This window comes from Trachurus trachurus, assembly GCF_905171665.1.
Source record: "Trachurus trachurus genome assembly, chromosome: 8".
Taxonomy (NCBI): Eukaryota; Metazoa; Chordata; class Actinopteri; order Carangiformes; family Carangidae; genus Trachurus; species Trachurus trachurus.
In genome coordinates, this window is record NC_139905.1 from 20,829,800 (window position 1) to 20,951,695 (window position 121,896).

Sequence of the window (121,896 nt, forward strand, 5' to 3'; positions counted from 1 at the left end):
CGCCCACTTGGCGTGCGGCTGCCCCCATCTGGTGTACGAGAAGGTGAAAGCCCTGCGACTGGAGCCCATCTCCCCACAGGGCATGATCACCGTGGACGGAGAGATGGTGGAATATGGGCCCGTTCAGGCTCAAATCCACCCAGGACTGGCCAGACTCATATGTGGATGAACCTGGATTATCTTAATATTTTTTTCTGATTGCAGAGCTTTGGAGTTTGGCCTTTTATACTCAGTGTTGATTCCTTTTATGTATGCTGTGTTTTCAGAAGTGCCAAAGACATTTTATCAGCCTCTGGAAATTCCTCTATTTTTCTACATAAACAACTTGTCCTCTCAATGTTTGATTCAGGGTCAAAGCCATGGATGGTTGATGGTTGTTCTTGCTGCTGGCTGGTCCCAGCTTAGAGAAAGAGAGAGGGATTGTGAGTGTGTGTGTGTCTGTGTATGTGTGTGCACGCATAAGAGGGAGAGCTTTATGTATGTGCGTGCATTCATGTGTGTATGTGTGAGATTGTGCATGAGGAGCACACACAGCAGCACGGTGCATTGTGCACACTGCTGTCGGACCTCATAAGCATGACACACGTGAAGAGAAGCACATTTTCCTGTCCTGGGACACTCCTGAAGAAACCACGCCCCTTGTCCCACTGTGCTACCCCAGGGCCGTCAATCTCCCTTCTGGGCAACAGCATCACCCCCCCCCCTCCCTCAGCTTGGTAAAAAGGAGCTTTCTTACTGGGGAGATATAAATCCCCTGGGGATTTGATGTTGACAAATCTTTAATCTTTGCTTAGTTTTTATCAGAAAAAAGAGAAAAAAAATACTCAAACAATAACAGATCTAGACATACTAAGCGTGAGCGCCTAGTGAATTTAACCCCCTCGCCTCCTTTCTGTGTGCGCAAATTTCCTCCAGCTGCTAATGCATGAAGGCAGAAACCTGGCCGGCTGAGCTTACACCTCCACCTACGGTCAATCATCGTCCTGCACTGTCCGGTCTCTTACTCTGCTTGATCTGCAGCCATCATCATCAAAATGTAGGACCCACCCTCCACCCATCCCGTGCACAAATACACACACTCTCACTTTTCTTTTCCCCCATCCCCCCTCCTCTTATGCACAGATCCTCATATGCACACTCATTCTCTTGCATCTCTGCAGCACTTAGTGAGGGGGAGGGGCATGGTCTGCTACTGTGCATATGATCCCTGCTCCTCTTGCCATCTTGAGCTTGTACCCTCTCTCTCTCCTCCATTGGTTAATGAGCCATCAGCACCTAATGTGTCCTTAATATTAAGCTTTACATCTGCAAAAGCGTGCTCAGTAGAGTAAAAAAAAAAAAAAGTAGAAAAAATCATATGAAAGCTTTTAAGTGACTTTCAAACACATATTAGATTGGCTGAAGCACACCGAAGTGGAGTGAACAGGGTTTCACACGGAGTCAGTCAGCGCTGCATATTGAGAGGTGTGCGATCAATGTGAGCTGAAGGGAGTCAAGTGCTCTGCTCCGCTGCCGTGGCCTTTTTCGCCGGCTGTTGGTGCTGTGGTGATGAGCATTAGTGCACTGGAGCAGAGGAGAGTGCAAATGTTAGCATTATCATCAGTCCCCCCACCCCTCCCCTTCACTCTCTGTCTTTCTCACACTCACACTTTTACTTCAGGTCACTCTGACCGCCACCAGAACTTTTACCCTCCCCCTCCCCACAGGTATGCATCAGCTGAAAATCATCACTTTGAGAGTGAGCTGTCTTCCCTGACCTTAAAAACAAAGGCTATTCTATAATTATGAGGGAAAAGTACAGAATGTCAACAGGGTATTATAGAGATCGTACTGTGTGAATGCTGATGCAGCAAACAGAATCACCTCTTAGGCTGAAAAGTCGAATGTTGACAGACTAATGGGGTTCAAAGAAATGCTGATAATCAGCTTTTCCAGGTTTTGATGAATACATCGCTGTCATCCTGAGTGCAACACAGTCAGTGCAATGACTGATAGTGCACATTATATTCCTGCTGCTTTTCCTGGAGCTTGTGAAGGAACCCTGAGTGACTGGCTTCTACTGAAAGGAGCATATTATATTTTTCATGTGATGCAATCAGAAGGTTGTTTTTTAAGGGACTGTATTAAAATTGAGGTGTTGAAGGGGTGAATGTCCATTCCACTATCTTTAGTGATATTTTCTTACTTTTTTTGGAGGGCCCCTTTTACTTCCTTTGGTTAGATTTATACAACACATTGGCAATACGGACAAAGTTTTTCAACTTTCCCAAACTTTAGTCAACCCAGTCAACACACTGATCACTTCATGTGTCATTATTTAACACAAAACTTCAATTCAGATTAGCATTTAGAGTCATTTTCCACATTCAAATCCTCTTAGATGTGGCTATTCATTTAACTACAAGTTATATCCAGCCTGCTCAGTGGACACAAATGAAAACCTGGAGTCATTACAATAAGTAGGATGAAGTCACAATTTATATCAATGTTGTGATGTAGGAAGACAAATCTAGCCAGCTGTTATCTACTGATTCAGACATTTAACATACTGTGCAAGAGCAAAACTTCAGATTACAAAAAATAATTTAATGCGGCCCAGCAATACAACACATTTAGATCACATTTATTTGATTCTAAATTAATGTACATGGATCCACAGATTCTCCTAAAACTGACTGGTTGTGTTGAGGAAAATGAAGCCCTGATACAAAGACAGGACTGTTTTCCAGCACATACACATCAAGTTTTTGATATAACTATTGTATCATTAATTCTACACTAAATCTCACAGGAGATGAATGGGATTCAATCAGAGAAAAAAAAGTTACACTCATTTCAGCAAAATCAAAAACATTCACAACTGCTCCAAAGCACCTCTCCTGATCCCCTTCTCTCCTCACTCATTTTGTACAGTCCCTTTAAAAAGCTGCAATGTACTTGAAGTTGACCTCTGTAAATTTGGGTTTCCATTTTCACTGCAGTGCCGTTTTTTTTACCTATTACTTGATTTTACATTCTGGTTCTAACATTTACATTTAGCGTCATAACTGCAAGTGATGCGCAACATGCTGTACCTTCTACCATTACTGTGTCCTCAGTGAAGTTATACCCAGGTGCTTTGAATGCATTATCATGTTCTGCAGGCTGCACTTGTGAAAGTGCAGCTGCCCGCATGCACTGTTAAATGTATTAAGTACATCTCATAAGGGTAGAGATAAGCTATGCAAATGCCTTGTCACGGCTGCTGTGGTTATCTGGAGTGAGGGGTCCCTCTGCTGGACCACTCCTACTACTCAATGACCAACGTGGAGCAGCAGTTTCATCCTGGAATATAGTTGTTACACATTGCAACCTCTTCAGAAAGCCACCTTCTTTCTGCTTTTTATTTTTACAGTAACAATTGTCATGAATGGATCCGGGACGTATTCAGCTGTAGGAGACATTACATCCTTCATTCAGATCATCAGAAATAAAAAACCAACACCCAGCTAATTGTTCCTGATCATAAGAGGAATTTACTCGATACTTGCATAGAAACACAGCTGCAAATAATAATCAATGTCAACATCTTGGTGTTAGGGGTGTTGTAACACTACTGTTAACTAATGGTACTATACTGTTAAATTGTTGTATTCCACTGCGCTACTTTGATATAACAGCAGCTTCCTTTTTCTTTAAGCACAAATGTTACTATTTGTCTTTGCCATGTGTGTCATGGCAATTTATGAATGGTTTATGAAAGTTATGTCACAGAGTATGAACTAAAATTTACAAGGAAGCCGGCTGATGTTCCTCCAAGAATCTGAACATGTGATTTTTCTCTGTACCATGTACACTGTTTAACTCAAAAATCTATCTGGACATTTGTGTCTTGCTATTGTATTCACACTTATCAAAAGCCTGAAATGATGACAAGATTTACAGATAGGTGATGAATGTTTTATTTGTTGTTTTGTTGTTTCATGTAGTGATATAAACCGGCTCTTAGTGCAGTAGATCACGGGATTCATGTGGTGTTGCTTGAATGTGTTATACTGTCTGTGCTAGTAACAAAAACAAAATACTGTTCTGTAAAGTTGTGTGCCACGAATTTGCAGCTTTTCACTTTGAAGTAAGTGAAAATAGGGGGGGAAATGTTTATCTAGAAAGTGCCTTAGTCATTACCCAAGACAGCAGATAGGTGGTGCATAGATTTAAAGAAAAACACACACACACACACACACATTGAGAAAAACAAATTCCAGGCTCTGATTTGGACAGGGTAGCCTACAATACAATACAAACACAAAGGGAATACAATGATTATCTATTTTATGCTAAATTCTGTATAATATGTGAAGCTTTTTGAAGAGAGGTTTAACTTGATTTAAAGGTTTAATATCCATCTACGGTTGTTATTACTCTCAATGAAATGGCCATCTACCACCAGGTATTTAGCATTTCCTTTTATTTAATTGTCATTTGTAGATTTCCTTTTTTTAAAGTCCAATAAATAAACATATTCATATAGAAAACATGTTTGTTTTGTCCTTCTCTCTGATCAGTTCAATTAGTCTACATTGATGTTTGATTAGAGTGGTTATTAATGATATGGAAATCCTTAAAGCTAAAACAAAGATATTCTGGCCATCTTATAGTAAACATAACTATAGGCTACAAATATACATCACTTTAGCCAACTACAAGTGAACTTTAAATCAGACATAAATTCATAACGTCTATGCTGATAGTAGGACATTTGCTTTGTCAGAAAAGATCATGGACTATTTCCTCATTTTGCCCCTCTGCTCAGCCTCAGTTCTTTGTGGCATTGATTCCTCAAGATGTTGAAACATTCATCTGAGATTTCCCCCCATGCTCCAGACTGTGTTACACCATTTCTGCAGATTTATGAGCTGCACTTTCATGCTGCTAATCTCCCATTTTGCCACATCCCCAATGTGTTCTACCGGATTCAGGTCACCAGATCTGAATCCAATGACCATGAAAGCAGTTGTTGATTTTTGCTTTGTGACATGGAGCATTATCATGCTAGAAGAAGCCATTAGAAGGTGGTAAAAATTTGGTCGTAAAGTGATGCACTTAGTGATATCCAAACTATGACTGGTATGAAGAGACCCAAATGTGCCAGGAAAACCCCCACCATCTCACCACCACCAGCAGTAGCATGGACTGTTGACATAAGACCGGTTGGGTCCAAGGATTCATGCTGATGATGCCAAATTCTGATCCTATACCATCTGCTGCTGAACATCCATCAGATCAGGCCATGTTCTTCCAGTCTTCATCAGTTCAGTGTGTGACCACTGCAGCCACAGATTTCTGTTGTGGAATGACTGGAGTTTAACCATGGATGTAGGCCTATGATATGATCCAGAGGGGAACCTATTTGTCTTCAAGGTATTCAGTGAAGGCCTGAGAAAAAAAAAATAGCCTACTGAAAGAACTTTTGTAGGCTAGATTACTTATTTATTAGGGCCAGAGCGACGACAAGCTTATGTTTTGTTACAAATTTTATTTTATTTTATGATATTGTATTTGTTATTTGGGAATTAAATTGCCATGGCTTATCATTTTAATTTACTACTTACTACCTTCAATTCCGTGAGAAGTTTCATCACAGAATGCTGCATGAGGAGGGCTTTCTAAAGAAATTCTTGCTCATTTTCTAATTAATTCATAGTCAAAGCAGCTAGTGGGGGATGCTTGGAGGTGGTAATGTTCTGGAGCAGGTGTGAATGTTCAGAGTGTAGTAGGGTGTGGTGGTAAATTGGGGGCTGCATGCATACCTTTTAAGATGATAATCACAGAGTAGGCTATAATAGCCAGACAGTATTGTGTGACTGGTGAAATGTGTGAATATGTAAACACTTTATATTTTACTCAATTTGCTTCCTTTGTTTCAGTGTTTAAATGAATGAAAATCTGTAAACACTATAAAAGGCCCACTCTTCCTCAAACATTAATGATTCTGAAGTTACAGTCAACTCCTTAGAAACGGTATCTAAGGGGAGGAGACTGCGATGTGACCGCGAAAGTCGGAGAAATCGCGAGAATACAAAGGTAAACAGCAGATGGCGCTTTCCACTAAAGGCTCGTCTCGGCACGGCTCGGTTGAGGTGCTTCTCCAGCTCTGAGTTCTTCATAGTTGCTCCTCGTCTTCCAGTGACGACGCTCTGGCCAATCAGTAGAAGGCAGTCTGAAACCAAGGCTGAGGCGTTACCAAAGAAGTAGCGGATACTACGCACTCTAGCAGGTACCAGCCAGGTAGGAGGGGCTGGAGGAAAAGAGGATAAAACCGAGTAGAGCCGTGCTGTACCGTAGTGGAGAAGCACCATGAGGAGGTCCCGTCTAACCAGGACCAGGACGAAGGAGGAGAACCTGGACCGGGAAATCAGCGTCATGGATCAGAACACGACCGGAACGAAGGAGGAAAACCAGGATCCGGATTTGTTTGGGCAGACTGGGACTACAGAGGAGGAGCAGGACGCGGTCCACCAGGACAACGAGCCCCCCGGTCCGTCCGGTTCCGGTCCACAGGTCTGTGTTTCTGTTTTTTGTGGGAGCGAGTCAAGAGATTAACAGCGGTTAGCTTGTATAACTTATTTTGTGGTTCACTAAAAAGTCTACAACCCAACCTGCCTACTTTATTTCTTGCTGCAGCGCTGTTACGTCACTTTATTAAAGTCCCTGACAAGTGTCATTGGATTCGTTTTCTGAGTTAATCACATCCCAGACATATGTCCTATTAACCATCCTGCCAATTTTGGATGCTAGAAAAATTCGTTTTTAATTAGGTTATTTCATGACTAAATGAGGCAGTTCTCGCAGCTCTGAATGTCTGCTGCAGGCACAGAAGCCCCGCCCACTTGCTGAGCTTCGTCAAGTTTCAACTGTCAATCAAATGGCCTACCAGCCGGCCAACTGTGCTGATGCTACTGCTAGCTGTCACATCGTACCCGAGCTACGGGCTTAAGCTATATGCTTGAGCTGGAGTCTGAGTCCAGCTCTTATCTGAATGTCTCGAATAGGAGCATTGAAGGAAATATGCTGGGGCCGCTGCCGTCAGCACACGAATCTCCGCTACCCTGATAGCGTTAGCTCAGAGTTATAACGGTGGAAACAGACTTTTTGAGCCCTAATTCCCATCACTGGTTACCATATCAACTCAAAGACTGACATGTTTTGCTTCAAGTATACTGGAATAGGCTAATTCTGCTTGTAAGAGTATTAACTCATTGAGTGCCAACCACGTAATTTCTCGTTTTTCGTTCCCATGCGTTGAGTGCCGAAAACGTAATTTTACGTTTTTTGCTTTTTTTTTAAATTATGAAAATAGACACTTTAATACACATTATATGTAAATTTGGGGACTCTACGACGAGGAGAACTGAAATAGATGACGATCAAAGTCACATGACAGCTCATGATCTGGAAGTTTTTATCATAACTCGGCTTCTGCAAACGAGTTCTGCATGCAGATGCAGCAGCTGCTGCAGCGCAGCTGCTCTGCTCTCACCCGCGCTGCTGCTCCAGCTGCTCGAGCTGCTCGGAGCTGAACCAGGAAGCTCTCAGCCGACAGTCCGCCCGGTCTTCATCTGGAGCAACACCGTGTCCTCCCCAAAGTCCTCCCGCGGTAAAATCTGATGGTCTCTGGGCCAAAGCAGACCGGCATCACCGACCCGAACCACAGAAGGACCGCGACCACCGGCGGGACCGGTCTTCCCGAGCCGCGGTGGCCGACAGACCCTCACGTTCCGCGGGAAGAAGCTGAGACACGGCACGGTGCGTCTGTGTTATTGTTGTTTAGTGGCGCCCCCCCCGCCCCCGATGGTGGTTTTGTGAATAGAACAACAACTGTTGTATATATTTATCTTATACGAGCCCTTTGATCCAGAAATGCGAGTGTCAGAAGAGCGACAGACACAAACAGAGCACCTTTCATAAAAGACGCTCTATCTCCTTTTCTAGAAAAAAAGGAGGGATTTTGGTGAAACCCAGCCATGTTTAGCTTGACTTTTCTCAGGAACAGAGGCACGTAGAAACAAACGGTTTGTGGCCACTTTCAATTGAGCCACAGTATGTGTTGGTGGCAATAATATAGAATACACTGTGGCTCTACATAAAAAGTCAAAAATGGTCTAAATTGCCGGTACACTTGACTAAAACTTTGGAAAGGAGCGCGGCACTCAATGAGTTAATGAAGAATTTAAAAAGGAAAACAAAACAGCAGCATCAGCAAGCTGTGTGATGATGATGATGACGGTACTTAAAGCAGAAGTAAGCGATCTGGTCGTTTTAGCCAATGCTGCGTTCCAGGCAGGCTTTTGAAATCGTAAATTACAGCTTCAAGTCACGACTTACGACTTTGTAGCATTCCAGGCAACCCACTCGTGTTTTTCCGACCTGTTTTACCTGTGAAAGTGCACTATATCGGCCACTCGTAACTTCCGACCCGTGAACTCGTACCAGATCGATCTGGTACGCCTTCACAGGTCGGAAATACACGCGTTACGGGTTGCCTTGAACGCACCATAACGTCTTGTCAGCCGATGGAGTTAGCAGCCCCCGCCCTCGTCATGGATCTATTGGTCCTCGTCCCTACGTCACAACATTCACGCGGATCCCTTGGCTGCACACACAGCCCTTCATGCCGTTCTCTCTCCTCATTGGATAAAACTTGTAGGATACGAAAAATGTTCTCCTCGGCTCAGAGCAGAGCAGAGTGACTGACAGACCCGTGTTTCAGACCAAACACTCTGATTGCTGTCGGAAGTAACAATTTAAGACACGTAACACAAAAATATCGCTTAATTCTGCTTTAATGTCCATCCATCCATCACTGATTGATTGACTCTCTCCCTGTTCCTGTCTGTTGCCATAGAAACGGGATCACACCAAGGAAAAACCACACAGCTGTAATGGGTGTGGGAACACATTCAGGACCTCAGTTCATCTGATTGCTCACCGTCGGCGACGCCAATGTGGGCCATACAGGTGCGAGCAGTGCGGCACATCGTGCACTGACTTGTCCGGACTGAAAATTCACCGGCGCATCCACACTGGAGAGAGGCCGTACAGCTGCGAGCAGTGTGGGAAGGCGTTTGTTACCTCCAATGGGTTAGCGGTCCACCGGCGCGTCCACACCGGAGAGAAGCCGTACGCCTGCGAGCAGTGTGGGAAGGCGTTCACTCAATCTGGACAGTTAACGGTCCACCGGCGCGTCCACACCAGAGAGAGGCCGTACAGCTGCAAGCAGTGTGGGAAGGCGTTTGTTACCTCCGAGGGATTAGTGGTCCACCGGCGCGTCCACACCGGAGAGAAGCCATACACCTGCGAGCAGTGTGGGAAGGCGTTCACAAAATCCAGAAATTTAACGAGCCACCAGCGCATCCACACCGGAGAGAAGCCGTTCAGCTGCGAGCAGTGTGGGAAGGCGTTCACAAAATCCGAATATTTAACGGTCCACCGGCGCATCCACACCGGAGAGAGGCCGTTCAGCTGCGAGCAGTGTGGGAAGGCGTTCACAAAATCCGAATATTTAACGGTCCACCGGCGCATCCACACCGGAGAGAGGCCGTACAGCTGCGAGCAGTGTGGGAAGGCGTTCGCTCAATCCGGACAGTTAACGACCCACCGGCGCATCCACACCGGTGAGAGGCCGTACAGCTGTGAGCAGTGTGGGAAGGCGTTCGCTGCCTCCTCAGATTTAACGGTCCACCAACGCGTCCACACCGGAGAGAAACCGTACAGCTGTGAGCACTGCGGGAAGGGGTTCACTAACTCTGGACATTTAACGACCCACCGGCGCATCCACACCGGAGAGAAACCGTACAGCTGTGAGCAGTGTGGGAAGGGGTTCGCTAACTCTGGACATTTAACGGTCCACCAACGCGTCCACACCGGAGAGAGGCCGTATAGCTGCGAGCACTGCGGGAAGGCGTTCGCTACCTCCTCAGAGTTAACGGTCCACCAACGCGTCCACACCGGAGAGAAACCGTACAGCTGTGAGCAGTGTGGGAAGGGGTTCACTAACTCTGGAAATTTAACAGTCCACCGGCGCATCCACACCGGAGAGTGGCCGTTCAGCTGTGAGCAGTGTGGGAAGGGGTGCGCTACCTCCTCAGAGTTAACGGTCCACCGGCGCATCCACACCGGAGAGAAGCCATACAGTTGCGAGCACTGCGGGAAGGGGTTCACTAAGTCTGGAAATTTAACAGTCCACCGGCGCATCCACACCGGAGAGAGGCCATACAGTTGCGAGCACTGCGGGAAGGGGTTCACTAAGTCTGAAAATTTAACAGTCCACCGGCGCATTCACACCGGAGAGAGGCCGTACAGCTGTGAGCAGTGTGGGAAGGCGTTCACAAAATCCGGACATTTAACGGTCCACCGGCGCATTCACACCGGAGAGAGGCCGTACAGCTGTGAGCAGTGTGGGAAGGGGTTCACTACCTCCAAAGAGTTAACGGTCCACCAACGCGTCCACACCTGAGAGAAACCGTGTGTGGGCAGTGTGGGAAGGCCTTCAGCCATTCCAACAACTTGAAGAAACACCAGCAGCTCCACAGCAGCTAGAGGACGGGACGGTCCTACACCTGAGCAGCGATTATTTTCATCATTGTTTAATCTGTTGATATGTAAATGATTTAATTTTAATTTGGTCAATAAAATGTTGAAAATGTTGAAAAATGTCAATCAGTGTTTCTTAATCCACCGTCCTCAAATGTCTTGTTTTGTCCACAAACCAAAGAGAGACTCCGTTTATTGTCATAAAGGAACAAAGAAACCAGAAATATTCACATTTAAGAAGCTGAAATCAGAGAATTTTGACTTCTTTTCTCTATGAACTCTTAAATTGATTATTGATTATAAGCTTAGAATGAGTAGTTTACAAGTACATAGGTGGCGGTGCACCCATTGGAGCGGACAAACTTTGCTCAAACTTTCACCTACATTTCAACATCTCCCTCTGTCAAAGCTCAGTGCCCAGGTGATTCAAAGAGTCCATTATCATCCCGGTTCCCAAGACCAGGAACATCTCTTGTCTCAATGATGACAGACCCATTGCCTCGACATGCCATGAAATCTGTACGAGCCATTCTTTGGTTTGTGTTTTGTGTAGGCTACTTTACTTTGACCACAAGGGTGCAGTATACCGTTTCATTTTGCTTAACACCCAGCAGCTGCCCAGCTGCCTGAAATGAAGGGTGACTAGTTTGAGTTGGGTGGGTTCACACAGTTCTTACCGACAGCCGGAGGAAAGCCAGTGAGCTTTGTTTTTAACCACATCAACTAATGTTTTGGTAATAACCTTTTTTGTTACAATAAATGGGAACATCACCCAATGAGACCAACTTCGCACAACTGTATCTTCTGGAATCGAGTACTTTAAATTCAAACCTCTGACTTTCATTCTTGATGAATGAAAGTCAGAGGTTCGAAGACGATCAGATAGCTACCGTTGTAGTTCCGACCATAAACGGTGATTCGGCGGCGTTATTCCCATGACCCGCTGGGCAGCCAGGTCGGCTCGCCCAGCATTTCCACCATTAATTAAAGGGGACCTATTATGCTCCTTTTTGCACCAACTAAACGTTCCTGGGTGTCTTGAAGACATGTCTGTGACGTGCTTCGGTCAAAATACCCCAAAGATCAAACATCACAGCATTCTCAAAAACAGGGCTCTGCAAAACGGTCTGTTTCAGTGGCCCCTCCCTTATGCAAATGAACCACTCCCTCAGCATTGCGTTACCATGACGATGTCTACTACTAGTACCTATACTGATTTGGCCAAAATGTAGTATGCAAACAAAAGCTAAATCTGCAGTAGGCAAATTGCCAGATCTCCAGTATGCATCTGACCAGTCTACATTGTGTTATGAAATGTGCCCATGATGACCTAGTCTCACCCTAACCAAAGATGGTATAGAGTAGTCTCTGCCATGTAGGCCTAGGCTACTGTAACCATGTAACATGTAATATAACTTTATAAAATAAATTTAAAATATATGCAGACTGGTCAGTTCATTGTAAAACAGTTATTTATTGATGTAAATGTGGTGATTTGTGCACATAGACTACATAGGTCTGCAGCACTGCGCCTCCTCTCCTCCTTCTCACAGCTTCATTCAAACTTTTCATTCAAACTAATTCAACTGCCACAATTGTAAGATTTCATCAATGAGACCAACATTTATCTCCTAAAAACAATAACCACATGGCGGTAAACGTCTGAAAAACCTGCGGGTATGTTTATTAGCGATGGTTTTCTCTACCGCGATGAGCACGGGCGTCTGCCCGGTCAAGGAGGCCTGCAGACGGGCTCTGCCTGTGTGAGGAGCCGCTGCAGCTCCGGAGCTCCGGTGCTCCGGCAGTCCAGCGTTACGTCGGTCCGACGAACAACTTCGCCCCGGCGGTACGTCGCTTCTCACACAGGTACAGCTTCACTTACATGAAACGTCGGCGTAAACTTCTAAATAAAACTTAGTAAAGTGACGCTACAACAGGCAGGGAAAAAGCAGGAAGTAGTCCGCTCCGCTCTCCGCTGTGACACAGCCACAACAGAGCAGCATGGGAGGAGGCGGGGCCGGCTGGAGCAGAGACCTCGGCATGACCATGTAGGGGAGTCCGGCACGCCATGACGTCGATGCGAGCCCATGTCAAAAAAAAGTCAGTGCAACCGAGTGTGGTGTGCAGAGAAATCCAAGAGAAATCCCAATCATCTAGCAGGGTTTACCTCCAAATGCATTAACCTCATGATATGACACTTCCACGGCCTCTAGAACCATTATCCAACATTTTAAACATATATAAAAGTCTGAAAAGCTGGAAAAGCATAATAGGTCCCCTTTAAAATAATAAAATAACGGTAGAGACAAAATGATATTTATCGAAAATGGAGCCATTAATAAGTGTGGGTAGCATAGATTCATCCACATTAATGTGAGACTTTTTTTTATAACCAATTTATTGTCCCTTTAAGTTCAATTTGTTCAATTTTGTGTCTTAATCTTTTTTCCTATGTTTGAATTTGTGGCAGGTATTCCATTTTTCAGGCACATTAATCCGTTTGAAATGGATTTCAATAAACCTTTATGCTAAAATTTCCATGTGACATTAGGCTCTGGCTATTGTTTTCATTGCTTTATTTGATTGTTCATCGCCACATGTGGCACCATGGTCCTAAAGAAAGCCTAGATTCTTTTCTTTTCTTTTTTGGTAAAAAGTAGTTAGCCTACTGCTACTTTCCTGTCATCTCTGTGCCCATGTCAATGCTGCTCATTGAAACTCTGGAGTCTCAAGCCAGCCTGTCCAGCACCCATGTCTGGGTCAGTCATTTTTTATTTTTGATATGAACTTGAACTGAAGCTCTGGAAGTGCATAATTAGGCTACATGCACTTCACTCTCCTGGCATGTGAAAAATCTCATAACTATGCAGGTGTATGGGTGGTTCTGAAAAAGCGCTTGAGTGAGTCAAGAGAGTGTATGGCACTTTAATATGAACCAACCATTAAATTCAGTCAATTTAAAGATGAGACGATCCTGCTGAGCAGAACATGTGTGAGAGTGCAGTCGACGTAATGCACCTCACCTGTTCTTCCATTAGAGGGAGACAGAGGCTGTGACTGGAATCGCTCCTAATACATCTTGTGACCAGAGCAGCTTCAGTGCTCTTTTGATCTTCTTCTATTCTACAAGTGTCTGGACTCTACTGGAGCTATGAAGAACATTTCTCCAGAAGATGTTCCCTCATTTGATGTTGTGGTGGTGGAGAGCACTGTCTGACTCATCATCAGTCCAGTATCTCCCATTAATATTCAGTTGGGCTGGGATCTGAATGATGATGGTGAAGGTCATGTCATTCAGAGAGAGATCAATCCCATCACTGTCGGTGATGGCTTTTGCACCACCGACCTCTCTATTGTGCAATTCATCTTTGTAACAAGAGATTTATGCACTAGAAACCATTTGCCTCTGTTTTTCTTTATATGACACTAAATCACGAGCATCACAGTCATCAAATGCATCAACCACAATTTTTGACCCTGCTTACCGACGCTTTCCTTTAAATCCGAACCCACCAAAGTCACTGTTCCTTTTGAAACAAGAGCCGGTTGAGCTGTTTTAATGACTGAAGCCCCAACTGCTGAACGAAGAACCTGCTTTCAAAGTCACTTTGATCTTTTTCTTTTTCCATCATGGTAAAAAAAAAAGGGCAGAACTAGCTCCTGCTCAGCATTTTTAGATCTGCCACACAGCGCACAACTGGATGTTAACTGCTTAACACTACTATGCAAAGTGGAAGTGGAAGCGTATGGAAGTGTTTGTTTCTCCACTCATACACACCTGTCTGTACATCACAGGTGTAAGAGCTCATGAAACTCAATAGCCGGAAGATGGCAATAGAGTCTAAGTAGTAAGAGTTTTTGCCACCAGGCTGTTAGAATAAGAACTTGCCGTGTGTGTGTGTGTGTGTGTGTGTGTGTGTGTGTGTGTGTGTGGTTGTTAGAAAGGCTGCAGAAGTGTTGTTCCACAGGAAGCCACAGATCATTGTTGTGTGTCCTGGCTTTGTCTCAGCTCAGTTGCTCTGCGCTCATTGTCTCTGACTCCTGACAGCCACAAACATGAGTCACCATGAAGGTCACCTCTAAGCTAACTGTGTCTCATAAACATAACCACAATACAGTATTGTCAAACATTTAACGTGTTAAAACACACTTCTCACTGGCATTAAGTCATCTTTGACCTGTGTGTGTTATATCCTATGCTCCACTGTTGCTCCCATCTCTGGCACATTTATCGCCTTCATGACAGCCCCCCTAAAAGTCTCATTTTCACAATAGACAGAAGCTGAATATTTAAAGCACCAATCCCCCAGAAGAGGTCATATATCACCACGCAAATTACTGTCATAACAATATAACGTCATCATTAATTTTGTCTCGACAACCGGGTTTAAATGTCCTCTGGTGTAGCTCCCAGGGTGGACTTGTGCTCAGCATGAATGAGAAGATGAAAATCCAGAGAATCGTTGAACTCCAGTGGGTGATGAGCTCCTGGGCGACGGCTTTGCAAAGACAGAGCTCAGACGATGATGAAGAAATCAATGACCTCATCAGCCACTGTAGATATAGTGTAATTGACGTCTTGTGGTATTGCGTGGTAAAAAGATTTCTGACTTTCTTACTCCTCTGAACCTGTGTGAAGTATGGAGGACCAAAAAAAACACAAGTAGATATAATTATTATAAGATATTAAAGGTACAATATGTAAGAAATCTAAAGCAACTGGCCGTAAAATCCTCCTAATATGTCACAGAGACTCAGGAATAATGTTCATATAACACGATGAACTCACCAACAACAATAGTACAGCCAGAGTATTCGCATTAAAAATCTTTTTTTGCAGACTGCAAATCATGTTTATGTTTTGAATTTGCGTGTTGGCATGTTGCGCCACCTAGCCCTCTCTCCCAGTCACGGCGGCGTCATCAGCCTCCGGTCTGCTTCCACTGAGCTGCCGCTACGACTATTATAATAATAATAATAATAATAATAATAATTATAATAATAAAACATTTTGGTAATGAAAAAGGGTATTTCTGTATTTTTACATGTATTTATACTTACATCAATGTTGGTCCTTAAAGCAGAAGTTTGCGGAATGTTTGTGTTAATATAAGTCTTAAATAGTTGCATCTTCTGACAGCAATCACTTATAGAGTGTTTGGTCCGAAACACAGGTCTGTCAGTCACTCTGCTCTGCTGTAAGCCGAGGAGAAAACTTTCCTTGTATCCTACAACCTTTATCCAATGAGGAGAGAGAACGGCATGAAGGGGCGGTCCTCTCTGTGTGTACAGCCAAGGGATGCGCGTGAAAGTGGTGACGTAGGGACGAGGGCTGGGACTGCTAACTCCATCCGCTGACAAGAAGTTAGCCAAAATGACCGGATCGCTTACTTCTGCTTTAATAGTGAAGAACATGCATTCGAAAAAGCCCTTCTTGGAAAAGGTCCACGCATCTCAAAGGATGCAGATGTTAAGATGGATCCTCCTTTTATTCACTGAGCAGGACCTTTTTTTTCCACAACTGTATTACAAGTCTGTTCAAGTCTATATCTCTCTGTGGGGTTGAATTCTTTGCTCAGGAGGGGAGGGGACTCGTAGTTACTCTCACCAGCTTGATTTAAGGCAACACCTTACCCATCTTAAAGCAGAGAGCCCGGATAGGAATACTGAAATTTATTGTGAAGCATTGAACCCCCCCCCCCCCCCCCCCCCCCCCCCAAAAAAAAAAAAAAAAAGAAATATAACATGTCTGAAATCACCAGCTTTCATCTTTTGGCTGAAAATGTGCAGAAACCTGGCCAAATAAGTGATTGAATCGACTGGATTCAGCGTCTGCAGACTGGAGCTGAGCTTCACTGAAATTGTTTTTCACTTGGCAAATGGAGCGGAGTCTCTCTCTCAGAGTCTCTCGCTCTTTAATTTTATTCCCTCTCTTCCCGCTTCTTTTTCTTAACCTTTTCTGGCAGGATTAATTAAATGCCACTCCAACAATCAGTTGCATGCCAGAGGTAGGAGTGGACCAGAGTGGTGTGCATATGACCTTAAGCTGTTTTTTTCCCCCCTCCCGCCTGCTCTGCCTCAACAGATCCAAGATCATGTTCTTTGTCTCTCTCTCTTGTCCCTTTGTCTCTGTGGCTGGCAGCTTGTCGAGCTCAGAATGTCACTGTTGTTGTGAGAGTGAGATTGAAATATTATCTTACAACAGACTTTTCAATAATGCAAAACAACAAAGAAAACCTCAGTTATCCTCAAGCGAGTTTTTAGACAGATTTGCTGTCCATCCTTCAAAAAAACGCGGTGCTGCAGCTGTACAAAGTGTCAGTGTGACATTAGCCAGCGTTTCAATCGTACTGGGGGTGAATGTCTGCTGTAAAAAATAATAATAATAATAATAACTGCGTGGCACCCATAACTTTCATCAGCTGATGAATGATTGTTTGCATTTTGCAACTGGCTGAGAAACGTGAGCGGTGCTGGAGGAAGTCAAAGGCTCAGTTCAGTGGTTGTACCATCATTACTTTGTTCTTTTTCAAACACACCTGTCAATTATGAGTCATTTAGATTTCACTGTCATAAAAACAAACCACAGTGTCTCCTGTTGGCTGACACTCTTTTCTTCCATGCCATGTGGCGAATAAACATTATTAAAAAAAAGAAGCAAATAAGATTTTAGATTTACAGTTGGCTATAGGCCTACCTCAAAACACCATGTTAGCACTGTCCACTGTAGCTTATTATTGTGCTGACTAGCATTAAAGCACTACTACAGGCTAAACACAGCCTAACAGAGCTGCTAGCTGAGCGCCCTTTTCATTTTGTTTTTTATTTCAATTTCAAAAACTTTTCACATAATGCACACGCCTTTAATGTGATATGTAATTCTAACGTCATTTCGCAATGCTAATGGAGGTGCGGATTATAAAATGAGTAAGTTCAAAAATATTCTCGTTATGAACTAACCTACACACTACAAATATTTTCACCCTGATGAAATGTGTCATGGGATTTTCCTCCATTTCTAAAGTACAATTATCATGTATAATATATGACGTTAAATGTCAAGCAACCAGTTTGACGCAGAGCTGTAACCTTCTCAACAAGCCCGCACACCTGAATGACCTGTGAAGTATGTAAATTGCCTCTCACGCCCTCCCCTCTTTGGATCGAGGCATATGATTCACCTGGGTGAGGTGCAGCTGGGTGACAATCCTTTTCATTGACTACAGCAGAGAGCGCAGCCTATATTGTTTTAAGCTCTAATCGGGGGGCTGATCCCGTGCCACTATCTATTTTCTGTCTGAGTGTATTGGACACTCTGTCAGATGGTATTATAAGCTGCACGGCCCCCCCAGAGTAAATGAGACCGTGAGAGAGTTGTGCTGCATGAAGTCTGTGCAGTCAGCATTTGAGTCCAGTGTGCGCTTTGTTTCCTGAGGAAAGCAGACAGACCACAGCTATAGCTGCAGCCAGGTGATGAAACTGTACAGCTGTGTAACCAGGTGAACCTCTGCAAACTGCCACCATACATTTCTATGTCTTGGTTTTCCAATGTTAACGTTGCTTCAGCGGTCATAAAGTCTTACATTTCCTCTCACAAAATCACCCCTGAGGTGAGGGCACAGACTTTCAAAATACCCATTCATCCAAAGCTGTTTCAGCTTCAGTTGTCTGGATGTGTAAATTAAACACATTTCGGGGAGTGTATAGCTCTGTGGGTTGCACAGGTGCCCCATATACAGAGGCTGCATTTTGTTCCCCCTCTCTCTGTCTCCTCATTTCCTGTCTCTCTACAACTGCACTGTCCATTAAAGCCCCCCCCCCCCCCCCCCCCCCCCACCAAAAAAAAAAAAATCATCATGTTGTTAAAAACATTGATTTGAATTTCCGTATGCCACCACCAGCCACTCTTCCAACCATTTGGAAAATCTCATATCTATGGCATCGAGAGGTATGCAGTGGGTCTGATTGCGTAGTAACCATTGGCTTTACTCTGTAATTTTTTTCTCCATCTTGAATTCATTATCATAACTTTCACATACTAAATTTGCATGTTTGTTTCCCGTCACTTCCTCATAGCAAAGCCTATATGGATCACACCTATATGTGAGGCCATAGGACTGACCTTTCTCCAGCTGTTGCTTCTCTACAGGCAATAAATTAAAAATACCATGAAGGGGTGACAATGAAACTGAATGTCTTTATCTTCCATCAACACCCAGTGTCACATAACGACAATGGAACTGACACGTGTGTGTGTTTTTAATCAAGTCCAAACAGGTCAATGGGGCACTTCATTACCCAGAGGGCCGAGTTGGCACAAAAATACACTAATTAGAGAATGACTCATGTCATGTGTCGGAAATTGTTGACATCAGAGGACGCCTTGGCTAAGCTTGTAGTCCACCTACACCTTCCTAAACACACACACACCAATGCCTGTGTGTTCGTGTGCGTGTGTGTGCGCGAATTGCTCGGCAGCTGGAGGACCCAAAGGGCAGTCCACGCAGCAGAGAGACCCAAAAGAGGGCTGAGTCATTGCTTTGTGTGTGTGTATGAGAGAGAGAGAGACACTGGAAGAGAAAAAGAGAGAGCCCATTGTGTCATCCATGTCTGTATGGAGACCCCTGGGGCTGAGTGGTAGTCTGGCATTATCATTTATGATGAGCTTGGAGGACTCAACTGAGTGGATGATGCTACGATGAGCCCTATGTGACACTTTAGTGTGTGTGTGTATCTCTGCCTGGTAACCCGGTCTCTCATCTCCATATAGATGGTCTGAGGGAGAGGGGGCAGTTTCTATTTAAATTGTAGTGTGTTTGAATGTGTATGTGCTATTCTGAGTATGAGCCACCGCTATCATGGTGTCCAATCATCCTCAATGACAAAACAAGTCATGACGAGACCTTCCTCTTTCATGAAGGCAAGTGTGTGTGTGCACATGTGTGTGAGATTTTACCAGTAGAGAGATTTGCATGAGGTTCGACATGAGTAGGATATCTAATGGAGTGTTGCAGTGTGTTGAGTCCTAGTTAACGTTGACAGTACAGGTTTGACAGAACAGGTTCCCCAGGTCTGCTTCACATTCACATCACAGTTAGCTCTCTTTTTTTGGGGTGGCTGCCCATCCCATCTAAATACCATCTAGGCTCCTCCTTGCTCATTTTTTGAATTTAGTGGTTGCAGACAGAGATAACAGTGAGCAGTAAACACAACCACCAGACAAGAAAATACAGCGAGTTTGTCTTTATTCTGTAATTGTTAATGAAATGTATTCTTTATCTTCCTTTTGTTTTGTCTGCTTTGTAAACAGCACACAACAATACAAAGTTGTCCATATATTCTATATTTCTGTCACTGCCAACAATCTTATGAAAAGACCAAACCCAATAATGAACTGTCATGTTCCTTAATTATCATCAACCTGAGCGCTGTTGTTCATTTTGAGTCAATCCCTCATACTCTCAGTCTTGCTGCTGTACATCACCTATTGAATATTTCTCCACAGCTGAATATAGGTCCAACAAACGCACAATGTATTCCTATTGGCTAAAAACAACATTAGGATTTACACCACACAAGGCTGTAAAGTGTTCCACAGCTGGACTAACAGCCTGAATCTAAGCTAAATATCTCATGGGTTTACTTCAAGTCTTTAAATGGAAATATCAGAATTAGCCCACAGAGACTTGCTCAGCGGACTCTGTTAGCTACGGGCCGTGCTGAAGTCGACAGTTTTATTTTGCAGACTTCATGTTCCTGTGTCTCTTATGTGTATTTCCGACCCTCCATCATTCCCTGCCTCTTGCTTTATTCAGTTTCTTTTTGCCTCTCAGTCACTTCAGATAAGGAGGGATTGTCTGTTTCCCTCTCTTTTTCTATCTCTCCGCTTTCTGCATCTCAATCACCACCACCACCACCTCCTCCCCCACCCCCTCCACATCCTTCTTGTGTGATATGAGTGTGTGTGTGTGTGTTTGACTGCCTCTGACTCATTCTAAATCTGGATGCGTGACCTAGAAAACTATTCATAAAGCATATTTCATCTCATGTCTATATGGCTATGAATTTTTGTTCATGTTGTGGTTCTTACATTCTGACACTGGCTCACTGTCTGGACGGGTAAACAAAATCATATTAACCCTTCACTTCATGAAATAAACTTTAGAAACTTCCATTAGTTTTTGTATAATTTGTTTCAGTTTTCTGGGGAAAATGCAAAACATGAAATCAAGATCAACAAAACTGATTAATGAAAATAATGCTTCTAATTGGTATTCAGCTAAATATAAGTCACATTTGTAGCAGCGTTTGTGACTATGATGTGTTCACATCTCAATAATATCACATGAAACTGTGTAGTTTTATTTCAGGATTCAGATGAACTTTACTCCTCACGTGTGGAGAGAAGCCACATGAGGAATAATTAGCAGCCTGAAAGTTAGTGTGTGTGTGTTGTTTTCACAGCATGTTTACCTGCTATAAAGAGATCTCCCTTCTGTTTAATTTTCCTCTTGTATGCAAATTCAGGTGAGTTGAGTCAGTCAATCATATAAACTTATAAACTTATCTGAGTTTATAAGACAAGTGAAGCTGGAGAAAATCATGGAAACTACAACTAATCTTTAAAAATAAAGTCTTAAAACAGAACATGGATCTACCAATCAAGCTTATCAACAAAAACAATAGCCTAATCGGTTTTGATGTAATGCCTGATTGGTGTACCTCAGTCAGAACAGACAACTTCAAACAAATCATACCTGTCATTTTCTTATATACTGTATATATATGAACCTTTATTATAAAGGGAAGGATAAAAACGTCATCCTGTATGGTGCTCAGTTTTCAGCTCTATAATCTTTATTTTATGAAAAAAGGTTATCAATTCTACTTTGGAAAAAGAAAAAAGCAAAAAGTAAAAAATTTAAACATTTGTAAACACACACTACAACATGACAGTTGTAACCACCCGCTGTAACAAACAGTGCTGGTTTAGTAATAAAGACACAAACAAACATTCAGTAAGTCTGCACGATAATGTGCATCTCCCATGGCAACGTGACGGACTGCAGCTCGTGTCATCTTTCACATTGTAAATAGACATTTTACTGCTTGACAATATATGAATCATATAAACATCTTTGATGTTACTGATGAGTTTATTTGTCCTGCAAACAGCAACTCTCCATGTTTCCTTCAAAAAAACTAATTGTCGTCGCAATCTGCTGTCACAAACCTGTCTGTCCTGCGCAGTGTTGACAGCTCGTCTCTGCAAATAACTCTCACTTTCTTTTGGCCGCAGTTGCTGTGACTTTGTCTTCTGGGCTAAAAGCATTTTAAATGTAAATAGGATTTTGTGTAAACAAAGAAAAAAAATCAATAACTTGTCTGCTTTAGTCTTTCAATGTACAGCCCATAATGGAAAAATACAAAATGGCCAAAATAAAGGTCTTAGATGTCAAAGTCAATCAGACAACATATCACATTAACAGTTTCATTATTCAAATTGGCATCGTAAACACTTTTTGAATACACAAAAGATGACAAACTTACGAAACAGACGTGGGTCAAATGCTCCCATTCGACCCATAAAACAATATCAACTTTTTTTCTGTTAGGGTTTATCTGTCACAATAGAAGCCAGTCCACACAGGATGTGAAGCGGTGGTGGAGAACACCATGTTGGGAGAGTTACTGTCAGTAGTTTAACACATTGTTCAGTATCACACAAAGTGCAGTAATCTATAGATACAGTAGGTCTGTACATTTACACTCAGTCGCTCAAACAGTTTACTGTAAACACAGATGCACAACGTTCACATTTGCTGAGGTAAGTCCCAGGGCTGATGAAATACTGTACAGAGTGGTTAATGTAGAACAACAGTTCATCTTTGTCACATAACAGTTGAATGACACAAGACCAAAGCAGCCTATTCAATGTGCAATGAAGCAGCACCGATGGAAAAGCCAAACATTTGGGTGTGCTTTACATGATCTATATACATTCTTGGTCTATATGGTTTTTGGTTGATCCTGGAGATTTACAAAAGTTTCGCAATAAATCTGTATTCAGTTTTTGATAACTGATGTCAGATAGGTGAAAAAACAATGAGAAATTTGGAGGCTGACCGACTGACTTTTGGTAGCATCACAATCATTTCAAAGAGGCACCTGTGTTTCAACTCCAGACATCACAGCCTTTTGGTAACGTCAAAGGCTACGACCTCCAAAAGAACAAAGCTCAGAGTTCAGTCAGTCGGGCAGTTTGGTATTCAACATGAGAAGAATGTTGGAAGGTTTAAGATGAAGGCATCTGAGTATGAGTCTGTTAAAAAAAAAGAAACATAGAGGAAGACAAACTCTTCTCCAGTCACACTTGCTTTGGTTCAGTAAAGATTATCATAATGCACATGGGTGGTTTCATCCTGATAACTGCCATGTAGAAATCAACTTGTACTCATCACACTCCATTAGATGAGACAGCAGCAGGTCAACCAGACAAGTAATGGGTCATAGTTTAGACCTTAAAGTAGAGTCCACTCTGTGTTACCAGGTCATGACCTTATGAAGCTTTTCTTGAAGGTGAGCGTACCAAAAATGAGGGCAGGCCTGCTTTGGAAAGACATGACAGGACTAGCTTGTGCTCTTGTGTCCTTGTCCTGGAGAGCTGGTCTTGCTTTTCTTACTCCTCGCTGGCAGCTTGCTCATCTTGTCCTTCAGGTCTTTAAGCGTGTACAACCTGCCAAAGGTGAAGTTGAATGGAGCCTTTCCCTCTTCCTGCTCTACCGCCTGATTCTTCAAATCCACGTTCGAATTTGTGCTGAGAGAGGAGGTCCGAGGTTTTTGGCTAGGATGTTTATTCTGTGACTGTCCAGTTTGTGACTTGCTCTCGACCTGCTGGGATACCTCGCCCTGCTTCCGCACAGGCGCAGACTTGACAGCACCCGCTGCCGTTGGAGGCGGTGGCCTGGAGGGAGCTTTGCGAGGAGGTGAGGCGTTTATCAAGACCTGGGAACTCTCCTGAGATGCCTTGCTTTCTGCTTGGTTCGGCTGGTGGTTTTCCTGAGCCTGAGCTCCTACTGGCTGGGTGGCTGAGAGGGGTCTGGATGGTCGAGAAGGGGAGGATGCTCCTCTCTTGACATGAGGATGGAAGAGAAGATAAGATTTAGGGTTTACTATACAAGAGTGTGCTTGCAATATACTGACAATTTGACAACTCTCAGAAGAATTGCTGAGTGATATAACAGCTTTGTTGCAAATGGAAAAGAGAGGTTCCTGGGTGCAAATGAGAGCTCTGTTTTACTGTCACTTGTGTTAATATTACATGACTGACCTGAGTTAAAACATGCCACCTCAACACCTCACTGACTTCAACACACTATTGTTAGATGAAAAGTGTAGACTCAGGGCAACAGTGAGCGAGTTGGACGTGGGACTATAAATCTTTTACAGACTCATTAATATTTCACCAGTGCGAGCATGCGTGCCGCTTCATTAAAAGTATGTCACTTTAATTCACACACAGTCACCTTGTTCAATTATGAACCAGTGTCGTGTGTTTCGACTTAGTGATGCTCTGCTGGTGCATACTCACAGGACCTAGACACAGACAGGAGCTTGTACATTGCACTTCATAGACAGACAGATAGGTAGATAGATAGCTTTGCCCAATCACTGAAAATGGGGAAATAGTTTAAATTATAACACTTTGACTTTGTGTTAAGGAAACATAAGCCACCTACCAGCAACTCTAAAGATGAGTGTAAAATGACAAAATATGTTAATTATGTATGCATCAGCAGGGAGTCATTAGTCATGTTTCCATCCAATTTGTATCCCAAATCCTAAGCAATTTTTTTTTACTGCGGTAAGCGGAAAAGCACATTTGTACACATTTCCATCTGCCGCAGTTATGCACTAATTCTCAATTCCGCTGCCAATCTGCAGGAAAAAGAAGACGGTGCACGTGATGACGTCATAAGCACGATGACAAAAAGGTAAACAAACGGGAAAGCCGTGGCTAAGGGAAAACAAGGTGGCAAAAGAGAGAAGATAATGGAGAGTTTTGAAGAAATAATATTCCAGACATGTGGTCTTGGAAGAGTTATAATAACAGCCATGTCTGCTTACTTGGCCGTGTTAGGAGCAGTTCAGAGACGTCGGAGAAGGCAAACGGTTGCTATAGCAATGGCTGCCCAGATGGCCACAATACCGGCACGTTGTCGCCGTCCCTATACATGGGAACGTAGGTACACGTCATCACTTGCGCACATAACCTGTTCGCTTATCCGTTTTAATAGCACTAAAGCGCATTTATCTGTATGGATACAGCAAATTTTCCACCTACTCTTTGCACAAAAAAATGTGATGTGCATATTTGGTGTTTCCACTCAGGTTTTTTGTGCATTAAAATAGGTGGATGGAAACATGGCTATTGTCATGCAAAGGCAAATAGGTACGACTGGACCGGTACGACTCACTGGATAACTCACTCAAAAATAAAACTTCAAAAACATGTTAATCAGTGAGCTACAAAAGTTGTGATATTGTTACCTGTGGATGCTCTGTACACCAGATTAACTGTTTCCAGTCTGTTAAGCTAGCTTCATATCTAGTTTACAGAGCCACAGTCTACGGTGCGTGTATCGGTCCAGTATCAGTCTTAAACTCTTTAAACTTGAAATTATTATTTTTTCAGTCTTATTTTTGTGATAGTGGAGTGTATTGAAAAACAGATCGAGAAATAAATGTGCTGTTCAGAAACTACCTTAATCAACTCAACAAATAACATGTTAATATTAATAAACCTTCATTTTCACTGCCAACCAGGTAAAAACGATTTTAAACCTTTATTACTTTGATAACTTTTTGACGAAATGTAGCCTACACCTCTGTGCTTAACTAGTATGTCACTAGTGTTTAGAAAACAGAATTAATTGTGATTACATAAAACGGTTTGTACTGTTTTTAGTTAGATTAAAAAATATTTTGAATATGAAGATGAGAACTGTTCATACCTTCTGTTTGCTGATGTCTTTTGTTGACTGTGGTCCGTCTCGTCTCTCCACTCCACTGGGTCCGCCTCTCTTCTTCACCACCGTGGAGTCTCGCTCTGTCTTCTTCTCTGCTAAACTCAGTTTCTTCCCCTTGTCATTCTCTTCATTGGTGTCCTCTGTCTCCTCTCCTGTTTCCACTTTCTCAGGTGAGGAGGGAGAAGTGGAAGGTCGTGAAGGCCCAGAGGAACTCTGTGTTTCATCACTAGTGGTATTACCGATACATACAGGCCTAGTGGTAGTGGTGGTGCTGGTTGTAGCATTTGGGGTATTTGTTAGTGTCATGTTTTCATTATCCACCTGCGTCCCATTGGTGCGAAAAGCTGGGTCATGGAAAGGAGTGTCACTACATTCATAAAACTCCTCCGAAGTGGTGGAAGTGGGAGTGGAGTCCTCCCTTGACCCGTCACTGGTGGGCGTAAGCATTCGGAAATCTGGACCGACAGACGTGTGGGTCTGTAAGTCTGGGATGGACATGCATGAATAAAATCTGTCTAGGGCTGGAGTGCGTGCCGGGGCATTGACGGGACGCAGTTCTCGCGTGTGTGTCGCCGAACGCAGGTCTGGCACGTGTGTGTCGTAGACATGCAAGAGCAGGGGTCTTTCAGGTGTGTGTGTGCTTTCCCGTGTTTTGGGGGTCTGCCGGGTATCTCGAGAAGTAAAATCGACGTGTGTGTTCTGCTTTGTCATATCCGTCTCACTGTTATTTACGGCAGAAGCAGGGGAGGGTGAGGGAGAGTCCACAGTTTCCAACACATCTGAATCAGCTGGATTCTCCTCACAATATGATATTCTCTGGGGTTCTTGAGCTCTCACATGGTTTGTTTTGCCTTGTATCACATTCTCACTTTTTTCATTTGCCACTTCAGAAAACTCACAACTTGTGAGGGTTTTTTCTGGGGCCTCAATGTCATTCTGTGCTGTGGCTTCACTGTCTGTTTCTGTCTTTGGGTTTATTTTGCAATCTGTTGACGTCAAACTCTTTGGCTCAACTCGTTTCAGAATTATTTCTTGAATATTCACACTATCTGCCTTTGCTGCATCAGAAATCAAAAGATCTGATCGGGCCTGTGGTTTGGTTTCAGAGGCTGATTGCACTTCTGCTCTGTCATCTTGCAGTCCAACTGTTTCCTCATGCTTTATCTCAGGGGAAGTCACATTCTGCGTTTCCTGTGGAACTTCTTCAGGATTTTCTGTGTCCTCACTGTGTTTTTCAGCTTCTCTTTTGTTTCCACTGCCGTTCTGTGCTTGTGGGACCATCTCCAGGTCTTTTTCTTGTGGTGTGTGCACCAAATTTGCCACATCTGGCTTACTGTTGACCACTGGTGGCTCCGGGCTGGCGTGTCTCTCAGGACTGACAACACTGATCTTAGGCAGCGTCATGCCGTTGCTGGTGCTGTCCTCTCTGAAAACCAGCTGGACAGTTCGAGGTTTAGGGATGGGAGGAGTTGAGGTCAAAGAAGAGGATATGCAGGCCAGAGGCTCATTCGTGGAAATGTTCGCTGTCCTTGAGTCCTCTGCAGGAACAGGGATATGCTTTTTGGTCCTTCCTTGGGTGTCTTGAAAGGCGCTATATAAATCGAAATTGTTATTATTATTATTATTTTTTGGAGAGGGGGAGATGGAGCTGACAGAGGAAGTGTGGCTGTGGTCAGTGGGAGTCATTTTAGAGGAGCTTTGTGGCTGAATATAAACATCCTGTGTGTTTGAATCTGTCTGTGACAGCTCTGTCTTTGTTTTTGTGTGTTGTTCCGAGTTTGAGTTTGAGTTTGAGTTGGTGAGGATGCTCAACTGCAGAGTCCTGTACTCATCACCATACTCTGCATTTACACTAGTCTTTGTTTCTTTTGGAGTATCGTTAGGAGTGGATGTCCCATCACTGGACAGACAAGGCGTGGTTGCACTGAGGTGAGGTGTGGTGTTGTGGTCTCCATCTTGGTTGGTGGGTGTGTCTGAATGCAGTTTAGTCTCAGTTGTGTCTTTGTCAAGTTTAGACTTGTCACCAGGATCTTCAGTGCATTGTGTTGACTGAACTTTGTCCACCACAGACTCTCCTGCTTGTTTCCCACTTGGTTTGTTCACCTCCTGGTGTTTAGCAGTAAACTGTCTGGGTTGGGCAACCTCTGGCAGGGTTTCCTCGGGCATGCTGAATGGACTGCTGAACCTGATCGCTTGACTTGTTTCAAACATCTCAGATCGCTGCAGATGGACCTGCGTTGGTCTGCTGGCATCCCGAATGTTAATGAAACCAATTACATCACTGGGGGGGTCAGGCTCTGGCCAGGTGGGCAGGTATGGGATCAGCTGCGCCTTTTCTAAACCAACAAGTCCAGGATGGAGGGGAGGAGCCTCCTGTATACTGTCTTCCTTCCTCTTCCTCCTCCTCTTGGTGTTCAGGTCCTTGGTGTTCACTGAATCTTTGAGGCTGTTTTGGCCAGAAGAAGTAATCGAGCTGGGATTGCCAGAAACAACCAGAGAATATTTGGGGCTGTACAGTTTCCTAGCAAGAGCAGCAGCAGGCAGGGCAGGAGCAACCAGTGGGAGAGGCTCCTGCTCAGGTTCTGGCTCTGTGGTGACCTGCCGGAGGTCAATGGACCTTGAGTTCGCAAAAAGGAAGCGAAACAGCCGGTCGAAGGCCTCCACTGCCTGGCCTGTAATAACGGTGATGAGGTTTCTGTCCAGCCTCGAGGACATCCAAGTGAAACTACGCAAAACAAAGCAAACAAAATTAGACCCCGCCATATCCATGAAAATATACGGTGTCCAAGTAAACAGCAATAACTGAACAATTAGGCAACTTCTCACATTACATAGTTTGTCAAGTAATATATCTGTCCTATCATTTTCTGGAGAAACTCAGATGTCAGATGTCATGACTCAGTGTGTGTGTGTGTGTGTGTGTGTGTGTGTGTGTGTGTGTGTGTGTGTGTGTGTGTGTGTGTGTGTGTGTGTGTGTGTGTGTGTGTGTGTGTGATGCAGATGTTTACGTGTGTGAAATTAACCTTAAGTACAGAGCCTAAAATAAATGTGTCATGTGCCACTTAAGTAGAAACTGTACTATACGCACATTGATTTCTCTTAAACACTGGATATGCGCCCAACCAGTTTATCTAGTTTGTAGGGAATGCTACACGATGGACATAGTGCATTCTTTATTCATATCCAGTGTTCATTGGACCAAAGAGAGGTGGAGCACAAAGAGATAATCTGTTTTTCTTTCAGTCAGTTTATCTCCCTCTCACACCCTCATGCACATACACAAACAAATGCACGTACACACACCAATGCGCACACACAAAAGAACACTTACCTGTACGACCCAGACATTGCTTTGTCTCCATCTATGAACATAAATCTGTGCCCCAGTTTTCCTTTGACCCTGGTGCACGACCGAGTGAAGAAGTCTCCGCCTTCAGCACAGCGAACGCGAAGGTGCTGTAACACACACACACACAAAAAGATATTCATCATCCCTCATCATCTGCCATCTGTGTAATGTAAGGCTGCACAACATACACAACAGTTAATCCATCTCCATCATGACATTGTGCCATTTTATTTAAGAGAAGAAGAAGAAAGATTACTTGGAATTACAGCCACAACAAAGATTCATAACCCCTGGTGTCAAGTATAGAAAGAACAAAGATGATGTGATCTTATTGTGCTTTGAACACTTGTTCAGTGTTTGATGATCGGCCTGCATGTAATAAAAAAGTGCAAAAACTACCATTTAGGACAACTGCTTAGTGTATAAACTTTTGGTACTTTTATCAGCATCATTATTACAAAGGGTTTTTACACAGAGAAAGTAGCAACAGCAATTCCCCACTTTACTGCCAGCAGACTGCTTGACATTTTCAAACTGCTGAACAACTACACATACCACATCCAGGGTAAGCGCTGTGATTAAATCTTACACAACCCACAACATGCCATGGTTTCAGTATCTTGATCCCAGCTATTTCACCATTCTTGATAATCTTGACCAACTTTTTGGGCTTTGTTGGAACTTGTCTGTTTTACCTATTTGTCAGGAAAACACAGCAGGCTATAGTGTCAGAAATATTTAAAGAATAAACTCTAGTGTCCCACAGGGGTCAGTTGTCAGTCATGAAGGCAAAGATGAAAGAAAACTGAACAGCTGATAGATGCTGGTTGCTTTTGCAACAATCTCCATAGACCTTAATGGCTGCTCAATGCTACAATCACAGAAATGAGAATATAAGTATAATATTTAATATCGTCTATAGAATTTGTTCACTAAGCCTTTATGTAAAGTTGCCCTACATGTGTAGAGTATGTGTGTTGCACATTGCATAACCATATTCATTTGTTTATTTATTTACTTTTCTGTATCATGCACATGTAAACACAACATATTGTGATTGGTTTTCAGGTGTGAAACTATGGCTATAAAGAAATATATTTAGTGAGTGGCTGAGCCAAGATTCATGATAATAAGTGGGTGTAATGGTGTACACTGTTGTGCTCATAAAAAAACTTTTACGATGTTTTAGATAAGAGACCAGACATGAAAGGTCGCTCGAGATTAAAGACTCTGTTAAATGTCTTGATGTTTCTTTGTTACTTCCTTAATTTCTTTAGGACAGCCCAGAAGTGAGTAAGGAAGATAATGTGAAGAATAAGCATCAAGAATTCAAAAGCTACATCTCTGTTGACTCCAACGTCTGTATTTCTTAATGGAATGTGTCATTACGGGCCAAAAATGTGTCCTATTAAAAAGCTCTTCCACACGCATCAGAAATATGCAGCCATTGTGACATGACGGATCTATTGTCAGTGTTCAGTGTCACATAAGCCATTGCCTGTACAAATTTGTTAAATGAACTTAAACCAACTGGAAATGATGTGATTCAAGTGTTTCAAGGTATTGGTTCTTGTTTGTCATTGTCAGTGGTAGTGACAGTGGTAGCCCTCGGGGAACCAGGAAACTCCTGTTTGTTCTTGGCGCCTGGTTATGTTGACAGTTAACAACTCTTACGGATGAATTTCGTTTATGTGGCTGGCTGTAGTTGCCATTACCCATGGACATGTTTGACTCACTGATTTGCCCCGGGGACACCTAAACAGACCACTATTTTTGGTTGTTTTAGGTTTAGACTTAGACCGTCTCATTTGGGTGGAGCACAGGTTCAGTCTAGCCTTTAGGGCCTCTGAAAGATGCAACCTTGTGCCAGGTCTCTTGGATCGGACATGCCCTGACCTTTGATGTTAACTTTGTAGTTATATATGATATAACCAGTTATCTCAATAAATCAGATTATGGCTTTCTTCCTTCAAGAAACACTTGTTTTTGCCCCTCCCTTGGCTTTCTCTTTCCCTCAGAACATTCCTTTGGCTACCTGATTAGATAAAATCAGTAAATTGCTTTTGTGTGTGTTCACCTGCAAGCTGTGGATGATGAGCACTTAAGTTGTCATAACAAGATTTCATGTGAAAATACAACCAGCTAATGAGCTTTGATCACAAAGTACATAGTGTCATAAATAGAGATAATGTGGATTTTGTGAAAATATCCATCTCTTAAGTCCACAGGTTATCAGGTTGAAGGGTCACTGTAATAAAAATGTAATATATCCAAAACCAGGCGCCTATTTGCCTGCATAAACCCCCCCGATACTATCTGCTGTCTAACTGTCACACTTGTCCTCTCTGCTTCCTGACAATCCACCTGTCATTCAGCAGCCAAAGCTAATAGCTCTATGACAGACTTGTTACTTGGGGAAATTTCATGTTAACTGCTCAGTACAGCTATCATTTGGCTACCAAATTTCCTGGGATACAACATAGTACCAACAGCTTCCATTATGCCGGAGAACCACTTGTTATGTAGATTGCTGTATACGCTTCTCTTTGGAAAAAAAACCCAGATCTGCTTCAGACGCTGCTGCTTACAGAGTAAAATATGAAGTTGTTGTGACCAAGTACGCTCTACCTACGTCAGCTGTCAAACACACCTCACCGAGCGCCATTTAACACTGAATCTGCTTCTTGACACACAACTCTGTCAGCCACACAGCTAACGAATACACATCAACCAGCTGTCACAGTTAATGTGCTCTGATGTGCGTCAGGTGTGTCATGTGGAAGTTGTACAGTAGCCTATACCAAAAAAAACCTTCCAGTTATAACATATCCATTCTTGCAAAAACCATTAAAGAAAGTCATTGCGTGGGCTATATTTTCTGCTATGAAATATGTGTTTAATGTATATATCTAGTAACTTGAGGCTAAATTGGAACTGTGCAGCTGTTTCGCTGTGGACAGGTTTGCACATGATTCTGGCAGATAGTGAAATAAACTTGCTTTACTGCCTCACTCACTTGTCATATAAACAATATGTTTATATGTATAAAAAACAAACTGCCACTTAAGACATGTGGGACTTTCTGCTGTTGTGCTTATAATCCAATTCTTATCCAGATGGTACTGAATGTCTGTCAGGCTGTTACTCTCTTGGTGTTTCACTTTAGTTATTCCAAGGCATTAAAATGACAGAGGGGAGATAGTCTTTGTGTGTGCGTGTTTGTGTTTGTGTGTTACATTAATCTGTGCCTGTATCTGTTCCTTTATATCTCCACAATGCATAAGTGTGAGTCAGTAGTTTCACCATGTACAGATAAACCCCAATGTACAGATAACTTGTGCTGAAATACGTTTATTAATTAACAAAATGGTGTCTTTCTTCTGCCTGTTAAGCTGTGTATACTCCACACTAAGTATCATTTTGAACATAATTAGTTTAACACCTTGGGAGCATCTAATGGATGTACCATTTTCTAAACTTTCTCCTGAGAGGAAGGAGGACAAGCAATTAAAAAGTTAAAAACTGTGAGATGCTGCTAACCATTATGTATCATATGCTGTTCTTGGGAGATAATGACACATCTCCAGAGATATTTGTATTGGCTGACTTGAGACAGATAATTATGTTTGCTGGTTTGGCAGCTTAATAAAAAGATTTATGTCTTAATAATTGATTTAACCAAAAACACGGTTGTATTATCACTTGTCCCGACTCGAAACTTGAAACTCTGATCTGTAATACAATGTGTTTTTCATTGTAAATGGCCAGTTATGGCGAAGAACATTCAAGGTACACATGAGGTAAAATGTTCATATGGTACAGTGCCAGCTGTCAGGCTTTGCTTGTTGTTTGAATCCTTGTGTGTATGTGTGTGTGTGTGTGTTTGAGAGAGAGAGAGAGAGAGAGAGAGAGAGAGAGAGAGAGAGAGAGAGAGAGAGAGAGATGCATGGTAAGTGAAAGCACATGCCATCTGCATGTGCTTTCACTTACCCATGCGAAAATTGCACATCTTTCTTTCACAAAATGATTTATACTCATTGTACTCTTTGTCATCTTGTTGTGTATTTCAGTCTGAGATCGAAATGATTCTCTTTTGCACAAAAGCGTGTATTTTAAAACTAATCCCTCTGCATTTCCTTATAATCTGGAATTCTCCCTGGTAGCTAAAGATCAAATAAGATAACTATTTATACCTTGAAGGGATAGTTCAACATTTTGGCAAATTAGCCCATTGCCATAATCCTTATAGTATTAGGAGTAGGTTTGTTACCTTTAATTGTCGGTGCAGGCTATTTTTAGAACGGTGGAGCAGAGCCGCGAGCTGCTCAGAGCTACACTACGGAGGCTCATGGTATTTCTTGGTTACCCTCATCATACTCATCAAATACACAATCCAACAACTCCAAAACACTGTTGTGGACAAGTTGTGACCTGCACATTCACCAGGCTTTTCAAAGTAAATTCATGCAAAACCGCTGATACGTGTTCCCGTCAGGGACAGTTTTTCGGCAAGCAGTCTCTGTATTTGCCTCTAAAACAACTCTGTCTCATAACGTTCCCTTATTATCTCATAGCGTGGTGAATGTGCAGGTCACAACTTGTCCACAAGATTTGCCAAAATGTTGAACTATCCCTTAAGGAACTGAATGTAAATTTTTGGAAATCTTATATCAGGTGGAACCCAAAAATGGTGATACTTGTTGGTCAGTATCACTCAATCCTTAGAAGATTACAATTTTCACTTGTGCAATGGAAGTATAACAATCCATTAAACACTGATGACATTTTGACTCAACTGGATGAAGGCTTTTCATTTTCTGACTTGGGGCCAAACTGATAGAGGGGGAGATGCTGACTCACCTTGAGGTGTCCAATGTGCATGTTGGCCCTCTGACACATGGACAGGAAATGAGGTAGTGTTGTGTGTTCCAGCAGGATGTAGACAGACACCCTCCTCTTGAAACCTGCATCTAGCAAATCTCTAAAGATGTCTACATCAGTGAAGACGTCCATCACCACTGCTATCACCTGGACACACACACATGGACACACAAAATTAGTTCCCTCACATTGGAAAATACAGATGTGAATGCATACTGTAGTTTCTGCATGCAAATGTATGAGTACATGCACACAGCTGTCATAGCCACAGCGCTGATGTCACTGTCAAGTCCTATATTTGTGCATGCAAACATTAGTGTTTACCCTCTTTTGGCATAAGATTCAAGTTCCAGGTGTTTGAGTGAGACATGATCACAAGATTTCCCCTGTACAAAAAGAAACTCTAAGGCAATAATTAAGAGCTTTGGTCTCCTCGTATATGAACCATATCTGTTTTCCCTGTTGGAATCTCTCCAAGAAAAACGCCCATAGGATGTTCCAGTGAAAAAACACATGCCACTGAGAAAAGCTTCCCTGAAATAAAACGTCATAAACTTGTGCCCTAAGATGAGTCAGCTGCAAGAACCCAGACAAGCACACACTCACATGCACATGCACCCTGCCAGTCACACACATATGCAAATATCCAGCATAACGCTCCTGTGTTGCTTCTTTCAGTCCCTGATAAAACAAGTTGCACTTTACTCTTGATTGCAGCCTGTACTCTGACCTCATACTCTCCCAGAGCCATGGCTGCTCAGTGCTCACATAGTGTCAACATTACAGGTAATCTTTAGAATGAATATAGATCACATAAATAAGCAGCTGATAAATCCCTGAAAGTCAACCGTCATTAGAGCATTTCAGAGGCCTGTGGGATTCTTTCACTGATTGAGAACCAATATTTAGACATTTATCCAGCCATGAAACTTGAGCAAGAGTTGCATGGGTTTACATTATGACAGGATGATAGGACGGACTGCTTTGATGCAACACATCAGAGCCAAAGAGCATAGAAACAGCACAGATGCACACATGTAGAAGAAATACCCAGCAAGCAGACATTGCTTAATAGACATTAATATTTCATTATAAAGCCAGTAAATAAAGGAAAAACAACCTCAACTGACTTGACTGTAGCTGCCTTATTATTGGTCATTTTTAGTCCCAGATAGAAAAACAAATCTGGCCCGCATGCTTGTTTTCTCCTAGACCAGTTTATGCCCAGTTCCACTGTCCAAATCTGGCCCGCATACACTACAGATCCTATCTGGACCAATTTTGGAGCACACTATAAAAATCTTCCAGTATATGGGCCAGACTTGGACCGAGACCCCAAGCATATCTTGGCCCATAGGTAAAATATTGACATTTGAAGTGGCTTTAAATGCTTTGAGTGCTTTGCATGCTTTAAGAAAGTAAAATGTACTACTGTATATAGCCCAATAGTTGTAAAGTGAGTGTCCAGAACCACTGGTCCAACATACCTTTTGCGCCTGCGCAATCATTTTTCTAACAACCTCTTTGATGTGCGCCCCACCATCCAGGGGAGGCTGCGTGTAAACTGTGGTGCGCGTCACCCCCCGATAAGCATCGCAGTCCGGCCAGCCCAGGTCCATTTGGGGTACAGATGTGTCCGAGAGGTCGGGCCAGTAATGCAGTGACAGTGCGGGGTCGTCGTCCCCCGCGTTCCCCGGGAACAGCTCAGAGCCCGGGTCATAGGTCTCCAACTCCCCGACAAGGGCGTCCAGCTCCGGGTCCGACAGGAAACCCCGTAGGCCGCGGTCCTGCAGGTACTTGAAAAACGCCTCGCGACCATCCCGGAGGAGAGCCTCCAGCGCGAGCCGCTGGTCTTCGCAGTATAAAAACTCCGGTTTGGACTCGTGCGTCCGCGGGTTCACATGGTTATCGTCGAGGCACTGTATCTGGGACAGAGCCATGTCTAGAGCCCAAAACACTGAAGAAAAAAAGAACAACAAAACTTTAGGAAGCCAACAAATCTCACGGGACACTTTCTCCTCCTGAACTTATCCAGGCTCTGGGTGAAGACAATTAAAGTGCTGTGAAGCAGCTCAGCACTTCTCCTCGTGACGTGGTAGTCAGTACATGATGTGGTCCGCTGCTGAGGTCAACCTTGAAATTCCTGTGACCGGACATGGTGCATTAACACCCGGCCGCTGTCATCCTGCCGCCAAGTGAAGTCGTCGCCAGTCTGAGAGATAATGTGAGTTTGAGTGACAATGGCACCGCCCGACAGGTGTGACCTAAACACACCCACTCCATACCTATGAAAAACACCCACACCTTTGCCACGTGACCTGTTGGGCTTTCCAACAACTCCCCCCTTCACCATTAACTCTGTCGCTCTCTCTCTCTCCCTCCTTGTGTGTGTCTGTGTGCGTGCTTGTTTGTGGTATGACTGAAAAGACAGTTTTTTGTGTGTTTAACCTTTAAGTATATGGTTTGACCAGAGACCTGAAATGAACCCATTCCTCCTCCTATATCAAAAACGGCAGTAGATTATTACCCTGCCAGTTGCTGTCAAACACATCATCACACACATCAATCATCGGACAATAACCATCAGTGGATAATGCTCACACATTTAAACCTGCTTGGTGATGTTTTACCTGTCCTGTCATGTTTCTGAACACTCCTGCCAGGATGGGAGAGCCCTAGCTAGGTTCAAAGTTAATACCATAATTATTTTAAACTAAAGCAATCATAAAATGAGGAGACCAGGTTCAGATGTCAAAACATTCATCACAATGTGGAAAAATCAGTAAAGTTCAGTCTCTGCTATGTAGGTCATCATGACTCTGAACATCAAGACAATAGCTTTGAAACTGGTTTGATGTTCCACAGTAATTGAGGATCATGTCAGGTAAGGTCTTGATAATGCTAATGAATTAATCCCAGTGAAATGTGTAATTTTACAGTGAAAGACAACAAGGACAGAAGGACAGCAGCCAAATCAAACACTAGGCTGACATGTTTAAAGAGGAACTGTGCCAGATTTCACTTTAGCTTATTTGTACCACTTTAACAGCTTAAGAGTCATTGTGATGGTTAAATAAATAATAAATAAATAAATTGAGGCTCCCTGCCTTCCACCTCTTGGCTGAAAACCATGCAACTTGCAAGATTGGCACCACGACACCCGTAATCTCTTGTTTATGACAGATAAGCCTACACAAATATACACATGGTAACGCTGTATATGATCCACCATTCCATGGATTGATTTCTCGCCGGCTTTGTTGTAAAAAAAAAATGCAAAAATGCACTTGGCGAGAGGAGGGTTAGCAAAACAGAGGAAAAGAGACTGGACTTACATAGTTCCCCTTTAAAAAAAGGAGAAAGGGTGAAATGACTTCACAGTGAACTTCATTATTAGTGGTTACTAGTCAAGGCAGCTGTGTGTGATGTATTGACAATTTGTTGCTCCACGAGATGGAGGGAGAAAAATAGATCGCACTGATGCGTGAAGGTTGACATATGCAGTATGGATGCACTGTGGCATGGTGCTCACTGTGAGGTATTCATTAGTCAGTATGTCTACATGAACATAAATTATTAATTTTTGCAGTGGTTGCACAGGGTGCGTTGTAGCCCACAGGCTAACGGGGAAAAGAGAAACAATAGGAATGCGGTTAAATGTTTGTCACACTGATGAAGTAACACAACATCACCGCAAACTGGTGAAAAGTTCCAGGTTTGTATTTGTGTCACCCGAAACCGTTTTGTTGTGAGTTTTGTGCAGAGCATGTGTTGTCAAATTGATGAAGTTTTCTGCATTTAGCACGTTTGTTGTGTTGTGAATTTTTTTTGCAGTGTGCTTGTGTAGTTGCAGGTGTTGTGAGGTCAGTTGTGGCGATTTCTCCTTCCACTGTCTGGGGTAAACAGCCTGCAGCCGTCAGACTGGTTCAACTGTTTCGTAGAATTTGCCTCCAACGCTTGTGAATGTCTCCGATGTCACAGCTCACACGCCTTCCCCCTACCCTTGCTCTTTTACTGTGTCTCTCATTCACACAGTTGACACATGCTCCCTCAGCTTGCCTTTCCATCCCTCATCGGTATGCTACTTCTTCGTTGTCTCGTCTCTCGCCTCTCCACATTTTTCTCACTCTCTATCCTGTCTCATTTCACTGCTGTCTCACCACTTTGTCTCTGTCTGCATCACTTCCCGCTCTCATCGGTTGCTTTGAACCGAGACATTTGCATTGCGACGGCGCATCAGTGATGTTTAGTATTCTTATGCTGTCTCACGCTTCTAGTGTATGACACAAATATTCCGTCATAAATGTGTCAGTCTGTCTCACACACGTATACCGCAACCCCTTTATCTACTGCACACACACTTCAAAGTGACTCTGCAGTGTAGAAAAAAGAGGAAACAGAAAACAGTAGTACTATTTCTGGTAACACCTTTAACTCCTTTTTCTTCTTTGCTTCTGAGTGCCTCTGGTGTATTGACTAACTGTCACTGACGAGCCAGAGGTGACTCTGTCAGGAGGGGGGAAATAGTGGATTATTGGGGGGTGGGGGGGCAGTGAAATAAAACAGAGATGATTCAGTAGTTAGGATGTTTTCTGTTTCCTGCGTCATTTCAAATATTACATCTTAGTGAGAGATGAACCATTCCTGGCATAGCAGCAGTCAGCTGTCAGCACACTGTGCTTACATTCTTGATGACATACATTCAGTGTTGGCGTCTGCCTATCTGTCATCAGTTGACGTGCTGCTCCGTCGCAGATGGTAATGCAATCAGAAGATTAAGTTTACAACCAGAATTAATATGGTATAAGACTTCGACTTTAGTATGTCTTGTCACTAATGATAGTTTTAAGACCAAATGAATCATTATTGTATAATAACACTTTATTTGACGCATTATAACCATACTTATAATGAGTTATAATGCAGTTATAGCACTGTATAACTATAGTTAGAAACACTCATAAATGATCATAACACACTATAAAGCATTTTATCATGACTTATAAGGTCAGGTATTATAATACGTTATAATTGTTAATAACTCACTGACAATGCCTACATCGATAATGCATTATAAATATAGTTATAATGTGTTATAATTGTCTTACAGTATAAACGTGTATAACTATCATTATAAACACTCAAAAATTATCATAAGGCTTCATAACAATAAGCATAACACATTATAAAGCATTCTAACTCTATTATAATACTTGACCTTATAAGCTATGATAAAATGCTTTATACTGTGTTATGATTATTGTTATAAAGTCTTATGATAATTTATGAGTGTTTATAACTATAGTTATACAGTGCTATAACTGCATTATAACTCATTATAAGTATGGTTATATGGTTATAATGCGTTATAGAGATAGGCATCAAATAAAGTGTTACCATTATTTTTTTATTGTATTATTAGTTCTGTCTATATCAGTGGTTCCCAACGTTTGGGTTGTGGCCCACTGTTGGCCCACTGAGGTATTGCAGTATGCAATACTGCAATATTATAAAATGAAATGGAAAAAAAGAAATTTAGGTAGTTTTATTCTATTTTTTATCATACTGTAGTCCATCATATGATGGACAATAAGACAATAATAACAGTTTTAATGTTGTTGAACACTTTGCCATTGGAACACTTTGTATTCATTTTTGCTTTGTAATCATTTTTACTAAATGTGTTTGATGGTGCACTCAAGGATTCATGGCATGGCATTCATCCGTAGCAGAAACTGGAGTATGAAAATGGTTAGCAACAGGGGAGATTGAAAGGGAAGAGGCAGATGGTGAATTGAGTGAAACAAGTGGTCTCTCCCTATCATACAAAAAAGAAAAAGTGAGGTTCTCCTGTTTTCAGTTCAGACCTGGATGTCTGATCATTATCCCTGAAAAGAAGTGCTCTGAGAGGGCATTATTTGGCCTCTGTACTGTTACAGTAAGTGGTCAAGTGTGGGCTGCAAGCATTTTTGAGATTTTCAAGTGGGCCATGAGTTGGAAATGCTTAAAAAAAACACTCATCTACATATAAAATGTCAAAAAAGAAAAGAAAAAGCGCCTTAACAAAATACAAAGACATGAGATCCAGAGAAACTAGAAACACATTTGACCTAAAAGTGACATGAAGATGGATCAATGGATAATTAAAATATTCGTAGAGTCATTTTCTCCCATTTTACGATGATTTAAAACCTTTTCAGATGCAGTGATGGGTCCAGTTCTGGTATTGGACAGGAAGCTTTTACAGTAGTGGACAAAATGCAGGGATTATTTCTCCTCTCTGTGTCAAATACCACCTCAAATGTCATGAAATTGCAATATACACTTGCATTAAATGGCACTGTGTGCACTTAATTCATGTGTATTAGAAAAAGAGAAAAGTCACAGAAGACACACACACTGAGATGGTTAGCTACAGAAATAAAGCAATATGTCATGGTTATGTGTGAACCCTGTGCTCCCTGTGTTATATTTCTGTAGACAAATACATGACAGAAATTCCAACCATCATTGAACAATAACGTCCAAGGTTCAAGTTCAAAGAGGTAAATGTATCACTTTATTGAAATTATTTGTCATTACAGGTTAAGGAAGACCGGCCTTAGTTATCACTTAAAGTCTTTGATGCAACAGAAACAAAGGCTTTATACAATGTTTTATTTTACTTGTAATATATGGATATTCTGTGGTTATACATGAATAAGAATAAATACATAGAAACAAACAAATTATCCATAAAATTCAGTGGGGCGTATTACATTGTAAGCTATGTAGCCTATTATAAAACAAAGTGGCATCTGGGCAGTGTGCATCTCACTGGTCACTGGAGCACAGCAACCTCCTTTACTATTGTCCACACACCACAGGGATGTACACACACACACACGCTCAGCATCAACACACGCAAATACTCAGCATTCACATACTCATCCACACATTCAATCCCTTTGAACACACACATAGAGTTTGCAGATATACACGTGTTCGAACCCACTTCTTAAACACAGATCTCTTCACACACACGCTCAAAACCACACCAGTCCACCGAAAGAGAGAGAGAGAGAGAGAGAGACAGAAAGGAATTTGCTGTGTCAGTATCCACTGAGTGTCTGGCCCAAATATTCACAACACAATGACTCTGTGTCTCTCTGCTCAGCTCACCGGATCTCCTCGTGGGAACGGCTGCAAAATACTGGAGCAAATCCTGACTCATCTGCAGCGGAGAAACCCCCTGCCCTTCCTCTACAAGCTCCCATGGGCCACAGGTTTTTTTTCCAACAGGTTAGTGTGTATGTGTGTGTTGCTTATACTTCGCCTGCACCAGTGCTGATAAGCTGTAATAAATGATTATGCCTGGCTGGGAGGAAGTGTGTGTGTAAGTTAGTCTTGTGTATAAGTGTGTGAGTTCTCCACAGTGTTTAGGTCCATATCTGGATTTTTTTTTTATATTATATTATTATTATTATTATTTACATGATTTAAGTGACATGGAGTTGTGGGTTCAGGTGGAGACAATTTATGAGCCTGTAGCAGCTGATTGGGCGAGGCTTGTGACTGGCATGTGATGCCACAGAAAAAAGATGAGAGGAGCCAGTAACATATGAACAGTTCAGCAGCAGCTCCTATAAGTCATCTGCTCCAGAAATGAGTGGGCAAGTGCCAAGCAGGGGAGCAGTGTGAGGTGGGGTTGGGGTCAAGACGGCCCTCGGTTCGACTGATGGGTCAGGTCATTGGCACTGGTAAATAGGCTGGACGTACTCCGGCGGGAAGTAGCCCACGTGCCCATGGCAACGGCCCCGCCAGCGCAGCGAATCCGAGCAGTCAATGAGTTCGATGACGTCACCGCGCAGGAAGCGTAGCTGTGAAGGGTGGTGGGGGTTGAAGTCGAAGAGAGCGTGTGCGTGATGGGGGCGCTGCGGAGGAGAAGGAGAAAAACAGGGCGGGAGGGGACAAAAGAAAAGAGAGAGTTAATAACTTTCTGTAACAGTCTGTATACTGCTCACTAGAACATTTCCTCCTGCTCTTTCATGTTAAAAGTGTTCTTATCATGCGGCGACAGCCTGCACACCTGCAATTACAGATTTATCCAGGTGTTCTGTTGTGCATTAACCTGTTCACATCATGTTTAACATGTAATTGCATGATGACTGGCTGACATGATAAAAAAAAGTACTCCTCACTTACTTCTTTAAAATATAGTTTGTTTGGCTGCACTGTAGCCTAAATAGATACCTGCTTTGTTTCACTGTTGCATTTCTTTAAAAATTTGTTAAATTTCACCTCCATCTCACATCTCACCTGCTATATGCATTTCTATGTCTAAAGAATTTGGAATTTCTCTTCAAAGAAAAAAATATTTCTCTTCCTTCCTTACTAAAATACATACATAGGCAACATATGACTGTATTACTCTTATACAAAATAAGTTGTTCATACATACTTCCTCCAACATGGAATAAATAGTGTTTTTAAAGCAGTCTGCGTTGAAGGAAATGGTTTACTATTGATTTGTAAAAATTCCCTTTGATTAAAAAATTCACTGTGGTGAATAGAGTTGTTTTTCTCAGCTCCTGCAATGTATTCTGAGGTATTCTTCAATTGAACAGCCATACAACTGATTAATTTTTAAATTGAATGTTTCTTTGAAGCATCACTCTCGTTGCCTCAGTCATTTCTATATAACAAAAAAACAACAACAAAAAAACAACTTTTAAAAACATTATATGGAAGCATGTGCCCCAGAGAGTTTAGATGAGATTTAATGAGTACCACACTCATTAAAGATACTATGCACAGATACTCAGTGCTAATTGATAGTTATAAACACTCCTCCGCCAACTGATTATGTGTGAGGCCTGACATGACATGACAGCTGTGCTTTATACTGTATAGTGTAACACTTTAATACAATAGGGAAGAAAAAAAGACAGGTATCAGTTAGTTGTCTGATTTAGATCCAACTCATCATCAAAGTCTCAACATAATATGCTTTCTCATCCAAATGTGTAAACCTGACAAATCTCCTATTGTCAGGCTAATTGCTCTTCACTGTCTTCAGTTTTGCTAACCAGCTTCAAGCTATTGCAAATCAGACCACCCATCTCCCCCAAAAAACAAATCACACCCTTCCTTCCGTAAGATTTTGTATCTTCAGGGACATTTGATATGATAGCGCCTAAAAAGGCTGTCAGACAGAATTACAAGGAGAAAGAAACACAAAGGGACATGTGTTTGAATATGTGACACCGACACACAGACAAGACAGTGAGAGTCAGACAGAGGACAGGTAGTCTTTAAAAAGAGACAGTCATGTCATATTTATAAACGACTTCTTGTCCACCCCCACACCTGGTGATATGATGGTATAAAATGTAACTTATACCTGGGCCGCAGAAGTTTGTTTTCACATGCCAAACACCAGTAAGTTAGGGTATTTTAGATTGCAGCTGCATGCTGTGGTTTAAGATGGTAAATAAGCTGTGTATTTCATCATGTACACCTTCATGAAACATGTAAATCTCGCCACACAGCTCCTGTCCTCATAAACTTTGTTCATTATTGACTCCAGTTGGGCTTCATTAGCGCTGAGTTTTAAACAGAATAAATAACAAAAATGGTTATGTGCAGATTAGGAAATCATAGGAGACTGAAAGAGAATAGAGAAAGGCAGACAGGTAGACAGTGTGATGATGTGAGGCCGTGATGAGAGTACACATCTACGCACGCACACCTACTAAAACAACCGCAAGGCAAGGTGTGCTGCTTTCAATTCAGCCCTCAGACGATGCACTTTCTCCGTCTCCCTGTGTTTTCTTTGAGATCGCAAGAAGTAGCGTTTTTTCTGCTCCCCTGATAGCCGACCCCCTCTGATCTCCGCTGACTACAGAAGTAAAAGCAGTTTAAGAGTAGCAGAATAAAAGCAGCTATTTTAAGGAGAGTGTCTTGAACTTAACTAACCTCTTAGCTGTCAGTTGCACTCCCACAGAGAAACGTTACGTGGATGCGATATAAACAGGGAGGAGAGCAGAGAGATGGGAAAGAATGCCTTATGTGTGTGTGTGTGATGGGTGTTGCAATTCTGGGCTTCACTTGGTGCGGAGTGCTAAGTTTTAGACCGAGGCCTGCAGTAATGGCATCCGGGCAGAGGCAGGCACACACACACACACACACACGTACACCAGCAAACACACAAATACACTCACAAACCAGACAGTAGGATTAGGATCAAGAGACGCAGACACAATCTATCAGTTCCACAAATCTATAAAATCCTCACGGTGTTATCCTCTATTGTTCCACTGATCTAGTCTAGTCCTCCAGTTTGTGGGTGCGTGCATGTTCACACTGCATGAGTGTTTGGGTGTGAGTGAGCATGTGTGCGCAGGCCTCTGTGCAGGCTGGTGCCTCTTGCAAGTATGTGCAGTGAGTTTATATGTAGCTGTGGCGATAGTACGCATCAAAAGGGCAGATATACCATCAAAATGCTTTAAAGGGATTGTTCAACATTTTGGCAAATTGGCCCATTGCCATAATCCCTATAGTCATAGCAGCAGGTTCATTACCTTTAATTATCGGTGCAAGCTATTTTTAGACCGGTGGGGCAGAGCCGCCAGCTGCTCAGAGCTATGCTATGGAGGCTCATGGAATTTCTTGGTTTCATTCATCAAACTCATCAAATAAACAAACCAACAACTCCAAAACGCTCTCATGGATAAGTTGTGACCTGCACATTCACCATGCTATGAGATAATAACGGAACGTTATGAGATGGAGTTGTTTTTGAGGTAAATTCATGCAAAACCGTTGATGCGTGTTCCTGTCGAGGGTGGTTTTTCGACAAGCATTTGCCTCTAAAACAACTCCGTCTCGTAACATTCCGTTATTATCTGATAGCGTGGTGAACATCAGGTCACAACTTGTCCACCAGAGCGTTTTGGAGTTGTTGGATTGTGTATTTGATGAGTTTGATGAGGAAAACCAAGAAATCCCATGAGCCTCCGTAGCATAGCTCTGAGCAGCTCGCGGCTCTGCCCCACCGTTCTAAAAAAAGCTTGCACCGACAATTAAAGGTAATGAACCTACTGCTATGACTATAGGGATTATGATAATAGGCCAATTTGCCACCATTATTATTATTATTATTATTATTATTATTATTATTATTATTATTATTATTATTATTATTATTATTATTATATAGGTAGACCATAGGTTAACTGGTTAATGAGGTATACACACACACTAGTGCATGACAAGAGGATTGGGTGCAACATGCACTCCATAGAAGAAGTGAATTAAAAATACAACTATATTAACATGTCAGTCTTATGCTGCCTTATGGTATGTCTGGAGTGTAATAAAAATTGAAAATAAAAGAAACAACCGAGACCCATGAACCCAGCACTGTGATACTAATTGAACTGTGGATTTTGTGAATCAATCCACCGCTAGTGTGTGTGTGACAAAAAGAGAAAGCACAGGAAGAACCCATTCATTCATGGTTTGCTGTGAGGAATAGTAGTTTGGGAGGAGAAATATGGTCCCTCTATATCAGCTGCACTCGGCTGCCCTGTGATCAGCGTCCTCTCCGGCGCCCGTTCCAACCCACAGCGAGAGCTGGCAGTGGAACAAATTACTCCAGAACATCAATTGACTGCAGCTTTGTACTAGATTTGTCTCTCCACATACACACTCATACAAACACGCGCACAGAGCTTTTAAATTGAAAAAAAAAGAAGAGAAACTGTGACACTGTCTCTGTTTCCGCTTGAAAATGACAAGGTGTCAAGAAGAGGGCAAAGTTTTGCACAAGCTTTGGGTTTGAAGGAAAAGCTTCAAGACACAAGGATATAGGGGGATACGCTGGTCGGAGAATGAAAAAAGAGAAAAGACCGAGTTATTTCCCATCCTGCCGTTGCGAGATAAGAAATGATCCAGGGCCATGTAATGAGCTGATGTGGAATTACTTTGGAAAGACTAATCGCACAATGGGAGGGACAACACAGAGAGCGCTGGAACACGATTCATAGATTAAACCAGTCCTCAACAGACATTGTCTCTGTGATCATGTGGTGGTGTCAGAGACAGCGAGAAAGACGAGTCAAACCGGGAATAATCAGCCTAAGACAATGTTTGCATGAATCATTTACAGTATGTGGTTTGAAGTTAAAAGGACTTCTCTGTGCTCAATTCAATTAATTATATAAAGGTCTAAAGTGAGCGACGTAAGGACTCATTTCTCTTTGTGTTATTGTGCTTTTAGCGTCCCTGCTTAAAGCAAGCGATGGTACATGGGCATATGAAGAACCGAGTATATGCCGTTAATAATTAATAGTGTTGCCATACTATATATACTTGACAGAGAGCGAACACTATTAGAACACAAAGGCAGGGAAGAGTACTGCTGAATGAAGAGGAATAATATTATTAGGGTGATCATAGGTACAACAGTATAATATAAAAGGATGGAAAAGGTTTAATGCATCTACCATTGAAGTCATCCTGTCTTCTCTCTGACATCAACATTTCTGCAAGTGACTCCTTAATAAAGTGAAGGCTGCTGAGTTATATGTGTAAGAGAGCATGTAGTGGGCTCAATTGGGTGCCAGGACAAAGCCCAACAGTGACTTTATAAATAATGAAAATATTTAAAAACTAAACTTTAATGTTATGAACAATAAGTCCCTCAACCTAATCAACAATACGGGTCATTATTTCAACCTTCCCATATGACTCATATGGGTGTCCACAAATAACACACCAACAGCTTACTTACCAGATCGCCACTAGGCCTACTGGTCTTTGCTGTGGTTACAATAACAGTCATGCCTTGATTAGGTTTGATACTAAAACTACCTGCGGTTTAGGAAAAGATCATAATATTGGTTAAAATAAGACAGTTCTCTCTCAACATTAGACAATATTTGGAAAAACAAAGAAAAACTCCAAGGCATTCTTGAGTTCATAAAAAAGCCTTTAAAGGTATAATATGTAGGAATTACCACCATCTAGCGGTGCGGTTATCTGAACGTATTCTTGATGTTGCATTCACGTGAAATCGGGCAGACGTCAGACAGACAACAGACGCTGCATGTAACAGGATAAACAAGCGTCTATGTAAACAAGTGGTCCGCCAGCACGAGGCAAAACAATACAGGCGTGACAATATGTTGTCATGGTGATGTCGTATTGTTCACCTGACCCACGTTTTACTGTCTTTCTCTCGTCGAGTAAAATGACATCCAGTTGGTTTGCCGACGGCCGTCTGCCTGACTGCACCTGACTGCACCTGAATGCAACATCAGTGCCTCCGTCCTACCTCACACTACACAGTGGTGACAGTTTTAACAGGCGTTACCTGGAAAACTTTCTCCCCGAGCCGACAGCTCCGGTGAGTTTCCGTGGTTACCTACGGTCACGCTGCCACTCAACGTAAAAAATGGTGATGCAACATGGCAGCCTCGGTTCGGTGCGTCGCCCCTTGTATATTTGTAACGACTTGTAACAACTCATTCTAAGGTACAAGAAAGCTTTCATTTGTATGCGGGTGTGATTCAACTTCAGTGAAATATGTATTTATGAAAGCAATATTTTATTTTTGCTAATAAAAAGCCAAATAAGTTACATACTGGGGCTTTAATTAATCTGGCATTGTCACAGTGACATGTTTAAAATGACTACGACGCGTTTCGGCATCAAGCCTTCATCAGGGAGTCAAACAGATAATTCAGATACACCTAGGTCTTTTGTCTTGGTGTTTAGCCAATGACAAGCTACCACTAGATTGCTGTGATTAGACAATATTTGTTGACATGGTAACATAGTAACATGATTCAGGGGCTTTTCAGGGGTTAGATAACATGACTGAGATACATGTACACCATGCTCATCTGTAATCTGTCACGTCTCTAAGAAGACAATGCAGAGTGAGGATGTTTATATGATCAGGTTTCCTCATTCAACTAAAACAGGGAATTTGTAGAAATAAATTGAGGAGCACTTTGAAATAATTGAATACTGAGATGAGATGATACATTGTCTACATTTCTAGCACAAGATTCAGATCTTCACGGCTGAAATGCACTGGGAACGGCCGCGACAAAACAAACCCCAAACATTACGGGGTTTGTTTTTTTACATTGTGGATCCATGATCGTGTAGTTAAACAGTTAATTGATACCATTTAATATAGTCTGCACTTGCAAACCCTACATAGTCAGCAAATTACCTGTGAAAAAGGTACTGTCAATCCATCTTAACAGGAGGGATGTAAAAATGTGTTGAGATACATAAAGTGCACTCATTTGCTGTAGGCTTGACAAGGTGAAGCTGGCAGCTGCAACAACGCTGTGTCGCGCCGCGTCCCTGCCTGGTGTAGCAGTTAAAAAACTCAGCTCCGCCCCGCTTACGTATCGCGTTGCGACCATTCCCATTGTACTCCTGGCGTCAGCAACAAACCTAATCAGTGTAACCTGTTTTTGACAGTGAGTTGCAATTGTTGTGATTTTGTTTGTTAATTGTGTAAAAGCTAGATCATAGAAAAAATAATTGACCCCTTAAAGCAGAAGTAACCGATATTTTTGTGTTAATATAAGTCTTAAATAGTTATATCTTCCGACATCAATCACTTACATAGAGTGTTTGGACCGAAACACGGGTCTCTCAGTCACTCTGCTCTGCTCTGAGCCGAGGAGAAAACTTTTCTCGTATCCTACAAGTTTTATCCAATGAGGAGAGAGAACGGCATAAAGGGCTGTGTGTGCAGCCAAGGGATGCGCCTGAATGTGGTGACGTAGGGACGAGGACCAATAGATCCATGACGAGGGTGGGGGCTGCTAACTCCATCGGCTGACAAGACGTTATGGTGCGTTCAAGGCAACCCGTAACTCGTGTTTTTCCGACCTGTGAAGTCGTACCAGTTCGAGACGATCTGGTACGAGTTCACTGGTCGGAAGTTACGAGTGGCCGTTATAGTGACTTTCACAGGTAAAACAGGTCGGAAAAACACGAGTGGGTTGCCTGGAACGCTACAAAGTCGTAAGTCGTGACTTGAAGCTGTAATTTACGGTTTCAAAAGCCTGCCTGGAACGCAGCATTAGCTAAAACGACCGGATCGCTTACTTCTGCTTTAAGATAAATTAAAACAGTTACGAGACATAAAGGTATGACTAAGCTGCTGTGATGTGATGTGGAAAGACAGATTAAGACTAAGGCCACAAAGTCATGTAGGTAAACACAGCACCTTCAGCACGCCACCCTCAGCTATGGGACATGTGTGACCTTATCTCCAGGTCATGACGAAGCAGCATGGTGACCTACAGTTCAGGAAAAGTCACACGAGAGTGTGCTGACGTTGAAGTGATACAAGGTCGCTAAGTGTATATGACCTGCAAAAGGTAACTCAAATCATTTTAATAATTGTTAAATCAGTTATTACATTGGTGCTTTCCTTGCAGTGGTCAATAAGGTTTGCAGTCAGGATTAAAAACAAGGCACGTACCTTAAGAAAATTAAGAGGAGATTGTTAAAGAAAAATCAGTGATTGCTGCTTTTGTACTTCTCTCCATCACATCTGCTGCCTCAGTGTCAGTTCACGTATTCCCATGAGAATTACGGGTAAAAGTCGGAAAACATATTCATCTGTAGTCATGTATGTAAACAAAGCCCAACTGGCACGCAAGCTCCTCTCTGTCTAAACAATAATGCAGAACAGCATGGTGACCTACAGTATGACCACATTAATAACACTACAATAAGTACTGTACTGTCACAATGAACCTTAAATAATCATGTTAATGAAGTGATGGCATTACTTCTGACCCAGAGCTAATAACAGTGGGCTATGTATAATGTGGCAGAGTCAATTTGTATATGGAATTAATCTTGGATGTATCACATCATAGGACACTGAAAGCATTTGAATTGATGTAAAATGTAATAGAATTAAATAGAAGGAAGCTTGTTGTATCGTCCCATCTGATGCCACAGTCTGAGCTCTTAGACTGAACAGCAGAGCTGTGATTATTTTTGTGTAACTCATTCCTGATGTGATTTCCAAAATGTGCAGAGAAGTCTTTAATGACTCATCATACTGAGAGTTTTGTTAATAGAGCAGCAACAGCCTGAGGAATAAAGCTGAAATGATTAGTCAGTTAATCAGTGAACAAGAAATTAATTGGCAGCTTATTTGTTGATTAGTTTCAGTTGTTTTTCAATTAAAAGTGCCAAAAAATGTGAAAACTGACAGTTAGACACAGCAAGAGGATAATTCTTGGGTATTTCAGTGGAGTTTTTCTTTCTTTTTTTCTCTTCGTTTTTTAATCTGTCCTCTCACAGTTTACAGATAAAACTATTAATCAATGCACAGGGTAAATAATCTGCAGATTGTTGGACAATTAGCTGCAGCTATGTTAAAGCTATCATAAAGGGCAGCCATTGATTAAATCACTGGAAGAGCTCCATTTCACAATATTATCCAAAGATATCTGAAGAGTCATGACCAAAGAGATGAGTGGTAATGTCTGTTCACTCACTCAGAAACTTACACCCAGCTGACTAACTGGGTCTGACATCAGTAGAGCGAATATATGAAGTGTAAAATAGCAATAAAATTAATGAGCATGAACATATTTTAAGTCTTCAGTCAGATTTATTAGACAACAATTGCCCATAAAACTGGAAAATAATGCAGAATCTCTCTCAGCTCCTTACCCACTGTTCATAATTCATACATCTGTCAGTATTATTTGGCTTGAGCTCATCAGTCATGGCAGACCATAGATCCCGTGGATCATTTTAATGGTCACAGAATGATTGTTAATTATACATGAGCGATTTGAGCACTGGACACCCACACCTCATCTAAGCTACGGTGCTAGCCAGTGTTGGTGGCAGAACGACGTAAATATCTTTATAAACACGAGAAAATATTTTCCTTAGCTGTTCATATTAACAGATTTAAAATGTAACAGTATGTAGGTCATACACTTTATCTCACTCCCATGGGATGGCCGTTATTATCTTTCATTTAACTACCTTCATAACGCCCTAGAGCTAAATTCCTGGCTTGCACCTGCTCCAGCTGCATTGACTCCCCAGTGATTTACAACATGCATGAAACTATAGGGCTGCAGACTGTGACCATTTAATTACATCTTCAGAACGTTTTTTGGAGTCAGGGCTGCAAAAATTTATATCCAAGAGCACGCGTTTATGTGTGTACGTGAGATACATTAAGTCAACTAAAGCTTGTCTATCTGAGGATGCATACCTCGGAGGATCCATCTCAAAGCCGATTGGCTGCCTCCTTCAACTACAACATACAGAACGCAGCATTTTCATCCTGGGCAATTAAGGATGCAAACGGGTAGATCCTTCATGGCCCAACCTATCACAAGATTCACTGTGCACCAGTAATAAAACCAACCAGTTAAACCATACAAAGCCTTGAGCTTTGTGACAAAAAAAACCTAAGGGTTGTCATAGCTAAGCACAAGGAGCCATGCACTGTTTTGCAACAGTACCTGAAAGGTTGTCTCATTTCAGTTCACTATCCTATATGCATGTTAGCACAATGGCTAAGAGGTGAAACAAGTTCATAGGCCGTTGAATTGGGACACAGTTTGTGTTTGCTTTAAACAGGAAACATTAAAAAACAATCTGTAAATTGTCAATTTACTACCAGAGCACCCACAAGTCATCCAGTTAAAATCAAAAGCACATGACTAATTTATTATTGATGTACACTGTTGCCCTTGAAGTTGGAATAAAACATTTTGTTTTACCTCTTCTCATAAAATGATTGTGACAATGTGATTTATTTTTGATAGCCCACAATTATCCTTTATAAAAGGAGTGAAAAGAGGAATGTATCTTAAAACAAAATGATTCCAACTTTATGACCAACAGTGTATATATTATGTGTTGCATAAGTGGCGCTCTAATTTTGTGCTATTTCTCCTAAAATTCTGGAAGCTCCAGTTCTACCAGTGGAAAAAGTTTGTCAAACACCCTGAGACCATTTACCTGTGAGAACAGATGTTGCTCAACAAGAAATACGTTTGTGAGGTGCTGCTGTGTGAATCAGAAGCCTATTTTTAGGATCAAAAACCTGTCATCTTCATCTGAAAGCCTGCTGCTCTACCAGATAAAACCGTGCTATTTCAAGTCACAGCACCATCTTAGTCATAAAATCAAGTTTAAGAACATAAAAGTTGATGAAAAGCTCAAATGCTGCTGGCTTGTGCGCTTCAATCTACTCCGTTACAGTTACACAACAGCAAGTAGATGAAGGGGAAAAAAGAGCAGACTTATTGAAGTAAAGCTCACACGTCACAAAGATCAATACATGTGGATTGTCTTCAGAAGACCATGAGGTTCAGACAGGCTTACGCACTCAACACATTTCAACCAATCACATTTTCAAGTGTCGCTTGTGGTCCTATTCATCTTCACTGATGCTGTATCTCTGTATTTGTTGGCTTATTTATTTCTTGTGTTCTTTAAAATTCATGAGACTATTCAAGGTAATGTTTTTCTAAACCATACGTGGCTCAAACTTCCAGGTCTCTACTTTATATTTATGAAGACATTATTGCTCCAAGCTTTAAAGAAGTAATGGAAAACACATCAGAATGATGGGAAAAGTCAAAATCCATGATCATTACGCAAATTTTTGAATACGTTTTTAATGTATGACTATTTGTCTAGTACTGTTTGAGTTTTTTTTTTTTTTTTAAGTTTCACCTATTTTATTTTAACTTTGTTCTATTTTATAATTTTGTCTTTGTAAAGCAGCTTTGAGTGTTTGAAAAAAGAGCTTAATCAAATAAAAAATAAATTTATTATTATTATTATTATTATTATTATTATTATTAATAATAATAATAATAATAATAATAATAATAATAATAATAATAATAATAATAATAAACTCTAAAAATCCCTCTGTGGGAAAGGCCACCCACACAGTAGGATGTGTGCACAAGTGTCATTTCCATAAATGTCTCATTAGACTAATATCACTTCCTTTCCAACTACCTCAGAAAACCACAAAGCAGCAGTGGTTGGTTATCTCCAACACCTTAGAGGCCACATAGTGTCTTTTTGCAGAGTATGCAGAGTTGTGAGCTTTAAAGCTGTGAGCCGTTTTGCAGCAAAGTGAGCCAGACGATTCAAAGCAGCGGTCACAAATAGATCCCCATCTGCAGGAGGGAAACAGATGGTAGCATGATGGGCAAAGAAACCTGGAAGCTGTTCTCATCTGTTTTAGAGTTGCTTTGGGCTGATGCCTTTTAAAGGACATTAACAGCTTCCAAACACCGTTAGGATGGCCACCGATTTTTCAACTGAGGACAAACACAACAAGTCTGAGATGTTTAACGTCCCCAAAACAGTCTTGTACTCTTTTTTTTTTTTAAAGAAATCTGACTTGCTATTCAGATTACAAGGTTAGTGCTGATCAATATGTGATTCAATGGGTTGTGTTTTAGTGACTACTTCGCACATGAAAAACAACACATTAATGAGAGCAGCTTTACAGGAAGTCCGGCTGAATGAAAATACTATATAAGCACAGAGAATGGGAAAAGAAGCAAAACAGAGACTAGACTGAACCCAGATGACACCAGGCAGAGACTGAAAGAGTCATTTCAGTCTTTTCCCTTGAAAGAAATCTCAGGAGCATTTTAAATCATGTATTATTACATTGTTTGGAAGTAGCAAAAGAGGCACTTTAGCGTGAGTGAACACAGATGTAGTGAAGAGCTAAAACAGTAAACAGTGTGGCGTCATGCACTGTAGCTAGCAATTGCTAAAAACAGAGCATGCTTTGCAGCTCAGTATGCTGCTGCACTAAATCACTAAATACTCAGCAGTATGGGCTGTACATTATCAAAAAAAGGAGAGTGGGGGGTGGGTATTGCCATGGAAACAGGAGTTAGACCAAAGGCACACAGTCTAACGGAGAGCGATGTACTCCTGGGAACCCCGGGTCACTTTGTTGAACTTCTTATCGTTTAAATAAGAGTTAGGCCTCCCCGTTGGAAATCAAATACGCTCTCCACTCCACAAGGCAGCTTTTTTTCTTACACTTCTCTCACAACTCCTCTCTAAAACAACTGGTGGTCTATTCTCAGGTGCCAAGCTACAGCAGTGAGTGGGATGTGATGAGTATTAGCACGTGGCTGGTGTTAACAGTGATACAAACATGCCGCCACGTCAGGATCGCTGTGCATCAAATTGCTCTGCGGCGGCCCGGTTCGCCATGTTTGCCCGCAGGTGCCGCTGGCTTCCCTGACACTCCCAGGCATAGTTACCATGCAGCGTTATCTTGTCTGCATAATGAGTTTAACAACAGCAGCTTCCCCCATGGTGGGTTAGAGTTAGTCGTTGTTGTGATGTTGGTCTTTGATGACTCCTTCCAGAGCGTTATTGTGCACTTAAAGTAATCTAAATAACATATTCTAATACACCATGTTGTTATTAATTATCCAAGAGCATGAGAGCCAGATGAGAATAAAACTATGGCAGCCTGACCTACTGAGGGAAACTGGACTAATCTCAACAAACTAAAAGTAATATTCTGTCCATACCTCGTATGAAACACCTAAATCATGTCTGAAGTAAAAAAAAAAAAAAAATTAAAAAAAAAGCTCCTAATTGCCTTTAAAATATGTTTTCTTTAGCACAGCAGTGCTCACTTCCTCTGGCTCAGGGCCTAAGATGACTGATTTGGCTGTGCTCCTAACCGGCGGCAGCCCTGTGATCTTTCATTACAAGCTGCACCTCTACAGCAAAACCGCACTGCAACAGTCTCAGCTCCCGAAATTTGGCCAACATATGGGCTGTTCCCGTAGCTGTCAGCTCCATTATAAAAACTGGTTATGCCTTCAAGTCACCACGAAATGAAATATGAACACCTGGGTAGCTTGTTATATTTGTCCTAACATACTGATTTTACAACAGATTGGTAAAAAATAAATAAATAAATCCCATTTGTCAAAATGCAGTTTCACTGGCAGCATATATAGGAGAGGGGAAATGGAGAGAGATGGAGACAGATGACGACAAGAGCAGTGCGTTTTAAAAGGTTTGGAGAGTAGATGTAAAATGACAGTGCAAACAAGAGATAAGGACTTAGGTGAGTCCCTGCAAAGTGAGACAGAAGGAGGCGGTTCAGAGATAGAAGCAGCAGCACTTACTGCTGACTTACAGTGTGAATAAAAACAAGTAAGAGAAGCGAAACATTGCCAGGTGTTTAATATTTTTGTGTATTTGTTATACTGAAAATTCTAAAAATGATCAGAAATTAATTGGGTGATAATCAGATTTGATATAATTTATGGTCCCAAAAACCAAATGTATTCTATTATTAGAATATGAATCACTCACAGTTACGTTTGAAAGTGTTTGAATTTCTCTAATCACTTTGTTTATTGATACTTGATCAACCTGTTATTTAACTAATAGATGTTGTCATCCTATTTTGTTGTTTGCTTATTTTGTAAAATTAGTTATTTGTCTCATTTGCTGTAGTTGCTATGGTAAACAGAGATATGGAAAAAAATGTTGTAAGGAATTCAGGCAGCTGAATGGCATTAAGAAAACCCACAAAAAAAACAAAAAACAAACAAGGGCTCACATGCTCACCCTGGCAAATTGCTCGGGGTCTCTCAGAAAGACGGTCCTCTCCTTAGCGATGCTGTTGCTATGGTAGAACTCCACCAGCTCGTTGAGAGAGGAGAAGAGCTCGTCCCACACGTAGTACTGACCGCAGCGATCCTGCAGCACCTTGAAATGCTGAACATGGTCCCCGTAGCTGCAAACCAAATACAGAGAGAGAACTTTATAAGGACATGAGCTCCCTCATCTTCTTAGTGGGTTCATGGAGTTGTGCTAAAAACATTTGACTCCTCTCTGAGTTCGATGGCGCCCTGGTCAGATTAAAGAAAAAAACAAGTAGGTATTGTCATATGGGTAGCAACAGTGAAGATTAAAAGAACATTGTCATCATCTGATCCCCCCTGGGTGCAGTACATCACATCACAAACTGCATTTAGCATACAATAATAATGTGGAACAGCTTTGGGTTGATAACAACACTCTTGGCCTTTGGTCCTCTCATCCGCCCCTTTAACTCCACAGCTGTCAGCTGTCAGAGCTGGCTTGCATTCAGTGCTGTCCTGTTCATTTTTCTCCTCCAAAATACTGCAGGAGCTTTTATTTCCTATTTTCTTTTACTTTGATTTGTGTTTTTTGTGTGTGTTACTAGTTAAGTCTTAATTTAGGCCTGTGCTCACTAAGAAAACAAAACAAAGCAAGACCAGGCAGCTGAGCTGATGCAAGATTTATAAAGACAAGTCCACAATATGGAAAGTCTATGCAAAATCTAAATCAATAGAATTAGTGAAGAATAGAGGCGATTATCAGTGGAGCCTTTTTTTAGTATGTGTGAGTCATATTTTGGAATTAAAAGAGCAGGCGATGACATTTACAGGGGCTTCACTGTGGGTCTTGGGGAGTCTGTGCAAAGCAGATGATGCCAGACAAATCTAAGTAAGATTTAAATGTGTATGACTTACATTTTTTCGCACTGTATAAAAAAATTGTACAATAGATTTTGATGAATTCCGTGTTGATTGGGAAACAATAATTTAACAACACTGTGAAATACAATGAAATGAGGCCAATGGCACAAATAAAAATAGCCACTTTTGGAGTGGAATGTGCCTTGTTGCTGTGATTAAGAGAGTTTGGCCAGTGTTCATTGGCAATCAAACCTGCTCCCCTATCCTGCTCCGTGGTGGTTGCTAAGTAACTTGCCAGCTTATCTTTAGAAATCTGGACATCTCACCGTGATCGCACTGTTATATAACTGGACCTAATATGCAACGGAAGTCAATACAACTCCCCCATATTTCTAAACACATCACAGAGTAGGTGTGTATGTGTGTGTCAGCCTTTAATGATGTAAAACTCTAATTTCCCCTGTTTGTAAAAAGAAATGATAATAGAGCGGTGCTGGAAACAGTGTTGATGTCATCATGATGTTTTTTTATTGAAACATCTTTGGCAGATTGCTAGAAGTGATCCATCTTTCCGTAGAACAAGCACAGTTTGGCATTCAAGCTCACCAAACTCCTCCTGAATCTAGTCTGATGGGCACCGCTCCAAGCTCAGAGAAAGTAAATGAGCATGGGCTTGTTTCGTCCCAGAATTTCTTTTCTCTATTCAGCCGCCGAGCTCTGTGAACAAGCAGGACCGACTCCCTGATGACTGGATGGCATTCAGCGACACCTCCACCCTGCCCTTCTTTCTCTGCCTTCTCAGTTTCACTCTGTATGTCCTCATTTTTCTCCTCTCTCACCCTCAGTCGGTGTCCCAAAAATGATGAGGCCATATTGTGGAGAAAAGGAAAAAGAGAAAATCGGCGTATACTTAAATCTAAATGTGAAGTTTTTTGACTGAATTTTGGATTGACACAGTTCTAGCCTCCGTACTCTTTGAAAATTAAGTCATTCTGTCTGAGCAGCAGTGTTATCTCCCTTTTTTATTTTGCTTTGCTTCTGGGTTTGTATTCTTCTCTGAGTTCTCACTCCTCTCTATTATCTGATTTCTGTCTAACGTTTCCCTCCCTATTGCAATTACGAGCACCATTGTGTCTACGTTGCCTTACTCCATTCAGCCTTAGCCCCGCACTGACACACACACACTGAGCACAAAATCCTGACCGTCTGTGAATGATCTCCATTAGCCCCACCGCTGTCCCTAGTTGTCCGGCACCCTCTGCTGCACCCTGCTGGTGGGGCTCTGTGACTGCCACCAGCTGTTTGTCTGGGGGCAACAAGGCCAGTGTGTGCACTGCATGCCAAAACCTTAATAAGTGAGGATTTATGGAGCCACAGAGTGAAGAAGGTGAAGAGAAGAGTAAAGATTAAGGACAGGATGTAGACGGAGCAAGGACTTTACCTCTAGAGGATTCACCAATAATGTAATGCATTAACATTACATAGCAAATACTGAGGAAAGGAAAAGGGAAACAAAACATTTCAAGTGTGTCTGGGTGACTGTTCACCACATCCAGCTCACATTTCCTGCAGGTGTTATGCAATTGCAACCTTGCTTCATCTAGCATTTTCTTTTTGTTATGGACGTCACACCAGGCCTATCTCGAAATGAAATGTCGCCTCCTACTAGCTAAAATGCGGTTGTTAGCCCCCCCATGCTCTGATATGACAATTTTAGAGTCTGGGAAGGTGTGATATTAAAGCTGGTTTTCATATTCACACATGAAATCAGGTCTTTGGGAAAACAATCCCACATGACACTGAAACTCTATGTTACCACTATTTTGGACTGACAGCATATGTTAAAAGCTGTCTGATGTCTGACCTTTCATGAAAAAACCTCCATACATGCGTAATGGTACGGGTATGCGTTTAAGAAAAAAGATAAAAAAAGAATCTGGGGGGAAAAATTTGCTTTTCAAATTAAAGTCCACATGTTTAAATAAAGGCTAAATGACCAAAGAATAAGTCTACACATTGTGAGAGACGAAACATTTGACTGTTGCTGCCCATCTCCACACAGCTGATCAGAATCCATTCAAATGCTATAGAATAACAATGGAGGCTTAATGATTTTTTTTTAGAAACTATATTGTATTTACTTTTCCTCAGCTCAGGAGCTTTTTATATCTATCTAATTTCGATCAATTAAAAACTATAATTCACTCCAACTATCAGCAGCAAGGGTTTATGAAAGTAAAAGGTTTTTTAAGAGGAAGAAAGGATGGAGGATAACGTAGATGAATATCAGATGATGAAGGTTTTATTAATTATTACCCAGAGACATGAGAGAACCTGTGTGCTTTAACAACACAGACAACATCTGTCTCAACTTCATCGCACACACACACACACACACACAAAGAACACTCTCCAAGTGCCCTGTCATCTCCCTGATCCAGTGTAATTAAGGCCCACAGCGATTGAGAGATTATGTTCTTTTTCCAAGTAAAAGAAAAACGAGAGAGAGAGAGATTAAGAGAGAACAAGAGTGAGAAAGACTGAAGGAGGGAAAATGAAATATGTAGAGATGGAACACACAGCGAGATGAGATATACTGTAGATGAGTAGCAGAGTTATTTTTAAAACTTTTACTCTGTGCCAGCACAATTCAAAATGAGTGAAGGTCATCCATCTATCTCTCTCACTCTAGACTTCCTCCAGTTTATTCTCACTTCCCTGATCTCGCCGTTCTCTCATTCTGCCCCAACCCCGCCTTCTCTAATCTGCTGTTCAGTTTCTAAACTGCTGCAGATGTCTGCAATACTTCACACAGACACACTGACACCTCCAGCTGTCAGTTTAACGCAATGTGCGTGTGTCAGTAACCGATGGTCGTGTCAAGGAGTTATCAGTATGCATGCTCACTGCAAATCACAGATTATATCTTGTGTCGACACATCGGTGTGTGTCTGTTGGTGTGACCACCCATCCATGGCTTACAGGTCTGTATGACAGCTTGTCTGTGACCATAGTGACCAGAAGGGTGTGTGTGTATGTGTGTTTTTTGATGCACACATGTGAATTTGTAAGTAAGTGTGTATCATTCCCTTGCATGCGTGTGATGCTTGCATGTCAAAGAAAGAGTGAGAGGTTCAGCTCCTCCTGCAGCATTAAAGAAGCATGGCCCGCCTGCCACAGTGGATGAATGAGGAGGGAGTAAGTGTGTGTGTGTGAGCACAGTTAGGGAGCTGAGACGGAGCGAATGAGGGGAAGAATGACAAAAGATGCTTGGTGTAGGCAATTTAGTCGTGTAGTGTGTTGACGGCTCAATAAGGAGCCTCTCACAGAGAAATGATATGAGCACTGTAAAGTAAGAAGAAGTCTCTCCTCTTCTCAGGTCAGTTATCTCTCAGGGAGAAAACAAACATTATTTATACTTAAATAGAGAAAAGAAAAATTGTCTTTAGCTTTTGAAAACACACAGTGTCTGTGTAACTTTGAACCCACCTCATACAATGAATTCACACCACAAAATCTTGAAAATTAGGACAGATCAGTACGCATTTATGATTAAGAGCTGCTGGTTATTTCAGGAGATTGGGTCCATATCAGCAACAACAGGCAACTTTTAACTGTAATAAAGGAATCCCTGTATGCGAGTAGTTACATAATAGAGTCTCAGAGCCAGAGCTGCTCTGAGGGAAATACAATAATCATAAGTCATGGAGATAATTCTCAACAGGCAGAGGCCAAAGAGCCACAGGTTTTTTTGGCTGTGTGATGTGACACAAACCCTCAAGTCAAGACGTCACAGAGATAATTTACTTAAACAAAAAAAAAAAGAAGTAGGCCTACTTGTTCTGGCAGGTTTGCAAGTGTCTCCAAGAGATTAGTTGAACTGGCCTGTAGCGATTTAAGATAGTTAGCAGTCCTATTCTTAAAAGGAGTAATTAAACAAGTTGGGAAATAGGCTATAAAGTTTCTTGCAGAGAGTTTGGTGAGAGTTTCGTTACATAAACATGATCGATGAATGTGAAGCTAGCCCGTAGTCTGTGAGATTAGCTTAGCACAGAGTCTTGAAACTGGTGTAAACAACAAGGCTTTGCCCAGGGCAATGAAATTACTCAAAAATGATCATAATAATTACATTTTTTGTGGACTTAACAAACTTAACAATTGCGTTACGCACGTGATTGACTATATACCACGCGCACTTGTTCATCCATTCTTCCAACCATCAGTCATTTCCACCTCCTGCTGCTGCTGCTCTCCCCATTCAGCCTAGATCTCAGCCAGATCCCACCATCCTAACAGGCTCAACTATGCAAAAAAAACAACCTTTCAATGAAAAATAGGAAACAGTCAAATCCCAACCTCCGCCCACTCCCTCACTCCTCACACCCTATCACACAGCATCATTTCCTCAAACTGCCTCTACTAAACAATCGTTCACTCAACAAAGCACTTATTCTAAACAAATTCATCGCTGATAACAAGTTGGACTTCCTCTGCATCACTGAAACCTGGCACAAACACTTGGACTATTTTTCACTCAACCAAGCCACCACCTCTGAATACACATACATTGACCAACCCTGTGTGGCCTCAATCCATAAAAAAGACCTCAAAGTCATCGCCATATCCACTCCTCCTGCTTGAAAATATTGGGCCTCATTCACGAACCGTTCTTAGGAACAAATTTGTTCTTAAGTCCTACTTACGAAGTTTTTACGAAGATTGTGGCATTCATGAATGTTTTCTTATCCAGAATTTGTTCTTAACTAAGAACAAAATCTAAGAACAGTCAGGAGTATACTTACGCACTTTTAGGTGCTGAGACTTCTGCAAAAATAACCGATTATAGCGTTTTCTTTTGTTCTGCAGTTGTATGATATTATATGATTTGAATAAGAATTATTTTCTTATCTTTTATGATGTTTTTAATAATCATATATATTAATAATAATAATTGACAAATCATTGCAGTCTCTTAAAAAACATTATAGACACTTAATTCATATCAGTTGTTTTTTTTCTCTTTTTCTTTGGGGGGGGGGGGGGGGGGGCATACAGCTGCCGATATGATTTTTTTTTTCCTAATTGTGGGCTGCAACAGTGTTCACACTACACACAACTGTTTTTTTTTCATATGTGATAATATGATGATATTTATGATGGCACACGTGAGAGTGTGTTCTCTCTGATAACAACCGAAGAGCTGCATCCACTGCTGACACTACTAAATATAGCCTAAATATAAATATAAAAATATAAAGTAAATATAAGCCTTTTGTTTGTTTCTTTGTTTCATTTCTGCCGCAGTAGCGCCACTTCACTACTTAAAGCAGAAGTGAGTGATATATTTGTGTTAATATAAGTCTTAAATAGTTATATCTTCCGACAGCAATCACTTACATAGAGTGTTTGGACCGAAACACGGGTCTCTCAGTCCCTCTGCTCTGCTCTGAGCCGAAGAGAAAACATTTATCGTATCCTACAGTTTTTATCCAATGAGGAGAGAGAACGGCATGCAGGGCTGTGTGTGCAGCCAAGGAACGCCGTGAATGTGGTGACGTAGCGACGAGGACTGTTACGGTGCGTTCAAGGAAACTCGTATTTTTCCGACCGTGAAGTGGTACCAGTCAGTGTTGTTTTCGTTAACGATGACGATGACGAAATATTTTCGTTGACGCCCCTTTTTTTCATGACGATAACGAGACGGTGACGAGACGAACATGGCTCTCTGATGACGAAAACATGACGAGACGTGTGTGAGTTTTCGTTGAGGAGACGAGAACGGACGTAAATGTTAGTGGTCGGGCTGTGATCGCCTCTACATTCCATATTATGGATTGTCATTACTCTAAGCTTCACACGATTTAGCAACGGCTCCGTCAACAACAGAACAACGCTGCTGAGACGAGCCGCGGTGCGCCGCCGCCCGGTGGTTGTGATTAGAGCGGCAGAGAGCAGCAGGCAGTGATCCGCTGCTCTGGTGACCTCGGTCAGTGCGGTGCAGCCGCTCCGCGGCGCTGACGGGTGGTCAGACGTTCAAATGCATGACATTTCTGCTTATTGTGCGTGTAATCTGTCCATTAAAATCAACAAGTGTCTGCAACACTGCTGCATCCTTGTGTGGTTACGTCCACCACCTGGCATGCAGCGCACATTCTGCTCAACACACCTGCCGTCACTCCATCAGAAAAAAAACTGAATGCACTACTGTTACCACTTTATCTGTGTGTAGGCTAATGCATAATCCTTAGACCATAAAGTATTTGGCATTGGGTGGAAACATTATGTGTAAAACCATTCCTTTATTGAATTAATTTGTTTAAAGACTTTTTTTTTTTTTTTTTTTTTACTGAAACTGACTAAAACTAGACGAAAACCTTGTTGAGTTTTCGTCGACTAAAACTAGACTAAAACTATCACATATAGGAATGACTAAAATTGACTAAAACTAATAAGTATTTTCGTCAAAAAGACTAAGACTAAGACTAAATCTAAAATGCCTGCCAAAAACAACACTGGTACCAGTTCGATCTGGTACGAGTTCACCAGTCGGAAGTTACGAGTGGCCGTTATAGTGACTTTCACCGGTAAAACAGGTCGGAAAAACACGAGTGGGTTGCCTGGAACACTACAAAGTCGTAAGTTGTGACTTGAAGCTGTAATTTACGATTTCAAAAGCCTGCCTGGAACGCAGCATTAGCGAAAACGACCGGATCACTCACTTCTGCTTTAAGTTCTTTTTACGTTTGGAGTCTGGTGTTCCCTCCCAGATTTTCATTTGAGCATTTCAACTTTCTTTCTCACTTCACCTTCTCTGCTCAGTGCCTGTGGGTTCTGTGTGCACACGGCCCTGCAGTCTCATGCCCTTTTACGGGCATTGATGGGGCCGTTACCTTGCTAATCCTATGTTAATTAGACTCACCTGGCACACGCCCTCAACTTACGAGGAGATGGCATAAGAACACAGCTGCGAACAATTCTGAGGCTTACGAACGCGTTGATGAATCTGACGTAGGGTTTTCTTAAGGAACTTCTTAAGAACATATTAAGAAAGAATCTAAGAAGATTCTTAAGAAGATATTGGTGAATGAGGCCCATTGTCCTTAAACTTCCTGGTCTTGCTCCCCTGGTCATTGCAGTTATCTATCGCCCTCCAAAGCCCAACCCATCATTTCTCTCTTCACTTTTCTGATTTTGTTACCCACCTTTCATCCATCTCACCTTCTGTCCTCTTCCTTGGCGACTACGACATTAACAATACCAACTGCAAACAGGCTTCTGACTTCCACAACGTCACCCAACACGTCAACTTTCCCACTCACAACCATGGCCACACTCTGAACCTAGTCTGCTCCACCGGTCTCACCATCCAACAACTTTCCAGCATCAACCTCCACATCTCTGAGTCCCTGCTATCACCATGGACATCCACCTTCCCACTCCCCTCCCCAAGGACAAGCGAACCATATCTTTCAGGAACTTAAAATCTATATCCCGCCAGGACTTCTCAGCCTCCCTTTCCAACAGTCTGTCAACTTCTCCTTCCCCACTGTCTAAAGACCCCGACGAACTAGTTAACCACTACAACAGCATCCTCTCCTCCTTTCTGGATCAACTAGCTCCCACCAAATTCAAATCTGTCTCATACCCACTCAACAGAATCCTATGGTACAACCTCCAAACTCCTCAATAAACTCCAGTACATTCAAAACTCTGCTGCACGCCTCCTCACGCACACCCGCTCCCGTGACCACATCACACCTGTCCTCCAGAACTCCCACTGGCTCAATTATCACAACGGATAGAATTTAAAATCCTCCTCCTCACCCATAAAGCACTCCACAACCAGGCCTCTCGGACCTTCTCCACCCTTACATCCCTCCACGTACCCTCTGCTCTTCTGATGCCATTCTCCTCACTGTCCCTAAGCACAGAACCTGGCGGCGCAGAGCCTTCTCTGTTGCTACCCCCACCCTCTGGAACTCTCTCCTCAAACACATCCGAGACACCACTGACCCCACATCATTTAAGTCACTACTCAAAACCCACCTATTCCGCTCTGCTTTTAACATGTAGTAGGCCTACTTATCATATTGTTGTATTTGTTTTAATCTGTATTCAAATGTTTTCTGTGTTTTAATGAGTTTTCCATTTTTTCTATTTTACTACCAGTCCTGTGTTAAGTTAACTAAGTGCTAGTTGCTCAGTTTTCTCATATATTTCTCATCAAGAAAGTGCATAGGCTGTAGATCTCCACATATTTTTTGGAGTTGCTACAGATTGTTTTCAACTTTTTTGTTCCCCATGCAGTTGATCCAGAGAAGAGAGGGACAGAGATAAAAGGCCAGGGTAAAGATAGAATTAAGTCTGAAAAAAAATTGAATAAAAAAAGAGAGATGGAGAAAGGAAAGGAGGAGACCTTCTGGAGGGTTTGTCTCCCAGAGGAGGACTGACTGGTTTTATTTCATCTCTACTGTCAGTATGAGAAAATAGAGAAATAAGAACTTAAAGCAGACCCCCACCATCCATCCCCCACCCCATCCACTGTAAGCTTTTCCCTCTCCTGCCTATTTTATCTGCTGTCGCTGCTTGCTCTTTCCCTCTGTCTCTCTTCATCTCTCTGTATATTTTCCCACACTCCTCTGTATTTCTCTCGGTATTTATGTCTCTGTCTCTCTCGAGCCTCTCTCAGCTGTGATTTGGTCACTGAACTGTGGTATTAAAATGTGCCATTGAGATGTGGTGTAAGCCTAAGAAGACCAATGCACCAGCTTTCTATGGTTTCTATGGTTGCTACACATTTTGAGAAGGATGAATTCACTATAGGGATGTTTCAAAATCCCCGCAGCGCCCATTTATTCATCATATGCAAACAGCTTTAAAGGAAGAGTTAGCTTATTCGCTTTTCTTGCCAAGAGCTAAACTGAGAAGATTGATACCATTGTCATGTCTGTGTGAGGCTACAGCCTGCAGTCGGTTAGCTTAGCTTAGCATAAAGACTAGAGAGAGGAGACATCTAGCCTGGCTGTGTCAGGGTAACAAATGAGATAACATGTTAATAAGATTAAGAGGCTTTGCGCTAAGCTAAGCTAACTGGCTGCTGGGTATGCTTCCTAGAGTTATATTATTGATTGCCTCCTTCCCAAATAGTCAAAACTTTGCTGCAGTGATTTGTGGATGCATAAAGCGAGAACACAACTTTGAGAAATTCACCTGAAAAAAAAAGCTGAAGCTATTTCCTCCCTGCCTCATGTATTTACTATTCCAAAATTGTGTTACATAACTCAATGAGTCACTTCTTGACTCTGTCATGCAAGTCTTTGATGCATCTCCCCCCCTCATGCATTAATTTGTCCAAGTAAACTAAACTAATGTACAATCTGAGAAGTTATAAAGAGTCACTTAGTGTGAAATTGCACCCCAAGTGATGACATTCACACAACACTGAACCCGTAGAGACAATGTAGCTGTAAAATCAGTACTATAAGCCCAAAGGTCATCTCTCTTTTAACAGTTCCTCTTTAGACTAATGGCCCTGCAACTACAGTATGACTGATGACAAGTGGGCCGAACAGCTCATCCCTGCACTTACTGTATGAGCCATCAGCTACTGGAACATGAGTGATATGTCGAGCCATGTCAAAGATGGTGGCCAGGAGGATTTTTTTTTTTTTTGGCTGAAAACGTCAATTTAGATCAGGCACAAGAAAACAAATGTTCTTACAGTAGATTTACACGCATCACACAGACACACAATTTGTGACAGCCATCCAGCACAGACAAACCATTTGACTACTAAAGCAAAGAAGATGTCTTTTACCGATGAAAGACAAAGGCCATGGGGAAATCAAATCAAGCTTTGTGTACACGTGCATGGGGTGACCTCTGTGCTCACAATTAAAATGCGTGAAGCAGGACGTAGCTGTGGTGAAACAACGTTGAGCTCGAGCGCACAACAAGATGAGCAGCAATCTAGTGGAAAGTGACGTCCTGCCTGTACAATTTAAGGGAAAGAAAAAGAAACATCTTGTAGCCTACTGTTTTAACAGAAAAGAGGTAACCAATTGAAAAAGACAAAATGAAATTAGCCTTAAAATCAATTCACAGAGCCTCTCTCTTTTGTGTTGTAATTATAATTAAATCCAATCTAGTGTAATTGTAAACATGCTTTTGCAACTGATTTCCTAGAATGTGTGTTGATGACGCATAACGCCTGAGAGCAGTTGTTACTTTCAGCTGTGAAGGTGCAGGTTGTGGGGGGCTGACATTGATAGTGAGAGTGGCAAAGAATGAATCAGGAAGTGAGATTTTTCCATTAGAGAAAAAGTGACAGTTACATCTCACCTCTAAAAGAATCTGTGAAATACCACACAGGTACACGACACGCTGCCTTTATTTAAAACTGTGTCAATGTGCCTCCGCTCTTTCTCTTAACTTTTTTCTTTTTTCGCAATAGATCCATATACTGTACCATTGTGGAGGACTCAGAAAAGACGAAATACATCCATTGGGTGCATCTGCTGCTGAGTCTAAGAGAAACTGTGAAAGCCCAGCTAAGCACAATGGATTCTTCATCTCTCCATCAAAGTCCACGTTGGCGTCACTTTGTTCCACTTTCCAAAAATAAGCTACTAAATAACCCATTGGGACAGTTTCACTGTTCGTCCCCTGCCACATACTCTACACCCACATTTCAAAAGGATTCTACTATAAACATGCTGTAAAAACGTTAATCTTCTACTCTGTCTCCACACACCCCTCAGACTGAAGATCCACAATCACAATGATATCTACCACTGAGGACACTGAGGTCCCAATTTCATTGGGGATTTCAAAAACCTGCAAAAATGTTCCATCTCGGTGACACTCTGGGTCTTGAGGGTTGGCAAAACCAGGCTAAAATACCAAGGTCTCTGATTGGTCGGAGAGGAAACCAGTCATATTGAGTTTGACCGGCATTGATCAACTCGCTAATAGGAAAAGGAAACATGTCTGAAAAAAGTAAATGAATAGTGAAAAGGCAATCCAGGTGCGCATCTTGACTTTAGAGTGGCAATAATAACCCTACATAAACTGAAGCTTAATTCTATCTAAGATATCAACAAATACTCAATCTTATATTAAAAAACAAATTATAAATGCTGTTTTCTATTTAAAAATGCCACATATCCATTTTCATAAACCATATTCACAGTGGTTCCAAACTCCACCTGCAGTTTTCCAGTAAACCAAGAAACAAAGACCCTTCCCTGAACCCGTCCATGGATCCGATTTTCACGGACTGATGTGACGTCAAAGCCGGACAATGCTGAGCTGCAGCTCCACAGTTACTCCTGTCAGGACGTCTCCACTGACAGTTGAGCTGTCTGTACACAAGGACCACACACACACATACACGTGCTCAGACAAACACCTGACCCAATTTTAAAGCTCCTCCACCATCAAGCCAACAACAACAGCCAGAGAGACATCAACTAACAGCCAAGAAAACAAGTAGCATCAAAATCCTCTCTGTCCCCTCTTGGCAATCCTGTTTTACACACTGCACCTCCCTTCACTCCCTCACTCTGCTGTAATTTTACATTTTGATTCCCCTGATGCACAGTCAACCTGTTTTTCCTCTCCTCTCCTCTCCTCTCCTCTCCTCTCCTCTCCTCTCCTCTCCTCTCCTCTCCTCTCCTCTCCTCTCTTTCCCTCTCTTCTCCTGTCCTGTCCTGTCCTGTCCTGTCCTGTATTGATCCTTTCAAAACTCTCAGAAAAATGATCAACTTACACTTAATATCAATCACAAACTATCACAAACTGTCACAAACAAAGACAGAACACCCCCAAAAATAGACCTCTGAACCCCTAACATGAGTCATCTCACAGCCCCAGTTGTAAGTGACCCTCTGCTCCAGACCTGGCCTATATTAACGCCAAATTACAGACTCTATAATCTCCCGCCCGGGCAAACGCACACATACACACCCTGCCTCTCCGATTCCAATATCTTCACAGCCCCTGGGAGAACAACACCAAGCCTCAGCTGCATCTCTGACCGTCATCCCCCAACAAAACAACCGATCGGCCCCATCAGCAGCTCCAGATGCCGCAGTGTGCCAGACAAGATTAGCTCACATCCGGCCAGAGGGGTTGCAGATCCTCCCTCTTACCCTCCACCCCACACCTTATCCTCTAAACCCTCTTCCTCTGACTGCTCCTCTGATCCCCTGCCACCACCATCATCAACGCTGCACACACACACACAGACACACACTCATGCATCTGCATATTCCAAATGTATTAATTAACAAACAAGGCACAATTATACTGTGTAGGGAGGGGGCGTGTGCACAGAGTGTATATTTAATTAAAAGTAAAGTAAAGTAAGTAAAATGTGTTTATGTAGCACCTTCCAATGGAATAACATTTTTTCAAAAAGCAAGAAAGGACAGGGTGTATTCAGACACACCAATCAAAAGCTAGACCCCCCCAAAAAAGTTTCAATAGCTTCACAAGACAGGATAATAATGGATAACAGGGATAAGGAGAGAGCATTTGGGTGCCACAGCCTACAGTCACCTCAAGACTAATAGTAGGTTTGAGGGACAACCAGTAATTTTTGCTCAGTAGACCTTGCAAACCATGTAAAATGCTCCAGAGGTGAGCAACAGTATTTTACAATGCATATGGAATTTGATTGAGGACAGCTATCTGGAGCCGTCATACGAAGCAATACAATATACTTTATTGTCCTGCTCAGGGAAATTTGTTTTGGACTATGCAGCTGTGCCATAAATGTCTTGACAGCCACAATGACAGCAAACAATACATCCTCAGCCATACCATAACTGACAATTAAATAACAGTATTGCACATATCCCATAACATAACAAATACATACACTTCATAAATAATACTAAAAGCTAAAATATCACCATAATATAAGCACTATACAAATTATTGCACAAACTTCGGCCTCAAGCATTGTTAAGGAGTTTGATGGACGTTGGAACAAATGAATTCTTAAAACGATTGAGTTTGCAGTGAGGGACTCGTATACTAAATGAAGAATATGGGAAGGGTCATTTACTATCCTCTGGGCTTGCCTAAGAACAGATTGTTCATAAATAAACTGAAAGGTCTGATAGTCGCTTTTTCCTATCACCTTCATGGCCGTGTGCGCCAAACGAGTGAGTTTAGTTTTTAGTTTTGCAGTAAGGTTGCCATACCAGGACGACATCCCATATCGGACTAAGCTCTCTAATACTGCCTGGTAAAATAAAAACATGATGCTTTTGTCCACCCCATATGCAGTCTGCAGTCATATCTCCGTCTGCGCAGAAAATAAAGTCTCTGCTGTAAACGAGAACACATAATGTTGATGACTTTTAGAAGAGCGGTTTCTGTTAGGTGTAGTTTGTGGAAACCTGACTGAAAGGAGTAATACAGCCTCTGTGTTTCTGAGACTGCTGTAAGCTGCTTGGCAATAGCCTTTTCCAGCAGTTTGGACACAAGAGGAGGCTCCTTTAAGTGTGAGTCAGTGTTCCTGGCGTAACACAACGCTGACACATGCGTAGAACTGCTAATTAAATGTGATTGCATTAGATGAGGTGGGATGAAACTTTAATCAACCCTGTGGAGAAACAGGATTCATTTTTGCATTAATAAATGGATAGATGTGTAATGGAGAAGGAAAAACATGGATCAAAGTTGGTTGTAGGAACCTATGTGAATTTTAGGGGGAAAAGTTCAGAGTGCGAAACATTTGATTATGAATTATCACCTACCTGACGGACATGGAGAACTCTCCGGGAGCGCTCTCACTCTCTCTGACCAGAAACGCTCCACACTCCCTGTGTCTGAGTCGGCTTTCTGCCACGCCGCGAGATATACGACCTGCAAACCAGCTGCAGGCCAGAGAGAAGAGAACATAAAGAAAAAGAGGCAGTCAGCGATGCCACTGCTTTATGACTACGATCTGTGTTCAGATTAATGAGCAGCCACTATACGATTTAGCACATGAACCTGAGGAGGGAGTGTGTTCAGTTGTTTGTATTTTAGGCACACAGCACAGATCAGTGCTGACAGATAAAAGAGAGGTTGAGAGTGGGGTGAACAAAAAGAATAAAATTAGCACATCGCTGAAAGTATTTTTAAACATGCTGCTAAATATGCACGCAACACAAATCCCAAAATGCCAGATTTCAGTTGTCAGCAGTGGAGCGGTAGTAATAATGTCATTTTTCATGTTTTTTTTTTCTCATTAGTTTTGCTTAGTAGAGCAGTTTGCTTTGATGGGAGGCTTGCATAAGTGGTGCTCTGCTTTCATGAACCTGTTCTCCTCATCTGATGACTCAGATTGAGTTCAGGTCTCTCAGTTCAGGTGAAAGGGTCAGCGTTCCCAGTTTTCTTTCTTTCCTTTTTTTTTAAATTATAATTTCATGACGATGTGAAGAAATATGGATAAGCTAAAAACACTCACACACACATTTCCCAACTGACAACATGCAAGTTTTTAAGTGGGACGTATATCAGTGTTCATTAATGAGCCAGAGCTGCTGTAATGGCTGCGCTGTCAGTTTAGTGTTTGTCACTGTGAAAAGTAGAACCCAGCTGGTGTATGACCATCTGATGGAGATTCAGGGTGTACCAGCAGCTTCACTATGAAAACACACACACACACACTCTGGCACACACACACATAGCTACGGCTGTATTTTGCGTGATTACGTAAGGCAGCCAGTGAGTGTGTCCCTATGGGTAGGCTGCCTTATGCCAGAGTGCAGATGTCCAAAGCGGAGCAGAAAACGCCCGGAGGTGCAACACGCTCACTGATGAGCTGTTTAGATGGACCAGTGCTGGACGTGTGAAATGCATTCATCTGCTTTACTAGATCAAGTTGAAGATGCATGTGTGTGTGACTGTGTACTTACGCGTGTGGTCGCAGGTTGATGTAGTTTTTTGGCACAAAGCCTTTTCTGTTGTGGAGCTCAGCTGTGTACCAGTTAGGATCATCCTCCATGTTGGTGATCTAGGATTTAGCACGCACACACACACAGACACACACAGATGTAATACTGCCCATAATGATGTTATTATAGGCTAGGCCACTATTTCAGTCTCCTCGCCAGGCTTCTCTTCTTCTATTATCCTCCACAGTGGCTTTTATCCATATTTGTGTGAACTCGTCATTCACACAAATTCCAAAGCACATAATATTATTGGCAAGTTCAAAATGTCACATGAAGACCTTTGTGATAACACACACTTGGAGGGGCAGCCAACAGATCTGGCCTGCTCTGCATTAACCCAGAAATTTCATCATAATGTCACGGTATAAGCTTCATTTCAAGTGTTTTCAAGCGTTTTCTCTCACTGCAGGATCAGTTCACACGGACCATTTAAAATTGGGCTTTGTGTTAAAATAATACACTCCTCCCCTGACAAATCAAAGTTCATACACATTCAAACCCGACTCCTCTCAATTGAGCACACTGAGATTTTACTGCTCATAACAGACTTTGAAACCGACATGACAGTAAGTTCACTGACTTTAGGACTATTTATATTCACTGCTGTCTTATAGAGCCGCAACAATTGATCGAACAATAATCGATTATTAAATTAATCATCAACTATTTTGATAATTGAATAATCGGTTTGAGTAGTTTTGGAAGAAAAGAAAGTTAAAATTCTCTGATTTCAGCTTCTTAAATGTGAATATTTTTGGTTTCTTTGTTGCTTTATGACAATATACTGAGTATCTCTTTGGTTTGTGGACAAAACAAGACATTTGAGGTTTGTGACCAAACAACTAATCGATTAATCGTTTTAAATAATCGACAGATCTTATGACACTGTAGCAAGCCACAGGAAAGACACGCATGTCAGAGTGAGTGGCTGCAGTGACCACTGTTTAACCAAAGCTTCACAATTTTGCTTTAAGCCTTCGATTAAGATCTACCAGTAATGAATTTACACCTACAAATTTGCTCTCAGGGGCAGTTTCCACAGTCACATTATGTCAGATTTATAAAAAACTAATAAACAAGGAAGGGGCATTCATGTCAGCCAAGAAAAACACTGGGTGCCTCTACGTCCTGCATGCAGTTGCATTGTGTATACGTACGTCGCAAACAAATAAGACACAGATATATTTGCAAGTACATTGGTTTTCAAATCATTTTCTCCAGACAGAAGATGATTGAAGCAAGTGACCAACTCATCCCTCAGGTGATTGTTGTTCTCTCCAGAACTTAGCTTAATTTTGAATAGAGCAGCGACAGGCCATGGTAAACCGTTTCTATTTTCATCATTGATATTATTTTGACAGTCTGTTTTAGACGAGCTCAGAGACAACAAAGTAGTGAAGGGCGGTGGAGGACAGCCTTTAATTGTGAGCGAGACACATTGTCACCTGTTTAATATGTAGACAGTAGCTGTTTTATCCACTCGCATTTCGCATTTCTTTGTTCTGGTCTGTTTCTTTTTCCAGTGCTATATCTCTTTCAGTATTCTAATCCTGTTGTGACATTCCTTGTCATGTTGATTTTTTAAGCTGTTGTTTTGTTTGCTCTGCTCGGCTGCCTGCAGAGACACATTTCATATACCCTCTTTCTTTATCTCCCTGCAGACCTCAGGTCACTTTGTCATCACTTTTTTTCACACATAGCCCCCTGCATTTTATCAGTGAAGCCAAACAGGTAAAGTGCAGCATATAGTAAAGAACGGTACAGATGAAATGCATCCTGCCAGTAAGCATTCATGGATGGAGAACTCCCTGGGCGATGTTGCCCATATGTCAAGACACTGCCCCGTTTCCTTCTCTCCCTTCAGGAACTTTATTTCATGCACCAGCTATTCTAATGGTTACACTGCACATTTGTATGGGCATTTTAAAATGTGTTGCAGGCTGTAGAATGACTTATTCACTCACACAGAGCTAAGTGATTGTCCTCAGAATGATCAGTTTCAATGATGGCCCATAAGACTGAGGTTATATATGACTTGAAAAATAAGTCCCACTTAAACAACACTTTGTTGTATTGTTAAGTGGGTTAAATGTCATGTTTGATATATTGAAAGAATATCACATCCACATAAGCTCAACTGGATGTTTTCTCTCCCTCCGCACTGCAGTCACTGACTCAACCCACCGAGCCACAGCCTCGGTTCATTCATCACTCTGACTCTGCAACCCACACATTAACTTTTCGAAACTAAAATTTCCCCCACCTCTCATGACCCCCTCCCCCTCTCGCTGTCCTTTTTGATTTTGCATCTTAATTCCACTTTCCCAGGAGCCTCATTACAGATCCATCTGAAGCACTTCACTCTGCGATAAAAGCAGCTTTTCCTCTTTTTTTCCTCTCGACCTCCTGCAGACAGGACACTTCACCGTCTCCCTCCACCATAAAACAATAATCAAAAATTATATGAGTCCTAAAGCTTTGTCGAATCCTGGATCACTGAAGCGTTCTAAATCCCCGGTTGTTATTTTTTTTGTTGCTCATCATTGGAGAGAACGCAGTGAGTCTGTAATCAGCCAAACCTATTCATAATTTCTTCCTCTCAACCTTCCCATGCTTTATGACTACATCTACATTGTTACTAGAAACTGTGGCTCTTGCTCTTTTATTAACAGCGTCCTCAGATCCGAGTTGTGACTGACGCACATCCTTCTGGACTGTAAAGTATTATGTTATGTTCAATATTATAATATAATATTATGTCATATTAGTACATAATTATGTAAATGATGGGATGTCACAAAATATTAAACATAGAAATTAGACATACCTCTGGGCAAAAAAAATTGAATCGAAGGCAACTGGACTTGAATTTGTCTAGGAAGACAAATTATCCAAGGGGCTTCAGCAGTTCGTGACGCATCGGTCTGACTAGTCCTCACTTTGTCAGACTAGTGAGGACTAGTCAGACAAATACAAGTCCAGTTGCCTTCGATTCAATTTGTTGCGCAGAGATAACGATGACCTGTATGAATGAGAATATTCACAGACATACACTAAATATCTCATCTGTATGTGCGTGCCTCACTTGCTCACATAAAGACAGACTGTGCTTCGGTCCTTTTTTGTTGGCACAGGAAGTCCAACAATAAAAAACTTTGTCCCCAAGGATTTTTTTATTTAAGTGAGTAAAATTTTGAAATGTTTATCATTAGGTGATGAGAGCGCCCATTCTACTACATGATTACATGATTTTAGTTGTGCCATACACTGATAGAGGAGTGACATGATTGTCACATTCGGTTGTGGAACAAAAGAAACGCCCCACTTTTGTGTGTGTCCCCTGTGTCAACCTTGTCCATGCTGTCTTCTGGCTTGAAATAGAATGTCAGAGCAGCTACTTTTTTATTGAACCGAGAATCTATTTTTATCATTTCTTCACAACTATCTGCTCGCCTCAGACTGATTGATCATGTATTTATCACATGGTTATACTGCACAACAGGGCATGAAACAATGAAACAATGCTACTCCAAAAGAATAACACTCTCAAAAAAAACAAGCTTTCATCCATATGATCATCAAGAGCAGCTCTGGGAGCAAAATACAGCAGGTTATATAGAAAAGTGGGTTTGGCACAATAGGTGTCTGACAGTCAGTTTGGAGTCTTTTTAAATGATGGACATTTTGCATAATAGTAAATGAAATGTTGTGATTTTGTAAAGTTCAGGCCATCTGTGCTGCAGGCGGGAAAGAGCAAATGTGAAGAATTATTTAAAAGTCTGACCTAAGTGTGAACCAGAGCTGTTTGGCTGAGTCAAGAGAGCAGTTTATCCCAGTGGGAGGAAAGAAAACATGGCACATAAAGTGAACAGCGTTTTAAGCGCGAGTCCCATTTTAGTTACAATAAATAAACGTCATCGGGACTTTGATGCTGTTGACTTAGCCCTCAGCTTAAAAGGAGACTTTTTTTTCCAGTCTTCTGATTAAACCCTACAGCTAAATACATCAGGATTCACAAATGGATTATTTAGAGGAAAAAAAGTAAAATAAAAAAAAGATTATCAAATCACAAGCCCAAAATAATAATTTACCAAGTTGTATCTGGGCATAAAAAACTGCATGCAATAACAAACATCACATAATAGGCTACACTATAACCACACACTGACAGCAACATTAACTAAATGCCACTGGCTCCATACTGACACTCATACTGAATTAAACACATAAATAAAGATTTAGCAGACACAGGAAATGAGGAGCTGCTCTATTCATCTGTTGTCCAATATTGGAACTGAGTCTGGGATGAATAATATTGCAGGCTATGGCACACAACAGATAAATTCCTCCCTCTAGCATAACTATCCTATTAGATGTCACCAATTACATGTCATGGGTTATTTTGTATATCTGATGTGAAATGGTTCCATCTTCCTACCTCATCATCCTGAAGTGGTTTCTTACATTTCTCAAAATAGGAAAACTCATGGAGAATGGTGGCAAATTAGTACAAGTGGCCATAGAGATAGTATAGATGACAATACAATATATTCATATGCTAGAGTAATAATATAAATAGAAAAAATAAAACTTTTTGCCAGCAGCATTGTAGTCCACTGAAGCTAAATCTAAAGGAGTAATTTATTTCACTGTGTCTTCTAGCTTATGACTGTGGAATAAGGTGCTAAGTCAAGAAAGAAGCTCTTACTCTTTAATTACGAGGTTCACTGCTGATGACTTAAAGGAACTATATTCTACGCCAATAACTTCTAGCTGTATGAAACTATCTCTGCTCTGGGTTTCGCCTGTTAGCCATTGAAGAAATACAAAAGCAGCATCTTAAAATAATATTTGATTTGCATCTAAACGCAAAAACTGCCTAAGAAATCGGAACAGCTTTTCATTTTGGGACGGTCTGTTAAGACACGAAATATGACGTTACGGCCCTGAGGTGGCCATCTTAGCCTCGCACTGTGAAAACTAGGGTGGGACAGCTAGCTGAAAACACAATAATGACGAATCTGCCATTTTACAAGGGGTTATGTATCAGACTATACTTGGCCAGGACCAGTTTCTGGGCAAGGCAAAACAGAAAGTCCAGGAAGTTACTACTCCCAGTCAAGATATGGTCTGTTGCATTATGTCTGTCAAATGTCTGCAAAAGGACATTTGGGTTGTTGTATTAATTAAACAAACAAGATATGGCTCATTAATCAGTGAGCGCTAAATATGTTTGTTTGACAGATGTTGCCACCAGTTTCTGATCTGGTATCCCTTGGCTATATTATGCTAAGGTAAACTAGCTAGCTGCTACCCCAAATTATCAATCAATCAATCAATCAATCAATCAATCAATCAATCAATCAATCAATCAATCAATCAATCAATCAATCAATCAATCAATCAATCAATCAATCAATCAATCAATCAATCAATCAATCAATCAATCAATCAATCAATCACACTAGTCAAAAAAATGTTTTGCAGTTAAAGTAAAAAAAAGCATTTGTAAGAAAAAGCAAGTACTGTTTAGATAAAATAAAAACACATCTCGGCACTTCTCAGCTTCCAGCTGCATCAAATCTCTTTCTCAATGGAAAATGTTCAGTGTTTGTAACAGTCAAAACAAGTTCACGCCACTGATACAGTGGTTAGTTTTTTCTTTTTCATCCAGATCTTTCTTTAGTGAACAACAGCAGCACATGGATACAGAGTGTCAAGAGCTGTACATGCTAAAGTTATAATTGTTGTAATTATCACAGCAGAGGCGGTGAGATAGAGAGAGAGAGAGAGAGAGAGAGGTGGTTGATTTGTTGGTCCAAGTATGAGTAATGTGTGAAGATAGATAGATAGATAGATAGATAGATAGATAGATAGATAGATAGATAGATAGATAGATAGATAGATAGATAGATAGATAGATAGATAGATAGATAGATAGATAGATAGATAGATAGATAGATGTCTTACCTTGAGCAAGTCCCCCTTGTTGAAACTGAGTTCATCGCCCTCAGTGGCACGAAACGTGTACAGTGCCACTGCTTCCATGCTGAAACCCCCAACACTCACACTCACACACTCTCAAACACACACTTCAGGGACCCCCACTAACCTCCCTGGCACGGGGAGTAGGGGGGGTGGGGGAGAAAAAGGGAAAAAAATGTCTATTTCTTTTAAATGAATAAAACAGATGAAGGAAGATGATACAATGAAAGAAGAGACAGGAAGAGAAGACAGAGAAGAAGAGAAAAGGTCCTGTGTGTCCGCCGAGGCAAAGAGCGCACGAGAGAGTCAGAGCAGAGGATGAGAGCGAGAGAGTGAGCTCGGTGAGGGGAAAAACACGACTGGCTGCTGCTCAGCAACACACTGCCATGAGTAATGCTTAGAGAGAGAGAGAGAGAGAGAGAGAGAGAGAGAGAGAGAGAGAGAGAGAGAGAGAGAGACACACACACACACACACAGAGAGAGAGGCATAGGAGTGGGAGGCACTTCCTGTGTATATATTCGTCTCATACACTCAATGTGGCTTCTGTGGATTCCGTATTCAGTGTGGTTTGTCGTTGCACCTCTTTCACTGTGCAAAACTGCTCTGAAGTGTTGTTTTCACACCCTCACATGCATGAGAAAAGTGAGCTCATGTTTGCTCCTGCTCTCCCTTGTCAGAGTTTTAAGACTGAAACTTTAAGGTGAGGTCAGGAGGAGAGGGTGAGAAATAAAGGAACAACTCACTCACATGTGAGAATATACTATACATTACGTTTATCTACTCATGAAGCATGAAGTTGTGCTGGATTTGTGCGTTAAACAAACCGTCCGGTGCGTCAGGTTGGCACATGGCAAGATGATGACTATCTTCTATTTCAGATTTAGTCAGAAGCTGCTGCAGCTAAAACAGAAGCTTCACTTCCCTTTTCTTAATTTCCATCCTCTAACACATTTGAACATGTCGGATTAATAATTTACAGTGCCTTTGACTCTATCCTGAGAACAACCATAAACATGTTGATAATTATTGATAGATTTTTATATCACTTATCTACACGTGATGATTAATAATGTGTGTTTCTAAAATACCTACAACAGTTACTTCAGTGGTGGCCAGCCTGTGGATCGCTGGAGGTGCTTCATGAAGTATGTACCACATCAGGGCTAAGATGACTTTGGAGATGCACATACACTGATTGGTCAGGGCGGGTTGCTGATGCCCACAGAGATTTTTAAGAGTGAAAACCAACATGAAGCAAACTACAAACAGGTAGACTGACTTATCTCCTTTGAACTAACAAACATCCAGCCACCAAACCATTTCCTCTGCAAACTTTGAGTTCACTGCCTTTAACGGCAGCGGGTGACAGAACGGAAATGCAGCCATGGCACATAATAGTCTCATATTCCCTCCTGTCACGAGTATCGGAAATGCAGTGAGAAACTGTTAGAGTTGAGAACACATCAAGAGGAATCTGCTGCTAAACTATAAATCACAACCTGGCTCCTGTTTACATCTTGTGAGGAACATCAATTAGGATTTTGTGTCACCTATTTCCCTGAATGTTGTGAGTTTGCCCTAATGCTGCAATTAGCACTCATGCAATAGCACACCTACAGTGGCATACATGCTGGGCTGTGGTTGTGTTGTCATGGGTACCACAATAAATACAGCATTTTATAAGAAAAGCATACTGATAGTATATTATAGTAACGGTCATGGTTAGGGTGTTGGTACACAAATCACTTGGTCAGGTCAAAATAAGTGCTGCACTTCCTCAACACACAACCTTGTTGAGAGCAACTTAAAGCCTCTACAAGGAACTTTTAACAGGATTTGAAAAAGTCTCTCGTTTCTGCTGATGTCTATGTGTGACCTACAACAGCAAATGAGGCCATTGGTGTGAAGATTAGCTATTTCTAAATAGTGAAACCAGGAGGCAGTGGTCGGGTCGGACCATGGACGAAACAATTTACGGCATTCAGACCGGAGACGGCACGCGCGGCAGGGCTCAAGACCGTCCCCGTAAAAGATGTTTTTATTAGTTAATAACCCCGGGGCACAGTCGGGACAAGGTTTGTTTGTTTTTTCACTGAAAATGCACTTATCACTGTCACTAGAAAAACAGTGCGCAACTTCTTGCAGCAAGAGACTTTTGCAGACTACCGTGTCGTGCCACAGCTGCAGCCACGGAGTGAGAAGCTCCTCTGCACCGGAGACAGTCTGTCTTGGCCGATCAGACACAGCCGGCTGACCGAGACTCGGTTCTCCTCCTCGGCCCTGAGTTTCAAACACCCGGCGAGTGAAAGCGAGGTGGCTGGTTTATGCTCCAGCCAGCCGAGTCTCTCTGCTCCTCTCACCCACAGAGCGACCGTCCTGCCCTATAACGTCAGCCTGCTCCGCTGTCCTGCTAGAGGCTGTTCTAAAGTATTTTACTGTAAGTGCAGTTCCAAAGTAATTTACCCAAAACTGCTCACAAAAAAGTTATAGTCTGGAGCCCTGACGCACGAGTCAGATAAGCGTCTTTACGACAATACGCGCTAAAGCTCATGGGAAATGCAGTCTTCATTCTGGCAAAACGCTACCGCTTTTGTCCACAGGGACCACCAAAATCAACACAAACTGAAAGTTCCCTGTGGGTGTAGGGGCTTTAACTGCTAGTTTTATGTGGGAATTGAACTCTCTTCTGTTAAAGTCTTGTGCTTAAGTGACCAAACCCATCCATCTCAAGATCCCTTGATCTTTGGTGCTGCACTCTTCCCTCTGATCTTGTTGTGATTACTACAGCCACTTGATGTCACCTTTAAAAATAACTTAATTACGGGCCTTAAAAAGCTGCTGAACAAACGACCTATGTGCTCCTTTTTTTTTTTTTTTTACAGGAGGACAGGTCCCATTGTTTATAAGGTCTGAATTTTCCAAAATGCTCTGAGGCCACAAGCTGCCACAGAGTGAGAAAGCAGTCGCCCCTTTGCCTTGTCAGAATTTCAAATGGGAAATGTTACAGCTGTGTTGTAGCCATTCAAAATCCTGACTTTTGTGTTTTTATTCTTTATCAAATATTCTGCAGCTCCAAACCTTTAAAAAATGTACATTTGATTAAAATGTATTTAAGTCTAGACTGGTCAGAGATTTGAGGGTCTAGTTTAGGTTTAGATCACAAATGCTGACAGGCAGCAAGTGTAGGCACGTGGTTTGCCTGGTGGTGCGTATGGTGTGCATTCAGCCCAGAAACTGCCCAACGTTTTAGCCAAACATGACCAGCAGATAATTACCACATTATCAAGCACACCTCGGGACAGACACCAGCTGAGGCAGCGAGCAGTGAGGGAAGAAACTTCAGAGGAAAACGAACAGAACAGAAGTGGTCAGAGCGGTACAGCAGGACATCATTTATAGAAGAGACTGTGGTTTCAATAGCATGACCTGTGCAGGAAATCCCCAGTCAGCTGCTCGCTTTGACTCAGCCATGAGAAGGATTGAGGGAGGAAGAGAGGAGGGCTGGATATGTGATGATGGGACAATAGAAGAGGAAGAGGAGGAAAGGAAGGGGAACTGGCTTTCAGCTCAGGGGCCGACGCACAATCTGGCCCTTTACTTTTGACCTTCTGCGTTTTATGTTGAAAATAAGAGCCAGTCGATCAGTCTCTGCCGGCCTCACTCGTCAGACTGTGTGGGTGATACTTTAAGGTTTTTTCATTGGATTTTCTGTTTGTCCCGATTCTGGTTCTGTTCTTTGTCCGCTAAAAAGCCACAGTTGTTGACAACAGCTCACATCCTTATCTTGTGTTGAGTCCACTCAGCTGATGCAGTTACATCACTTCCAGGAAAGGCCAGCACCGGATGTTTTCAACAGCAAGTACTTTCTTATCACAGCGTTATATCAGTGACACATTTTCTAATAATGGCGTGGAGTCTTTCCACAAACTATTGTGTCATTTTTTTCCTCATTGCCAGTTTTCAACAAATTCAGTACAACTATTATTATGTTACACACAACACAGAGGTACATCTGTGCTGTTCTGCCTGAGTGACACTAACATTTCGTGTTGTCAGGGGCACTGATGCAGAGAGTATGAAGGAGATGAACAAGTGTGTGTGTGTGTGTGTGTGTGTGTGTGTGTGTGTGTGTGTGTGTGTGTGTGTGTGTGTGTGTGTGTGTGTGTCAGCGGAAGCAAGTGGGCAACAGCGGAAAAGCAGGTGGGCACAAAGTCTCTCAACTTCCCTTCAAAGGCGATGACAACACTGCCTCTCTCCATCTGTTTAGTCTGAGGCCCAGTTTTCCATCAGTTTGCTCTCAATATGTCTTTCCTTTTTTTTCCTGCCACCATGATCTGAAAAAAAGTCAGCTGTCTCTGTCCACTTCTTCTCTTCCTCCTCTCATTCTCCTTACGCCATATCGTCCCTGTGACACTTTCTTTTTCTCTCTCTCTTTCTTCTTGCCCTCTTCTTTCACTGATTGACTGCAAAGAAATCAGAATTGAAAACATCCACGCCTCTCTCCCCTCCACACTCATGTTTATCATGACACTCATGTTTCAACTCTGTCTGCAGCAGTTTCACAAGGATGAAGGCGTTGGCAGCAGTGAAACAGAAACCATGGTGGGTGCAAAACTGTGAGAAATCTTGTACAAAAAAAGTTTCAAATTCTAAATTAAACATCACTGTCTTTTGCTTTTGTACTTCCCAGTGAATTAAACATAAAAACTTAAATTTGGCATTAAGTTATGCAGAAAGGTGTCTGTTTGAGTTAATATAGTTCTTTGTGGCAGAGTAAGACTAACGCTATATTATTAATGTCCCCTCTCTATAACTGTTGGCTCAGATCACATCACACACATTGTTTTGTGGTGTGTGTGTGTGATCCCGTCAGAGAGTTTGTTCAAAGGATCACCGCTTAATGTCCGCTGACATAGAGGCAAATCTGACGCCCTGAATGTAAATGAATTATAGATTTCAAGATAGAATTGTGTCTGGCTACCACTAAAATAACATTAGAAACTGAAAAACATCTATATGTTGGTAATTAAAAAGTTAAAATCTCAAAAGTGAACTCCCTCCAGGTGTCTGCAAGTGTAAAGATCAACTGTTAAAGCTGCCAAGCACTTTTTCTCCTTGCTCACCTTCTTCAGGTAGACTCAACACCAGCCCCCAGCGAGCATAATGCAATTTGCATATATGAAAAGATTTAGCTAATAAGCTGGCAGGAGTGGCAGGTTTTATACGTGATCCTGTTTCATGCTTTCTGTCGCCGCTTGCTTTTCTGCTGATTGCGGGCTCCGTCCGGAACCACGTGTGCCACTGCAGGCCAAAGACTGAATCCTGCAGGCCTTCACCTCCCCTTTCTACATTACGTAACTTTGTAGGTTTCGAAACTGATGCGCCGGTTGTTCGTGCAGCGACTGTCGGGCCTCTTTGCACATCTGTCAGGTTCCTGATGTGACCCTGTTTGTTCACACACACACACACGGCGCTGAATGCTATTCAAATTAATATGAGTCACATGTGACGCTGCCATTGTGTCTGCGGTTTACTGTGGTGGATGCCTGAATTGCTGGTGTGTGATAAACACTGCGCAGTTATATAATGTGGATGAGATACGGAAAACAATTCTCTGGCAGAGACGACTCTAATACATTCTCTGGTGTTTCTGTTATTTTGACCATAATGATTCTTTATAATTCAAGTTTGAAAAGGAAACGGTAGAGGATAAATGTCTGTCAAGTTGTCAAATGCCTGACGCTAATTCATGAGTAAAATGAAAAATGTTTGGACCAGCTGAGGTAAATAAGCCTTCAAGACACGGGAAGGATAATGTATAAATGGCAAGTGCAGTCAAACATTTGGCTGAGAGCGTTGACATCTTGGGACATGGTGGTGACCAGTAACAGTATTTGTTGAAACTAATGCATATTGAAATTGAGGGAGAACGAGATTGGTTTCAGAAAATGTCCTGTGCAAACACTGCTCAGTTCTCTGCCAATTTTAGGTTGGGAAGCACATGCAGCATTTGGCAATATGTTTCCACAAGTGTATTTAGATAGCAACACTCAGACAGGGATTTAAAACCAATTTGAACAAATTAGATATACCATGATTCCATATAAAATCATTCCGGAAACTTTCTGTTTAAGACAAAAACTTGTTTTTTGACTGACTACTCTCTTCTGTTGGCATCTCATGGACACACATGAACCACAGCTTTTAATCACGACCTCTTATAGCCACGACACAGTACAGTAGCTTCCCTTAGGATGCACTCTCTCTCACTGTGGGGTTTTAGTACAACTAGTAAAACATGAATCTGCCTTTGCTTCCAATTGATCAACCACACACTGACGTCATTACTTGCATTAGCATTTTTTTTTAGGAAGTGTTGCAGTAATAAAATACATTAAAAACAATCCACAGATAAAGCAATAAGTCAATGACTTAAAGATTAAAAAGATGAGAGCTGTGGTGGGGTTGTGGGGCTGTAATCTCTGTTGACACAGGATTAACAAGATATTACATTTGTAATTTATTAGTAAATCCAGCATATTGTGATAATATTTAATCCCTGGTTCATTGTGCGAATGCTTTCAGCAGGAGGATTGTTCCACACATGGGGAGCAGACAGACTAAAGGCTGCTTTATGCATTAAACCTGTCCCGATGACCTGTGAGGTCTACATTCTTGTTAGTGGGTAGCAGTTTTAATCGTCCTAATGTGGCTGAAATTTACACAAGTCCGTAAGGACACCAAGATTTCTGGCTTGATTCGTATATTTTAGTGACAGCGATTCAAAATAAACGCCCGAAAACAATGATGTCACTTTCCTCCATGTTGAGCTGTAGAGAAATGACTGTAAAATAAGACCAGGGAGTTGAAAATTAGACCATTTTGTGTTTTGCTAGTCAACCAGACCTGTGTAAATGGCTTTGTTCTGTTTGACTATAGGAACAGCATTAGATTTAAGGTTGAGGGAAATCTACAGGCTAAATGAGTCTCCAAGAGGAGATGAGCTTTGTAAATGGGAGGAATTACATGAAAGCAGGCGGGATGTGGAGTTTAATGTTAATTAGCTCTAATGACTTTTTATATCAAGGGTCACCAGTGCTAGGCACATATTAAAGGACACACATAGCTGCAGGGGCTCAGTTAGACAGACCTCCCAAAGTACCCGACACATTACAACGCATGAAAAATGAACAACTGCTGACCTCTACTGGCTGAAACTGGACCTGCAGGAGGAGGACGGGATCTGATGCAGGAGACTTCCAACGGCATGTTTCTCTGTAAAGCAATCACACGCAATTAAAGTATTTTTGTATTGAGTCGAGTAACACAGTTCATGTTTACACGGGCTTGAATGGACCTGATAAAGAACTGAAGCAAGACTTTAACACAAGAGGGATAACACTAAAGCAGACAGGGTAAGCACAACCCCATTATGGGATGAATTGATAACAAGTTGCTTTAATATGCCAAGCCAAGGTCACATTTTTTGAATATTAATGAATGTGTGCTTTGCAAAAATATTGAGGACTGACCCGCCCTTGAACTTCACATTCAGAGTTGCCTCTGATGACATTGCTTATCACACTTGTTTGAGGAATTCCAGTTGTCATCGCTAGTGTTGTTGGCCAAGCACACTTGGTTCTATAATCCTGTCCTTTAAAGAGGATCAAATCAGACCTAAATATTGACTGTTGTAATGTGTTTATACTTTTTAATGTCATCTTGTGCGATGAGTCAGTTATGCATATTCTTCAATGTGACTTACAAGTAGCCTAAGGAGCAACGGTAAAGTCTCAGTGCAAAAGGAGACCGTGGTGTAAGTTAGAAAAGTATAGCTACAATTGAATTAAATCCTATTTGGTGAAGGTCTTGACTTAATAAGGAGTAATAACTAGGTAACCGTCTATTTTCTGGAAGTTGGTGACAACCTATCATATCCCCATTAACTTTCTACTTACTTTCACTACAGAGTGTGGTGAAATGTAGTTGCTTTTTCATGCATCCTGATTTTAAAATGGTTTAAGAATCAAAGATTATGTAGCTGATATGGTTTAAACTGTGTCTGCTTGCTTCAGAAAGTCCAAGCTTCTCTTTCTTTCTCACTCTCTCAATCAGCTCGGCTTAGGCTTGCTCTGGCTTATCCTGTCCGCCCAACATAGCAGGAAGAGTTTAGTTCCACTAAGGTTCTCTACATAACCAGTACAGCACATGAATAGAAAGCCAAAAACCATCATGCAGAAAAACACATTGGCCACTCACTCCACAAACTGCAATTCAGGTTTTGGCAACTTTTGGCTGTGTGCTGGCAGAGATGTAAAACTGTGACGTTTTTGATCCCTTGCTTCTATTTTTATGCAACATGCTCGCCATCTAAAACATCTACGCATGTGGACTTCTATTCTTAGCTCACTGTACACTTTTCAGGGAACCCTTTCATCTCTATTCATAGCACCTGATCTGGCTGCGTGTTTTGCAAGTGTGTGAAACTTGTGACGACTATGCCCCTCCCCTAAAATCTTGATTGAAGAGACGGTTGCACAGTGGAAAAGCCTGCAGATGTGATGGAATGTTGTTCTGCAATGTTTGTGGCTCGCATGGGGCACACCTGTAACACACACACACACACACACACACTGGGCCAACCTTGAGTTTAACAAATATTGGCATTCAAGCTTGTGTGTAGTATGTTTGTGCATTTTATTTCCTATAACTGACACAACCTGGGGAAAAACCTGATTTACCTGACAGGTCTGTTTAGGCTCTAAAATAGCAAAAACAAAAGGGACAACCACTATGTTTTACAACATAATGGCCCTTGCAATTTTAAATCCTGAGGCAGACATTGTTAATCAGCAGTGACACTAATTGTAGTCCTGTTCTCCCACCAGTTAGCTGATGTGTTTACTGTGAGAACTTGAAATACATGAATTGTCATGATGGTAAATTTGTTTGGCACGGTGAAACTGACCTGCCCCGGTGGTAATGCATCATTATATAGGACGTGGGGGGTGACACAATGGTGATTTTCTGCGGAGGATCTTCTCACTCAGTGCCCACGGCCAGTCAAGCCGCCCTGGTCGGTCACACCCTTCCCAGCCTCCCCCCTCCCACTCTGCCCGCCATGTTCTGGAGGAGGAGATACGTGTAGCTTGGCTTTAGCTTTGGCTTAGCATTAGCAACGTATAGCTAGGCGGAGGCGCAACAAGCTCCTTGAACGCCGAAAAAAAGTAGTCTATCTTGTTTTTTCCCCCCTTTGGATTTGGCGTAACTCGTGTATGGGTTTATGTCCCAGGACTAAAAAGTAGAGCCTGGCGCAGCACTAAAAGATATGGTAAGTTGCCGTCGGCTTCCAAGACGAGTTGTTTTGTTATCCCAGGGTGTCCTGTAATCCAGTTCGCCGCGGTGGTGATGTCTCCACCGAGCACCCGTCTCTGGCTGTTAGCTCCAAGGACCGCTAACTAGCCTAGCATGCTATTTATCTTATCTTAGCGCTGAAAATACACCAGGGAGCTGAACCGGAGCGGTTGTGTATCCAAGGGGTACACGACTAATAAATGACGACCCTTGTTTTAGCCTACAGAAACTGAGTGAAGTACAATGTAGCTTTCAGACAGGACTCGGTAACGTTAGAGCGGCTGGGTTTGCTAGCCGCCGATACAAACACAACAGCCGTTAGCTTTGATCCAACTTTTTTTTTTTTCAAAGCCCAAGTTTTGAGAAATGCAGGACTAGTCCGGGGTTTGGCTTTCAAAGCGCTAACAAAAACTAATGGCAAACCCCAGTTTTGCAGACCATACAGTGAAACTAAGTTGTGTCGGACTTGATACTTTTTCGACCTGTGGTAAACCGACTACACCAACGTAAGCAAGTTAACACGGCTCGGCTCGGTTCGCTAGCGTGTTTTTGCTACAGCTAACGACAAATACTTGCCGCAAGTTTGCTCTCAACTTGCTAGCGTTAGCGGTTTACCCCAAGTAGCATATGGGTTTAGTTATTCCACCCTAAGTGGTCATTCAAGGGACGGTGCACAAACCTGTGTCTCCAGTATCGTTACACCCAAGAGTATTTCAAAATTCATACAGGTTATTATATTGAATTAATCGGAAATATGCATATACATTTGTGATTTAGCTAAAGCTACTTTAGCTTAAGTGCTATCAGTCACATCAGTACGAGGAAACGCCGTGATTTTTTTGTTTTGTTTGTTTTGTTCATTGAGCTACGTGATTGATTTTTATTTCCTCTACCTGTATGTGATACTGCGATAGAGGTGACTGCAAAGTAAAACCGTCCTGCTGAGACCGATCGAGGTAAAAACTTGACGTCCATGTACTTTCTAAAGGTTTTTATAGGGACATCCTTAACGGTGGTGTGGGCGCTGTCTGTTTACACGCCCGGTTTCCAATCGCCTAACCCGCTGCTCTAGGCAAGCAGTAAATGTTGACTGAAAGATAATGAACAGCGGTAGGGTTTATTTGTTTGAATGGGTATGTTGGTATATGGAGGAGAGACTTTTTCTCTCTTTTTTTCCAGAGTAGCGCTGCGCCTTCATAAACGTGGCTTGAGAGAGAGAGGGGTAGGGCTTTGTCTATTGTCAGGATGATCAGTCAGTCACAGTGGGTGACAGATGCATCATCACCGTCCTCCTCCCGTCCCTGACTTGGCTTTGTCTCTCTTGCCCGGCGTGTGAGGAGGACAAAAGGCGGGGTGACATGCCGATGAGAAGGTGGCCTCCCCTCACTGCTCAAGGCGTAATGCTCCTCATATCCCACTTGGACGTAGAACAACTTGGGGGGGCTTTTTTAAACATGAGTTAAGGGGGTTGATTGTCCGAGGGTTAGACTTGATTACGACTCGTTTTAGTTTGGCTTGTAGGGACTTAATCCTCGAGTTGTTAAGGATTAGATTCTGGTACATGTTGCTACTGGTTACAGTTGAATCACCTCGCATAGGAGTAAATGGATGGTTCAAGAACCGGCTGGGCTACTTGATGTCACATTGTTGAACACTCCTCCAATCTGTCTTTCTTAACCTATAAAAAAAGAAGCGGTGTCACACAAATTCAAGCACACAAGCACCTGATTGTGCAAGCCTTCTATCTCCAGATCAGCTTTACTCTTGCTGTGTGGGCCTGGCAAGGTAGACCTGTTCTCAGTGTACTGCTTCTCAACCGCTAATGCTAATCACAGTTTACGCAGCCTTTGCCAAGGTGCATACAGACACTGGCACATGCATACAAGGAAGGTTTGATTTGTGTTGTTGCACCAGGCAGTTCACTTGTGTCGTGCTCAGTTTATTTCCTTAAAGGACCATTACTGTCCAGAGTCTACAGGAATGTTTTTGCTCATATCGTTGCCTCGCAAACTACCCACAGCTTGAATTGGAGTAATGAAATATAAAAATAAATAAATATTATTTTCAATTAAGTCCCTTCTACACCTTGTCTACACTGGCACAGTGATACTGTCTAGCCAGGATTGTGCGTCTTCCTCCATTGACGTGATTCATTTGCAGACATCAGTGTATCTATCTGTGTGTGTGTATACTCTTGTATAGCTGAGTTTGTGCTGACAGGCCGTGATTTGATCAGTTGTATTTACAGTTTAATATTAGTGTTGTCTGTCTGTGGTGCTCTTGCATTTCACTTGTAGGTCATTCATGCACTCACACTATGGTGTGAGAGGTTAAAGTGTGAGAGGCCATTTTTGATAGTTGTCACACACTGGTTGCAAAATAAGAGATTATTGAAAGAGATCAAGCTTCATATTGTTGATGGCTAATTTGAGATTAATCCTTTGTGGCCACAGCAGATAGATGCATGCCACTTGTGTAGTTGTGGTTGCACTGTCAATCTTCTGCTGATGCCGTGAGTGTGTCCATCCATATGTAAGCGTCAACGGTCGTGAATTTCTGTGGTTTTGACAGAAAAGACGAAGACAGCCATACACGGCAGAGCCACCCTGGATGATATCAAGATACAAAGGCACAAGATGTAGGTTGATAAAAAGGATATATGTTAAATGTTATTCAGTTTAAACACAATATCAACAGTGGGTGGTGTGTATCAAAACATATGAACAAGTACGGAAATCTCTGTTGTCTCATGGCAAAAATGTCAAGTCCCCCAACCTCAAGCTTTCGGATTTAGAGACTGAAAGGACGGGGGCAGCCTAGTTGTGTGTGCGTTCATGTGAAAAGAGCAGACCCAGGACTCTTGTTGGTTCCTCTGTCTTCTATCTCTCTTCTCTGTCTGTCTACACGGTATACTGGCAGTTTGACAGGGATGATGGGCTCAGTCATTTGGACATAATGAACTTGCACTGACACATGAATTTGTGTTTCTACACACACACACAGACAAACTTAAGTCCTGTGTGCTTTCTCCTCTGGGCCTCGGGGCTCGAGTGATCTAAGCAAAAAAGGACTGAAAGAAGGTGGGCCAGCGGCGTCTTGCGGTGGGGGTTGTTCCGGGGTGGGGAGGGGGTAACGGGGGGTGGCGGCGCGGACAAGACAGACTCTCCTCTCTTCCTCCTGTCTGCCTCGGGTGAATAGGTGATTATAGCAGCAGATGTGTCATTAGGTCTGAGCAGTATTCATGAGGATGCAGGATGAGGGAGGAAGGTGACAAGGGAACGTTTTGGAGGAGGAGGAGGTGGTGGCGGTGGGGTGCTCCACAGGAATCACATTTCACTGGCGTGAAGTGAATTTACGGGATGTGCCAAGTTGTTTTCTTACCCCCTCACACACACTCTCACTCCTCCTCACTTCCTCACCCTCGTCCCCCCCAGCTGTCTTTCTCTCCATGGCATTGCTAGGCAGGAAGCTCCACGGAGCAGATGCATACATGTGCACAAATATGCAGAAAACTTAGCAAGTTTAGGAATTAAAAGAAAGGTGTGTTTTGCTTTTATTGAACTGAACAGGTAGCCAATCACTTTCCCCACTCTGAGTCTGTTCATGAAAGTACTTAATTTAGGAGCATGTTGATGCACGCCTGGTGCAAGGATCACACAAGTGAATAGGATTAGTCATCATGGGTCTCCATTGATGCTAGGAACAGTGTGCACAGAAAGATCTTTGCTCTGGATTTCAGAGAGATAAAATATAAAAAAAATACATTTGGTATGTTTGGATTGTCTAATGAATGTGTTGCATGACAGTTAGTGAATGATAAGTTAAAAGTGCACCGGCCTATGTACTATCCGACTAAATAATCAAGGAAGGAAGAGATCCTGCTATGGCTTGTATTTCAATATTGTCTATCAGCAAAATCAAATTGTATTTCTATGCAGAACAAAAACACTACTTGACGGTAAATCTGTGTTTCTTAACTTAATGTTACGCGCCAAACTGTCTTTATGTGCAGAACTTAGATGTGCTGCTCCGCACACTTTCCATAACTGTGTGTGTGTATGAGTCAGGAAGTGATTAGTAGCTGGGCTGCTGATCTGTCAGAAACAGGACAGAGGAGTCATCAGTCAGTCCTCGTCATCATCAGACTGGAAATGGTTTATCTCCCCTGCCACCCACCGAAGGGTGGAAACACATTTTTACTCACTCATTGCTCCGACGTGTCTGAGAGCAATACGCTGAATGTTAAAATACTGATCCTCAGAAAGAGCGCAGATAAAGGCCCATTACGGAACTGGTCTATATTAGAATAATAAAAAAAAATTAGCAAAGCTTTGAACCCAGCTCTTCTAAAACTAGCTAATGCTTATGTACCTTCTCTGTATGGAAGGTCCTGACTTTCCCTACTGCTGGACAGGTATCAAAACAAATAATCTTTTTTTAACATAATTTAAAGTTTTGTATGGAATGTATGGAGATAACTTACTTGACCCATCTCTGGCAACAGTGTCATCAAAAACCAAAGATGTACAAAGCTCTAAAATAAAAATGTAGGCCTACCTAATAAACTGGGGACTCAGAGGATTTGCTCATATAATCTAAGGCAGATTACTGCAGACCCTTTTTGGTACAGTATAAATCGCTGAGTAAGACATTATCCTGTAAGACACTACTTGTGTAGGTCTTTGTCTGCGTCTGATTATCACTTTTATGTTTTCTCATTGCAGGGATCCTGATTGGTCCCAAGTAATCTTGTGTTTGCTTCTGAGTGTTTTGTGTTTGCTGCCATTTCTTGTCCTCTAAGCCCACCCAGTGAGCTGCTTTACCACTTAAGGCTTTCTGAACTCCCTGGGAATAGCATGACCACGCAGACCTGGCTGCCCTTGACACCATTCATTTTCAACACCCCGACTTGTAATTTGCAATTGAGTCAAATTACTGTAAACTGGAATGAGATTACGAAAGTGCAAGCACAGGTTTTGGTCACACACCACCCTGGCCTTGTATAATACGAAGGAGGCAGTCTCTTTACGCCTGCATGGAAATTGCTTATATAGTGTGAAAGTATGAAATGTATTGTTTTGTCTAGTTTCAGAAAGGAAGCCACTACAGCTGTTCCTATAAATACAAATTATCTTCACCATCTTTATTTAGCTGTGACACTGAGAAGCAGCGTTTGGTGCAGGATAAAACTGTGACTCTGCTAGATGGTTTGTTGTCAGTTTTATCAATTATTTTTGTTGAATGAAATATTCTTGGATAATAGATTTTCTCTTCAGCTGTTTATCGCTTAGTTTTTTTTTTTTTTTAGAAAACAATGACTTTAACACAGATCTTTAAAATACAGAGCAGGTTCACATTTGGACACTTTCTCTCAGAAGCTGATACGAATGAAGATGTGCTGCTGGTGTTATGCTATTTTAGTTTGGGTGTAGTGTATTTTCTCTTTTCACACACACACAATGTTTTTTTTTTTCTCTCTCTGAAAAGCTAATGTGTTATTTGTCTGTTCTGTCCTAGGTGATGGCGTGGTCATGTGTGCACCCAGCCCCATTTGTGTGGAGATGGTTTTAACAGACGCTGTGTTGGAGGACTCAGGAACGCTACACTGGCCTGGAGAAGCCTCATAGACAAAACACACACCTGTAAACAAAACAAAAAAAGACTTGCGCATACACACTCCAGTTCTGTGCCGTGAGAAAGGACGCAAGACACACGGACACGTAACACGAGCTTCACCTGAAGCGCGCACACACATCGTCATCCTCTGTACATTTTAGCTGCTCTTTTTTTTGGACAGCTTTGTGTCCCCATTCCTCTCCTGTGTGAGAGTATACATCATATTTCTTCCTGTTTGTCCCACAACTCCACCGCCACCATGCCGAGCTCCACGATCCGCCGGCAGATGAAGAACATGGTGAACAACTACTCGGACGCGGAGAAGAAAGTGAGAGAGGCCACTTCCAACGACCCCTGGGGCCCGTCGTCCTCTCTCATGTCCGAGATCGCCGACCTCACCTACAACGTGGTGGCCTTCAGCGAAATCATGAGCATGATCTGGAAGCGGCTCAACGACCACGGCAAGAACTGGCGTCACGTCTACAAGGCGCTCACCCTGCTCGACTACCTGATCAAGACGGGCTCAGAGCGAGTGGCGCTGCAATGCAAAGAGAACATCTTCGCTATCCAGACTCTGAAGGACTTCCAGTACATCGACAGGGACGGCAAAGACCAGGGCATCAATGTCAGGGAGAAGAGCAAGCAGCTAGTGGTTCTGCTCAAAGATGAGGACCGCCTAAAAGGAGAAAGGTAAGATTTAAAAAAAAACATTGAACACAAACGGTGGTTAGAAATCAGCCTGTGTATATGCAAGGCTCCAGACTAACTTTTTTCATTAGGCGCACAGAGGCCCCTAACCTAAAATTTTTGGAGCGCAAGCTAAAACTTTAGTGGCACACACTGTAAATTGACTTGCAAAGCAAATATTCACATTTCCTTTCATTCATGATCCTCACACACATTGGCCTTACACCTGTAATGAGTATGACAGATACGAGATTCTTTGAGCCGCCTTTCACATTTCACCCAAAAAATAAACAGCTAATTAACTAGTTGCACATGTGCAAGTAGATAAAAAATGTACTTACTACAGTCTGGAGCCCTGATATGGATAGAAAATATTGTGACTCAGCATTATTGTTGACACCATAGGGCCATTGGGTCTAATATACTACAAGACGGCGCTTAAATCTGAATTGACCAAGTCATAAAAGAGGGGATGTGACAATAATAGACTGATGATAGATGGTCCTCTCCCCAGACTGTGACTTTGAATATGTCCTTCTCTTCTATAATGGCGTCCAACAAATTGCCAAATCGCCAGAGTCAGTAGTTTGAATCGCACATTGTTGGTGAAGGCAGCTGTGGCGGTGAAAGTCAGCAAGGTCATCCAAACCACTCCTGAACCGTACCAGACCCAGCCACGGCATCCTCTGCAGCCATCCACGATGACGGTCACTTTGACTGCTGTGCCAAGCTGCCTGGAGCCGTGCAGGAGAGGTGCTCTGCAGTGTGTTAGGATTTAACTGTTGAACAATGACCGGTCTGAATTTAACACAGCAGACAGAAGCTTTATAACCAAAGTTAAAGCAGAAGTAAGCGGAATATTTGTGTTAATATAAGTCTTAAATAGTTATATCTTCCGACGGCAATCACTTATATAGAGTGTTTGGTCCGAAACACGGGTCTGTCAGTCACTCTGCTCTGCTGTAAGCCGAGGAGAAAACGTCTTGTATACTTCCTTGTATCCTACAACCTTTATCCAATGAGGAGAGAGAACGGCATGAAGGGCTGTGTGTGCAGCCATGGGATGCGCATGAATGTGGTGACGTAGGGACGAGGACCAATAGATCCATGACGAGGGCGGGGACTGCTAACTAACGAAGTTAGCCAAAACGACCGGATCGCTTACTTCTGCTTTAACAAAATTAAACTAAACTGAAGAAAGCCTATGCATAGTACTGTGAGTCTACTAATTCAACAGTTCATGTTGATTGACTGTCTGTATGACATCAGCACCGACTCAATTTCCTGCACAATGGCAAGTTTAACTCAGGCGAGCTTAGACAGTTTTAAATGGTAGTTCCTGTATCTCAATCTAAAACCACTACAGAGAAACCCACTAATAATCAGTCCGACGATCATCAACACTCATTGTTAACAAATTCTAATGACAGCCACAACATCAGTGGGGTTTTACTGTGGGTTTTCCCCTTGATAGTATCGTACTGTGGCTATATCCCCCTGGGAGCCGGGGTACTTTAGGACTTTGTTTAGAACCAAACAGGTGTGGAAACACAATAAACAAAGACCAACCTTAAAAACGACCACAGTTAATATTCAATCCCCAAAAACCTGTTTTAAGCAAACGCCACTCTGGGTATCAGTTGTCATCTTGGTTTGTTCTCTGTGACTGTGCTTGAAAAGATATTGCTGAATAACTGCACTTAGAAAAAAGGGATCAATAAATTTGACCTTTTCTGGTCTTGAACTCTGGTCTCCTTGAATTGTTCATTCATTTGTCTTTTTATAACACACCATCTCAGACGCAGATGAGATTTTGACCAAATTTAGGGCATTGCACATTTCCAGAATTAGACTAACTGGCCTAAGGCGGATGCTTCATTATTTGTTTGACAGCATGTTTAATCCCCCATAATGATTTTGCTGTGGTATTTTAGAATCGAAAACATTTGAAAGCCAGATTCTCAGGGTGGTTTTGGTCTTAGACCTGATCTCATTATCTCAAAGTCCCTTTGGACGTCACAGCAGCGATTATAAGAGTCTTGATTTGAGTAAAGATGACTGATTTTATTCCATTGTGTTTTTTTTGTCCCTGCTAGGTCTCAGGCTTTGAAGACCAAAGAGCGCATGGCCCAGGTGTCCACAGGGAGCAGTCAGATGGGCTTTGGCCGAGGCTCATCTCAGCCCAACCTCTCCACTTCCTACAGCGAAGAGTACGGCAGGTCAGAGGGCTCACCTGCCTCCTACCATGGCTGTGAGTATTAGCTAATAGTTTTCTCGCCGGCGGTAAACGCACCCAGACACACAGGGCTCACGTCTCGGCAACACATGGCATTAACAGTATACTCCATTATTATTGTGTCCCACTTGGTGCAACTTTGGCCTACATCCTGAAAACCCGCCCCTCCCCCTGTTCTGTCTCTGGCTTGCAGTCCCGCAGTAGGGCTGCATTCCTCAGCTCTCTGTCTCACACACAGAGAAGAGGAAGCAGAGTTCACCCCCAACCTCTGTCATCCATATGACAGAGGAATCTCAGTATATCACTGCTGAATTATGAGCGCTGCTGCTGGGATTTCACTTGCTTTATAAATAATCTCACCGCCCAAAACAGCAAATTCATGCCCTCAGATACAAGGTAGAGTGATCTGTCTTTACTGAAAAGTCAGTAGAAATATACACAAGTTGGGTTGTTTCATGCCAAACTGAATGGTTATACGGTTGATATCCTGGACACTGTTGCACATTCATTATACAGGTTGGACATCTAATTAAACACATGGCATGCTGAATCACATAGTTCCCAACCATGTGCAAACTATTCTTGAGAAATTGAGTGTTAAAGCTCTGCGAATAGGCACCTTATGTCAGCAGCCCATTAACACCCAAATGACTCTCGTACATTGCACATCATTTGCAAAACAAACATCTATGCTTCATTGTGTCTCAAGTTGATCATCATTTATTTATCTTATGTAATGCTTGTAACTAGAGAATTAATGAAGGAAAAATGTTTGTTTTTGCCGGCACAAACGAGTGAGTCACCACTTTGGAGTCATTTGGATGTTAATGGGGTGCTGAGGCTTGCGCCCGCAGTGTAATTTTCCCAAAATGGTGCAAGCACAGTTTTTAATTTTGCCTGATGTGCACAGCACCCCTGCTGGAAAAAGACACCTCAGGCAAACATTGGATATTGTCCTCTTTTTATTTGATACAGTCCATTAGAGACAGAACTGGAGCCAGTGATGGCCAATAGGCCACAAAGAGATACAAATGCCCAGTATAAAGTAGGGATGGCAATGATGTACAAATATTCGATTAGTCATTCAATTTAAAAAAATCAAATAGTTAATGAGACGATTGTCTTGTCTGAAAAAATGTAAACCTTCCCTTTTTACTGGCGCAGAAGAAGGAGGAACATGGAGAGACTCCTACAGTCGTCAGAAAGTTATGTGTGAAACTCTGTCAACTAAAAAACAAATTAAACTGAGGCGCAGCGCAGCGCAAACTCAACTGGGATGAGAAGCGCTACCGTTACAATATTCTCCAGTACCGATTCTCACTACAGTTCCTGATTACATTTTAAAATAACGGCCGGCAGTTTTACAGTCTGTGATTTAAAACGATCGACTGTCGGTACCGCTCCTCCGGTACCGCCAGTCGATAACGCTTCTATTTTCAAATGACGAAGGAGAGGGAGCGACAGAGTGTCTGTGTGCACATTACACCTGTCCTTTTAAGCTGCTGTGTGATATGTGGTTTTGTGTTAACATTCCTTTACCACCCAGTTATTCTTACTCCATCAAAATGAGTTTTCGGGAGCTTGACATAAAGACAAAGTTCAAATGAGCTGAGAGGAAGATGGAGTGGGTGAGAGAAACAGAAATCACAGTGAGGAGACAGTAATTCAGAGGGAGACACAGGGGAAGAATGGAAAAGTCCAAATGAAAGAATGAACCTTGGCCTCTTCTCCTTTCCCCTTCTGACCCTCACTTCTTTGTACACAGTAGGATTACTACATATGTGTGCACGCCTATGGGTGTGTGAGCGTGTGTCTGTTGCAATGCATGTGTGTTCATCCTCCTTGAATCTTACGTGTTCCACAGAGCGGAGGTTCATCTTTTTATGTCGTGGCCTACATTCCTGTCTGTATGTTATGTTTGAGTGTGTGAGGCTCGCAAGCGGAAGCTCCAGCAGCTGAGTCATCAGACAAGAAAACTGAAGGAGAGACTGGCCAATAGGAACGAGGCTGGGCAGTGGCTGTGGGCGTTGCCAGAGGGGGGGGGGTTCAGATTCCAGTCGAACTTTCCGTGTATTGTTGTCCAGATGGGGGGGGTTGAATGAATGGCCATGCAAGTGTGACTGTCGGTGTTAACTGAACATGCTCCCCATCCCTGAAGTGTGTTAAAAGAACTGAAGTTTGCTTCATTAATTAACACAAAATCTATTCTGGCTGTGGTTTTCCTTAAGTTACCAGCCAATAGTTTAATGCTGCTGTTACAGTTAGAATAGCTCACTCCCTGATACTATACGAGGTCACTAGGTTGAGCCAAAAGTTTAGGATTCTATTTTAAAAATGCAGATGGTGCACAAAATACCAATATGGAACCCCAAATCAGCAACTTTGCATATAGACTTAAATATTTGAAATTCATTTTGTGTTATCCTGTTTAAAAACTGTTTAGTAAGGTAGATCCAAATAACGAATTTGTGTGGAGGACGATGCTGAGAAGCTAAAACATCTTTTTCAGTTGAAAATATTAGCATTTTCTTTATTTCTTGAAAAGGCCTGTGCAATGAGACAAAGAGCGATATACAGATGAGTACTGAAAGTAATTTTAAATTGTTTATTTATGTGTCGCACTTGTGTGGCGGTAAATGTGTCTTGTAATCCCATATGGGATGGGCCACAATGGTGGCATGACACGAAAATAAATATTCATTCATTCATTCATATTTGTGTGTGTGTGTGAGAGCTGCCAAATAAGCAGCTTTAATGCAGTATGTGTGTTTACGTGTGCATGTGTGGTCCTGTGAAGAGCTCACAGTCTTTGCTCAGTTTCTACTGTGTAAACGCACAACTTATATTCATATTATCATTCATCTTCATCACCATCCTGACCAGTGCCTTCGCCTGCAGCATTTAGGTCTCCTACTCTGAGGAAATAAAATCACATTTTCACAATTAGAAAATGAACAAAGAGATCATCTTAATTGCATGTGAGGGACCGTCCTCACACCAGGTTTCTAACAGCGACTCAGTTCTTCATGGAGAGAGACAAGAAACAAATGTGTCTGCAAATGTGGTGGTAGTTAGTGGTTGACAGTGACACCCTGGGGTAAAGAAAAAAAATCCTGCGAGCTATTATCACCACATAAATCTGCAGCCGATGACACTAGCAGTCATCAGCGCGTTTTACTTTTCTCAAACACCCAGCTCTCTCTGTGTTCAGCTCTTGAATTGCATGTTTGCAGAGTCGTAACTAACTTCTATTTTAGCTTAGAGTCCGTAAACATGGGACCAGTGAAAATGAAGGTTGCGAGATAAGAAACAACCGGATTAAAGAGCAGAGGGATGGGGCAGGGAAATGATTCAGAAGATTAGGCTTTTAGAAATGCATTTTTCTGCTAGCAGGCAGAACTGTCTGTGAGGTATGCCAAGAAATTGTGATTTTCCATATATGGTCCATTCCCACAGTAGTGGGCAAGAAACTGGTGTGTTTTACTTGGCATTGCACTATGTTTATTTATCTTTCTGACTTGTTACTATTAAGTGTTGCTCTGTTTGTTATTGTGTGCCAGTTTAGTCTCTCTTTAGGCCTAGACACCGAAAACTGTTATTTATACTCTCCCCTGCTTTGCCGTCGTTTTTGGAAAGATCTAAGGAGAATTCCAGGGAAATATTCCCCTCGATAGAACAAGGTACCACAGTGGAGAAATTTCTCACCTGTTGCACAGTGCTCGTGTTCTGCCTTGTTAATCGCTGAGGCTCCAGTCTGCTTTTTTTCTTGAATGGCTGGCTGTTGTCCAGAGTTTCACATATAACTACATCAGTGCAGCATCTTCTCCAGGGTCATACACCATCTGTCTGGGCGAAGTCTTCGGCGCAGTGGCGTTCTGCGTCTATTCAGGGCCGACATGTATGTGATGTAGAGGCCATGGCTGAAACCCCACCAGCTAACCAAACACACCTTTTAGCCCTGGTACTTCTGGTCACTTTCCCTGAAGACACACAGCCTGGAGACTGAGACAAGGGAAACATGGGTCATGACAGAGAGAGAGAGGGAGAGGAGACGAGGGACTACGTCAAAGGGTGAAGATAGATTATTTGTTGAGCCATGGTGAAATCAGGCTGTTACGCTGCTCTGTAATCAACACAAAATAACCTCTTTGAAAGCGTTTATCCCCAGATCGTAAGCATTAAGTTTTTCTTCAGCAGTTTCAGGGAAGGCAAGGCCTTTTAACTGTTAAAGGAAATGTCCTGCATTGTATTGTTCATACCATTTCCTCATTTACTTCATGGAAACATTTGATGTGGCATATTTAATTTGCAGAGTTAATTCAAAAAACCTGTGCAGGAGGATGTTAGTCAAAGTGTGAGGTTTCAGAATGAAATGTGTCGGATACTGAAACTAACCACCAATGTTTCCCCATGTTTTTGTTTGTCTTGTTTTGTCTCTGTGCGAAGGCCTTTGCATATCCTCCTCTAACCATTCAGAGGAGCTATCAGTTATCTAACATTAAATACAAGATCACCATGTAAGTACTCTGTGTGTTTGGGAGTGTCTCCACCAGCAGCAGAACATGTCATGACTGGTCCATGTTGTTTTGGGCTGAGACAGAGAAAGAGAGAAACGGTTCACGTGTGAGGGGAGTTGTCACTGGTACGATCTGACCTGCACAAGCACAACACTTTTTTTTTGGGGGGGGGGGGATGTACACAGTTTATAATTAATGAAGCACAAGATCTTATATTTAGCTAAAGAAGAATCAGGTCTACTGTCCAAACAACATCACCCACCCACCACATTCACACACCACCAACACTGCAGTGCACACCGAGCTGCCACAGAGTGACGGCATATAGAAAGAAATGTCAAGAATTGTGATGGCTGATGTGGTGATGTCAGTTTTTTTTTATCATCGCCACCCACTCCATGTTTCCCCACACAAACAACAAAGTTACTGCTTCCTTAGAAAAACACACAGGGCCACATTCTGAATCAAATAATCCACTCTAAGCTTCCTTAATGAGTGTCTTTTGGCATTGTAATTCCTTCCTCCTGGCCTGAGAGTGTCCTGTGTGTGTGTGTGTGTGTGTGTGTGTATGTCTATGTGTGTGTTTGCCACGTGCAGCGCCTTGTGTATTTTTTGTGCTGCCACATGGCCTGATCTAATCCAATAAGCTGAATGGCCCCGTCGTCCCTCGGAGGCTAATTTAAGGCATATATTTACACACAAGTGTTTTCTGCACTGTATGAATGCATTTCAAAGGTGACTTTCTCCAACGAACAGCTGCACTGTGTGGAGATGCGAGCTGGTGTTTGTCGTAATGGCGCCAGTGACGCAACTATTCAGTATGACTCTTGTGCATATACAGTGTGTGATGGAGTCCCATGTGGCAGCGATGCTAACATATGCCCTGAACGTGTCTTTGTCAGCCACGTCTCCCAATGCGGGCTCCGAGCTGGAGCAGGCCAGACCTCAGACCAGCGGAGAGGAGGAGCTACAGCTGCAACTGGCTCTGGCCATGAGCAGGGAGGCTGCAGAGCAGGTACACACACGGACACAAATGCGTTGAAACACGTGTGCTGCTGACATGGAAGAGCACAACATGACCTAACACTGGAGTTGGCAGAAGCATTCATGGAAACCAGCGTAGCGCGATATTAGAATGTTTAACATGTACTAACTGAATTTAGAGGATCTATCAGTGCAGTCTTGTTCATGTATCTTGAATATAACACAAATAAGCATATTTCTGACATCCTGTAAACTTTAACTTAAGTTAGTCAGTTTTATATTAGCTAGATGCATCTGTGTTTGTCAAAATCAGTCAACTTGCAAAAGGTTCCCACTTGCATCAACATTTCCGATGTCAGATTTCTGCTCAAATTTGAAAAACTATACACTTGAAGCGGCTGTAATTACTCTAGAGGCAGAATATGATCACATTATTTATGGTCTCAAACGGCCTGCAAATACTACTACTAATAATAATATACCACTGATCTTGTACATCTTTTGCACAGACGATTATCTTGGCAATCAGCAACTGAAACCAAGGTGTAAAAATGTAATGGAATAGTTACTCTACATGATCTTGGGTTAATTTAAGTTTTCGATAAATATGAATATAAAATGGGATTTAATTGTTTACATAAAATACCATGCCATCCTGAAAGCAAGACTGAATAGGAGAAGCTGTCCAGGTTCTGCTTGTGCTAACAGCACTGTGTCTGTTTAGGAGGACCGCATTCGCAGAGGGGACGACCTCAGATTACAGATGGCCTTGGAGGAAAGCAAGAAAGAAGGTCCAGGCTCGGCAAAGCTGCCCAAGAAGAAGAGAGAGGTAGAACACACACAGTCTTTTCTCTCCCAGTCCCCGTACTCTGCCTGACCCTGTTCCTTCAGTGGCAGTAATGAAGCCTCTAACTGGCAGCAGATTGCGTAGTTGATTCGCCATTATTCTGCCTGAATAGGCGGCTGACTGGAGTTTGAGGCGAACACAGCTGAAGTGATGAAGAAGCCGGGCCGCATGACCACGCTCATGTTTTACCTCGGCACATAATGACATGACCGATGTCAGTGTGTCTTCGTCATCTGTCCTCTCAGAGTCTATTTCTCTACCTCCTTCCCCTCTTGCTCTCTTTAATGTCTCCTGTCCCCAGTCTTTCTAACCGGTTTTTCGGTCCCTTTCTAGCCACAGTCGTCTTTGATGGATCTGATGGATGTCCCGGAGCCTGGCGCCACTGCTGACCCCTGGGGCGCAGGGGCTGGAGCTGGAGCTGGAGCTGGAGCTGGAGCTGGAGCCGTGGCTGGAGCTGTGGCTGGAGCTGGGGCTGCTGCTGCATCAGCAGACCCCTGGCAGCCTTACGGTATATACACTCTCTCACTGGAAATGGTGATGTCATTTGATACCCTGACACTGACTATCATTCAGTGCGTTTACATGGACTTGAGTATCCCGGTATCCTGTTTTTGTATTTGTAAACATCATATCCCGATTTTAGAAACCCCGGTTTTGCTACCTGGAGACCTCGGAAAAGAAAACAGGATACTGTGGCATTTATAGGTTTTATCACGGTTTTCGCAGGTTACGGCATATGTCACACAGTCGAATAAAAGATGGCCTCTATTCGGAATCTCATTAACTCCACTAACACGATTCTGTATCACCGTTCACGGCTGCGTTCACGGCTGCGTTCACGGCTGCGTTCACGGCTTCATCCACCTCTCCCTCATCCTACGCAGTGACAGGCGGACAGCGGGCAGAGGTGAGGACATCCGTTGTCACTCTCTCCCCCGTTGCTAAATATAAGATGAATGAGCCTTACTTGCAACGCGACCGGCGTTTAACAGCACCCACCCCGCAAGAGCAGATCGCACTGCGGTTTGCGTTACATAAACATCACAGGCGCCTGCGCTAATAAGACGCAGCAATCAGAAAACAGGATGCTGATATTCATCATGTAAACAAGGATATTAATAACCAGGTTTCTCTGTGTGCATGTAAACGCAGTATCCCAAATATGGGGATATTGCTCGTAACAGAAATACCCTTGTCCATGTAAACGCACTCATTGGAAAGAAGTATTTGTGTGAAGAGTCGGTGTGTGTGTCTGTGTCGTCTGTGCCTTCCACCTGCAGCTCTCAGCACTGTGACTCTTTGTTAAGTAGGAATGTCACTCCACTGGCTCAGCAGCATTACTGCACAAAAGGGCAGAGGGGGGCGGTTGTCGAGCTCTAGTTTAACATGATGTTAGATGAGATACCTGTTGATACCTGTAATTGGAGCCTGCATGTCACTGCTTTGCTTGTTTTTTATTTTTCCTTTCACATCTTCCTCCTGCCATCTTCCCCCGGCCTTCATACCTGCCTCATACGCTTTGCATGTTCCATCCAACGCCCCCGTCCCTTCCCACACCTCTGAAACTCTCCTCCTCTCCTCAGGCTCCGCCCCTAAGCCAGCAGCCCCAGTGGACCCATGGGGAGCCCCTCCTTCTGTCCCACCCATGAAGAGCGGTGATCCCTGGGCATCAAACTCCACTCCTGCCTCTGACCCCTGGAGCTCTGGAGCTACCCGCCCCAAGACATCTAACCCAGGTGACCATAGTGGGCAAAACCAGCTTTGTCCCTGGCAACTACCACAACTGTACCTCCAGAGAGCTTTCAGACCAGTTCATCTGGGAATGATGTTTTTGAGTATCTGAGAGCTGTTGGCACTCCTTGTGTTTTTATTTTAAGAAATGAAAAAGCTATCTGAGCAATGGCTGGTTAGTGTCTCAAAGGCTCAACAGCTGCATCAAAAGAAGCACATACAGTAACATCTACATTGTGATTGTTTTCATTTGTCTCTGTAAGTTTACCAAAGTATCCAAACTCATTCATCCTTGTGTTGTCTGTTCCATATGTCTGTGTGTGTGTGTCTGCTGTCTTTTTATGTCATCCTCCGTCCGTCCGTGTGCGTGCGTGTGTGTGCGCGTTGTCCCCTTTTCAGGTAGCTTTGACCTGTTCAGTGCATCCAACGGTACGTCCAAAGAGGACTTCTCAGAGTTTGACAGCCTGCGCTCCTCCTCCTCTGTCCCTACTGGTACTCACCCTTGTCTTCGTCTCTCTAATGACACAGAGTCCGTGTTGTTTCTCCTCTGTCTGACATCACGCCCGTCTGCAGATAACATGGTTCCTGCAGGGCACAGACACACATGTCTTGTCTTTGTATGTAAATGTCACCAGACCTGAACAAAGACAGTGTTAGAACCACTGGAGTGATATATTTAGAAGAAAAATTAAAAAGTTTGACAATTCTCCACAACAAAATGCAATTATATGTTGTGGTAATCACATCGATTGGTGGCAAAAGTCACTCCTTGCTCTGGTCTGGTCCCATATCACTGTGGTCTAATCTATTCCGCTTTATGTGTTTATTTCTAAATGCATTAGACCTGTGCCATCCAGTTGATGGAGTCTCTCTCAGATCCACTTGTTTCTTTTTTTTTTTCTGAATTAAAACCATCCACATTTCCATTCACTGAGGTTTATGAGAGAGTTCAAGCCAACAGCTTGGCACAGGTCTGCGTGCTCTTCTCATGTGGTTTTGGCAGTCTGTGGGTGTGGGAGGGTGACATTGATGTCAGACTTTTTGCTCCAGCTCAACACAAACACTTCTGATATGGTCAAGGACAAGGTGAGAAAGAATGCAAACACAGGCATACAAACTAGCTCTGTAAAACTTCAAGCCCCCTTATCACAGTATGGTGTGTAGAGGACAAGAACTTCAAGGAAGCAGAATGACTTGTAGAAATGTTGCTCTTTGAATCAACAATGGCTGAAATCTACAGAATTTATGGGGCATTAATACACACTCAGCCTGCTGATTTTATCATGATTTCTTTTGCTCTACTGCCTCTCAGTTCCTGTTGAGACCATCTCTGACATTTCCTCTGGTGTCTGTGTGTGTACGTGGCAGCTGGCACGCTTGGTTTTGGATGTCGATGTGTGCGAGTGCATTAATGAATGTCTGCGCTGCCGTCTGACTGCTGCCGCAAATACCAGCCAGGCTGTCTGCCTCTGATGTCCTCTCATAATACAATCTTCCGATCAGTTTATTGTATCAACTCAATTTTGTATTGCATGGTAAATATGAATGCAGATTGCTCACGTGCAGGTGGATGAACATGGTTGTGTTGTCACGGGGGGCCGGTAACAAGTGTCACGACCTGAAGAATGAAATGAAGCAAGATGCCAACCAACAAAACAAATGTTATTCATTATGTCACCATGTTTTCTCCCCCCCATTGGCGAAGCCCATGTCACACTCTTGTTCTCTGTTCCCCAGGTGATGGGGGCGTAGCATCCTCTGTCCCCTCCCAAGGCAGTCTCGCCAGCAGCGGCAGCCTGGACCTCTTCGACCCACTGCCCACCTCCACTTCTCTCACTACGAACCCAACTAGAAAGACTCCCGAGTCCTTCCTGGGTCCCAACGCCGCCCTGGTCAATCTGGACTCGCTGGTGACTAAACCAGCCCAGCCAGCACCAGTCGTCAACCCATTCTTGGCTTCAGCAGGTGGGCAGAAGATGAGAAAATGTTTTGCTTTGTTGAAATATTTTAAAAGTATATTCTTTAGGCTTTTTTGCCTTTAATTGATAGTATAGTCGAGATAGACTGGAAAGAGAGAGGGGGAAAGGGCCAACTGAGTCCGGATTCGATCCAGAGCCGGCTGCAGCAAGGACTATAGACTCTGCATATTGGGCATCTGTTCAACCCACTGAGCTAAATGGCGCCAATAGTTTTTTGATGTTTAACTGGAAAAAAGGTCACGTGTTCATAGGAAAAGTTAAAGGGATAGTTCAACATTTTGGCAAATTGGCCCATTGCCATAAACCCTATAGTTTTAGGAGTAGGGAGTAGGTTTGTTACCTTTAATTGCCGGTTCAAGCTGTTTTTAGAACGGTGGAGCAGAGCCGCAAGCTGCTCAGAGCTACGCTACAGAGGCTCATCAAATACACAATCCAACAACTCCAAAACGCTCTCGTGGACAAGTTGTGACCTGCACATTCACCACGCTATGAGATAATAACAGAATGTTACGAGATAAATTCATGCAAAACCACTGATGAGCGTTCCCGTCGGGGGCAGTTTTTCAGCAAGCAGACTCTGTATTTGCCTCGAAAACAACTCCGTCTCATAACGTTCAGTTACTATCTGATAGCGTGGTGAACATCAGGTCACAACTTGTCCACGAGAGCGTTTTGGAGTTGTTGGATTGTGTATTTGATGAGTTTGATGAGGGAAACCAAGAAATCCCATGAGCCTCCGTAGCGTAGCTCTGAGCAGCTCGCGGCTCTGCTCCGCCGTTCTAAAAATAGCTTGCACCGACAAATAAAGGTAACGAACCTACTGCCATGACTATAGGGATTATGGGAATGGGCCAATTTGCCAAAATGTTGAACTATCCCTTTAAGGTCATTCAATTTTCTGTAGGTGTACGGACAAGACTTGTAAGCAGGTTAGCACTAGGTAACAGGAAGTGATTAGATAACAGTTGGCGAGCTGGGGAGTAGACTCAGTAAGACATGGAAACACACGTGCGTGCCTGGACACACAGGCAGACACACCCATCTCCACAGTTTAATGCTGAATCATTCACCGTGTCCTGTCTACACTGGCTGTGAACTCAGCGGAAAGAGGGATGAGTCATATTTAATGTATTTCAGGAAACAACGGTTGCACGGCACAGTCACTCACACGCCCGTCCCCCACCTAGATTCTTGTTTGTCACTTTGAATCTTATATGGATTTTATTTAATGTACCACAGCTTATTGACACCGTGAGCTCAGTCATATCTCCTCTCTTCTTCTGTCTCCATCCAGGCGCTCCTGCTCCAGCTGCAGCGGCCCATGCCAACCCTTTCCAAGTGAGTCAGCCGGCCCCCCCCACCCTCAACCAGATGCGGGTCAGCCCCATGCCCGCCGGCTTCGGCACCATGGCTGAGCCCATGTCCGTGCCCGCTCAGCCCATCACCATGGTACCCATGCCGGGGATGGCCCCCATGGGCCGCGTGATGCCCGGGATGGGGGTCGGACCTGGCGTAGGCGTGGGGATGAGCGCCGGCATCCCAGCCTCCATGTCCATGCCTCAGCCCCTGATGAGCATGCCCCCCCAGGCCGGGAGCCAGCCCGCAGGGACCACCAACCCCTTCCTGTTGTGAGAGAGCGACCGGGGGTGACGACTTGCCCCAGAGTTACCACCTCCTTCCTCTCTCTCTCTCTATCTCTCTTCCACTTTGGCTCCTTAAGAGGCTACGAAATGAACAAGAAGATGTTTTATCCAATTTATTCCTTTTATAACCAACTCCTCCTCCCAGGTCGTAGTCCCAGCCAGGCCTCCTCCTACCTTACTACACTCCCCCCTCTCCACTCTCCACTGTTTATTTCTCTCTATGCTACAAGCTGCCTAGTTCTGTGTGTTCCATACTGGTCAGCCAATGACGTTGGTGACCACAAACAGTTTGCATCTGTCCTCAGACTTACAGAGTAGCAGTGGTGTTTACAGTTTTTCCTCCACAGAGGCAGGACAAGGACCCGGTCTCTCCCTGTCCCTGTCCTCCTCTCACTCGCTCGCCTCCTCTCCCTCACTTCTTCCTTTAGGACGGCTCCTTTCTTCTCCTGCGGTGAAGTGACAGGAGCGTATGACTGTACTAACGCCAGGATCTTATCTTTTCACTAGAGCTAATCTTTTATAAGCCCTGTCAGCTGGTGTGTATGTGTACGTGTGTGTATGCGTGCGTGTGTGAGCGCACATATCAGTACTTTTACACTGTGTATATTCCAGTGGGTTTTACTTACACACACTGGAGTAAGGATGAGAGATGGTCAGATGTGTTTATACTCTGTTATGCTGTGTATGTGTGTGTGTTACTAAGCAGGGATTTTGCACAATTTTTTGGCTTTTTTTTTTTTTCCGCGACTGTTGGGCTCACCGTTACACCTTAGCTTAGGGAGGGAGGCTAACCGCTATAAAAACAGCCGAGACAGCACACATTGCCTCGGCTACTCGGTACAACTCAGTCACAACTCTTGTCCGGTCACTTCCTGTCACCTTGGACCTTTTTTTCCTGACCCCTCTACATGAACTTTGAGCTCCAGGGTGGTGGTGGGGGTCTGGGGATTAACACGGACATCTTATCAGAAAAAGAGATGAACCCCCTCCTCGTTGGATTGGGGTTGAAAAGATGCGAAAATGCAAATTTGTGTTTGTGTGTGCTCATGCGCAGCGTTAATGCTCAGATACTAACAGCCACATGGTGATGTATGTGTCACTCCCCCAGTGTGTGTTAACAGAAAAAAAAGATATGAACTGTGATGGCATCAGTATTTTGCTATCTGAACATGTGGTGGATGCATCGTGGGACAGTTTTCTTTTAGTTTTTTTTTCCCTCTCCTGTTTTAGTTTGTTCCAAGGGTCAAAGGGAAGAGATGGGTCGTGCGTGTGTGTGTGTGTGTGTCCATGTGCGCGTGTATGAGAGAGAGAGACATGTTTAGCTTCCAAGTGTACTTTAATGAGCAAGGTTTTCATTTGTCACTTAGTTAAGTGGAAAACTGACTTAGAATTTGCTCAAGTTAGTTTGAGAGAAAACATGGGGTAATGTAGGCATCTACAGCCTTAAGTGTGTGTCAGTGTGTGCGTGTATGTGTGTATTTGTGGGTGCATGTGTTGTGCGTTTGTGTGACCATCCATCAAAGAAGGTTGTGAAAAGAGCTCTGGGTTTAAAGGGCGTGTCAGGCAGTTGGCATCATGAGAGAGAGTTTACCTGCGAGTGGATTTACCGTGGCTAAGAACATTATCTGGTAAACTCACACACACAGACACACACACTCGCACGGTGTTGCTCCTAGATTGGTCTATTGATAGCGCAGGGGAGCCCGCAGCAAACAACCGCAAGACACGTCTTGAAAACAAGCAGTTGTTAATTTTGTTGGTTACCTTTTTTTTGTTCTTGTTGTTATTTACCCATTAGTTGTAAGTCCATAGCCAAGCCTTTCTGAGTTTTGGAGCTGTGTACTAGCTAAGCCATGTATCATCTTCATTCTCTCTTTTGTCTATGTTCTGTCATTCTAGTTTTTTTTTTCACCCTATGGGTAGGCTATGTAATTCTCTTCTCTTAGAAGCACAACTGTTACCAAAGTCATAGCGACTGTGATTTCTGAGGTTGTCATACTTTGAGTAGTTTGAATAGTAGGGTCACACTTCACTGACATTTTTTTTTCTGTATATGGAAGTTAATGATATCAGAGACTCCATTGTTATGTTTTTTTTTTATATTTCAGAGCTATTTTACAGTTTGTTCAGGAGTTTGTGAAAGAAAGTGTTACTGTTTGCTGAATATCGGCACATTTACTGACGGCAAGCTAAGCGTCTCTGTCTCCTCTGTCGGTTGAGAAAAGTGGGTTGATGAAATACAGCTAAAGATGATGAATGGCGCCTGGTGTATAGACCCTTCTTCTTCTTCTTCTTTTAGGTCGCTCTGTTTTTCAGTTCTGTTAATATCACTGCCAATGTTGTTACTGTGGAAGGGGTTTCTCTCATTTTCGTTTCCCCCCCTGAGTGTGAGTTGGTGCCCCCTCCTGGTCTGCTGTGGTATTACAGCTACACCACAGGACCATTGATGTTTCCACAAAAGACAGACCTTCATTTCTCTCAGGCAAAAGGAGGGGCAGCCCCAACTGTGTGTATGATTTTTTTTTTTTTTTTTTCCCCTTTATTTTGGATGATGATACTGAAGGCGGTCATGATGAATTTTATGCTTGGAGTCTGGAATGAATGGATGTGACAATTAACTTGCAGACCAGCAAACATTTTTAATCCTAACTAAATATATGCAAAAATTGGAGCTGGAAAAGTGGGGGAAAAAAAAGAAGACTTAACGCTTGATGTGTTTTGCAAAGTTAGATTTGCTAATAAAGTCTTGTTTATTGAAAAGCTACTATGATACTCTACGCTACGTTGATATGATTTCACTGCGGCCTGACCTTTGACTTTACTCCAGCGATTGTGGAAAAGGTTGTGTTTATTGATGCATTTGGAAAACAAACCAACAAACAAACAAAAAACCTTTACTGTCTTGAACAAATTCAGCACTCCAAAACTGTCAGATGACACTGCAGTTGACCACTTTTTCTTGATCCCTGCAGCAGTTTCACAGTCGTGGCTATGGTGCAGTGAAAATGTGGCCTGTGTGTAGCGAGCTCCTCTGTGTGTTACTATGTATTCACTATGCTTTTATCGAGAGGACTAACTGACCTTATTGACTGTCTGTCTTTATATGCATAAACAGCCTCCTTTATTCTTTTCCATGTCTGTCTATTTACCCTTCTCATAGTACTGGGAGCAGGCTGCTTTTTTTTATTGGATATGTGCTCAACCCGTTGGCATTATAACTGTATAATATAATTTATCATTTGTACTATTGTAACATACTGTTCTTCTGTATACCTTATTATTCTGTGTAATGGGTTTTGTAGGAAAAAATCACAGTGGTATTTTAACGGCATCTAAACAAACGAATGCAGCAGGCCGCACCCTGTTGGATGAGGACAACTGTAGCTGCAATGGTTCAAAATAAAATGTGTATCACTTCAGCTCTGTAACTCCAGTGTCTGTCTCCTTGTATTTTTTTTTTTTAACCCTAATGTCCAAACATAATCAACAGGCTTCACCTGCAAATCCTCAGTGCACCTCAATGATGTATGCTTCAAAAAAGGACACAATCAAAACATTTAAATGTGAAAAAGTACCCATTTATTTAAAAAAGTAAAAAATATCACGCAAACTTATTTAAAATGGCTTAAATTTGAATGCATCTAATCTATAAAATTTCATTTCTACACCTTTTACTTACAAAAAAAGAGTAAACTGTGCATGTGTGTTTCAGTTAATGAGTAACGCCTGGTGTTGTCACCTTGTTTCAGAAGTGACTGTGGCACCATGCTGTGCTCTCTATTTGGTGTCGACCAAACATCTTGATGGGGAAGAAAAAAAAAACAGCTGCAAGTTGTGTCTCAAGAGAGAAACAAAAGTCTCTGTTATTGCATGTTGTATGGTTGCTCTTCTGTCGACCAGCCAGATGTGGCAGAGCGTGTGTTCGTGGGGCTCGATGGCCCCGTGTCGTAGCCCAGCTTCTTCATGTCTTTAGTCATGATGTGAAAGGAGACGGTGACGAAGCCCTGGGAACGAACCCGCGTCACTGGAAATGGAAATGGTACAGGATACACAAAGCAAAAAATTCAATAACAATCCTAAAAGAGTTTTTAACATGAAAACATACTAAATTAATTAAATGGAAATTGAATATAATATGAACATAGACAAAATCACGAAAAGCTTAAAAGTGTTCAGAAATGGCCGTTTGTCCCACCGCCTTCCACGAGTTTCCGCACGAGTAAGGAAAACTAATTTGATTGGGCGGGTGGGATATTCAATGTTTGGGGCAGGACCGGGCGGGCGGGACACAGTGTTTCGAAGGAATTTGATTGGATGTTGTCCAGCTCAGTGTGTGTACGTGAGTGTGTTTAGCTAACGTAGCTAACTGTTTGCTCCTGGTTTTTCTCAGACGTTTGATTGACGGATCCTGATATCACTGGCTGATGAATCATGAGCAGTATGACGCATAATTCACGCGCCTGCATTTTCCAGTGCAAAAGAAAAAAAACTACCCCACTTTCACCCCGGATTTACTCAGATAAAATTTTGCACAAAGTTTGGGCTACATCGTCTGATAGATGAGTGATTACACTAATTTTAAGACCCATAGAGGGATCAAATCAATTTTCTTTTCTGAACACCTTTAAATGTAACCTACCAAGTACCTACTTATTCTTTTTTTAAATGGATTAAATACAGACACAAATGTACAACAAACCTTCTCTGCCTTCACCCTGGGCCACTACTTTCGGGTCTGTGTACTCAGGCCGTCGTCCCAACAGCCAGCTAGACAAGAGAGGAGAAACCAGGTTAGGAACTACAGAGAGGCATAACACCTTCAAGTCAACTGCAAATATACCGTATATATTGTATGGATTCAGGAATTTTAGACTTTTTTCCTTTAAGTCATGCGTTGTTTTCCAGTATCCATCTCTGGTGATTTTCTTTTCATGTAGCTAAAACTGATTCAACTCATCAGTACATGTTCTGCACTTGCTATCCAATATCACCCTGTCTCTATTATGCAGCAAGAGACACATAAACATACATGTAAAGTAAAACTAGTTTAGAGTGCATGAGCAAAATCGAGCACCACCTCTTTACACTTGTCACACTTTCTCTTATCAAGTGGGAAAAACAATCTGCTGAGCATTGTTGCTGTTGCAAAGGTCCAGATGTGCATCAGTGCATCTTTAATAGCCTACTGTGTTGTTGGGAGTTGAAAAAAAAGTAAATACCTTGTGAATAGCAATGTCTTTCCATGCAGTGATAACAGCTGGGAAACAAGACAGACTGATGTGGAGTATTCTCACAGTACAGCCCTAAGACTTGAGCCTCAGTGGGACTCGCGACAGAGGAGCAGTAAATATTTGATAACACTCGGAGATTGGCTGTTTCACCCAGCAGGAACAATTTATCAGTCACTGCGTTACAGCTGCTGGGAGACAAAACTAAACACATGACTGTTCACACATCTCACCTTGTGAATTTCTGAAGTCTCCATGTGGGCTCTGGAACAAACATGGGGATTGTTCGTGTATGTCTGGGAATAAAAAAACAACAAAAAATAGACAAGAACAATTCGATTAGATCGAACGGGAAGAGAAGTGACCTAGTTACCCAAAATTTAAGCACCAACACTACCACAATTTATTAGAAAGAAGAGGAACTACGAACTAAGGAGGTTGTACTGACTGTCCGGGTGTGAAGGGGATGTGTGTTGCTCCGTAACCCCGAACCACATCGTTGCCGAACACATCTGGACCATACACACTTACCACAAGCTGAGGCCCTGAAAAATGAAGAGAAAATCACAACTGAATACTCAGTGTTACTCATACTTATTAAAATATAGGATATAAATTCTTTAGGAACCCAGTTCCCCCCCCTGAAATCCCCCTCAGTGACAACAGCTACCAACTATGTGTGAGTAATGCTTACATCCAGATGGATTTGTACTCTTGAATGTTGTTTCCAGTGGAAAGTTCCATATTAATTTGTGTGAAGACAGACTGCCTTTACAGGTTATTTGAGTGATGCCTTCCTCCAACCCCTAGACAGAAAAAAGACACACACAGAGAGATTTTCAATAAATATGATAACAAGACACAAGTTGAACTCCCCTATGCATTCTTTTGTGGCTATTATGAAACATTAATATTTTCTTTGGAAATAATGAATGGTTTTTGACATGAGGTTTAATGAACGTGGTCTTCCTTAAAGAACAGAAGCAGCAACGTTATTGCATCCTGAATACATTCACTATAATTATGAACTGGATCAACACCACCTATTTCCGTTGTTAAACAATCAATTCATTATATGTATTTATTATTATTATTATTATTATTATTATTATTATTATTATTATTATTATTGTTATTATTATTATTATTAATAAATGGATGTGTTATTTGGCCATGTGAGAAAATAGTACCTAACCAATATACCAAAACAGTATTCAATTTACAGTGACATAACATCCAATAGTTTCATTTGAGGAGAAATTTGACTTCAGCAATTATTCAATTACCATCGGGGGTTACTGTACAGACAACAAATACACTAATTGTTCCAACTCTAACTTATACAATTTAATTTATGTTATTTGTTTTATAAATACATTTATGATTGTGGGAATTGCTTCTACATACACAAGCTTCTACATGCAAACCCATACGCAGTGCTTGACATTCAGGGCACCAGATTTAGACGGAAAGCTTTTAAACATGTCTTGAAGTGATCTTTGAGTATGGTGCATCAATAATATGACACACTCGTAAAAAGAAACATCCTTCAAGACATCCCAAGAGCTAACGTACTCACCGAAGTGGGAGCCCAGTCGTGTCCGTAGACAAAACAGTATTTGCAATATAGGCTGTCATACTCTGGAAACTGAAATACAACACAAAAACAAAGCATTAACTTCGTGTAGGTGTGTAATGAATGAAGCACTAATACGGATAATAAACAGATGCTAACAGTGCTGCTGATGCTAAATAAGAATGAGTTGCTAGGCTAGGGCTAACTACAGGATAACACTCACATTAGCTCCCTCGATTTGACCGTTCACCGTGAGAAGAAACACTGACGGGTTGCTAGTGGCCATAACAGCTCCTGTTAGTAAACATAAAAAATAAACGAGCCTTTTCCTTTACGACGAATTTAGCTTCCTTCTGCTACTTATTTAGCCAAGCCCCATCCGTTGCTGGGGCGACGCTTGATCCTCCCTACGGCAGCTCGCCGGGTTCAAACCGAACGGACGCGCCAAAGACCTGCTGAACTTACACCGATGTCCACGAGATGGTGACGCTGATTCAAACACGCCGTTGTGCGGCCGGTTGCAGTTCACCCGGCGCCAAAATTATCCTCACCTGTGCGACTTCTGCGCAGCGTACAATGATGTCACAGGTGTGTTTTGGAGGGAAAAAACTAAGTGGTCCTCTGTTTACTTTTGTTATTCGTCAAATTGCATGACCCATCTACTGAGCAAAACCACGAAATATGGTCAACATGGCTTCAGCATCACAGTAAGTGGACTTTGAGTTTGACTTTGAGCGGTTTGACTGGATGTGGAAAGAGTAAATGCAAAATTGACGTGAGTTTTAGGGGCTATGTAGTTCAACAATTAGCAAACCGAAAAAACTAGCATATATTTATCCTCCCGAACTCCCTAGTAAATATTCTCACAGTGTCCAAAGTCATTTATCATCATTAAGTTAGATATTTTCTTTGTGTGGCAAGAACATGTTCATTTTTAGTGTTGTTTCAGTGTTGTTGCATCTTTTACAGAAATGAAATGGTTGAATACATAGGCTATAGCCTACATGTTATTGGCTGGTCTCACACTCTGGTCATTATCATGGGAGGAAACGTGAAACACAATACATGGGCTACCTATACAATAAAATGTGCACATGAAATAGGCTACACACATACATAAACACAGCCTACCATATTTATACATGCTGCTTTGCACTGACTTCTGGATGCATGTTGTGCTGGCATGAAGCCCTGTGTGTGTTTTCTGAGTGAGGGCACCTAGGCTATTTTTTAGTGCATGTGGATGTTGTTTCATTGTGGCACAGTGGACAATCAGCTCCTTGGAGAAACAAAGAACTTGATGGAGCAATTACAATGGCAGAGTAGACACCCATTCAGATGAGACTATTGGTACTTTGAGGTGGCTGCTTGGTTCACCAGATGTCATGAACTGTATTTCAAAACTCACAGGTTTATAATGCAGGTCATGAGGTCTGGTGAACCACGGCCCCCTTAAAATACCAACACGGCGCCGTGGTGCAGAGGTTTCAGGTGCCTGCCTGTTTCGCTGAAACATGTTCTGGGTGTACTGAAAAAATTGTGCCCAACACATGCACACACAGTGCTCCATGCCAGTGCAATGAGCACATTATCCAGAAATCAGTACACACAACAAGCAACCTATAGCACACTGTGTTCAGTGGGTGGGTTGTGTAAATGTGCAGTGTGTAGCCTATATGAATGTGAAATTTCCAATGTGTATGTGCACACTTTTATTGTGAATGTGGACAGTTCTCATTAGGTTTCAGCCCACAGATTATTCTTAAAACCCACCCTGTGTTTATGCTCCTGCCCAGGATTCACTTAAAACACTGTTTGTCCGCATTTACTCATGTCTGAGTGACATGCTGTGCTGTGGCAAACAATAATTATAGTAGGCCACATATGATGTACCCCACAACACCGTATTGCTGTGAGGAGCGTGGCCTTTTATAAAGGACGTTACACTCAAAATAGTGTACACTACAGGGTAATTATTTGGCTACATATCCATTAGCTTTCTTTTGTTCAGATAATTAGCTATATTTTAGTTTTACGTTAGGAAAATCAATTGTTTCTATCAGCTCTGTCACACACACCAGTAATTTCCCCCTCTGTCTGTCTGCCCACTCCCTCACCACTCTGCCCGTGTGTGTCGTGCTGTCAGGCAGCAGTGCCCCCCTCAGTCTCTGACCTTTATTAGTGCCCAAACAGCAGCTCTCTTTCCATCCACCATCCTTTCACTGCTCTGTTCCTCCACTCTCCTCAAAGCATGTGTTGTTTTATTCCGCTAATCTCCCATGATAACTCGCTCATTATGTAGTGAAGGAACTAATATTTGGCATAAGTAAACAGGCCACCAGCTATCCTCATGGTATCAGAGACAATAAGCAACAATTAAACTGTTGTCTTGTGTGGTGAATGTAGGTGATTCTCTTCTTTGTTTATCCTCTCTCCACTTGAACTTCCTTCCCTCCTTCCTCATTGATTCTTCACTCCCTTCATCAATCTCCTATCATCCTGTTTTTGACTTCTTTAAATCATCCCTCTCTTATCTCTCTGCTCTCCCTCTTTCACTGTCTCCACTCCATTCTTTCAGTCTGCACATTTGTCTCCGGGTCCCTCAGTCTCCCACTAACACTCTTTCACTTTTCATGTTATTCCCAGCAACCCCCCCATTCCTCCTTCTCTTCATCCCACCGCTTTATTGGCCCTCCTTCCTCTCCACCTGCCAAATTTGTGTGTTTGTGTTTCTCCACCTCCTGCAATTCCACTGTCCTGTTTTCAACTCTCATCATCTCCCTATTGCCTTTTCTCCTCTTGCCAGCATCCACCTCCTCTCTCTCCCAAAAGTCCAGCCCATTTCTCCTCTTCTTCACCCAGAACTGCCTCCTTGTCTCTTTCTCCTCCTCCTCTTCTTCAGTTTCTTTTCCTTAATCACCTCTCATGGCTCTATCTCCCCTGCTCTGTGCCCTATGATCCCTCTCTCTCTCTCCTCACCCTCTCATCTGTCTGACCCTCTTTTGTGCTGCATCTCTCTGGTCCTCCTCCTTCTTGCCAAATGCCTGATTTAGAGTCAGACAGCCTCATGACTGGCGGCCCATTTAAAGTCACTGTGAAGTGGCCAGTCCAAAGGCATCCTCCGGCCCTTCTGAGATCTCATTTTCTCTGGATTTTTTAATAAGTAGTTTGCTCAACTTCCACTTTTTTCTACATTTCAAAACAAAAGGCCACACGCACACAGTAGACCTCTGTATATACACTAGATGTATTTTCAATGCAAATTGGTCTGGGAACGACAATGGGAGACAATAACACACAATGGGACTGTTTATGATCTCGCTGAACATGGGAACACACTTTACTGCGTAAAGTGCCTTTCAGAGGTCTGTGCATGATTGAAAGTGAAACTACATGTTTCTTATGGATCTCTTTATGGATATAACTCTATGTCACAGAGCACACAACGATCTCCATGCCTGGAGGCTGCATCATCTTGCAGAAAATGTCTGGCTGAAGTGCCCTTCACAGGAAGCTGCTGGGAGTGATTCATCCAGAACAGGAGGAAAACTGAGAGGTATCGTGACGTGAAAAACACCACTTTCCTATCTTTTTTACTTAAAGACACATACACACACACGCACATACACACTAGACAGACTATGCTAAGGAACGAATTGTCACAAAATGTTGTGTATGGCAAGCACAATCCTGTGAGCCATATTCATGTCATTTTCAAATGGCTGCAGAACAGTGAAGTGAGAGGCGCTGATTGAGGTTAATGTCTCAAACTGTGTGTGACTAATGGTCCATGACCACTGGTTCAGTGACTTTGCTCCTAAGAGGAAGCCTGGGCACTTGACCTGCTGTCCGAACAAGACGCACAGGAGGAAATAACACAAGTGTGTGTTGGGATGGAAAGGAAGGATATGGATTTCTTTTAGTTTTGAACTGCTGGTCACCTCAGGCATATTTCACAGCTTTCTGACATTTTATTTAGCAAAAAATAAATTGAAAAAGTAATGGACGGATTTCTTGATAGCGAAAGCAATTACTAAATGAGCTGCAAAACTAGAATGAAAGGCAGGAGGAGTCACTGCAGGCACGGATTGAAAGGATAAGCAGAAATACTTTCTGAACATACCATTGCAACTGACGACCAACATACTGGCATTAGAGATGCAGCCCAAACCCAACTAATCTAAAGACAAAGATCATGTGTCATTGCTCCTTTATTAAAGCTGCCTTCATATCCCACGGCAGGCCTTCTCAGTGGCTTTATGAAGAGATCTACCTGTAGATACTTGCAACAGTCGATCTATTCAGCCTGTCTAACAAAAAGCCTCCAAACTGTCTTCTGCGGCGCCTCACATTCAGTTTAATGAGCTGTTCCTGTGGCTGTCTTCTCCTCAGGCCGAGCCTCTCTCTTTTACTCTGCCTCTGTTTCTGGATAAACTGTCTGCACAAGTTTCTTGTCTAAGTTGTCTCCTCGCCCGCCAAACCTTGGCTGCTTTCTGCTGTGCCTGAATTCTACAGTTTGGTCTGTGTATGCTTGTGCAGGACGTGTACGTGTGTGTACGTACATGCATCAGTGTGGTGCATACATGTATGTGTGTGTGTGGTCTGTCTTTGTCCCAGTTTGAATCTTTTATTCCCTCTGGGAGAGGCACCAAATCTCCTCATCATATTTTTAAACTACTCCCCTCCCTACCCCCCCACCCACACACTCTCTGCCTCAGACCCAGAGTCCTCTTGGCTTCATCAGTCCAGAATCAGGTTGGCTAGTTTAGGCTAAAGGCTTCTTTCCAGCTGTAGTGAACATTAGATCAGGTTCTCCACTAAAAACACACTTCATTCACACCTTTATCAACAATCTTTGCCTTATAGTCCAATATTTTCAGAAACAAGCGGATTCACAGCGAGAGTTCAGTGAGAAGATTAATTCCAATCTCTTCTCTCTTCTCTAAGTACAAAGCTATCGCCAGCAGGCTGGTAGTTTTGCTTAGATTAGCTTATTTTATCTTAGTGTGAAGACAGAAACGGGATACAACTAGCTCTGTTTTCTTTTCTTTCTTTCTCTCTCTAAACATGGCTAACAAGTTGCATTGTGTTTGTCTAATCAGTGCATTAATAATCAAGTTTAAAAGAGACACATTGCAATTTCTGAGGGCTTATATCTTACTACCATGTGTTAGCATTTCCCTTGTCTGTACTGTATCGGTGTTTGCAAGAGTGGAAAAAGGGTTTGGAAAAATGTGCAACATACAAATGAATGTATTCTCAGTTACTCAAAGTCCATGGATAATCCATCCTGAAATTGTAGCAGTGTATTTTCTACCTCTCTGCTGTGCGTGCTTCCTTAAGTGTAAATGGGAAACCTATCTGCAATTTGCATTTCTTTATCAGCAGATAAAACCTGTTAGTTTTCTAACCCCAAATGCATTTAGGTAATTGTAAAACCAGCTATTTATGGCTAAGTGACCACACAACCAGTGAGAGAGGCACACCTACATTTCCAGGCAGCATCAACCTCATCTTCCCCTCTCTGAGAGCCTGCTCTGCCGCAGGCTACCACCCAGCTCTGTAACCTCCACCGTCCTTCACTGAGGAGGAGGCGAAGGGATCGAGGGGAGGGGGAGGGAACAAGGTGGTACAAGGGGAAAGTTACGGGGACAAAAAATGAGGAAGCTATTGGGTGAAAGAGACAGCTGGTTTAAGGGACTGGTAAGAAGTGAGTGGTGGGGGAGAGGAGAAAATCAAGCAGCCGTGGAGCGTGAATGGAGTGAAAGGGGAGATGGATCTGAAAAAGTCAGCAGGGAGGTTATTTAGATATTCATCACTGGAGTGAGTCTTTAAGGTCAGCCTGGTCTACTGAGCTCCCCAGTGGTGGAGTAATAAGTCATGATGCCGTTGGCTCTGGTTGGTAAAATGCAGAGGCTATAGGGATGGCATTTTTCTTGTAGTCCAGTAGTTTCTGGTCATCACTTGTACACAACTAAATCTCATTGACTTTTATTTATTTAACCAGCACTGCTACTTGGTATTTATTTCCTAAATTATAGCCCCTCCGAGGAACCTTCATTTGCCAGAATAAAGATTGCATTTCCCATGAGCTCTAGCGCATATTGTCATAAAGATGCTTATCTGGCTTGCGCGTCAGGGCTTCATACTAACTTTTTTGTGAGCAGTTTTAGGGAAATTACTTTGGAAATGTATTTAAAATCCTAAAGAGCCTCTAGCAGGACAGTGAATGAGTACCGGAGCAGGCTGACTTTATATTTGAATGTTTTTATTGGATTTTACTTACTGTACACACACACACAGCTGCACTTACATCACAAGAACATCTAGAAACCCAGGAACATCTAGAAATGCCAATGCTTCACACACACCATAAAATCCATACAAAATTATGATAATGAAAATAAACAAAATTAGACTGACAAAAATCTTAGCATTAATGACGCAGGCTGACTTTATAGCCCAGGATGGGTGCTCAAGTGTGGGTGAGAGGAGAAAGGAGAGTCGGTCTCACACCCCGCCGCGGAAGGTGAGACAGACATGGAGCACCACGACCGCTGAGGTTAGTGACACTGAGCTGCTCCACCTGTCTCGGCTGTCTCCGGTGCGGAGAAGCTTCTCACTCTGTTCGTTTTTCTTTTTCTCTCCATCTTGGTCTTCTGTCAAATTGCTCTGCTCTGTCGGCACATGCGTGTAGTCGGTTGCAGTAAATCGCACTGTCATTCCGAGGAAGTGCTGGGCGAGTTGACCACTAAATAATAATATCAAAATAACTACCAAGATAAAATGATATATATTTATCGAAAATGGACACATAAACAAGTGTGGGTAATGTAGATTCATCCACATTAATATGAGACTCTTTTATAACCAATAGCAACCTTCACTTTCTATCTTTAATGGTTAAATGAGGTTTTAACCTAGAAAGTTAGACTATCTAGATCTGCTGTTGTCAGTGAACACTATGGTTTTTTGTAAGCCTTGATGACTCTTGGGCAATATTTCAATGAGAACTTGTGCTGTTTTATCAGCAGCTCAGCAGAGCACAACAGTTTTGTAAAGAAATGTATAGTACAGTTCAGCTTCAGCGTCCAACCTTGTTTACTGTAATTTCAGTTCATTATTTGTAGTAGGTCAGAGAGAGTCTACATTTTCACCTGCTAACCTCCCACATCTGTTCGCACACCTGGCATTTCTGAAACAAGGCTGAATGTACTGGTTGAGCAGAGGTACACCTGGAGCAGCCATAATGAAAAATAATATTTGAAAAAGAAAAAATACAATAAGAGCACTAACCTGAAAATAAATGAAGAGAAATAAACCACCAGCTGAAAAATCTTGCTTTTGTGGCCTGCTGTGGTTTAACATAGACAGTGATGTAAAAGTTTGCTTCAGTGCTCTGAGACATCACTGGTTGCAGGTGTAATTGAGCACACGTCTGACCACAGCCGAGACTTAAAACTTTCAGAGAAGGCTGTGTTTGTCTGTCTTGTGTTAAGTTATTCTTTAGATTTTAAGTGACTACGCCTAAACGCATGAAGTTGAATTTCACTTTACAGTAAATGCCTTAAGCATATGCGTGTCCTCATATGCACATTTTAATGTGATGAGAAGGGAAATGACGTGGAAGCTCTTAACAACTAATGTTATTTACACTGCATCAACTCAGAAACCATGCTCTCCCTCTAAGAGCTCAATAATCTCAAGGGACGAAGATAGAAGAGAATCGATCAAGATGATTGATACATATACTGTATGTAACAGATCTCAAAATGACCACTGACTGAATGCTGCAGTCCTCACAGTAATGCTGCGTGTGATAGGGCTGTTAGTCAGAAAACTCTTGTGCTTACAGAGATGGAGGCTTGTTGAAGGGCCGCCCAGTCCCTGAACATAGGTTTAGAAAATGGATGGTTGGATAAATGGCCTGGATGATCAGCTTGCATCCTTTTCTCATATCTGGACAGATTGGAGAAGAAAGTCTTCAGCTGTGTGTTCCCAGCTGTTAGACATGCTCTATAGCAGTTAAGGTGGCATCTTGGGGAAATCATTTGTTGCTTCAGATGGCTCGAACAGCCAAGAATTACAAGGACATTACACAGTAGCAGGTGCGTGATAGCGTGTGAATACAGACCATGTCCTGATGGTCTTGCACCCCAAGACAATAATCCTTGCCAGATACACTGCTAAACTAATACAAG

The 121,896-nt window shown here is 42.4% G+C and overlaps 4 protein-coding genes across 5 annotated transcripts in view; 2 read left to right on the forward strand and 2 right to left on the reverse strand.

The window, feature by feature from the left end:
• Positions 1-169, forward strand: part of LOC310989397 (sphingosine kinase 1-like) — a gene marked incomplete at both ends in the record, with an annotated part of 13,598 nt that extends 13,429 nt beyond the window's left edge. Inside the window, one exon of the mRNA XM_083976434.1 lies at positions 1-169. This exon is cut by the window's left edge and continues 747 nt beyond it. Coding sequence (XP_083832560.1) covers positions 1-169 — 169 coding nt within the window.
• A 40,224-nt stretch (positions 170-40,393) lies between these two features.
• grapa (GRB2 related adaptor protein a) lies at positions 40,394-77,657 on the reverse strand. Its single transcript, XM_083976653.1, has 5 exons — positions 77,282-77,657; positions 71,273-71,370; positions 70,127-70,246; positions 55,480-55,648; positions 40,394-41,744 (listed from the first exon to the last, which is right to left on the reverse strand). The coding sequence occupies exons 1-5, from the start codon at positions 77,357-77,359 to the stop codon at positions 41,559-41,561; spliced, it is 651 nt and encodes a 216-aa protein (XP_083832779.1). The 5' UTR covers positions 77,360-77,657; the 3' UTR covers positions 40,394-41,558.
• An 8,772-nt stretch (positions 77,658-86,429) lies between these two features.
• epn2 (epsin 2) lies at positions 86,430-110,270 on the forward strand. 2 transcript variants are annotated; one of them, XM_083977868.1, is made up of 10 exons: positions 86,430-86,628; positions 92,169-92,957; positions 95,051-95,205; positions 100,610-100,722; positions 101,416-101,520; positions 101,872-102,046; positions 103,122-103,274; positions 103,669-103,761; positions 105,007-105,234; positions 106,543-110,270. In XM_083977868.1, the coding sequence occupies exons 2-10, from the start codon at positions 92,527-92,529 to the stop codon at positions 106,878-106,880; spliced, it is 1,791 nt and encodes a 596-aa protein (XP_083833994.1). In that variant the 5' UTR covers positions 86,430-86,628; positions 92,169-92,526; the 3' UTR covers positions 106,881-110,270. The 2 variants fall into 2 exon arrangements, with proteins under 2 accessions (XP_083833994.1, XP_083833995.1); XM_083977869.1 differs by having other exon boundaries at positions 103,669-103,698.
• Positions 110,271-110,616: 346 nt separating this feature from the next.
• b9d1 (B9 protein domain 1) lies at positions 110,617-114,071 on the reverse strand. The gene is made up of 7 exons (XM_083977068.1): positions 113,919-114,071; positions 113,699-113,767; positions 112,814-112,925; positions 112,568-112,664; positions 112,353-112,415; positions 111,591-111,658; positions 110,617-110,915 (listed from the first exon to the last, which is right to left on the reverse strand). Exons 1-7 carry the CDS (start codon positions 113,979-113,981, stop codon positions 110,755-110,757), a joined length of 633 nt encoding a protein of 210 aa, XP_083833194.1. The 5' UTR covers positions 113,982-114,071; the 3' UTR covers positions 110,617-110,754.
• Positions 114,072-121,896: the final 7,825 nt, after the last annotated feature.

Excerpts from the sequence above, each read along its gene's own strand:
- grapa (XM_083976653.1), bottom strand. The coding sequence starts at position 77,359 with ATGGAAGCAGTGGCACTGTACACGTTTCGTGCCACTGAGGGCGATGAA. Across the intron at positions 71,371-77,281 it reads ACAAGGGGGACTTGCTCAAG|ATCACCAACATGGAGGATGA; the intron begins GTAAGACATCTA and ends GCTAAATCCTAG. Across the intron at positions 70,247-71,272 it reads ATCAACCTGCGACCACACGC|CTGGTTTGCAGGTCGTATAT; the intron begins GTAAGTACACAG and ends TCTGGCCTGCAG.
- epn2 (XM_083977868.1), top strand. The coding sequence starts at position 92,527 with ATGCCGAGCTCCACGATCCGCCGGCAGATGAAGAACATGGTGAACAAC. Across the intron at positions 92,958-95,050 it reads GACCGCCTAAAAGGAGAAAG|GTCTCAGGCTTTGAAGACCA; the intron begins GTAAGATTTAAA and ends TGTCCCTGCTAG. Across the intron at positions 100,723-101,415 it reads GCAGGGAGGCTGCAGAGCAG|GAGGACCGCATTCGCAGAGG; the intron begins GTACACACACGG and ends GTGTCTGTTTAG.
- b9d1 (XM_083977068.1), bottom strand. The coding sequence starts at position 113,981 with ATGGCCACTAGCAACCCGTCAGTGTTTCTTCTCACGGTGAACGGTCAA. Across the intron at positions 113,768-113,918 it reads GTCAAATCGAGGGAGCTAAT|TTTCCAGAGTATGACAGCCT; the intron begins GTGAGTGTTATC and ends GTTGTATTTCAG. Across the intron at positions 111,659-112,352 it reads AGACTTCAGAAATTCACAAG|CTGGCTGTTGGGACGACGGC; the intron begins GTGAGATGTGTG and ends TCTCTTGTCTAG.